The sequence below is a fragment of the Telopea speciosissima genome, chromosome 4, assembly GCF_018873765.1.
Source record: "Telopea speciosissima isolate NSW1024214 ecotype Mountain lineage chromosome 4, Tspe_v1, whole genome shotgun sequence".
NCBI classification, from domain to species: Eukaryota; Viridiplantae; Streptophyta; class Magnoliopsida; order Proteales; family Proteaceae; genus Telopea; species Telopea speciosissima.
In genome coordinates, this window is record NC_057919.1 from 15,970,456 (window position 1) to 16,108,824 (window position 138,369).

A 138,369-nucleotide genomic window follows, 5' to 3' on the forward strand; every position below is an offset into this window, starting at 1 on the left:
TGGGCCGTGTTAGGGTTGAGGGGGCATGGGGGATGTTACCTGCTCATTAACTTTTTAAAAGTATAAACAAAATTATATAAATTATGTAAGATTATATTTAAAATTTAATGAAACTTGTAAGTTGGTGTTTTTGAATTTTGTGTCTATGCATTAGCTTAAAACTTAAAGGAAAATTTTAAAGGACAGTTAATACGATTGACTATGATGTATGGTGTGGAATGTTGGACAGTTAAGAAATATCATATAAATACATTCAGGGTAGTTGAGATGAGGATGTGTGATAAACTAAGAAGGACAAAATAAGAAGGGAACGAGGACGCTACCTGGCCGTGTGCGGCACACAACACCTGTGCCTAGAGATAGATTCATGGGATAACCGTTGCATCCTCAAAGATTTTTGTCTTTCCATAGGGGCATGACGATCATTTCACGTTATATCTAGGCACAGGAGCCACGCACTACACGCGACCAGATAGTGATCTTTTCCCCAAATAAGAAATGAACAAACTAGAGCTGACTTGGGAGTAACTCCAATAGGTGATAAGTTACGACGATGGCATGGCCATGTACAACAAGGGCTTTTTAGATGATCAAGAATGGAGGAGTGATTCGATTGAAATTGAAGGAACTAAACAAACCAAAGACAAACCTAAAATGACTCTAGGACAAGTGGCGAGGAAAGACATGCATAGCTTAGGCCTTCTAACAAGTATGACTTTGAATGTAGGTGATTAGATGGTAAAGATCTATGTAGCTTACCCCATTTAGTTGGGATAAGACTGAGTTGAGTTGTATGCAGGCTTGGAACTTCAATTCACTTGTCATTTGTAATCAGATTTTGATTATAATTTACCTAAAACAAGTCATATGATATTAAAAGAAGAAGATCCAAGATATCTTACCAACCCAAACCAACATGACCTTTACATCATATGCTACTACTACTATGGGTTATCGGTCCAAAGAGATACTTAGACATGATTAAGAAATGGGTTGGGCTTGGTTTGGTTTGCATTGAGGCAATCTTGATATAACTCAAAACTGACCTGAACACAACCTGACATGACCAATTGCCACATCTAAGTTTGTAATGGATGATGCTCATTGTACATTATGTGCCATATTTACAATTGTGACACTGCTCTCAATTGAATTCTATATTTCTATGTATATTCAGTTATTAAGAAGTTCCCAACCAATTGATTGAATACTTGCTTTAGCCTTGACTGTTCAATTAAACAAAAAATCAAACACCAAATGGTGACCACCACAAGGAAGTTATCAGTTATGACAAAGAAGGGAGTAGCCAAAGGTTGAAAAGAGATGAAGCAGCTGAGAGAAACCAAGCCATGAAGGCCATTGCTGTAGATAGCTCATATCTGCAGCAGAACTTCGGAACACAGTGAAGCCCATCAATGGTGAGCAGGAAATTTATGACACCCGTTGATGCACAAGCTGCTGCGAGTGTGAGAATCGATAAGACCTGTTGTATGTAAGAGTTTGCATTTTTTTTTTTCAGAATGAATGGTGGAAAACATCAATTGGGTCATAAAATGAAAGCAAAAGAATCAAAAGAAGGATTACCCAATCTCCTATGACAACGATCAGTAGTATTCCTGAATGACGAAAAGGACACCCAGCAAAGATTGAGAACCCATCCACCATTGCTAATGTGAAACTCCATGGAATCACTAGACCCATGGTTGTCACCAAGAAGCTGCAAAGTTCACATTTGGATAAATCATAAAGAATTTATTACAAAACAGGAAAGCAAGGTATTTGCAGATACAATAAGAAAGGAGTTGGGAAATTGGGTGTTGGGGGAACAGAGACTCGGACAACTAATGAAATGTGAAATACAAATTTTCAAAAAAAATCAGGCACTTTGTTGAACTCCAGTCACAACTCTCTCTCTCTCTCTAAACCTTGAGGCCAAATCTTAAAAAGCTTGAATGATGAAGATCCTTATACAGCTATTCGCGGGGAGGGGGAGGGGGAGGGAGAGTTTTTACTGTACAAACATGACAGTAAATGTGGTTGAATAAAGAGTAGCCGAAGTGGAATCACTTAGTTTTAATCAATCCCCAAAGTAATTATCTACAAAGTTCTGCAGAACACTAGCCACTAGGCCAAAAACCATATTCAAATAGCTCAGCTACTGTTTCTTTTTATCTGTATGTGAGCCAAGGCTGAGGGCGGGCCTTGATGCAAAAGTAAGGTTGCTCCATTGTCTGAAAACAGTCTCCCTATGAAAGCAGGGGCAAGGAAGTATACATTATGACCTTTCCCAGACCCCGCAGTGGTGGGAGCCTTATGCACCGGGTATGCCCTTTTTTTTGAGTCCAGGGCCCATTGATCTATCTTATCTTCCTTATTATTAAAACATAGACACTATGACCAGAAAATAACAAAGAGGATACAATGAACGATGAGGCAACTCCACAAGTTTCTGATCAGCATTTAGAGAACTGAATTCCTCATAGGGCTGTTGTGCAAGGGGCAAGCCCTGACCATTTTGTTAATATCCAAGCTTCCATTACAGACTTTCCTGGGTTCGAAACCTATATTCTCCTTCCCCAGCTAAAACACTAATGAAGAGGACTTTCAACATGAGACAAATGGATCCCAATGAATCAACCAGATAAGCAGTTAATTGGGTTTGGATCATTGTAACTAGGATTCAATAAATTTAACGAGCAAAACAAATTCCATTGTTCTGTGCTGCATGGAAGAGATCGAGCAGATTAACAAGTTCTGTGATTTTGAAGATGCAAATAAGCACAAGCGCCTCACTTTTATGAGGGCAATCTCTAAATATCCCCAATATCCCATGGCATGAGTTAGAAAGTCAATTACACGAAAAAACAGGGGATTGAGATAACCGCTTAAGGACTCATAAAAATTTTGCATAGAAGAGGGAAAAGATCAGAAAATCAGAGAAAAGAGAAATACCAGAAAGCAGTGTAGTTGTAGAACTCAACTCCCAATGACATGAAGAGAAGAGAAGCAGAGGAAAAGATGATCTGCCCCAATCTGAGCGACAAGCTGGTGCTGGTTCCCAAGGACCCTGGAAGGACTTCAATTCCATCCATGGCGGATATGATCTGCGGCTGATATTATCTCTCCCCTTGCAAAGGCTCATCATGATCGTTCAGTCCATCAACTTCTGCCATGCTAAACTTCTCATGAAACCCAATAATTAGATAAGAAAATTTTGATATCTCGTCTTCGAAAACCTGTAAGATTTAGCTGTGAAAGAAGAAGGATCAGTTCAAAAACAGGTTCAGAATTTTTTTTTTTTTTTTGATTCACTTTTACTTTTATGCTTGTTCCCTTCCCTTTATATCTTTTTCTCCTTATTTACCATTGGAATGGAAAAGGAAAGAAATAAATGGGTACAGTGTACGTGGAACAGAGACGCGTAAACGTTATGAGATGGATACCTGAGCTGAGAGGTTCCCTATAATCTGAAGGAGATCACTGTGAACTGTGAATTTCTAATAACTCACTCAGCTTCACTCACATTCCCTGCTTTTAGGATCTCAGACTTCTTCTCTTCTTAAGGAGAAAGTTTGAACAATTGTTATTGTTTCTAGCTTTTTTTTCCTACTTTATTTGAGTTAGTTTTAGTTATTCAAACACGTGAGTTCTATTTTTGCACGTGACTGTGAGCTTGCCAAGATGGGGGCTAAGGGTTAGAAGCGCAGTGGGTCCCAGTGCATCCAGACCGTCCATCTTGGTGCTCCTCCACCACTCTAATTTGGAAAGTTACAGTCCTCAAAAAACTAATGGTCCAAATGAACACCTTAAAGACCATTAAATTTTTCTTTTTTAGACCCGTTAGAATTAATGGACGATCAAAGTTAAACGAGTTTGGCCCGCTTGACATGGCATATATTCTCTTAACAGTTTTGTATACTTACGTACTGTATTAAAGGCTTCGTACACGGTCGTGTATGGTGCACAATCGTGTCTACAACCCTTGAATGAAGATGAGGGGCTATATACTGTACATGATCATCCTCATCTAACGGTTGTGGATGCTGTCGTGCACTATGTACGGCCGTGTACGAAAACTCTCCCAAAAAATTGGAGATTTTAATTGGTAAAACTCTTATTAGAGGATGGTTCTTGGGTGCTAATAAAGGTTCAACGGATGGGCCCCTTATTCGGTCGAGTTGGGCTCACGTACAAGAACGGCTCACAGCTGTTCAGATGAAATCCACTCCATGTGGGTCCCATAGGGTGGATTCCATCTGAATGGCTATTCAGTCTTACGTTTCCGTAAGTTTGATGACGAAAAAATCGTTGGGAGGGGAGGGGAACGGGTCGGAGATGGAAAAAAATAAATATACTAGTAAAGACCAAAATAATTATCAACTTCATTTTGTGGGCATCTCCAATTCCTCCAATTCCTCTAATAGGGGGAAGTGGACCCCACCTTGGGCAGTGTTTCGGGCAGGGGGTAGGGTGGTCATTCCACCCTCATGTGAGGAATTGGAGTGGGCAGCGAATTGGAGGTGATAACGATTCGTAAAGACCATTCCATAAAAGCAAGTTTTGGTTCTAGATATAAGAGAATATATCCCTAATTGTTCGAAATATATCAAATAAGTGAGGATATAGAATTTATATCAACGGTATCACTTGAAACAAAGCAACCATGTGTTGTACCGGATCATTATCCTCTCCGGTTCCTCTCATAGGGGGTTGGAAATGATGACCTAACTCTCTGCCTAAGCACACTGCCCGAGTGAGGTTAAGTCATCATTTCCGCCACCCTGTGAGATGAACTGGACGATTGTACCGGGCAGAGAACCGGATAGAAAAAAAATTTGTGTTGTACCATAGCTTTAATAATGAACATTTGTTAGGGTTTTAAGTCCTGCGTTTGATATGCATTCTTGAGATGGATTCCAGATCAATTTTGCATTCTAGGATAATAAAATAATTGTTTTTATCATCTGAGAATGTAGAATCGACCTGAAATACATTCCAAGAATGCATACCAACCTCAGGACTAAACCCTACCAAATGTTCATTGGAAACACCTATACAAGAGGATCAAAAAGATGTGTTCCATGACGACAGAAGACACAAAAAAAACTAGATGTTGCTGACATCCATCACATTAAATCTACGTGAGCAACACATTGGACAATGCTCATCTAGCATCAGTAAGATCTCATTGCACATCAGATAGATCGAGTTTAAAATATGACAGGTCCTAACGTATAACATGCTCTGGCCGACGTTTTTCTTGAGTCTTTTCACAAAACCCTTCTCTTCTTTTTCTTTTCTTCTCAACCCTTGAAAATTGTTGTGTGAAACATGAAGAATCCTCTTGCAATACGATGATCAATGAGTGACTTCAAGGATCTATTCTAGGAATTTTCAGTTGAATACTCTCTTCCTCTCTTTCGCTTGAATACTGTTTCTTTGTTTTTTTTTCATGTACATCGACACCCTTTATATAAGGGCACAAAATGACGTGAAACAATTAGCTCAACCCAAATCCAATCCGGCCCTAGGTCAGGCTGAGATATCTCAGCTCAGCTCAGGCCTAACTCTGTTGGGCCCAGCCCAGCCCTGATTGACCCTGATCGGACTGAGTTGGTCTTGATTGACCTTAGTTTTTGTTAGGGCCTAGTTGGCTCTGACTTGCCCTGTTTTTCTTCCATATAAGTCATCATATGCATTAAAAAAGAAATTGGGTATTGGTTTGTTCCATACTTAGTTGACTATTAGACTTTTCTTTGGATTAAAAAACTTAGCCCAATCTTAAAATTATAAATATTTTCTTGTAAATCAATAGATAATTAGATACTAAATAAAAATCATAAAATGCAAACAATAAATTGTAAAGCATAACCTAACACCGGGCGGGCCGGGCTGAACTAGCTTGAGGCCTCAACCCTAGTCCATCCCAACACTGACCAGGGCCTAAAAATTTCAACCCAAATTTACCCTCAGAGTTGAAAAATCCAACCCACTCATGACAGGCCATGGCAGGCTCGGGCCGAGAGGGCCAAACTTACACCCCTACTTAGGATGGTATGCCATTAGATTGGAAGGTAAATGATTGAATTTGCAACCAAAATTCAACATGTGATCAATTTAAATCAATTCTTAGGTATTTTTTTTAATGATTTCCTAGATATCTAACAATGGGAATTAGACTCGTCACATCACTCTTTGACACGACAGAATGCATACCAACCAATTTTCTCCATGGATTGCCTTTTTTTTTTTCTTTTGTTTTGGTAATAACGGGGGGGGGGAGGGGGGGGGTGCGGGGGGGGGGGACTTCTACAAAGATCAGCATACAAAGGGAGAGAGATAAAGTCTGGAGGAACCAGATTACAAAACAGATAATCTTAAGACTGAGCACTTAGAGAAGCAAGACGGTCAATAACAGAGTTAGCTTCACGCAAGGTGAGCACTTCTTCAAATCTTGAGGATCAGTGAATGCATTCTTGAATGATTAAAACAATCCTCCAAGGAACTGTTTGAGATCGACCACTCAAGACATTAATCACCAGCAAGTTGTCACTCTCTATGATCAGATTGGGAATGTTTAAGTCTAATACTGTTTGAATGGCTTGACGAACCGCTACCACCTCGGCAATAAAAGCATAATTCCATCCAATCCAATTTTCTCCAAGGATTGCCGACTACAAAAAATTTTATCCTCCAATTGAGTTCACCTATTAGACTCTCGAAACTTTTTTTTTAAACTTCTAAACTTCTAAAATTCCACAATGGAATGTTAGACTAGGAAGTGATGATGATGTAGACAATATATCCACCAAATTTGCACTCAATTAAATTATCACGTGACAATTTAGAAGGGCGTGATAAAATGAATTCCATGTATAAATATGCTAGAATCAATTTTCATTTTTATTATCAAACAAATATATATATGATAAATACTCATATTGCAAGTAAAAAAGCACATGCCCTTCATTATCACTGTTTCACTGATTTACCTTCAATGCTCTATATAATCATCTTAGCGTCCAAACATACAAGATTCTTCTTGTACCCAGGTTTTCTTGATTATGCCTCATTGTTTAACATTCCAAATTCTCCACCTACAGCAGAAATAATGTTATTAAAAAAAAAAAACCTTTAGTCAAGCCAATGACATGCAGTGCTATCACAATAAGGGATTGTTATAGAACAAGCACTATTTAGGGTATTTGAGTAATGCATATTTATATTTTGGTTAATTTGATTACACGAAAAATTGAATGAATAATTTAGTAAATCAAAATCTATTTTTGAATAATCTGATATTTTTTGCTATCATTTTCCCTAATGAATCATAAACCTCAATGGCGAAGTGATTAGGAGCGTCAAAATTTGAATTAAACCAAATCGATCAAAATCGATATGAGGTTATTGCATCATGTTTTAGATTAGGGCTTTACGACATCGAACCAAACCAGACCATACCAAAACCGCTAAGACAGTGAACCAGTTATAGAAAATCAGACCAAAAACAAACCCAAATTGATATAAACCAATAAAAAACCGATACAAGCCTGATATTCATAAAAAATTACATTTAACCAGTCTTAGAAACTGGACCGAAACCAAACCCAGACCGGTATAACACAATAAGAAATCAACACCTACCCGAAACTCATTAAAAAAAAAGACATATTTTACCATACTTATGAATATATTTACATGGTAAATCAAACCTACATTGACTCCGAACCCGAAAAGTTAGCAAACCAAAATTACATTGAACCCAAACCAATGCATCCTTATTTGATCATGGTTTGGACTCGCTCAATCCCACATCCAAATCCAAAATCCAAACTGAAAGATGTTTTTGGGTGAGTATACAAATCCATCGAAAATTATCTCCTCCAGTTCTCTGTTTGACACAATCCCCTAGTGCCTATAATAAGAGCGTGTGGAATCCACCCGATAGAGTGTTCAGACAGAGATAGGGTGGTCCTTGCATTGCACTCCATGTTAGGGGCACTTGGAAATTGGCCCGGGCAGGAACTGGAAGGGATAAAGATCATCGATTGATACCCCTACAAGAGATGGTTGCTAATCATATTTTTATAAATTAAAAAAAAACAACAAAATCTAGTTAAAACAAACCACACAAGAGAAAATTACCTCACGAGTGCCCTTGTGCCGTGAGCGCTTGACTACAATCCGTCAGTCTCTCCGTCAAATAATGTAATTTTCTTTTGTTGATACGTCAAAGATAGAAATATATTAAATCGACGTCCACGTCTACGTCCATGGTTTTCCCAATTTCGGGCTCCCAATTTCAAAACTGCGACACCACCGCCCAGGTCGCATTTATGAGTTTTCCCCCACCGACCTGCATCGATACTTATATTCTCCCCAATCCCAACCACTGAACCAAAGAGACGACGGTGAGATATGAAGAGCGAGAGAGAGAGAGATTCCCACTACCCAGTAGTCCAATTTTCTTCTTCTCCATCGACTCTCTCGTCAATTCTCATTAAATGCTCCCCTCATTAACACAGAAGCCAGTGGCCAACAACAGAGCCGATCACCATTAATTCCTGCATGCGACCCTCATTAAATAAACGGCCCCATCCATTCAATTCAAGTCTCCCTCTCCCCCCCCCCCCTCCACTGTGTATCATTTATCAGCTCTCCTCCACCGCCCCCTACCCCAATCCATCTCTCCCCTTCCGTACCACTCTCAATCTCCCAACCGTCAATCGTATCCACGTGTCGATCTCTCTACCGTCTGTTAAATCTCTCCGGCGACAACAACGCCTCTGGATCTCCACACCTTAACCTGCTCGACGAGAACCCCACCCCATTCCCAACCGACGTCCTCATGAACATCGGACTCGGCGACGACTTACTCCGTCTCGATGACCCTCCGCCGCCGGCGAATCTTAAGCTCGATTCCGAAAACGGAAAGAATCCCGATCTCCGCCTGAAGAAGGGAGACTTCATTCCCCTGTACTGCCGGAACGAGAAAACCCTAGATTTTCCCAATGACAACGAGCTGAACGGAGATGGTCTCTTGCTCCAGAAACTCGCTCGGCGATACCTCCACGGCGAAGCCGTCGTTGGCTCTAATAACAACCGATCCGTAGCGAAGTTACGCTCGAACCCAAACGAGTACGATCGCTTTAACAAAGGATCACGACCACCGGGATAGTTATAGGTATACCTATCTTCGCTTTCGTTTCTTCTGGGTGATATTACTGATACTGATGATTCTTCAACGGAGGGGCCGATTTCGGATTCGGGTACCCGTCCGCTTACCGGTTCGAGGAATAGGTTCTCTAAGATCCGTTCATCCAGGCTTGGCCGTATTCTGCCGGCCATCATTGGAACAAATGGAGATTCTGGTCGGAATATTCCGGCACGGCAGAGAGGGCAGTTGGCATGAGACCTGAGCCACATGTCGATGCAATCAACGTGAAAAGCGTGTGCACAGACAGGGAGGGTACGGACGTAGTCGTTGTCTTCGAATTCGAGTAAACAAACGGCGCAATCACGGGCGGCGTCGTAAGACCATTTCTTGCTGCCGTTACTTCCTTTGGTGGTCGTGTAGACGGAGAGAGGGATTGTTTTGATCACCATCTCGTCGAGGCCGTAAGGAGGGGAGAGAAAGTGAAAGGCAGCGGAGGCGGTGGTGGTGGTGGTGGACTCGAACACGGCGTTCGATGTGATTGATTCGATGTCACCGGCAGATGGATCGTAGGAGTGGCGGTGGCGCCAGCGTCTCCATCTCCGGCGCCACCGCTTGATGAGGTTGAGGATAGGGCGGAGAAGGTGGCGGTAGATGAGTCGGAAGTAAGTGATCACGAGAAAGGCGGTGGCGACTACGACCACCATGGCAATTAGAGGAGGGCTGAAATCAACAGGAAGCCTCGCCGGTGTCTGATTGATTGTAGCAGCAGCAGATGGCCCCCATTCTAAGTCGTATAACGGTGGCTCCGCCGGTGTCATGCTCTCCCTCCCTGTCTCTCTCTCTCACTCTGCTTCACTGCTTTCTGCTCTGCTGGAGACTCTACTCTACTAAAGAGGCTTCCAGCAGTGTGGAATGTTGAATCTGATAAATCTTTGTCAACTATTTCGACTCTTTGGCGACGGCTATTTAGGCAGTAAAGCAAAATTAATTCCATGTAACTCGGGCCACTTAATGTTAATCTCTTCTCTTCTCTTTTCTTTTCTTTGATTAAATAAGAAGCTAGAGAGGTTCTTAGTTCTTATCCAGCTGTCGGTTAATAATTGGGTGGATGGAGTCTTAATGGGCCCCATTTGACTTATATGAAAATGACAGTATGTCGTGAACCTGTGAGTGGAGAGAACAATGACGTGTGAAAATATGTGAAAGCCACGTCTTTGGGACTTTGGTTAAAGCATAGACCACTTCCCCTTCCTGCTCCTATATTGACATGGACCCGAATGTATATATATAATTCCATCAAAATCAAAGTTTTGAGTGCTTTTCTTTTATACTGTCTGATAAGGATCAAAATCCCCTAAGGCCCTGACCAATAACTTTTGTTAATGGAGAAATATTGATGTCACAAGTCTCAAACTACAGCTTCCAATTTTCATCGAAAATAACGACAGATATTAGCCGTTACCCATATAATCTTTTTTTTTTTTGGTTTTGGGTAGAACGTACCCATATATTCAGTAAACCCTTGTTTGTTTTAGATGTAAATTTTCTGTGTAAATTATATGGGGATGTGTTTCCCTAGAGCATACGCTAGTGTCGGGGTCAATGGGAATGCGCACGTAAGCATTAATAAGGTGGAATTTTTGTTTTCATTGAGGTGGGTTGGTCATTTTTTCCCATATTGTGTCAGGACATAGGAATCACGCTCCCGGACAGTCTTTTCCCAAATTATATTTAGAGATTGAGTTTCTTGTCTGGCTGTATAGCATACGTTAACACCCTCATATGTCCTCTTCTCTTCTCCCTTTGGAAAAGACTCTCTGAACCCCCCCCCCCCCCTTTTGTCGAGCTTAAGTGTGATTGATTTATGATAATACACATGGTTAAAATAGGAGAGAGTGTATCAATATAAACCCCATTATTTATTATGTGAACAGGGTTATTGAAATCTGCACAAGAGTGTCGCATACTTACTTTTCCATATATATAAAGAATGCTACTTGGCCGTGTGCAACGCGCAACCCTTGCACCCAAAAACAGGACTGCATGAAATGATTGTCGTGCCCCCATGGACAGGCAAAAATTCCTGAGGGCACAATGGTCATTTTGCACGGTCCTATGTCTGGGCATAGGGACCACACGCTGCACTCAACCAGGTAGCATTCTCTTCCCCATATTAAAATCATTTTTTTACCTTATGAGTTAAAGAATTTTATGAGATAAGACAAGGAGCAATCAAAACAATGTTACAAGTTTTAAATACACTTACAGAGGGGATCCCTTACCTCCTAAGCATTGTTTAAGTAATAGGTGTATGACCAATCCATATCAATATTGAGAGGCCGATCCGCATTGGTATCGGCAAAGAGCTGAAGAGTGAAGACCAATATTGATAGGTGCCCAATTTCGTATCGGACTAATGGAACAGACCAGGGAGTAAAGCTGTCTAAAAATTTTCACTACAAGTGAAGGTAAAACCATCCAATTCAGGCGGTACGAACCAATTCATATCTGTAACGTATCGATACGGCCAAACCGATACCATCACCGATAATTTGTACTTAAACCATGCTCCAAAGACCTCATAATCTATCAATTGTCGCCTTTCATTGAGTTATTGACACAAGCTTACTACACATTACAAGAAAGGCACTCGATCTGGTTAGGTTTGATTTTTCTTACCGATTTATTCAAGCAGATTTTTGACATCCTTACCCCTACCCCACCCCACCCCGTTGCCCCCCACTATCAATATCATGTATTTCATATTTTCATGAAAATGGGTTTGCATTCACACTCCATATGTCATTTCCATTGACCGAGTAACCTTAGTAATGTCTTTATCTCATTCTCTATTATGAATTGGAGATTGTTATGAATCCCTACCTAAACCAACTCCATCCAGTGAAGATGACAGAAGACTTGTCTACTCCCAATAATATGATGTTCTATTGCCCCCCGCTTGGCAATGAAATTGGAATAACCTGTGTGGATTTGGAACTTGGAAGTATAAACTGGTTTAGGTAGCCAAGTCAGATCATAGACTCAGAATAAAAACCCGTCCAAGAGAGAGTACATATAGATCAATGTTCTGAATGCAACCTTGTAAATCATGATATATTGCCTAGAATTTGAAGTGTCATGATCCCGGCCTCTCCGATGGTACAATATATTGTCTGTTTTGTCGGTTGGGTCTCATGATTTTAAAACACATCATATCAAATAAGAGATATCATAATATATATACGTATTTCATGGCACATCTTCAGAATAAAAATTTTTATAGTTCTACATCATATTTTGCACCACATTCCACAAGAAGCAATAGAAGAAGCTAACAAGGCCTTCTATAGCCCTCTCACTCTACATTCAACAGTTACGTGCAAGGTAGGGGTGCAAGTTTGGCCCTGTCGGCCCAAACCCGCCCTGGCCCGCCTAAGCCCGAACAGGGTTTGGGCTGAGATATTGGAAATTTCTGGCCCTGAGTCAAGGTCGGGTCGGGCCAGGGTTGAGGCCTTGGGCTAAAACTGGCCCAGCCCGGCCCAGCCCAGCCCGACCCTATTATAAGTTATACTATAAAATATATATTGATATATATATATATATTATAAACTTTAAATGTCACACACATTTTGTTATATAATTTATTATATATGAAAATAATAAGTGATAATATATTTTAGAGTAAATTACTCCCCCTCCCCTCGATTATGCTCTAATGACAAATCCCTCCCCTGGGTTTTGAGTAATGACTCTCCCCTCCCCTGCATTTCCAAGATTCTATCAACCGTACCCATTTCGTTAAAAAGGGTTGTTAAATGATGACGTCACCTTAATTATATTCGTTTAAACCCCAAACTGCCCTTATATTTGTAATATTTCAATAATACCCCCTAATAACAAGAGAAAACGATTTAAGAAAAGAGAAAACTTCTCTCTTCTCCTCGTCGTTCGAACACCTATCCGTTACGGCGGCAACAGAGAACATCATCGTATGTTAGCGGTTATCTCCGGCCATATTCTTCTAAATGCTATCCGACTAAACTGAAGGTTTACCCAATCAATAAACCCTAATTTTTATCTCTGATCCCATTTCGAATGCTGTCCCAACTGATTTTACTAGTCAAGAGGCTAAGGTATGGGAAGCTAAATCAAAGGCTACGGAGAGGAACTAGAAGAAACGGAAGGAAGAAGAAATGATCTGCAAAATATGTGGAGAATCAGGTCACTTTACTCAGGGTTGCCCTACCACTCTTGGAGCCAATCGCAAGTCTCAAGATTTCTTTGAAAGGGTCCCTGCTACAGAAAAACCTGTAAAAGCACTTTTCACAGAGAAAGTGATCCAAAAGATTGAAAAGGATATTGGATGCAAAATTAAAATGGAGGAGAAGTTTATCATTGTAAGTGGTAAAGATAGGCTATGCTTGGCAAAAGGTGTGGATGCTCTGCACAAAGTGATTAAGGACGAGGGCAAGAAAAGGGGTTCCTTCTAGTTCTCAAACAATTAGATCCAGGTCACCTAAGGAAAGACCTGTTCCCTTGCGGACGGGTTGTTCTTCTATGTCGGCTTCGGGCTTTGGTGGTTACAACCACGTACCCCAGTTACTCTGACCATAGCCGTTCGTCAGGCAATCCTTCCTTTGCAGGGGCTAATTTACCTATGAATTCAAGGGGGCAGGCAGGTACCCATATCCAGTTGAAAATTATCCTACTTCAAGGCCTCATGATGCCTATGGTGAGTTCCAAAGGCAGAGGTGATTTTGGGAAAGCATTCAACTGATATAAATCAGAATGGGAGGGATAGAATTTGGCGAGTTATTTCAAAAAAAAAAAAAAATAGAGCATTCGCTGATTCACACCAGCTTATTTAGTCTTTAATGGAGGAAATACCAAACCCTCATCGATGCTCTCTCCCTAACCAAAAACTGTCGCCACACTAACCTCTCTGCCGATAAGCTCAGGACGCAGAGCGACATTGACGCGGTAACAGCCAAGCTCCACCATCACATCCAAGACTGTGACCTCTTAGATGGTGGAAATGGGAGAGAGATGAGTTGCAGGTCTTGAATAGAGTGATGAGGGTGTTATTTTCTTTTCATTTGCATGTTTAACACTGTCAGTCAAAATGGACACAGTGATAGAATCTTGGGAATGCAGGGGAGGGGAGAATCATTACTCAAAACCCAGGGGAGAGGTTTGTCATTAGAGCATAATCGAGGGGAGGGGAAGTAATCTACTCTACATTTTATTATAGTATTATTTTATGTAAAAATGATCATTTTCTCCCCGGCCCCTTCCAGCCCATGCATTTCCTTCCCCCTCCCCATGATCAAGGCCAATCAGGGTCAGCTCGAACCGACCCTGAGGGTGGGTCAGAGTTGGATTTTTAAGGCTCTGAGTCAGGGTCGGGTCAGGTTTGGGCCCAGCTAAGGGGACTCAGGGTTGGGCTAAGGTTCTATAAAGCCTGGCCCAACCCGACCCTGTTGCAACCCTAGTGCAAGGATAACTAAAGAGAAAATTAAAAAAGAAAATAGAGATATGGGGAGAGAAAGAGGGGGAGAGATAAAAAAAAATATATGATAAGGTTTTGGCATTACAGAAGAAGCAGTCGTTCTAGAGTAATTGAGAGATCGCCTACCTCTTCTCTAGATAATTCCAAAAGTTAATTTAGGATTCAAAAGTCTAATCCATTCGTCATATCTAGGTTATTTAAAGATTATTGTGATAACTCCTACTAATTAACAAGTTCTAAGAACTAAACCCACTTCCCCTAATAGTTCTAACTAAACTCACTACTCCTTTGCCATATCATGCATAAAAACAAATGATAACTAATTCATACGTTCAACCACATTTACAATCACCCAATGAGTATTTCACCCCAAAACTCACTACTCCCTTGCCATATCATGCATAAAAACAAATGATAACTAATTCATAAGTTCAACCACATTTACAATCACCCAATGAGTATTTCACCCCAAAAAAACAATGAGTATCCTTCAACCACGTAGATTGCCCCATTTGCAAGAGAGACTTAACATCCACATCCCCTTTAGAAACCTATCATAGAACAATACCCGTCAACAGCATCCATTGCTGTAGCATTCGGCTTCCACCAGACCATTACTGAAGGGCCTAAGAACACTTCACCAGTCGTTCAGGGGTTTATCATTTCGATTTCCGATAGAGCACTTTGCGCATTCCATGTTTAGCATCACATATCTCACCTTCAACACAGCCCAGTACAATGGTAGCCTGAGTGTCCAGGCCAAACACATATAATCACCGGAGAAGAGAACCGGCTCCTTGGCCTTTGCAGGGAGATTGCTGTCTTTGCACAGAGGAACCCACAATCATCTGATGTCGCTGCCATACAGCATGTAAAGCTGCATTTAAACTTCCACAGTCGAGTTTGAGTTTAGACGATTCAAGGATGAATTTTCCCCAATTGAAAAAAAAATTCAAGGATGAAGAATGGTTTTTGCATCGAAACCACCATTTTCTTGTGTACTTTTAAAATGCATGCATCCGCTGCTTGTTCAGATTCCAACATACCCCTCCCACATAATAGACAATGGGGTACCACTGTACCATGTAGATTCCTTGGATCGAGATCCTCTCCAGCGCACATCGTGCGGCAGGGGTGCTTCGATCCACACCATGGCACACATCCCGATGCAATGGCATGTGGATCGAGACCTCCCCAGCCGGATGATGTGCGCTGGACATTGTCCTGCACGGGAGAGAATCTCAATCCAGATTCCTTCTTACCTTGGTGTGGGGAAAGGCTCTCTGAACCTAATGCGTACATTGAGCCTCCTCACATGAAAAAGAAAAACAATAAAATAATCAATGTGAGAGGCTTTAAAGTACCCTGCTTGTTCAAAGAACCAAGACATTCAACTTTTTTGTTTTGCAACTTGAACAACTCTTAGTGCTAAAATTTAACATGTGGCCAATGAACCCTAATACCTATCCGATCACATCCAACCAGGGTTTCAGTAATCGGTTGGTATCAGTGAGGATCAATCATGTTTTCTTCCAAAAAACTTTGATTTTTTCACATTTTTACCCTTGTCCATACTGATCCACTGATACCGATATGAAATGGCCAAGACCTATCCAGATGATCTGATACCACTTCCTCAAACCATGCACCTGACAAGCCATATGGCAGAACCAAGTGCCCACCTAAAGAACTTCTCTAGACATGGCCACCTAAAAATTCCGGTCCCTTGGAGCTTACAGAGTTCCAGGTACTAAGGTAACCAGTCTCTGACAACGGCCACAGAAGGTGACATACAGGGTCACACCATAAGATATCGAATCCATGATGATGAAGACTGATCACAACCACCTTAGTCCTTAATACTTTTCCCCCTAGTGCGTGCAGAGAAAACCACATATAGGGAACCAAGAGTTGGTAACTTGAAGAAGATGGATTGGTAGCTTAACACTAGCGGAAATGGGGAGTACAAGACCACTAGCACTACATATGCATCTAATTTTCCAAATGTGTTAACCTTGATAAAAAAAAATCATTCATAAACAATTATCCCTCGACATAAGATCGAATGACAAGTTGGTCACACTGCCATAACTAAAAGAAATAATGAAATAACGAACCGCAATACTTCTCCATCGTCACAAAACCTCCATTCTGCATCTGCTGAAAATATTACCACTTTAATTAGAATTTAAAAAGGTTCATATTCAGATGAATTAAGCATCTTAACTTCCGGAAGAAAAAAAAATACAAAAATTTTCCAACACTTAACAAGAAGGGGCAAAACTTCGATCATAAAATATCTATGTCTATTGGATTGATTTGCCACAAGTAATAACAATTACTGAATTACAGAATCAAGCACTCTATAGTTCACACAAGGAATCGTTTCTATTGGATTGATTTGCCACAAGATATAACAATTACAACAATAACATTTTGACACTGGCGAATGTTCGCTCCAAAATACATCAAAGTTGACACTGCCATAACAGCCCTAAATGGAGGTTAGTTGGCACTCTTAACTGTTTTGGGTTTTGCTATATTTATCTCCAACCACAAAACCATTCACCACCAACCCCTCAAACCAAACAAACCTCCCCCCCCCCCCCCCAAAAATGGGCATTATGTCTGCTACAGCATTTGCTCATGTGACCTTCAGGATAAATGCATTTTGCTACCCCATATAGATTGGTCTAGCAGCTGAATATACGAAGGAAAAATTCATGAAATGGTGAACTTGGCCAGATCAGCCCTTAAAGTCGCCTAAAGAATTTATCAACACAAGCTTGCCTTCCCAGGCCTGTCTGAAAGACATTCTCCCCAATAACAAATAATAGGGAAAAAGAAGGCTGCGAGGCTGCGTGGCGCCTGAGCCCAGAAAAAGGAAGGGCAAAATGACTGCCCCACCCCTGTTGGATGCCCCCATGCTTCTGCAGGGGCCAGACAGCCTGACAGCCTGACAGCGTGACAGCGATCCCACTCCGTAAATAATAATAGCAAATAAATCCTCTTAACCAATATAAGTTTCATTGATCAATTTATTACAGAGATTTAGTCCTACTTATGCAAATAAACACCAGGTTGGCATGATTTTGCAGAAATACAAGTGAGAACTGGGAAATATAGATGGGACCAGTTGCTGCATCTTAAATTTTTACTTACTGAGGAAAGGAAATCATAAACACAAAAATATGAATAATTATCACCTCCAATTCCTCTAATAGGGAGGAGTGGACCCCACCTTGGGCACTGTTTTTGGGCAGGGGTAGGGTGGTCATTTCCACCCCCATGTGAGGAATTGGAGGAATTGGAGGGGATAAGGATTCCAAAAATGTACTACCATTTTACTGAGAATCTTGGAGATGAAGGCAGAGCATGGGAATGGGGTTTGGCAGAGAATCTTGCATGCAATGATTCCTAGAGCCATATTTGTTTGCTTCTCTGATCCTTTGTTGTTTATGTAATCACAGTGCTGGGAGAATGTGATTCCAACTAACTGATAACAAATTGAAGAATGGAACTCGATCCAGGAAAGGAGTAACAAGAGCCAAGACCTTAGACACTGTGGTAAACTACTCAGGGCCCAAGCAGAATGTTCGAAAAGTTGAGTTGTGAAGGTGGGCAAAAGACTACAAGTGAGTAAGCCCCTGTCACATGACTAGCTGCATCAGAAATGAAGGCAAGGGTTTTGGAAAAAAAAATTCCAATGACATCTAGAGTCAAAGAAAAGGTAGATTTAGAACAGGTCCGGTGGTTATCCATGTATAAAGACTAAGCCAAAATGTGGACCAAGAAATATTGAAAAGGACCAAGTTTCCCTTCACCCATATTGAAGGGAGAATTCCTTCATCAACGGCTTCGGATGGCATGGAAAGAGCTTTTTTTTTTTGGGGGGGGGGGGGGGAGGAGGAGGATGGAGTAATTACAACTCTTAGATTTTGGGTGTTTCCTTCACCGTGGGCGGTGGAAAACTTCCGCCTTGTTAAAATTGTTGAGAAACATGGATGGGTACTATTCTAACGTACACTACAAGTTTAGAGGTCAACTTGGTTTTAATATTTAGGTCATGGACTAGGCTGAACAGATCAATGGTTATCTGGTCGGAAAACGTGGAGACAGCGGATCATACAAGAAGAGAACAACAAAATCAAAAAATGTTTTTTTTTTCTGACTGGTACTTGTGGCTTAGAGAAGAAGAAAACTTACCTTGTAATTAGAGAAAAAGTCAGACTCCAGTATTCCCACTCTACAATTTTATGTAAAGAGACTAACACTAATGACAATCTAAGCTTTCAAATTATATAAAGCCAGTCACTCGTTGAAAATAAAATAAAAAACTTAACAACTCCCAACTAGAACCAACAGTTTAACGCTTCTGGCCTGGATCACTTCTGAGTCATTAAAAGACTTTTATGACATTAAAGTAAATACCCTTTTAACTTAACTGAATGAACTGAACACCACCAAAGACAAAGATTGAAACAAGAAATAGGTAACTATAGAAATTAAAATAATAATAATAGAAGCTAGAGAAAAATGACTAGAACTTTCCTATCATAAAGACCCTTATTTTTCTCATGCATCATCAAAATAAAATAACTAAAAACCAATCGAGATAAGGTGAACGTACACTCCTACCATACCTACCAATTCAAACTCCTACGTTTGAATAATTATAATGTATATCAACTAATTTTATGTGCAGTCCATTACATGCAAACACAAAATGGTTAAATCTTCCAATTCCTAAAGGTCAGCCTAACTGACATCTTATACCAGTATCAAACAGTAAAAAGCATGAACATGGAGCAGGTCCAATCCGAAATCCAGATAAAATACTATCCATTTTTACCAATTTCATAGTTGTCTAAGTGAATGGATAGTGGATACCTCGCTTTTCTGGCAGCACCCTTTCCAATAAGTTGAGTGTGTTCTTTTTTCTTTTTCTTCCTCTTCTTTTTTCCCCTCGTGTCTTCTACTTCTACTACTACTTCTTTTCCTCTGTTTCTTCTACTTCTTCTTCTCTCCAATTCTCAGAGTCTCACTGGTTTTATTCTCATGTCTCACCTTAACTTGCTGTTTAGTGTTAATAAAATATGTTAAGACTTAAGAGTGCAGGTCAAGATCTTGATTACCCTTTTGATTCTTGAATTCAGCCTAAGAAACTATTGGTTACCTTATATTGATTGGGTTTGCTGCTGCTGTAATATTGTTGCTTTGATGGGCTGTTAATTTATTCATGAATGTGCAGCTTTAATGTGCTGTTAAAATATGCTTCTTTATATCCTATACTTTGTTCATTATTTGTTGATTGTCTCATTTTAGATCATTACTAGCAATCTAGCATAATTATATCATATTGCATTGATATGGCTTTCATGTTGAATCTTGATGTGGCTTAAAGTGTTGATCCTTGATGCAGCACATGAGCATAATTATATCATTGCTACACTAGAGATAATAGATATAATGAAAAAATACTAAAGCGCCTAGGCAATGCCTAGGTGGGAACTTTTGCCGCCTAAGCGCTAAGGCAGCCCTTCAACACCTTGGGTCACCTAAGGCTCTGTCCAACTATGACCAACTTAATTACCAAAGTCAAATCTTTTTGTAATTGCATTACCTTGTCCTTGTGATGGGTCTGGGTCAGACTTAGGTATTGCCTTAAGGTCATGGACAAAAGATGTGTTTAAGTTTAGTACAAAATTACAGATACCCCTGATCCCTTAGGGTCAGGCACCCAATATGGATCCATGACAGATTTAGAGCTAATTTTGATTCTTGATTGACTAATGCAAAATTCAGAGGTACAAGGATTGAGTACAGATCCAACCCAATCCATGCGCAAGACACACACGTTTCATAGGACTTACATGGCTACCAAATCAGCTTGACTCATAATGTGCCGTGTGAGTGAAAAAAAAATCTCCTAAACGATACAAATCCTAAACAAAGCCAGCAATGAAAAGAATTGCTCCAAATAGTTTAACAGTCCTCGTTGGTACAACCATAGAACGGATCTTTCCAAAGCACAGAATCAATTCATCTTATACCAGTGTAACTGATAAGCAACACACTCCAAACTACCCTAGGATTTGACATTAGCCCAGAGATTTTCACATGTTCAGATGAGAACAATCACCAAAAGCCTTGATCTATAGATCATACTTTAATATAGGATCAATTTCCACTGAATCGATATTACAACTTTATTTTAAAAAGTATGAATCCTCACTAACCAGGATCCACTCTCTGCGTGACTCCTACAAGACCCTTTGCATTTGGAGGAACATCACATAAGCTTCTCCAATAAATGCCCCTATAAGTGCATGATATCAATTCTCAAGTGCTCATTATGACTTTGTGGCACCACCTAAGTTCAAGAAAATGCAAGACAAATTCAGTTGACGAATTCTAAAAATCCTACAATCATACCGATGCTACAGGTGGCTGTTCAATCTATTTCTTTAATTAGGCTCATGGAGTTGATTCTTCATATAAAGGTAAGACGTTTTCTTCGCTCCGTAGTTTACATCGTTTGCTTGAGCACCCCTGGCTTTTTGGCTGAGCTGAACAAGCAACACGGGTCTCCAAAACCAGGATTTAAAAGCACGGGATTCCCTACTCCCGGATAGAGAGGCTTTTTCAAAACCATCCCCAGCATTTCTTACTATTCCACCGACTTCACAGCTCATTTACAATTTATTTCCATTCCCGGCTTCAAGACAAAACAATGAGTCACGCACAATAGTTTGATTGCTGCTAGCAAACTACTGCTAGCGTAAAAGTTGTCGTGTCCTAGTGTGCTCCGGCTTACTTTGCAGGCTTGAACGCCTTGTGACGTATTCCTTCATTCTCTATGTGCAGGGCGTATCATTTCCCTACTCCAATGGGTATCTGGGGCTGTTTCATCTGATCCAAGAGGTCCTATTGTAGCTGATTCACATTGCACTCTTATGGGTAGAGTTCAACTTCCCAACTGGAATACCTGTTGATCTACGCCTTCCAGAATAGCGGGAACTCAGATCACTCTTTACCCAGCCACTTACCTCAACAGCAATCTTACCTTACTCACATTTCATCAGAAGTTGAAACCCTGTTGATGCAGTTTGTATACTAACATGTTGTTTCTCAAAGATTAGATGGACATGATTGTAGCATAGCCTTTGCCTTCTTCACTGGAGGCAGCTTCAATATCTTTTATTGCAATTAGTATGCGTTACTTGTACTTTTTTACATCCTAGGTATACCCTTAGTCTGAGGGTCGTGAGATACCTACTTGTCAGTTGTCATTGCGTTTGCCTTGAATGCCTTACCTGTGTCTATTGCAATGCAGCAACCATTAGAGGGAATTCCTTCAGGAACTTGGAACTGTACAGTCATAGGATCAGGACACATCAAAGGAAGGAGATCGCAGCTTGCCAGCTAGCTTAAGCAAAGCAAGAGCGCACGACTAAAGAGCGAGTAAGCGTAAGCTATTTAAGTAGGCTCGCAATTTCGCTCAGCAGAAGAGTACGCATGCTAGCTAGCTTAGTGTCAGTAGAAGGGAAGAAAACAAATATGGTCACTCCTTTTATTGGATGATTCCAATTTCAACAGTTAAAAAAGCACAACATACACAGCCAACATTAAAAAAAAATGTACCTTAAATGCCTACAAGTACAGAAAAACTTTAGATCAAAAAGAGGTACAAGTCGAAGAAAGGGAAGCAAGGAAGAACAAGACGTTACTTTATTTCTACACACTTTTAGTACTCTGAGAGTCTAATATAACTCTCCAAAAGGTTTTTTTTTTTTTTTTTTTTTTTTGGGGGGGTTGGGGAGGGGGTATAACTCTAGTAAAGGTTTTAGTTCCAAGCCAAATCAAACCTGGCTTCGACACCACCCAGAAAGATACTTTCCATGAATCAAATTATTTAAGTTTGCCTAATTAATCGACTAGCAGGATACTTTGTCATCTCAAATAACGACTTAGAATAGTTGGATACTGACCAACAAATTCATATTCGTCATCCTTGTCAGTGGCCTCACATAACACTGTTCAAACCCAAGTAGTCTATCCATCCATCAGGGAGCTTGAAGATGACAATGGAATGATTGAATCAAGTTCAATCCGATTAACATCCATAAATTAGAACAGAGTTCAAGTACATTCTTGAATTTTCCTCATTTTCATGTAACACATGCTCAGTTAATCTGCATATGTATAAAGCTGTATAAAGCTATCTCCCACTTAGAAATGAAGTAGGTAACCCTTCCAAGAGAAGGAACAATGGTCACCACATTCAGCCCAGAGCACAGAGGTTCAGCCAGTACCCCAAAGAAATCATTCTAATGTTCATTCCTATTTGTGATCCCTTTGCCACTTGAAAAGTCAGCTTTTCCAAGGACTCTAAAAATCTTCGTTTCTGTTATCAAACTTAATAATAAACCTAATTATTTACTCTCTGTACAAATAAATTAAATATCCGTACGACCAACAGAGTTATCCTTTAAGTTGGGAGTACCATGTATGGCTGTATAATGATTAACAAAGTAAACATACTTGAAACATCAAGCGATTAATGAAAATAAAGATTCTCTACATAGAACTTATTGTACAGATCAACGAAATATACCTATACCCAAAGGATCTATCCTTTCAGTTGGGACCTTTTAAGCTTTCATAGCAATTGACTAAGTAAACATATTTAAACCCAATAGAGATATCAGCAGAACCTCATGTTTCTCTAATCTAAACAGAAAATAAAGCAAATAGATAAAAATAAAACAAAGGCTTCAAGATTTTTTTTTTTCCCTCTCTTTCTCTTACCTCATATGAGAACATGGAGGTGAGAATCAGAGGTCGAGCTTGAGTTCCTCTTTTTCTTCGCAAAGGTAATGGAGAATGTAAGGAGTGACTCGAACAACGGCCACCCACACTCCAAACATCGTTACATGAGATCTCAGCTGCTTCAGCGCAGTAGCCTTGTCCGGCTTCCGAGGAAACGCACCCAAAAACATCTTTCTCTTCTCTTCACCGGCTTAAACCCTAGAGGTTTTTATCCGCCCAAACTGGTGACTACAGACAAAACTAGGGAGAGAACAAAAATCGATCGTAACAGTTGTCCTGTTATGTATTTGTAGTTGTAGACCAGTAATAAGAGCTAATTACGGGCTAAGAGATGCTCAACCTAGAGTTTGGGTGGGCCTAATTTGATTAGATCATAATCGATTAGGCTGGGCTTGGACTCAATCCTGAATTCCTGATTATGGGCTGAGCGCTTAGTTCAGATTGCGCTGCCAGCTTTAGGTCTGGGCGTAAGACGTTAGAGGTTAGGTGTTCGACTCTTCGAGTTCCCACTTTCTTGACACCAAAAGCAAACAAAAAAAAAAAAAACTGGAAAAGTTATTTTGGCATCTAAAGACTGTGCACTCTAGAGGTTATGGACGAATCAAATACCTAGATTTCACCAGTGCAGATGGCGTTGAAAGGGTATCGTGTGAAGGGTGAGGATATTATTAACTTCGTCCTATAGAAGGGGTCAGACATTAATGATCTTTCCACCCAAAAAAGGGGATAGAGATGGGAAAAGAAGGAAGGGGGATGATATGCGAAATGAAAAATGGAAAATGACATACGAAAAATGGAAAATAAAGATGAAAGTAAAAGAAAAGAGGCACAGCCCAGCAAATTAGGAGAATTTCAGTTAAATGGGGTTTAATACATGGATCCTTGCCCTCCAATACGCTCTATCCGAGATTATGCTTGGTACAGGACCTAGACTTTGCATGTCTTTCCTCAGAACTTCTTCTATGGTCATTTTAGGCTTGTCCTTAGCTCTTTTAGTTCCTTCAATCGGGATCATATCAGTCCTCCTTATTGGGGCGTCCCTAGGCCTCCGTTAAACATTACAATACTACCTTAAACGACTCTCTCGAAACTTGTCATTGATCGGGGCATCTTCCAAATCAGCTCTAATACGTTCATACCTTATTTTATCCTTTATAGGTTATAGTTTTTCCGCACTAATCATTACAAAATATTTAATCACAGATTTCACCATCCTCTAGACATGGTATCGCCCATTTTAACTCTTTGAGTCAGTTGGGACCAAAGTTCAAGAACCCAAAATTCAACATGAGAGCGATCTGTGTCAATTCTGACTATAATTTGCAGGAATCTCTGGAACTTAAATTTATAATAAGTAAATAGAAGTTCAGATTTTTCTAAGATTTGTGATTTTTTTATTTTAGGAATTTTTCATGTATCTCCCCTAAGGCATCATGTAATTACAAAAGCATCTGTCAGTTTTGGAAAATTATGCATGCCCCTTACTTTTGTAAAAAATTAATAAATGCACCCATTCCATCAAATTGGGACTAAACGTTAAAATTAAAAGGTAAATTGATCAAATTGCCCTTGCGAGTTGGGTTTGAAAAAAGAGAAATAACACAACTTGTCTTCCCCAAATCGCTTAGGATTTGGAAAAAGGGCAAAAAGAGAACACATCTCCTCTGCTATGTTAGCTTTTTCTGTCTAAATGCATCCCAAATAATTCGCTTTCTAGCTGAACCTTCTAGATTAAAAAAATCCTTCTAGTTACTTCATTTTTTATTTCTACTTCTAGTTGAGAGAATCCTGAGGAAAAATATTTTGTTTCCATCGAACTGAAACAATATGCCGATAGCTCTAGTAAATTAAAGTCACCGATCAGAATAGTTATGGGTAAGCAACCAAAATCTACTCACAGGTTTGAATTAGGAAGACGAAGAGGGAAAAGGAGGCAAGCAGAGATAACTACCTAGAATCGGGTTTGGTTAATCTGCCGGGCATTTTAACTAAATGCTTAAATGTGTGAAAAACATTTGAATATAGGTAGCTTAATCAAGACCGTCAGATCACAATCCGGGTAGCTTAATCCATGTCGCCCTCACAGAGCTCACCGGACACTCCTTGGGCAATGCCCTTGCCGGAGAGGAGCCAAATCCGGAAGGGGAGTTCCCCACTTCCCCTAGGGTGAGGGTGAGAGTGAGGGCAGAGTCCATCACATCCGTCACAAACACCTAACCAATTCTTTAATTAACTTTTGATAGGTGATGAGTTTAAAATTTGACTACGAGGTAAAAGTTGAGGAGAGAGAAAAATAAAACCTAGGATATCAAGCTATTTAAAATGGAAAGTGTTAGAATAATAGACCCAAGGTCCATCAGCCACTTAGGCCATGGATCGGAGGTACAAAAATCAGGGCAGGTAAAATAGTAAAAAAGAGTGGTATAAAAATCTTGGATATGATTCCAAACATCACAACCAACGTAGGGTTAGTTGTGTTGTTTCTTAAACGTATTGTGTTTGAATTTTTTAAAATATTGATGTGGATTTTTAGTCCCACATCGGTTATGATGGTGGTGGGTATGTAAAAGAAGATGATGATTTAGGGAAGATGAGGGCATTTTGGGGTTTTAGGAACAAATATTTTGGGGTAAAATATTCTTTTCAAATTAGGTTAGGGTACTACATAAATGAGGGCAATTAGGTCTTTTCGATTATAAAAATAAAACAAAGGGTAAAATGGTCATTTTCAATTAGTTTATGGCAACAAATAAGTGAGGGTAATTAAGTCTTTTTATATTTAAGAAAATGAAGCAAAGGGTAAAATGGTCAAAATTTTGGCATCTAACGATGGTATTTAACGGATTTGACCTATCTGGCATTTGGGGTGTAAAGCAGGGGTGATATGTGGAATATTGAAGGATTGATACGTGGAATATTGAACCGTTTAGGAAAGTACAAAGAATATTGGGTGCATTATAAGGGGATTCGTGTACTTTACCCATAAATATAAAATTATTTGTAAGAAGGCGTAGTCGCATAGACTATCCCACTTGCTCAAATAACCCTCCGCGTAGAATAAATATGGTAATACCCATAAAGATATTCTCATTCACATGGAGATAGAGATGTACAATAGATGCTATCCTATTATATACATATATATATATATATATATATATATATATATAATGCAATTCTCTAATTGTCAATCGATTATTTTTTATGTTCATACCAAATGCATCCTCCTAAGTCTAGACAAATAATTTATAATAAAAACTACGTGTCATTCCTCAAAATATTATTAGGGGAAAAGATGGGGTATGTTGCTCACAATACACGCCTTCACTCTCTCTCTCTCTAACGACACGAATCCCTTTGTATGATGAATTGACATCCATTAAAACGCGTTCTCTTCCTCTCCCTCTCTCTGTTGACTTGACATGTAAGATTTAATATACCCTGACTGTGTATCAACTATCAATATCGATCTCTCCCTAGTATTAGCAGTAAAACAAGAGGATTTTTAATTAATTGTGATTAATTTTTAGTAAGAGGTTGATAGTTGGTTTTGACTCATCCAACCAAAGTTCAAGTAGGTGGAATTGGTAACATAATTGTCTCAACAGATTTCGATTTAATTGGAATCGGCCTAAACCCTAGAATCCCGTATTGGATTGATCAATTCAGATCGACAAGAATTAGAATCATGCTCGTCGATTCTAATTCAGATAGGCCAAGTCGACTGATCTCTCCTCATCTCTTTGAATGATTCAAAGTTTCAGGTGAGCATTAAGTAATTGCAGGTAGGCGCTAGGTCAACGTTGCAACATTTGAAATTAAATAGCCCTAAACAAAACTAGATAAACTTCTATTTATGAGCATGGTTTGAGAATCAGTATCAGATCAGCCGTAATGGCTGTTGTCTCGGTATCGATCGTAATTGTTACCGAACCTAATCAATACGGATTAGCTGATAGAATATGGATATCATTTTTGTCTATTTATGAAAAGGGAAAAATATCTCTACTTGGTGATGTTTCCTACATCCTCTCACAGGGCACCGTGAAATGACACCTCTACCTCCTAGGTAGATATCCAAGAATGTTCCCAGACGCTTGTGTAAATACCATGCGATCTAGTAGAGATCTCTAGCTCGAAATTGACAATACGATCTAATTAGCCGACGACCAATGCCATCACGGATTACCACGAACTAAATCCATGTTTGTGAACCTAATTTCTTTCACTTTTCCCACTTAAAACTCTCTCTCTCTATTCTCAGCTACATCCTCAGTGATTGACCGTAGGCCCGCGTGTCAAGTTTGAGTTTACCTCATTTATTTGACTGACCATATATTGGATTCACGCTTTCTAGTCAAAATCATGTAAAAGAAGAGATTTCGAGTCAAATTAGTACTAATTTAGGAATTTACTTTAAAGAAAATTCTTTTACATGACTTTTACTTGAAAATAGATGAGACCAAGAGAAAACATAGAACCAAATACATAAGCATAAGGTTTGCAATCATCTATTATTAATGTAAAATTTCACCACACCAATGGTATGGTAGAGAACCGTATCATCCACATGGGACTCAAATAGATCAGAACAAGAGAGAGTATACCAGTGTAGGAGATGATGGGGGCCAATCCTAACCATAGAAACAGAACAATAATCTACGGACAAGGACGAAAGTCTGTTCAATTGAATGGTTATATAGTTAACCCATCACTTCCATGCCCGAAAATGGAGAACAGGTTGTTTCTCATTCTCGAATTGGCAATGGACAACAGTGATCGTGTCGTCGACACTGGAGTGGTTAAGGAGGTTTGCATTCTGACACCATTTGCAAGTTTTTCCTTGGGATCGTGTGTTGTTTCCTGGTTTCAAACCTGAGAGGTTTGCCTTTTTTATAATCATTTATTTTCATCTACAATAACCCTGAGACTCAAAGGCTTTACAGTTTACACCACTAAACTCACAAGTCAACGACCCATCCATCAAGTATCACGCAGTCCAAGATGAAGCCTCTTATTCAAAGTAACAAAGTCTCAATGGATACTGCATACTTTTGGAGTAGCAACCGAAGAGGATGGTTGTGAAAAAAAAATGATGATGAACAGTTACCTAACTTCATTTTTTTTTGTATTTTTGATCTCCCTTGTTTGTTTTATGGCTGCAATTTCGTTAGAAAAAGACAAAAAGAAAAAGAGTGCGAATCTAGTCTGAAAGTAGGCTAGGCTATCAAATATATTTGTCGTTCTATAATTTATGATATACTATTACAATCAAACAATTCCTATTTTTTTATCTTAAAATTATTATGATCAGTTATTTTCAGGAATTGCGTGAACACAGAAATAAAAATGATATCAAAGAGAGCTTTAAATTTGTTCTTCCATTTTCTCAATTTCTGTGTTCCAAAGAGAGTTTTCATCCACTCAGATAAAATAAAAAAACATGATTTTTGTCATTTGAAAAAAAGTAATTTTGTGGATCTATGGTAAATGTATACTTACCGGATAAATTCATAGAAATAGTTTCTTCCAATGTTTTAGTCTTGACATTTGACGTTTAAAGTTGTATCATTATAATAATTATCTCAAATCATGACAACATGCATCTTGCTCAAGATAGGAAAATAGAAAAACAATCTCAAATCACCTCTTTGGGACAATGAGTTCTTATAGACGAATATTATGAAACAATGTATAATAATATTGTATATATATTGGTCACATCAAATGCATGCTGATACACCATAAAACTGGCCCCAATAAGAGGTTGCCGTGTGTATCCCTTCAAGGGCAGGGACGAAGAGAACAAGGAACGAACGGCCAACTAGGTCACCCCCCATGAAGGACAAGGTCGGTCCTTGACCGACCTAGCATAAATAGCGACCTAACGCAGCCACAGTGACTAATCCGGATAAGGCGGCGAAGTCATCTCCCGAAAATGAGGCGAATGGCCCTAACGGCCCTGAAATAACGCGTCAATCCAGGCTGACAAGGCGTAATGGGTTGGGAAACTTATCCCTCACGCCGAGAGAACCTCCTTTCCCAATGAATCACACGATGACCTGCAGGACTCTCCTAAACGCCTATAAAAAGCTGGGTAACCCCTTCTATGATCATCTGAATTCAATTACTAATTTTTGTTGCTAGGGAGTTTTGACTTGGGCGTCGGAGTGACTACGCCGACTTGGCTCAGTCCTCTGTTACTGTTTGCTTCTTTGTAGGAATGGCACGCTCCACCACCAGTTCTTGACGCGACACATGCATTTCACTGACCATTTGATGTCATGCATGTTATAAATGTAATGAAATTTTTATATTTTCTGTTATCTATCATGCAAAAATGATAGTAAAGCTTTATTGGCTACTTGGTCAGAGGTCTATCCATTGGGAGGATGGACATTGTGTCTAACGAAGAGGGTCCGCACCAAAGAATAGACCCAACTTGAAAAGGATTGGTTTTAATGTTCAAAAGTGGAAGTGATCCAAATAATGGTTTAATGGATGAATAAAAGTTGGGGTTTGGCTAGGCCCATCGGCCTATTGTCGTGGGCCCATTTTCTACCCATTTTTTATATTTTATGTCCAAATAAAGGGATTCCAAGTTTGGATTTCAAGGAAACCCTATAATGGGGTTATTAGCCTGCAATTTTTTCATTAATAAATGCGTTTGGAATCTTTTAATATAACGATGCATCACTACACTTATATGTCAATAGGGGAAAGTAAAAAATAAGGGAAAAAGATCTCAACTTGATGGTGTTTCCTACGTCCTCTCACAGGGTATCTTGAGATGATGCCTTTGGCCTTGGGTAGATACCCAGACATGCTCACCCATTGGCCCAGACACTTGTGTAGAGACCATGCAACCAAGTAGACATCTCTTGCCCTTATTTAAAATAAATGACTCCCCCCAACAAAACCATAATAGAGCCAAGAGTATATTATGGATTTTGGCCAAAAACATTTTTTTTTCTAATTTTTGTGCTCAACTTTAATATATCTCTCTCTTCTATTTCTTTCTCTTTGTTTCCTCCCACTACTACCTTCCTTCTCATATTCTTTATTTTTTTTCTTTGCCTTACTACTATTTTTCCATGTTCCCAACAATATCAGTTTGGTAAGAACTTGTTAGAACTCTTTGAATATCAGTTCAATCGATCTGAGATTCTGAGAGGCAAACCAATCCCTTAAGGCAACCCAAATTCATAGAGCTTCAACCCTATTCAACCCTCTTGTCGAGAAACTTCACACTGGAACCAAGACTGAACCTGCAACTACCGTTAATTCATATTCATAGGTCTCATATTCTTCTTCTTTTTTGGGGGGGGGGGGAAATTGGAGAGCTTTAATAGGGAGGGGGAGGGGGAGGGGGAGAGGGAGGGGGGGGGGGGAGATAGGGGATGGGGATAGGCCCCAAGGTGGTTTGAACTCATGACCTCTTATTTGAGGAGTTGGTCTTTTGCCAACTTAGCTGACCCCTTGGGGTGTTGAAGGTTTGAAATGAATTTAGCTCGTCTCTAGGGAGCCTAGCACGCCCAGATGCTGCTAGCCGTTGGGTTGTGCCGCACACATCCCTAGGTGTGCGCCAAGATGTGTGCAGCACAACTCAATCGTTGGATGCCTTCTGGTAACACCCTAGGCGCTGGGCTCCCTGGAGACGATCCCAATCCGTTTGAAATACCTATTCAATCCAATCAAGGTCAGATCCTGTGAAACAAATAAATTCTCTATTCACAAACGTGCATTAAGAGCAACTAGGTCCTAGTTTAGAATGGACATCATATTGAAATAACCCAACTTCCACAGCCCACGATTCCTGGTTCATATTTTTTTTGATGAGAACAAAAAGAGAAACAAACTAACAAAAAGAAAATACAATAGAGTTAGAGTTTAGGGCTTTTATGGCCAGATTATAAGCAATTGCATAACAGAAAGAGTTCCCTAACTTTTTAAACTTTAAGTCCAAGTCCTGGCCAATAGAGCTGATATACAGAAGGTCCTGAAGAAGATGCCACGGCCAAGGATTAGTAATTGGTGATGGAAGAAGATCAGGGATCTGTTGATTCGCACACCACACTTCTTTCATCTGCAGTCCTAAACTGGAAGCATGATCGAGCCCTGTGCGAATACAAAAAAGCTCGGGTTCCAGTTGGTGAGTAGATTTGATCGAACCTGCAGCAAGTAGCTTAACCTTGCCATTTATCAAAAAAAGGTATGCCCATCCTGCTGTATTTAGACCTGGGGTTTGAAATCCTGCACAAATTAGGACAGGAAAATTGAAATTAGGTAAGTTAGAAAATTTAGAAGGATGAGGCACCTCCTCAAGCTGGGGAACAATATCATGGGAGTGAACAATGGGGGGGGGGATAATTCCAAATCAGCTATCCAATGTTCAATGTTTCTCATAACCCAAACTGGATCCGGTTTCTCATGACCAAAGACCGCCTTGTTTCGAACAAACCAAATAAAGTAACAAGAAATAATAAAAACCCCAAAGAACCAAGATAAAGCTCATTTGCCCATCTTAAACTTAACCATCATAGAGAGACAAAACTTTTCCAGAGAGGGGTGAGACAAGAACTCGGTTCTCAGCCCCAACAGACCAATGGCCCAAATACGTTTAACCCAGTCACATGAAAGGAATATGTGCCAATATGACTCAACGCAATTTCCACAAAGAGCACAATAAGGGTCAATCGGAAGCCATTTGTGTAAAGTTGCCTTGATTGGGAGACCTGCATGTACCACACGTCAGAAAAATGATTTAAATTTGGGATATAATTTAAGTCTCCAAAAAAACTTCCACCAATTGGAAAGAAGAAAATTAAATGATGCATTTGGAGCCGACAAAGATCTAGCAACAAGTTTAGTGGTGAATTTACTAGATTTAGTCAGAGTGCACCACCAAGTATCATCAGAGTCAGACAAATCAATTCTATGAATTTGTAAAGAAACATCCACAAGGATAATAGAGTTAAGCAAATTAGAGTTCCATTGAGCATTAGTAATGAATTTATCAACTTTATCTGGCAAACCAGCAATAATTGGGGATGGGATAGAACACCCAGGTATAGATGGAATTCATGGATCAGTCCAAAAAAAAGTCGATTTCCCATTATCTATTTTCTTGACCACAAATTTTTTCAAAGAAGGAATAATATGGCTAATACTATTCCAGGTCCATGAACCATTTTTAGAGACTGTTTTGGGGTCAAAAAAAGAAACCTTTGGGAAGTACCGGGCTTTTAGGACCTGGGCCCACAAGGAGGATTGATTAGTAATTAATCTCCATCCCAACTTCATCAACAAAGCCTTATTATGATGCTCAGCTTTACGAAATCCTAGCCCTCCCCGAGATTTAAAAATACACATTTTATCCCAAGCAATAAGGGTAGATTTCTTCTGAGAGCCATAATTACCAATCCAGAAGTTAAGACAAATAGAATCAATGGATCTGCAAACCTTAAGGGGAAACTCGAAACAGTGCATAAGATAAGCAGGGGTAGCGGCTAGAACCGATTTCATTAAAACAGAGCGCCCTGCATATAAAAGGAATTTAGATTTCCAAGTTGATAACTTGTTCTGAATCCTTTGTACCACACTTGCAAGCTCCTTCACTTTGGATCTGCCATGGAAAAGATTAGTACCCAAGTAGATGGTATTCTTAGACATTTCTTTAATGCCTAAAATCGAACACAGGTTAGCCCTATCTAAAGAAGAAATATTTTTGCTAAAATGAACATCACTCTTAGAAAAATTGATTTCTTGACCCGATAAGTTAGAAAAAAGGTCCAAAATTGCCTTGACGGTTAAAAAGTCCTTAGAGTTGGCTCTACAAAAAATAAAAATATTATCGGCAAAAAGTAGACGAGAAATTTTCGGAGCAATTCTAGCCACCTTTACCCCTTTGAACAAGTTAAGATCGCGATAAGCAGGAAAAAGTCTGGAGAGGACCTCTAACCACAATAACCAAGTAAAGACTCAAAGAACAGCCCTGACGAATGCTCCTAAAAGCATGAAAAAAATTGAAAGGGCATATTGACATGAATCACTTCATGTTATCAATCCAACGGTTGATTTTGGCATATCCTGTGCTTGCGGGGTACCCTCGTCTGATATTTGTTCCACCCGTACGGTGGCCAGCCGGGTCCTTGCTTTCGCAGTTCATTTCATGTCGGCAGTCGGGTGCCTGACTGAAGCCTTTTTCCTCCAACACCCGCAGACCACTGTTATCTGATTCTCTCCACCTGTCTTTCCTAGGCTCGAAGTGCAGAGTAACGATGGCGAAATCGAGTGCAGACGACGAGGAGCTCAGGCGAGCTTGTGAAACCGCTATAAACGACGGCGGTGGTTCCAAACAGAATGTCGTCTTGTCGATCCGCGTTGCGAAGAGCCATGGAATATGGGGTAAATCGGGAAAATTAGCTCGTCATCACATGGCCAAACCTAGAGTTCTCGCCATCTCCGGTACGCACTTTCTCTTTGTTTTCTTCTAGATGCCTTTTAATTGATCGGCAAACTGATCTGCCTTGTAATTTCCTGCTCTTTTTTTTCCCTCTATATAGCGAGATTTTGGTTAATCGGTACTGGTTTGATCTCATGGTGTCCTGCTATCAGGCATGATTGACTGTAAATTGAATGTATCGCAAATTTAGGCAGTTTTGTATTCATTTTTTTCGTTTTCTTGGAGGTTTGTTTTAATCCACCTGCGTGAAGTAACTTGATTAAAGCTGCATTTAATACTGCCGTACGAATTCCAGTTCACAATGTTAGCTGACATTGCCAACACATTCCTTCGCTCATATGCAGAGAATTTCGTTTCCTGAGGCAGCAATAATGTTAAGTAGCCACTTAAAGTTGGTTTTAGTTAATTCATAAATTGACAGCAATGAACACGTAGAGAATTTCAGTTCGTGAAGCAGTAATAATGTCAAGGAGCCACTTAAAGTTGGTTTTAGTTAATCCATACATTGACGGCAATGTTTTTGAACCTTTTGTTTGCATCGGAGTAAGAATAATGAATAATCTTCATTGAATATAGGAAAAGCCAAATTTCAGTTTCAATTGCATTCAGTTAATTTCCATGGAAATGATAAATCCTCAGTCCTCACTTATCAATTGAACTAAATTTCCATATTTCAAAATTGAAGGGGATGAAAAGAATTCTTGGTGAGAAGTGAAGACTGCAGTGATGGTCTTGTTTGAACTTTGACCCTTTCATGCTGTAACAAACGAAAAATTGTGGTCTTACAGTTGGAAGTTTTATAAAAGGAAAGGCAAAATTGGAAGTTTTCCATAGGAATGTTATAGTGCTTCAGATCCTAAAATCTAGATGGTAAAATCCTAGTTGTGCTATTGCAGGCTGTGCAATTGTTAGGTTGAATTGTTTTGGATATTGCAGAAGAGGAAGCATACCTAGAAGCTGTTTTCCAGATTGTGCAGGAAAAACTGTGCATGGTAGTTTTTTTAACTTGTTAGAACAGTAGTTTAGGTCCTTTAGGATGAAATTGATGTGCACGAACATAACTACTTATAAAACTAATGTCTAATGATCGAAAAAAGAAATTTTGCTGAGGAATCAATGTTGAAGGTATCAAACTATGACAACTCAGTGCCACTTAAAGATTAAGGGAGAGTAACAAGGGTCTTGTGTCAAGTCTAATTTCTTTTAGAATCTTTTCGGAAATTCGTGAGATCTAAGTAAGCCATAGTTGTCAAGGCGTCGCCTAGGTGTCCAAGCGCCTTTGTCATGCCTTGATTTCTGGTGTCTCCTTGGTTTTTGACCCCTGATCGCCTTGGTTCGCCTAGGCGCCTTGACAACTATGGATCTAACCTCTCTAACACTAGCTTTTTGTATAATCCTTGAGTTTCTGGTTGCTACTACTATCCTGTATCTTCTAAGTGCTAGGCTGCTAGCTCTTTATATCAGACAAAAAGGAAGGTCTCATGTAGGTCCTGAATTGTAGTTCTGTTCTTTCTTTTGTCAAAGAACATGCGTTGATGAGTTTGAACAATTTGTATTAGTTTGAATTTATTGCCAAATATTGTTTATGTTGTATGGGCCATAACAGCTAGTTATTTATGCAGCCAAATCTAAGGGCCAGAGAACTAAAGCTTTTCTTCGTGTCTTGAAATATTCTTCTGGCGGAGTCCTTGAGGTAATTCATTAATCTTTTTAATAAGTGTTTTTGAGGCATTCGTTGTTGTATGTTTGTATTTAAAAAAAAAAAAAAAACTGTTCGGGAATCTTTTGTACTGCCAAAAGTTTGATGCAAACTTGTTGTAATGATCTACTGGCTACTAATAATTGTATTATTTTAGAGAAAGTTGTGCCAGTGGTATGTTGAATCAGTTGCATGTCAGTATGGCTTATCCATTATATTATTGGTGATACCATGATCTAAATTACAAACATCAATGTCATTAATCAAAATCGTTAACCTAAAAGATTTATACATTTACAAAAGTTCTCAATAATTAAAAGATGAAATAAGTCCATAAACATGTTCTTTTTTTTTTGTTGGGGAGGGGGGAGATAAGTCGGTTCTATCAGAGATTTATAGAGGAAGAAAGAAGGTCCTCTATACTATACATCTCCCTGCACAAAAGCTGGCAAAACTTACTGATTACATGAAAAAAAATCCAATATCTGCAAATAGATGAGGCGGAATGGTCCTTGAAGTCCTTGTATGTCAGTGGCGAAAGCTGGATATTATCTACTGCCTTCATAGCCACTTTTTATGATGTTTTAGAACATCCCTCGGAAGCCTTGACTTTCCTCTTTTTCCGAAATACTTATAGTGATGGCTCCCAAAGCCAATTCCATATCTTTTTCCCTTTTGGGTTAAAGCTTTGTCCCTTTAAATTTTCTAATAAAGATCATGAGGGCAAGTTCATAAATGTTTGAATATGCTGAAAAAGGAAAGAAAAAACCACCTAAGCACTCCCTGAACCTGATAAATGGACATATGCCCTGGTGGAATCTCCTGCTTTAATGACCATAATAAATCAAGAATTACCAATGGAAGACAGTCTTGCCGTCCTTCTTAGGGTATTACCTGAATCAACTCCCCTCCCTGCACAAAAAAATAAAAAAATAAGAAAGAGAAAAAGGAAAAAAAGGTAGTGCCTATAACAGTACTGCTAGTTAAGTTACAGTGGTATTCTTTAAGGCTAGTGCCTGATAAACTTGCCTTGACTGATTCCTTCTGAAAATCCTTTGTTGCATTTGTAGCCTGCAAAATTGTACAAGGTAAAGCATCTTTCCAAAGTGGAGGTTATTGCAAATGATCCCAGTGGCTGTACATTTATGCTGGTAATGTCTTTCTCTTCCTCGTGGGATTATTCTTTTACCTTCTGATTCTTGATTATGGTGACATATGCAGTGAGTTTGCCTAAAGCCACATTAAAGAAAACTTTGCTTACACTCATGATGAGAAGTTCAGTTATAATGTTTTGATTGTATTGGGATTGGCTTATGATTTGACTTATGTCAGGGATTTGATAACCTTAGGAGCCAGAGTGTTGCCCCCCCTCAGTGGACCATGCGGAACATTGATGATAGGTGCACATTATCTTCTTTACTGTGCTTACAGAATTCTTCTGAATCCATATTTTAATTTTTTTGTATCCATGATTCTTTTTTGGTTGGTACCATAGTTGGTGACGCCTAGGCATCCAGGTGCCTTGGCCACCTTGGGCGCATAGACGCCTTGTTGGTGTCGCCTTGCATCCAGGGCCCTTCCAACGCCTTGAGTCACCTAGACGCCGTGAGAACTATGGTTGGTAGTTGGTACTATACTGAACTGTATGCAATGTTATGGTTCTATTGTTTTTTCCGAATGGTGAACATTAGTCTCGATGTATAGATTAAGTTGTTTCATTTTCACCTTCTTATCTTTTCTTGTAGGAATCGTCTACTACTTTGCATCTTAAACATGTGTAAAGAGATTCTGGGTCGTCTTCCGAAGGTTGTTGGCATAGATGTCGTCGAGATGGCACTTTGGGCTAAGGTGAATATAATATTGCATTTGTTTTTGTTTTCTTGATGTGCTTATTGTCTTTCTAGTCTTCCATTTTATGGAATCTCTATTGATATATGGTGTTTATTCTTTTTTCTTTCTTTCGTATGTTTATTGTCCTTCTACTTATATATTTATTGGGGGATGAGGATAACTTACAGCTTTACTGATAGCAAATCGGAATACATAGTGGTACGTAGAGGTACATAAGAGTAAGACACTCATCAAATAGACACCATACTAAAGCCCCAAACTGTACAACTATTACAAACTCGCTAATCACCCCCTGCTTAGCCAATTCATCTGCGATCTCAGTTGCTCTTCTTCGTTCTGTATGTTTGCTTGAGCTTCAAGTTGAATCCCCTTCCACTATAGCTTGAAACCACCCCTTGGTTTACAAGAGTTCAATCTTTCTATTCTTACATTTCATGGAATGTCATTTGAAGTATGTGCTGCAAGATATTTTTTTCGTTGATAAACTGTAAGATCAGATTTTTTGATGATTTAAAATCTTGTCCGATCCTAATTTATTAGTTTTATTAGCATAAAAGAATGACATGATTTAAAATTCTTATGGGATCATCGTCATATTTAGGTTTTGGTATTGCAATGTTTGATCTGAGACTTCTCAGGGAAATATGGTCCCTCTGGTAGTACTTCTGATAGGATGGACCTCAGCGGCTTCGAGTACGGAAACAGCCTCTCTGCGAAGTGGGTAAGGCTGCGTACATTAGGACCCTCCCTAGACCCCGCAGTGGCAGGAGTCTCGTGCACTGCATACGCCCTATGTAGTACTTCTGATGTTCATCTCGTAATAGCATTTATACCACAGATGCTAGCTTGTGTTGGAACCATCAATTTGTGATTGTCTACAGACCCACTACTGCTTTTGACGCCTATTTTTATCAATGAAATTTAGTTTGGTCCATTGGATGGTTTTTGTTCTGCTTTTAGGTTGCCTGCTCTGTGAAGCAGATGTGGAATCTGTAAATTACTTGTTCATTCATTGTGATTTTATAAAGGAGATATGGTATCATGTCCTACGTCTATTTGGAGTGTGCTGGACACCTTCTCTTGATATTCTGTACTTACTCTTTTTTGGAGGGCAAGGATCCATGTTGCAGACCCCATTTAGCTGAGATTCTCCTGTCGTGCTGGCCCTGCTGGGTTGGGCTTCTCCCCTCTCTTACTATCTTTCATTTGGCATTCCCCATTTTACATTTCTCTCTCTCGCTTCTTTTGTGTGTGTGTGTGTGTGTGTGCAAGAACTCAGTTTTCCTTCTTGTGTTTGGATCCATGTAGCCGACCCCATTAAGTTGGGATAAGGCTGAGTTTATTGTTGTAATCCCTTTTGGATTCAGGGGAAGATTCTGTGGAGATACACCTTCATGGAGGTAAAATGGAGTTTTTGGCAAGAAAGGAACAATCATATTTTCAGGGAGGAAAGCAGGTCTTCAAAACAAATTCGTGAGACAATTATGGCAAGGGCTGCTCATTGGGCCATCAGTCAAGAAAGTTTCTGGAACATACCATTTGATTACATCATAAGTGAGGAAATGTAATAAGATCATGGTCTGCTAAAGAGGGTGGTACTTGGGTGGATAGCACCCTCTACATCTTTGGTGAGAATTTGATGGCAGTAGCTTGGGACATCCAGGGCCGGCACGAATAGGGTGTGTGTTTAGTGATCATATGGACAACGTTCTCATGAGTTTTTCAGGGCCCATTGGAAGAGCACTCAAATACAGTAGAAATTCAAGCATTTATCCAGTTTCAAAATTTTGCTCAACATCCTCGGACCCATCTTGTGATGGAGGGGGACTTGGCACTAGTTATCAAATGCATTTCCCAAGAGTGCCAAATTCCTTGGAGATTGGTTCTTTTGGTAAGGTGGAGCAGGCATCTTTGCAACCAAAGGAATATCTCATTCTTATGGAATCCAAGGTCCACTAACTCCTTAGCAGATTCATTAGCCAAGAGTGGGGTGAATAGACAATAATGTAGTTCTAGATAGGTAGGAGACCTACTAGGAGCGAGACATCCAGGACCTGTTGAGCTGCTGGTTCGATGGGGAAAAATTGGAGTTGTAGGTCAAGTTTAGGGTTAGAGTTAGGGTAATGGATAGGTATCTTATATGGTAAAGTTGGGCAGGTGTAGGGGAGTCTAATGAACTAGGTTTTATTCGTTTTGGATGAGTAGAAGTAGTTTAGATGTAATTGGGCAGCAACTAGGGTTAGGGTTTTGGGAAATAGGGAAGTGATGGAATCTAGGGTTTAATGGATCGATGGGTTTTAATGGTGGATAACAAGGGGAATCGATGGGGATAGATAGGGTTTAGGTTGGAGGATGAGAAGGAGGAGGTTGAATGCTGTAACAGTAAACTACTTACTTGAAAACTGATAATCAATGGCAGCAGCAGCTTTGAAGATGGATAAGAGAGCCTCCCGATCTTAATAGATGCAAGGAGTCGATTGGAGATCCACCAATCCCTTATAACAGTTCCTCCCGGTCTACAAGACGCAAGGAGTCAACAGGAGATCCACCAGTCCCTTCACCTTGATATGACTCACAAGGCAACACTCAACAGAGCAGAGCAGCAGCTATGGCAGCAAACAAAAGCTTTTTCATTAATCAAATTCGTGTTCAATGTTTGCTCACCTTACAACCTTATATAAAAGACTCAAAAATAGATTCCTACACTAAAAAGGAAAGGCCTAACACATTCCTTATTGATGCAGGTTCATCATAGAAATTGGCTTAGATTTGGACTCTATAAGTTCAGCCATGTTTTGAGTCTATTTCTTTTAGTATTTTAGTTTCCTAGTTAGTTTAAGTTACCTAATAGGTTAGGGATAGGGTTAGGCCATTCCTTTTTAGTGTCTAAGTCTATTTTTGAGTCTTCTATATAAGTTTATAAGGGAGGCCAGCATTACATACGAATTTTGATTAATAAAAACTCAGCTTTATGCTTGCTACCTTTGCTCCATCGTGAGTGTGCCTTGTGAGTAATATCAAGGTGAAGGGATTGGTGGATCTCCAATCGACTCCTTGCATCTTGTAGATCAGGAGGTCCTCTCTTATCTTTTCTTCAATCTGCTACTATTGGAGATCAGTGTTAATTCAAGTAGTTTTATAATTCTGCAATTTAATTCCTCTTCTTAATCCTCTACTTAACCCTAATCAATTTCCATAACCCTAGCCTCACTCCAAAATCTGTCCAGCCTTATCCCTCCACTCGATCTCAGTTGCAGCCCAATCTGTCCATCAAAACCCTAAATCCAATTCTACCCTAAATTGCAGAATTTTGTAACTCATCCAAACCCTAACTTCTTCATACCAAAATAACCCCCTAGACCTGCCCATTAATACCCTATAAACCCTTTTCCCAAAATCCACTCCTAAACCCTAGATCCTGAAAACACTCCATTTTTACAAGGCCTCTAACCCGAAACCCTAGATTTCCAACTTCATCTAAATCGATCCAAACCTACACCAATAGACTCCTAAAAACCTGCACATCATTACCCAATAAAACCCTAGCTCGAAACCCTAAACCTAACCCTAATTCTGCCCTAATTAGCCTAAGCTGTCCCAATCGGCCAGCCTTGTTAGGTGAACCCACTACCCTGGCTCCTAGTGGGATTACTCCTACCTAGGACTACATTACTTATCCTACTAGGTAACTTAAATTGACTAGGAAACTGAAATACTAAAGGAAATAGACTCAAAACATGGCTGGACTTATAGAGTCCTAATCCAGCCCAACTTAAATAACAATTAAATAGTCACATGACCACTTAATCAACTCACATGATCACTAACCAAGGAAATCTACTAACTAATCCCGTATGTAACCTTACTACCCGTAGTTTAGGCTCATTAAAGTGGCCTATTACATAGAAAACCCTTGGGATCAAAGGCCCAACATATATATATATATCCCAATCTTAGGCTTATTGCTAAAGAAATAAGCCCATTTCGATGATGAATCTGCATCAGAGAGTCTTTGTCCATAGGGCAGGTTATGAAGTTAGCACAGTTTTTGCTGCTTCTTTTGATTTGAATATTTCTTGCCCCCTTTTTTGTTTGGGGATATACTTGGCCCCTCCTTATGGGGAGGGTCGTAAGAGTTTCATCTATGCATTTCTAGCTGTACGTCTTTGCTCTTTGGCATTGGTCCAACAAATCTGTTATTCTATTGAAAAAGAAGGATGCCTGCTTATCTGATTTTGAACATTGTTTGCATTATTGTTTCTGTTGTGGTGTTTTCAAAGCTTAATGTAACTTTATGCAGTAGTAGCATGGGCATTTTATCATCTGATTGTGTACTTCTGCAGAAACACTCTATTGATTATTATTCACAATTTGTATAGGAAAATACACCCACAGTCACCAACCAAGCAAAACCTGAAGATGGGGGTCCAGTTGCAGCTGTTGTTACAGAGAATGACTTGACAGTAACTGTCGAAAAAGATCTAGTTTCACAAGCTGAAGAAGAGGATATGGAGGCTCTTCTTGGCACGTATGTATCATTTCATTCTCTCCCCAGTTCCCTTGTGAGACTATTTGCTTTTTTGTATGCACTTACACCATACATAATTCACATTGTTTTCTTGAACGCATCATTCTGAAGACAAGTTGATGATGATCACAAATAGTGATGGCATGTGGTTGTTTCAGGCTTTCAGCAAAAGTATGGATTGATTCTGAAAATGGACTGTTGCCTTTTTGAAAAATCCCACTTGTAGAATGATTCTTAAAAAACTGCAGCAAAACAGATCTGATGATCCTGAATTTAAGGTCAATTGACCACTCTTTTGATAGTAGAACAAGTCTAGAAGATATTGGTTGAATCCAACAATTGGAAGATGCCCTTTTGAAAAATCCTGCTACCACAGATTTTTCATAAATTGATTCAGACAGACAGAACTGTTCAAATGAATAAATCATTTCGCAGGGAGTAGAATACTTAGATTGCTTGAAGAATGATAACCAACAACAAATCAGATCCCATGAGTTATCGGACCATGCCCGCACCATGATCAGTCCACATACCAGATCAGTTACACTGACACATCAATTCCTTGTTTCCTTATTTCAACTAACAAGGGAACACATCATGAACACAAGAAACAGTAGTTGGTGCAAAAACCACAAGTCCCACCTGAAGTCTCTCTAACCCGAATCGATATACTAATTAAACTTGCTCTGATACTATGCAATGGAATCGGATTAAGAATAACTAATATCTAGCCTTTTGCAAGAGGAGAAGAAAGGATAGAAAAAGAGGAAAAGAAGAAGAAAAAGGGCAGACCGATTTGAGAAGAAGTTTCCCAAATCGGCTGAAAAGTATCATATTTATAATGCAATCAATTCTGGTAATTGCAATAAGTAACCCAACTTATGTGTATTTATACATAAGCCCCTAAATAAAAATAGATTTACTGAAAACTCCATGCGACTTCTTACATTACAGTGGTTCTCATGTGAAAAAATGACATCCTATCCTTACTAACAGAATGATGTACTTTCCTTCGGTAATTGTACATCCAGATGTAGTGTTCCCCTTCCTGTTCCACTTAATTGCTAGTTGTGCTAGTTGTTGAATCAATCCTAATCTTGTTGCTATGATTATAGTTATGTCATGGGTATTGGTGAAGCGGAGGCATTTTCTGAAAGATTGAAGAGAGAACTTCTTGCTTTGGAAGCAGCAAATGTGCATGCCATTTTGGAAAGTGAACCTTTGATAGAGGAGGTAACCTTATATTTTGTGGGAGGATGGATTTTTAATATTAACTTAATTTCTTGTGAAATTGAGCCTTTTCTTAATCTATTCTCTTTTTAGTGCCTGGTCTTCATAATCCTATAGTAACTGGCATTTGATGGAAGAAACAAAAAAAATTCAGATTTTAAGTCCATCTTTGGTGTTATTCTTGTTTCAAATGCTTGGGCTGCTTACTTGAATCTTTGGTGGCCATTCTATTTAATCCTGGGCCATGCCTCGCATTAACTTACATGCTTTCCTTTTTCAAAGCATTTGACCTGAATACTCTGCGCCCTGTGCCTTTTAGTGGATTGCAAATGGCTGGACCTCACAATAAATTTGCGCTTCTCTTTTTTATGGAGCGACTCCTATAAACTGATGAAAAAGCTTGTGCGCTGACCCTTGTAACCACATGTCATTCTCTTTCTATTTTTATTTGATGATTGTGTTACATGTCCCTATATCTTCTTAAAGTGGGAGGTAGTCATTTTTCTTGTTTTTGGGTCTTCATTGCTATTGTCAAGCATTTCAGCAGTGACAAAATATTGACCTTTTCTTTCCCTCCCTTTCTGATTGGTAACAAAAAATAGTTATAAATAGAAAAGTAATTGTATGTAGGTCACCGGCTCATTGTGGTGGGCTATTTAATTATTTTGGGTTTGTGAATCATACAGGTATTACAGGGGCTAGAATCAGCATCAATATGTGTGGATGATATGGATGAGTGGCTGGGCATTTTTAATGTAAAACTCAGGCACATGAGAGAGGATATTGAATCGGTATGGCCATGTTCATGCGTGAAGAATGAATGTTGTTTTGTCCTTGAGGATATCCTCGTTGAACACATTTTCCTTTGTCTAGCATGTCACTTTGGCAGCTCATAAAGAGTTACTTCTTATTTATGCTGTTCTATTAACAAATGCTTTTCAAGATGTTTCCATATGTTCGAATTCATATGTAGCTTTGTTCATGTATTCCAGTTTTCAATACAGTATTTTGCTTTATCTGTATGGATATGGAAATTTCTTCGTTCCTTGGTGGAGAATTTTCTGTTCCATTCCTTGGTGGAAAATCTTGTGTTCATTATATCTTTGTTTGATGGTTGGTCCTTTACATTCATTTTGATGAACAAGTCAATCAGTATGGTGGGTGTATCCATTCACTCTTTTACTTTACCAGGCATGTACTTCCGTTGGCTTTCTAAGTGGGGTTAGTGATGTAAATAGGCTTCCCCTTCCGTTTCCGGATCCCCCTGGGCCACTCGATTTTTTTATTCTTTCCTTCCTCTTTTTTCATATCTTTAGTCTTTACTCTCTATTTGACTGCTTCCCACTAATGGATCTCATATGGATTATCAATCCATACTGTCAAAGCTTTCCCTTGGAATTGTTCTGTTTGGTCAAGCAGTTGGACTTCCATATTTTACGTGGGGTTTTGTGCTAGCATTGTGCTTCTTAAAAAAAGGCTGTACCCAGTGCACAAGGCTCCCGCGTTTAGCAGGGTCTTGGGAGGGTCAAATGTACGCAGCCTTACCCCTGTTTCCAGAGAGGCTGTTCCAGGATTGTGCTTCTTAATTATGGATAATCATGGAAGCTGGATATATTTTACTTTGTAGGCAATCTATGCTCTGTAATCTCTATTTTGGTTCTCTTATATATATATACTCTTCCACTGGGGCTGTAACAGTATTCTACTAGTATCTCTATACTTTATAGCTTCCAAGAAAATTGTTATTTATAAAAAAAAACATGGTCTTTTATTGCTGTCAATTACCTGTCTAATTCCCCATCTTCTGTTGCCATACCCAGATAGAAACTCGGAATAATAAGTTGGAGATGCAGTCTGTAAATAATAAAGCACTTATTGCGGAGCTTGATATACTTCTTGAACGGTTGCGTGTTCCTTCTGCGGTATGATGGTGTATCACTTGCATTTGTATGGGTTCATCAAGTGTTTATTGGTTCTACTTCACTCACATTTTAACTTTTCTCTTACGGGTAAAAATCCTTCTAATTCCATCTCTTGGTTTCAGTATGCAGCATGTCTAACAGGCGGCTCTTTTGATGACACACACATGCTTCAAAATATTGAAGCATGTGAATGGCTAACGGGTGCTTTACGTGGACTAGAAGTACCTAATTTGGATGCTGCTTGTGCAAACATGCGAGCTGTATGTTCTCTTTCCTGCCTTCTTTTTTAAGTTATTGACTGGAGAAAATGTGAAATCTCACATGGATAGAGATTTCTACCTTGTAACGTAGGGCTTGAGCCATGATGCTTAATTTGAAAACTTAAGTACAATTACCCATGTCCATGATAGATCTGCGGTCATTGATGAAGTAATTTAGGATTTATGAGTCCTAATACTTATTTTGAAAACTCAGATCCAACTAACCATGCCTGCTATATGTAAGATTGATGCAGCACAGTCTAGGGTTATGGATTTTCTTAGGCTGAACTACAAGGAATGGTGGTGGGAAATAGGTTAAATATAGGTTAAAATTTATTAGGGCTCAAGAAATAGAAGACATTAGAGGGGAGAACAAGAATTAAGCACTGTTATAGTGTTATGAGATTATGAACAGTACCTATGAACAGTAACTTTTGTAGAAATAAGAAGATCAGAGAAGATACCTTAATTCATAAGCAGTCAGACCATTTAAGAAAACTAAACTTTGTCCATTGTCTCAACCGTGTTAAACAGAGGCAGAAAAAGGCAGGCGGACCTGAACATTTGTGCACATTATTGGGGCCCTTAACAAATAAAAAGGGTGTACCCAGTGCAAGAGGCTCTCCCGCTGCGGGGTCTGGGAAGGGTCATAATATATGCAACCTTATCCCCGCTCGCTTCGCAGAGAGACTGTTAACAAATACAAGGACATAATATAGAAGAAGAAATCTGATACTTAATAGGGTTGGGAACAGTGACTGGAGAGGAAGAAGAGTAGATATGAAAGAACAAGAAGATAGAAGAGGAGGGCAAAAAGGGCATGTCTAAGGCTTTGCCATAAAATTGCTGAAAATGTGTAAGAAATGCCCCTTTTTTTTGGTAAATAAATATATTACCGAACCCCAGGGGGGGGCAGGGAGAAAAAGAGGGGGGAATATACAAGAAAAACAAGAGAAAAGGGGAAAGGAGGGGGGGGGGACGGAGAACAATCAACCTGAACTACGCAGAGGTGGGAGACTGGAAAAGATACAGATCAAGACCCCAGGATACAACAATATGCCTATTCCTTGGGATATCAAAAAAATGCCTATGACGAATGCAATTGAGCTTAGAGGACACGTCAAAGGAGATGGCTTTCTAAATCAAATCAAAAGATGGAGAGTTGGAAGTCCATCTCTTGAGGTTCCTTTCCATCCAGATATGGTAAATAGCGGCGCCAAAAACAAGCTTCCCAATAGTGTCACAGATAGAGGTCCCAGAGAAAGTCATGTCCAGCCAGAGCCATTCTCGCTCGAAGGAAAGGATTCTCCTGCTATGAGGCCAGATCGAGGAAAGGGCTTTTCCAGATGGGGGAGGTAAATGGGCAAGCAAAGAAGAGGTGGGGGAGGTCTTTATGACCATTCCAACAAAGGGTACAAGAAGGGGAGACATGGATATTGCGGTGAATGAGGAAAGCTTGGGTGGGCAGGCATAGTCTAAGGGTTCTCCAGACTGTAAAGTTGTGGCGAGGGATATGGCCTTTGAACCAAATTAAATTGTGGCAAAGGACATTGGGGCTAGGGTCTCGAGTAAAATTTCAGGCTGAGCTGGGGTGAAGAGGCCATTGGGGGGAAGGGAGCCAAATAACCTTATCCGCATGAGGGGGTGAAGGGGAAGGATGAAGGGGTGGGAGGGATGACCAGATTTGGGAGAGGATAGTGGGATAGAGAGAAGGGGGGGGGTCTAAGAGCCTAGAGAAATAAGGGAGGAGAGAGGGGTGGCTTTTGGGAGACCAGAAGAGTAAATCAATTTGGGACCAAAGATATTGTGGAGGACCCCTAAAGGGTGCCAAGGGTCAAGCCAAAGAGAGGTGGCGGAACCATCAACAATAGAGATTGAGATACTGCGGAGGGCGAGGGGACAGAGTAAGAGAATCTTACGCCATATCCAAGAGGAGTCAGATGGGATAGAGACTGTCTAGATGGAGTCCGTCTTGAGGAGGTGGGAGTAAACCCAATTGACCCAGATGGAATCCTAACGGGAGAAGATTTTCCAAATAAGCTTGAGAATGCCCGCAGTATTGGAGTCATGAATGCGACAAATGCCGAGACCTCCCTCAGATTTGAGGAGACAGATGGACTTCCAGCTGGTAGGGTGGAGGAATTTAGAGGTGTCAGTCCCTTTCCAGAGGAAAGCGCAGAAGATGCGCTCCATAGCCTTGATGGTGGCTTTAGGGATACTGAAGATACCACTCCAATAGGTATCGGAAGCTTGAAGGACCGAACGAATGCACTCAAGTCTACCAACATAGGATAGGATTTTGCCTTTCCAAAGCTGAAGACGCTTACGGATGTTATCTAGCTTGGGAGTGCAGTGATGGCTAGACAGCCTGACAGGAATTATGAGGAGGCCTAGATATTTAACTGGAAGAGATCCGATAAAGAAGCTAGTCAGACGCAGGAGAGTCTCTTTGTCTGAGCCTGGGATGTCAGAGAGAGATTTTGGATTTGAGGAGATTGATGTGGAGACCCGAGAGAGATTCAAAGAGACAGAGGGAATCCATGATGGCAGAGATAGAGGATGGGGAGACCTTTGAGAAAATCATTAGGTCATCTGCAAAGGCCAGATGGGTGAGGTTGATAGGCTTGCATTTGGGGATACGGGAGATGATATGGAGGTCAGTTTTGAATTGGAGGCTCCTAGAGAGGACCTCCAAAGCTAGGGAGAAAAGAAAGGGGGAGAGAGGGCAGCCTTGGCGGATGCTGACTTTAGAGTGAAAAAACCTGGCAGGGGAGCCATTGACAAGAATAGAGGAGGAGGGGGAAGAGATACATGCATAAATCCAACGAACAAAAGCCTTGGGGGGGGGGGGGGGGGAGCCCATTTGGGAGAGCACATCACAAATGAAGTCCCAGTGGAGAGAGTCAAAAGCTTTGTGAAGATCAATTTTCATAAGAAACCATGGAACGAGGTCTCGCCAAGATCTCCGAGATATCTCAGTTTTTTGAAGGTCTGAGACGAGATAGAGGACGAGTTAAGGAAACAACATCGATTCGAGATCTCGGTATTAACCCGGTATTTTACATTAATTGTATGCTTTCTAATACTAAATTATGTGTAGAATAGGGCCTATTAGTACGTCGTAGCCTACCAACCTAGGGTCCAAAGTCAAACTCCTATTTGGACTTTGATATTTCAAATCTGATAGTGCCATTGTGCTTAAATGGCCCAAATAGGCTGTTGACCAAGTTTCATGATCTAACTAGGTCAAAAACCCACCGAAACCTGGCTTCGAGTTTAAAACAAAAAAAAAAAGCACCAACTCAATGAGATCTCGGCCCAACTCGGTTTTCTGCCGAAACCAGGTCCGAAACCGAGACCTTGAACCATGCTTGAAACTTGACTAAATTCGGTACTAAAAGCCAAATAGGAATTCCATAAATGCAATGGGCCCAATCAAACCTAAATGTAACACCAAATAGCTCTAATGGTGATTTTCTCAGAATTACTAAATTTTTACTAAGGGAAATTGAAATAAATCTAGGGAAAAAATTCTTTGAGCTGACTGCGGAGGCTACACTAGCACCCTCTCTCTCTCTCTTTTCACATGAAATGACCTCTCTGCCTTTCATGTACGGAAGTGTTCCGTCACTCCTCATTGTTGCACTCACTATGCCGCTTGATAAGAGAGCCCTCTCCCATAAATTTAATATTGACAACTAAATAAAGATGAACATGCCTTCAATAGCAGCTCCCAGGGCCAGGTTCAATGGTAACCCTAAAGTGACTTGCTTGTTGGTGGGACTGATTAGGGCCTAGAAAAGAAATCCTGTTTCTCTTGTTTAATTTGGGTTTCATTAGGTCCATTTTTGCAGATTAGAAACTCATGCAGGACGCCCAAATAATTAATTTCGTAAACAATTGTTTAGCACTTCTTTCTTATTTTGCTAATTGATAAAGTACTGCCTATTTTCTGCAGTGGCTTGGCTGCTGTGTAGTTTTGATTCACGTGCGTATGAATGTGCAAACATTGTGGTTTACTTCTTGTGCCACTTAAAAAATTATTCCTTTATGGTCTGTTGCTCACTGATGAATTGGTGGTAATCTGTTGAGCCAAAAAATCTTGGGTTATTTGTGGATCTTGTCATGAATGTTCTAGAATTTCTTGATTAATCATCAGAAGTTGCTCTGGCATTTGATTGCCTCCTTGTTGCATTTTGTTTTTTGAATGATTCTTGTGAGGTATGGTCTTGTTAAATATGGGAGTGCATTCATTCAGGTTAGAGAGAAGCGTGCGGAGCTTGAAAAATTAAAAACAACATTTGTACGTAGAGCTTCTGAATTCTTGAGAAGCTACTTTGCTAGTTTGGTGGATTTTATGATAGGCGATAAGAGTTACTTCTCGCAGGTATATCATCCATTAAATGCTAAATAATTCCTAATAAATTATCAAAGTTTTTTCTGTTCTTTTTTTTTTAAAAAAAGTGGTGAAGTTTTGACTTCTGCTGATCTGCTTCGATGTGCGCAGCGTGGACAGTTAAAGAGGCCTGATCATGCTGACCTGCGGTACAAATGCAGGACATATGCACGCCTTCTGCAACATTTAAAGGTTTCACCTTATGACAGAGACTGTGATCTCATATAGAGTTCTGATATCCTTGGTTCATTCTCTTTCTGATTCTGTTTTTTTGGGTGGTTCTTTGAACTAATGCCAGAGCCTCGATAAAAATTGCTTGGGCCCATTGCGGAAAGCTTATTGTGGCTCCCTTAATTTGCTTCTTCGCCGGGAGGTTAGGGGACAATTTTCTGCCTTTTCAATGATCTTGAAGCCACTTCCTTATAAATAAATAAATAAATATATATATTTTAATTCTAACAAGCTATCGTCAGTTGAATTTTATAGTTTCGTTTAATGCAATTTGTCTGGATGGGGTCTTGTGATTTGTTTTATGCTGTGATATTAAAATTTATCAACATAATTTAATTGCCACTTTTGGAAAGTTCCTTCTCGTCTTACCATCATCTGGAGTGTATCAACCTTGAAAGTATATTCAGCCTACATTTGATAGTGCTTTCTCTTGACTCTGGTTCTCATTGATTCATGCCTTTCCAATTGCCCTTTATGGTTTGTCCTGTTGCTAAATTGCGAAATAAATGTCATGAACTACTTTCATTGTTATCTTGTACTTGAGATATCTGGTATTGATTTTAAGAATATTTGTTGTCTTGGAAAAATGCAGTTACATCAAATACCTTCTTGTTGACAGTCTTTGCTCATTTACAGGCCCGAGACTTTGCCAATGAGCTTCGTGCTAGCACAAAGGCATCAAGAAATCCAACAGTCTGGCTTGAAGCATCTGCAGGTTCCAATCAGACTGTGAACAATGCAGACACTTCCAATGTTTCTGATGCATATGCCAAGATGCTTACAATTTTTATACCCCTTCTTGTAGATGAGGTTATATTCCAGATTCTCTGCTTGTATTTTGAAAAATTCTCTCATATAGTGTGATGCTTGAGACATTGATCTGATACCTTTGCTCAAATGTCAGAGTTCATTCTTTGCACATTTCATGTGCTTTGAAGTTCCTGCACTTGTTCCACCTGGAGGTCCTGCCAATGGGAACAAAAATGGATCTAATGATGATGTAAATGTTGACGATTTGGGCATCATGGACATTGATGACAACGACAGCAAAGCTGGTAATTTTTCTCATGTGTTCTTCAGTAGGAACTCAGCAAAGTTAAAACTTTGCCATAGTGTTTGTATTTTAGTTTTAGTGAGTGAAACTACTTGATAAAGCTCTAACATGATTCACTTTGCAGGTAAAACTTCGGGGGAGCTGGGCACATTAAATGAATGTCTTCAGGACTTGCTTGATGGGATCCAAGTAATGTTTGCCTCATGGGCATGGAATCATATTTGCTGGAGAATTTATCCTCATTTAAAATTTTTTGTTTCTTGATTATGATTATCTATTGGTGATGGTGTAAATATATTTGTATTTTAAATAAAAAATGCTTTACTATTGGGTTGGTTTCCATTCATTGAGATGTGGGTATGTTACACATATGGATGAGGGCATACCCAGTGCACGAGGCTCCCACCACTGCAGGGCCTGGGGAGGGTCATAATGTACGCAGCCTTACCCTTGCTTGCGCAAAGAGGCTGTTTCCAGACTCAAACCTGTGACCACTTGGTCACAATGGAGCAACCTTGTGACTTTAAACCTCATCTACAATGGTGTAGACTCAAACCTCTTCTACACCATCCAAGAAAAAGTTGCCAAACCCCAAAAAGCCCCTTCCCACAGTGAAACAGTGAAGGATAACACCCCCCCCCCCCCCAAAAAAAAAAAAAAAAATGAAGAAAAGAAAAAGGAAAGCTGGTTTTGGGAAGCAAACAATGTTAAGATAGATATGGCATCTGATCTAGCTATGGCACAACCATCATTTACTTGTGATTCTGGTGGCCTGATGCTGCTACTTGGCTCTAAACTTCTTGTTGAACTTTTGTCTTGAAATTCAAACAAAAAGACCCCTTGTAAATGATTTGAACTTCTTATTGTTGTATAGTGGTCTGCAATATTAGGTGTCTCTAATGTTCTTTCAGGAGAGTTTTAGAAGTTTTAACTAGTGAAACATTTTCTGTTTCTATGCATTTTTAGGAAGATTTTTATGCTGTGGTGGACTGGGCATACAAGATTGATCCTCTACGCTGCATATCAATGCATGGAATTACAGAGCGTTATCTTTCTGGTCAGAAAGCTGATGCAGCAGGATTTGTACGCCTTTTGCTTGATGACCTAGAGTCAAGAATTTCAATGCAGTTCAGCCGGGTAAGCTTTGGCCTTTATGATAAATTATTACTTGGTTCTCTTCTAGACTTTCTTGATATAATGATTTCCACTATTGTATATAACAATTCTGTGTTTGCAGTTTGTTGATGAAGCTTGCCACCAGATTGAGAGGAATGAGCGTAATGTTAGGCAGATGGGTGTCTTATCTTACATTCCAAGGTAAATTGGATGTTCTGACTATGAGATGCATTTTGCACTAGATAGGAGTAGTAACTTTCATGATTTGTTTATTTTTTGGGTGTGTTTTGAGTCTTTTGACATGATTCTTTTATTATACATCTATGAAGTAGTGATGTAATCTGGTACGATACATGTTCTCTTAAACAAAATAGACCTGCTTTCCTTGTTCCTGACGTGCGTCATTAAGTAGCATATTGTTGAGGAAGTCTTGGATTCATATGGGTGCAACTTGGGCTACTCAACAGGAACTCTGCTGACAACTGCATCTTAAGATGTAGTTATTTTGTTGTTTCCTGACCTCAGGTTGGGTTTGGACTGAGATGTTGTGCAACTGCATCCAACTCAGGCTTGACTTGTTCTCTGTGACTCTGTCTGCTATGAAACATACATGCATGAAGTTAGATTCATTATTTCATGTGTGAGAGGATGTCTATTTGAGTCTTACAGTGTCACCCTGCATAAACTGAGTTTACCAAACTGACTTAGGTTTGGTCTATGAGTTTACGCTCACTCAGCCTTAGTTTTGAGTGCCTTGACTAATGTTTGGTTTGGGTCAAGTTATGGAACAACCATTCTATTCTTTGTGACTTTGTGTTGTGCTTGGGACATTCCTTAGTACAACTTTGCAGTGGATTGTGTCCCTACTTTCAGATTGGCAGATATGCAAATTATTTTGGACATTTTAATTGGTTCTCAGTTTCTATGAGAATCTTAAAAGGCCAAAATATTATGTGTGTAGGGCAATGACATGTGTCTTTGTGAATCCTAAATGTTCTGGGTTCAGAGATGCTACCCAATGAAAATTGGTCAGATGGTTGTTACTATCAAAAAGTAAGGATGATAATATTGTAGACAGAATGAGAGGTGAACTCTAAAACTTGAAAGGTAATTTGCTTAAAAGAGATTCTAGAAGTAGAGAAACAGTTCTGCCTATGGGTTCACTGGGAAAATTTAGACGTCCAAGAGTCCAAGAAGATCTTGGCTCTTAGGTTGGTAGGTAGGTTAACATTCTAGTTCGTTATGTATTCGATATATTAGATGTTATGATAAAATTTCCCCCTACACAGAAGGTCGGGACATGGTCATAGAGAGTCAAATGTAATTTTTTTTAACATCAAACTTTAGATTTTAGATAAAGTTCAGTTTTAGTGTATGATCTTTTGATATACAGTGTAAGAGCTTATCTGTAGATCTTTTGCAGTGTATTTCTATAGAAAAATGAAAGTTCTATGTATTTACTTGATGAGCTTAACCTTAGTTAGATGTTTGGGAATTTAAATTCAAGAATTTAGATGAACCCTCATCGGGCTTCATCAAAAGAACTTCAGTTACCCAGTGTAGGAGATGATTTGAGTGATGAAGCTTCTGTTGTCAGGTTTTCTTTTCCTCATTGGGCATCAAAGATCATATTGAAGTTAGAATTGCCGTCATTAGAAAATCCTATGTGTCCAAAATTGGAGGAAATTTCTTTTGAGTCTTGTCCGGGCAAATGGCATGCCTCTTGATCTTTTCAGACTGTAAAACTTGAATCTCTTATAATAAAAAAACAAAAATGAGCAAACCTATCATGGTTCCGGAGTTCAAAGTACTAAAAGAGAATAAGATGAAGAAGAATGCTTGGGAAGAGAATCACTTTTTTGTCAATGTTTTGTAGAATTACTTCAATACCCCCTATACTAACTTTAGAGCACCTAGGGAGGTAGAAGAGGAAAAATACAAGCTTATAACAAAGTATAGCCAAGTACCCATAATACCCTTGTTAAGGTGTGTCCTATAGGAGTCATGGACCCCTATTGGACCCGCTAATATGGTTCAAGGTATATGTGATAGGGAATTCTCACGATGGGAGGTCTGTTCCTATCTGAGTGAGGTTTAGTTGATTTTGGTTTGTGTATTGCTGCTTTAGGTAGTTTCCTTCTAGTAGTATGTTTCCTATTCTGTTTGTAACACTTTTAGTTTATTATAAATATAAATAAAGCTCATAGTCCAGTGATAGAACATACTCTCTAGTTCTATCGCTGAACTAATTCTCTCACCCTTCTTCTCTTTTCATTGTCTCTCTCTCATTATCTCTTCTCTATCTGCATCTGGTTTGCTGGTTACTGGGTTCTTTCACTTGTTACATGGTATCAGAGCTCTAGTAACCAGTCTCTATTGATTCTGGTTTTGAGAGAGTATTTTTTTCCCTGTTCATGGGTTGCAGTAACCGTAAGCTGTCTTATCTGTATTTCAGGTCCCAGATTTTGATAGAATGATAATAAACTGGGGGCCGTATTATCACTCATTGACTTTTCATGGAGTATGGGGATTATTGAAGCCAAGTTTACAACCTAGCGGCAGAATCTGCAGTTTTTTTTTTCAATCGCCTGTATTTATTCACTTCTGGCCAGTATCTTCATCTCATATTTGGCAGAGTTCTTCATTCTTCCAAGCAGCAAACTCGATCTCAGGTTACAGTTAACTCCTCCAAGTTATTTTTCCAGAATTGAAAGATGGCCATGCCATCTCAAACATCTTTCTCATAGCTTATCATATATTGGTGCTACTCCCAAATCAGCTCTAATATGATCATTCCTTACTTTTTCCTTTCTAGTTTTGGCGCACATCCATCTCAACATACTCATCTCAGCTACACTGAGTTTATCTATAAGATGTTCTAACTGTCCAACATTTCACACCATGCATCATAGCTGATCGTATGATTTCCTATAATAATTTCCTTTAATACGTCGATCATACAACATTCCAGATGCACCTCTCCACTTCATCCATCCTATTTTAATTCTCTGTGAATCATCATCCTCTATATCACCTTTTTTTTATTATTTAGGATTGATCCTAAATACCTAAAACAATCACTTTGTGAAATCTTCCTCTCATCAATTTTCATCACCTCATTATCCATCCTAATGTAACTAATGTTACACTCCATGTCTCCATATACTCCGTCTTTATTCTACTTATCTTAAAATCTTGTGATTCCAAGGTCAATCTCCATAGCTCCAACTTCGTTAATCCCTGCTTTTATCTCATCCACCAAAACAATAGCATCAGCAAAAAGCATACACTAAGGAACCTCATCTTGAATGTCTCTAGTTAAATCATCTATGATAAGCACAAAGAAATAAGGGGTTAAGCTGATACTTGATATAACCCAATTGAAATTGGGAATTCACTACCTTGATACCCCATAGTTTTTACCATGGTTTAAAGTATCGGTATCAGATATCGTATCGGTTGGGCGATTTTAAGAGACGTATCGTATCATATTGGAGATACGTATCGATCGGTGCGGAAACACATGAAAATGATCAAAATACACATGGAAATACACTTTTGGATACAAAAAACAATATCAACAAGCAATATATGTCACATATCATGCATATACACTAAGAATTGTGAATAATGTATAACCAGACAAGTGCAACACTTTGAAATTGTTATAGAAGATGAGATTTCTCACATGCAGAGTCACTCTATTGCCATGAAGAATGTCGGGGTGGATCAAACTCATGTTTGTAAGGGTCTTCAAGAATAAGAGCAACTAGGATGATGTTGTGTACTGATCAAACATAAGTACAATACTGACCCTTAAGGAAGCCATTTTCAGTTTTGGGTGAAAAATGGTGGATTTGAGTTCAAATCTTTGCAAATGTATACAAAGCATGCATCTAATAGTTAGTTGAACCTATTCTCCTTGAATCAAAGCAAAAAAAAAAAAAAAAAAAACCTAAAATGCAAGATTTGAAGCAAAAGATCAAATTTTTTTTTTTTTTTTTTGTTTGAAAAAAACCTACCTTTCTGTTAAAGTATTGAGTATGTCTTGTATTCCAAGGATTCGAGTGCGATGTGGATCCGACCCAACATATTTTCTGGCACCACCCGAAGGGAGAAAAACTATCGGCCCAACCCTTCGCGTCACGAACAAATCGCTTTTGGGGGGGGGTTCGGGGGTATAAAAATTTGGGGGTTTTGGTTAGTGGTTGGTGTAAAATGTGAAAAAAGGCATGTGTATCGATACTTATCGATACATTTAAAAATCCAAACAGATGATAATATTAGTACGTATCGAGTGTACCGATACGTATCGTATTGTATCGTATCGTATCGACACGTATCGATCGATATATATCGATACACTCGATACAATACATTTAAAAAAAAAAGAGATGTATCGGTCAGTGTCGTATCGATACCGACTGATAGTGATACATATCGGCCAATACGATACGACACGGACCGATACTATAATCCATGGTTCTTACACTAGTCACCACACCATTATACATATCTTTAATTATGTCCACATATTTACTTGAAACACAACTTCTAAAAAAAAAATCTTAATTTTTCCTAATTAAAATTATTTTTATTAAAAAATAATTAGTTAATTTAAAAAAAATAATTAAGGAATAACACAATAATAATCACTATCAGTTGAAAATATACCAACAATATTTCACCAATTTTTTTTTTATGATTTTTAAAACCAAATCAGCCTATTTTTTCTTAATTTTTTTGGATTTTTTATTTTGACTCCATGAAGTCATAGATAGGCCAACGGTGTCTAAAAATTGAAAGCCAACCAACGCATCTTTACCATATTTTTTGTAAAAATTAATTTTGGGAAAAAAATGGCTACCTTCAAATACAAATCTTGCACAAAATCTTCACCCAAATCCAACAAATGATCGATGTAGATGCATTGTACTACTCCAGAATGCTTTGATACGGGCAATTATTGAAGCAATTTGGCCAAAAATTCCAATTTTTTGGACTTCCCAATAGCTTTTGGTCGAAACCCCCCCTTCTTTCGACCATTTCAATTGAATTTGTGGATTATATATATGTAGGATTGCAATGTTTTGCCGAAATTTCGGTCAAAACGTGATAATCTTTCTGAGTCACATATAGTTTCATTTGGAGCCAGACCGAAACATTTCGTTGAAATTTCCGTTTTTCAACCAAAATTTTGAACCTTGGTTTGGTCTATGTATTGATCCTCCTTGAAACCTCTCTCTCTCTCTGCACCTCCTTTCTTTAGCAATGTATCCTGGTGTCTATGATTCTTTGCCAGTCCTTTGTAGTACCAGCAATCTCTCATTCCCCCTTTCCCCTTCCCTCTCTCCTCTGCAACTCCAGCAACAGTTATTTTTTCTCTGCTACTCCAGCCATTCTCTTCTCTGAAACTCTATCCTGCCACAACTCACAATTTCTCTCTTTATCTGCAATTCTCTGTGACTATTCATAGGGGTTCATAGTATTTCATGGGTTTAAGTTTTAACTGTTAAAGGATTCAAGTTTCAGTTTGATTTTTATGGTGTAGAGAAACCTTGACCTAATTACTGATAATTGTTTTAGTTTAGACTTGGTCATGTTGCCAGGTTAGGTTCTCTCTCATCATATGGTTGCAATCTCAAATGATTTGGGTTTTTCATATAGTTAGTTAAATATTTCAATATCTAGTTTCTTGAAGTGGTTGAAGTTATCTTCATATGTTTGTGTCTCAGACTCTCAGCTGTGCTAGTTTGTTTCAAAATTTCGCTGTTTCTGTGTAGATTTGCGACCCTTGCAACGCGTATGGAGCAGTATATCCAAGGGCAATCCAGGGATTTAGTTGATCAGGCTTACACAAAACTTGTAAGTAAGCCCATCATGTTCTTTGATATGTAGTTTGTTTCTTACTCTTCATGTCTTGTTCCCTCAGTTGAACTCAAAATGAGAATTGGGTCAGGATTAATGATGGATTGAATGTACAGTTTTAATTGGGTAATGTTGACAATTTTTGTGAGAGAAGTAGGAGTTACATCCCAAGTGAGTTGGCGGTGATACTATGTCAAGAGACTTTGGATGAGGGATCTGTAAAGTGTCTTGAGCTTTTGGAGTTCGGCTTTCTTGGGTCTCACCTAGAGATATGAGGTTTGTTTTCTCATCTTGGTCTGCAATCATCTGCACCCAGGGGGCATTCATATTGGAAGACTTCCTTTGCGATTGTGTGGGGAATTTGAAAGGGAAGGAGGACAATATTGGAAGATGAAGTCTGATCTTTTGCTGATATGTGGGGTAGTACAGAGGCTCTTCTTCTGGTTGGGCTTGTTTACCTTTGATAGCTTTTTTTTCATAGTGGAACACTTCCTTTGCGATTGTGTGGGGAATTTGAATGGGAAGGAGGACAATATTGGAAGATGAAGTCTGATCTTTTGCTGATATGTGGGGTAGTACAGAGGCTCTTCTTCTGGTTGGGCTTGTATACCTTTGATAGCTTTTTAGAGTGTTGATTGACATGTTCAGAGAATTGCTGGTCTGTCCTGATAGACAAGTATTTGTGTATAGTGGACTTCTCTCTCTCTCTAAACATCTTTGTAATGGCGATCGATCAATGTGTTTATTAATTTCATCAAATTCTCTTCTTCCAAATCACAAACTTTTAGAATGGGGGTTTACATGGTGAATCACAGCACAACCTATCTCAAGCTAGGTTTCAGGTTGGGTGCAGTCTGTGTTACATGGCCAATTATTGGTTTGTGTCAAACAAAGAGTGAATTTATCTAAGGATTTCCATCCCTTTTCTTGAATTTGTATGTCTTTTACCAATTCTCTGATGGATTGATGGACCTCCAAGTGATGGCTATAGGTTAGAGAAAGAGAGACTGCAGGGATGGAGAGAAGGGAGAAAACCCAATTTGTTGGGGGGGGGTGTGTGAAGAGAGGAGAGAGGAGTGAGAATAATCTCAACTCAATAACTACACTAATTCTATTCCATTCAATCAGTCCACATTGCCTCTGTCTATTCAGCTATCATCCTTTCTTTCACTGGCAGAGATCTGATCGCATTACCTCAGTCCCTAATGATGTGGTCAAAAGGATTGTTTCGCAAACTCTCTTGGCTGATGGCTCAGTGGCATGCCCTAATCATGATGATCTCATATATATATGTTTAGGCAACTTGTTTCCTCTCAAAATTCCTGATTGTTCTTCTAATGCAGGCCTGGTCCAAAAATTGGACTTCTTTTAGTACTTTTTTTTTTTTTGGATAGTTAGGCCCAAGGAGAGTTGAACTCATGACCTCTTATTTGTGAGGTGTTGGCCCTTGCCAACTGAGCAACCCCCTTGGGATTCTTTTAGTAGTACTTGGTTCTGGGCTTTTATTTTTAGTGTTTTTACTTGTAGTGGACCCAAGGTTTAAAGTATCGGTATCACGTATCGTATCGGTCGGGTGATTTTAAGAGACGTATCGTATTGTATTGTATTGTATTGTATCAGAGGTACATATTGATCGGTACAAATATGCATCAAAATGGTCAAGATACACATGGAAATACACTTTTGGAACAAAAAGCAATATAAATAAGCAATATATAACAATTATCATGTATAAATACTAAAATGGAGAATAATGTATAACCAAACAAGTGTATTAAATTGAAATTGTTATAAAAGATGAGATTCTTACATGTTGTAATAGTCTATAGTCATGAAGAGTGTTGGATGATGCAAATGATAATATTTTAGCACTCCTTGATTCGTTTTTGAGTGTTGATTGGAAGCTCCAAAAGTGTGAAAAACCAAGATTAAATGCAAGATTTCAGACTCTTGGTTGAGAGTTTTCCTTCATTTTCCCTCCAGAACAGCAGCTGTATCGAGTCTGTGAGTGAAAAAGGCTTTTCTTATGGAATGTATCGACCGTATTGATGGTATTGGTATGTATCGGCCGATACAGATCAATCGATACGATACGTATCAATGCACCCATGAACCCATTTATCGATCATATCGTATCAGCCCATATCGGCCAATACAATTCGATACAATATATTAAAAAAAAGAGACGTATCGGTCTGTATCATATTGATACCGACCGATACCGCTACGTATTGGTCTGTATCATATTGATACCGACCGATACTGCTACGGATCAGCCGATACGATACAGTATGGACCGATACACAGCGGCCGACACGATATGGTACGGACCAATACTTTAAACCTTGGATAAGACCCAAAATAAATCCCATGATTAGATTGATCTCCATTTTCCTGAAATCCAGAAAATTTTGGAAACCGTATGCCATTTAATGTCTTCAAACTGGGTCCCACAACTTGGATAAACCTTATCTAAGTAAACTACTAACAAAATAAAAATAATACCTCCCCTATACGTCTAACCATTGGGCCCACAAACAAATTCAAAACTAATCTACTTCTAAATAAAAATTGTAGCAATATCAAAACTAATAAACCAACAGTAATATAAAGAAGAAGAGAAAGAGAGGAGGAAGACGATGGAATAGAAAGAAAAGACTGCTATTAGAAAACAGAATCGGTGAGTCTTAGCTCACCTCTTAACCACAAATATATAAGTTGTTTACAACCATAAATCAGACTAGGAATAGGAAACTAAAATAGAAACAAATAAGGAAACCTAGGAACCTAATCCTAGCTAGAACAACCTCTAGACACTCATGATGTGTACATTACACATATGTACCCCCCACGGTACACATGTGTCATGTACCCCTTACATAATAAACCGATAACTTTAACACTCCCCCTCAAGTTGAAGCATACAAATCTCCATGTTCAACTTGACACAATTCTTCTGAAAAGTAGGCCCAAACAAAGGTTTAGTAAACATATCACCAAGCTGATTAATAGAGGAGTAACAATCAGCTTCTTCATGACTGCATCCTGCATGAAATAACAGTCAACTTCAATGCGCTTGGTCCTCTCATGGAACACGGGATTGCTAGCAATATAGATGGCAGTTTGGTTATAACAGTACATCTTCATAGGGTGAGGAACAAGAAATCCCATTTCTTGAAGAAGAGAAAGCAACCACATCAATTCAGTAGCAGTGTGAGCCATGGCCCGATACTTTGCTTCTTACTATGCCATGTAACTAGATTACCATTGACAAAGTGCGAAAACCTGTAGTAGATTTCCTGTCACCATCTGCACCAGCCCAGTCTGCATCAGAATACCCTACCAGATCAACATTCTGATGAGGGCGATAAACAAGTCCCTTGCCTGGAGGTCCCTTTAGATACCTCAGAATCCTACAAGCTTCCTCCCAGTGGACCTTTTTCGGCGCCTGCATAAACTTGCAAATAACTCCAATGACAAAGGAAATATCAGGTTTGGTAACAGTTGGATAAATCAACTTCCACACCAGTCTTCTATATCGGTGCACATCATCAAAGTCTGGATCAGGGACTATATTTTTTGTACCTGCTCCCAATCTGGATCGGAATCAGATTGTCCAATCCACCATACATAAATCATATCATGATGGATTGGATGGTCCATTGTATATAGATCTTGGATTGGTCCCCGCTGACCCCAATTTGAATCAATGTTTTGGATTGAAAGTTGGCCGATCCTGGAAATGGTCAATTTTGGCATTGGTATTGATTTATTTATTTGGATATCCAAGCTCACATGATGTGGTACTGTTTGTACAGGTTAGCATAATGTTTGTGACTTTGGAGAAAATTGCACAAACTGATCCAAAATATGCTGACATTGTGCTTTTAGAGAACTATGCAGCATTCCAGAACAGGTATTCAAAAAAATTTTGCTTCTATTTTTAATTGAATGGGTTATTGAGGTTATCTTTAGATTCATTTGGAGAGTTTTTGGTTCTGTTCCAAAACTAATATAATTTTGTGGATGCTGATTAGAAGTTGTTGTTTGCAGCCTTTACGACCTAGCCAATATTGTGCCCACACTTGCAAAGTTCTATCACCAGGCAAGTGAATCTTACGAACAGGCTTGTACACGTCACATCAATATGATCATATATTACGTAAGTATTCTGTTACTGTTATTTCTCTTTCTTGTCTATTTGGAATTGTGATTTCTATTCATAGTTGTCAAGGCATCGCCTAGGCATCCAGGTGCCTTGGTCGCCTTGTTGGTATGCATCCAGGCCCCCTCCAATGCAGCTAGACGCCGTGACGACTATGCTCCTATTTTTAGATGCTTTCTTCCAAGGAATATGTTGAAACACCATTAACTATGTTTTTATGTTGCAAACTTGGTTGTGGTGTTATAAAGATGGATTTTCACATTGTTTTATATGCAGCAATTTGAAAGACTATTCCAGTTTGCTCGAAAAATTGAAGAATTGATGTACACGATCACACCAGAGGAGGTTAGTAAATCATAAGACTTTCTTTTTAATTAATATATTATTATTTTTTGGCTAAGAAACTGTATATAAATACCCTAGCTGCTTCTGTATTCTCAACTACTATTTGTATGTTTCCATAATGTAGCTCCTCAAGATGGTGCTACTACTACTATTATTAAATATGCATTTGTGTGGGTTCTTGTGATAGCAATGAAATTTTGCATTCTCATCATGTAAACTCAACTCAGTAAGACATATCCCAGCCACATGCAGTTGTCTACCTGTTCCATCACTCCAGTCTGTTTAAGGCTATGTATCTTCTATTTGCTTATAAGAGCTCACAACCCTACTCCTTACTTCGAGTTAAGTCATTTCTCTCATTTTCTCAACATCTCCAATTTGTACAATATATATATATATATATATATATATATATATATATATATATATATCACTCTCACTGGTGCATCAATTGGTCTTTGTTGCTCATGGCTAAACCATCTCAATTGACTTACCCCATTGATGCAGATAAGTCACCTAAAGGGCTTATTTTATTGGAAATAAGCCTTGGGTTGGGTTATGCAGGTTTTTTTTCCTTTGATCCCAGGAGTTTTCTTTGTACTAAGTTACTTTAATAGGCCTCAAATATGGGTAGAAAGTAGGAAAACGGGGTTTACTTCATTAGTTTAGTTAGAGTCCTGTTTTGAGTCAGTTTCTTTCATTATTTTAGTTTCCTAGTCAGTTTATGTTACCTTATTAGTTAAGCATTGGGTTAGGCCTTTCATTTTTAGTGTTTAAGTCTGTTTTTTAGTCTTCTACATAAGTTTGTAAGGGGCTACAGCCTTGTACACGAATTTGATTAATGGGATTTTGACTTGAGCATTTTCTTTTATCCTGTGAGATTCAGATGGCTGTGAGATGTGGTGCTATGTGGTGGGATACCAATAATGGCTGGTGGGATTCCAGTCAAGGCTAGGTGGGATGCTTAGTTATATCTTCTTCTTCGTTATTCTTCTTAAGTAAGTAATCTTTTGTTTACTGCAAAATTTGCCATTGTTGCTGCTTGTGATTTGTCAGTCCTCTATCACTACTAGGATTGCTGAGTTTGAAGGTGAATCTCTACTCTGATTCATGTTCTGATTTCAATTTCATCTTCTCCATACTTTTGACTATCAAAACCTGTTTTTGATTTCTTATTCTGTTGGCAAATTAGAACAGTCCTATCATACTAGGAATGCTTGATTGTGGGAGTTTTATGATTCTGATTTCGAATCTGTTCACAGAATTCTGCAATTGAAAATTTTCTCTATCATCTCCTGTTTTTGTTTTCAGATTTTGTAGTTATTCCAAGTAGGATTGTTTCTAGGCTGTCAATTTGCTGAAATCAACACCTGTTATTGTTGATCTGATTCTGCAGAATTTAATAACATAACTTTAATTTAGTATTGTGATTAAAATTCTGCAATCTGACTGTTTTGCCCCTTTCCTAGTTACAATAAGAATCCTCCATTTGACCAGGTCTACCCATTGGGTTACCCTGGGGTTTTCAGGTCCATTTGATTGTTGGATTTTGTTCTATGATATTTTGTTAAAAAACTACTTGTGTATCTCTCTGTTTTCGATCCCGTTTTGGTACTGTTTTAGTCCTTTAAATCAGTACTACAATATCCATTCTTGACACTTATTTCTGCTACACTTGAGTTCCCTCAAATGCATTTGCTTGGGATTCTATCCTTCCTAGTGATGTAGATTGAAATATGAAGAAAAAAGACCAAAATACTGTTCATGGTACTGTTCACATGAACAGTGTCACAACCCATATTTTGCCTTGTGTGGGATTTGCTTTTTAGAAGATCTTGTGGGCCCATTGGAGATATCAAGTGGAGAAAGATTCTATCCTAATGCTGCCATAGTTTAGTTTCTATTTCAGTTTTAGAAAGTATGTTTTATTTCCTTGCAATAGAATCTTAGGTAGTTTCTAATTTCAGTTTGTTACTATTTTTGTTTTGTTCTCTATAATAGGAGTTTCTATTTTGATGTATGACAACTAGATTTTGTAGGAAGTTTCTATTTTGGTTGTAAGCTACTTGGTAGCAAACACTTTGTACCATGTAACCCATACTTCTATTATAAGTAAAGGGAAGAGGCCAGCCTAGCCGACGATTTTGAGTTTAAAAAAAAAGGGTAAATTACACTTCACCCCCTGATTTTCAAATGAAACTCAAATCACCCCCTGTATTAGACCCCAATATGACAAATTAGTCCCTACCGTTAGTTTTATGCTGTTAAGTGATGATGCCAGCCAGTTAAATAAATTTAAATCCCTAAACTACCCTTGACTAGTGTAGAGTTACTTTTTTACCCTTGGATGTAAAACCCCAAAATCGATCAAGATTCCCTCTCCTTCTTCCCCAAATCGCTAAACCGAGAATGGAGAAAACCCATTTAGGGTTTTAACAACCACCACCGCGGTCTCTTGTGGTGACCGAACCAGAGGCCGATGCCCAAGCTCAGACACGGCGAACGATTGTCAGGGTCCGGGCTCTCTCTCACTTTCTCTGTTGGCTTATGATTATGGGGGAGAAGAGCAGCCATGAAAACCTGCTGGAAACGGCCAAGGCAGACCGAGCGGTTTGGCTGATGAAGTTTCCATCGGTGGTCTCTCGGTCTTGGCAATCTCTCACTGACTCAACTCGTCCCCTCGCTAAGGTCGTACTCTCCGTCGATCCTCTCCTTTCTAGCGACGACGACAACTCTTCTCCACAGCTCACAATGGAATTGAACGGCAATGAATCTGGGAATGTACCTGAGCGTTACTCTTTGGATATGTCTACAGACTTTATTAAATGTGTGTTTTTTTCCCAGACAAGTCAAGGAAAGGTTTCAGTGGAGGGGAAAGTGCTACATAAATTTGACATGAAGCCCCATAACAAAGATATTGGGTACTATGGCAAACTTTGCCGTGAAGGGACAAACAAATATATGACCAAAGCCAGACAAGTGCAGGTGATTGATGACAATCGAGGAGTGCACATGAGACCAATGCCTCTTGGTTTACTACCCTCTGGAGCCAAGGATAAGCAGAAAACAGTGTCAGTGAAAGGATCAGAGATGAAAAGAACAAGGAGAGACCGTGGAGAAATGGAAGATATTATGTTCAAGCTCTTTGATAGGCAACCAAATTGGACTTTGAGGCAATTGATCGAGGAGACAGACCAGCCTGAACAATTTGTGAAAGATCTTCTAAAAGACCTTTGTTTCTACAACAAGAAGGGAACAAATCAAGGATCCTAGGAGTTAAAGCCTGAATATAAGAGATCAGGTGAGGAAGCAGGTCCTGGGTGAATTGGGTAGAGTAAATGTTGCTGACTCAGAAAAACACCATGAGAATATGACCACTCTGTTTTGTTTCCTCAAAAGATTCAATCTCTGCTGATTTTTATTTACTGGCAAATGGGAGTTCAATTGACACAACAGCGAAATACAATGAGTAGAAAAGATAGGTTTCTTTTCTTAAAAAATAAAAAAATAAAAACAGATACAGAGCTCTGGTGAAGCTCCATCTGCAGTCCAACCTCCGTGCGGTGACTGATTTGCCTCGGATGGGGGTTGCAGCCATGGTTTCGATCATGGCTATGGCAGTGGCAACAGGAAGAAGGAGAAGAAGAGCAGTAGTAGCAGAGAGGGTATCTAAAGTGCATTTTCTACAAACGTTGGGTACCTCAATTCACATTGTTTACCTTTCTATGGTTGAGCTTAAAGTTGTCATTTCACTTTTTGGTTTGATTTAAGTTAACACCGTTGCTTTAGAGGGGGACGGTTGAGTATTTTCAAAAACCAGGGGGTGAGTTGAGTTTCGTTTGAAAACTAGGGGGTGCCGTGTAATTTACCCAAAAAAAATAAAAAATAGAAAGCTTTGGCTTGGAAGCTGTGAGATGCAGTTACGGTGAGAGACCCTAGACTGAGATAGTCTTTATCCCTTCCTCTTCTTCTCTATTTTCTCCTTCTATGTCATACATACCTGTCCTGTGACATTCCAGCATATCTTCTTCATTATCGTGGCTTATATCCAGATAATATCAGTATTTCTTTGTTGATTAAATATCTCATTAATTCTGTTTTCTTAGTGCTGGTGTTTCCCAACTCTGTTTAGTGCATGCAATAGGATTTCTGGCAGCAACATGTTATGATCTTCAGTCTTTGATTTCAGACTATCTAACCATGGGTTTGCTCTGAATTTTTTATGTGTTATTCCACCCCTTGTCAGCCCCCTTTGATCCAAGTTTGAGCCTCATCAGACCGCTGGATCATGAGTTATAAATAATTCTCTTACTTTCTATTTTCTGTGATTCCTAACCTTCTAATTTCTGTGACTGTTTATTTCTCCTCAACCCTCCGTTGGATGAACCTGGAATTTTCAGCACTGAATCAACACATCAGGACAGGACTCTCATTTGGTTATAATATCTGCCCTATCCATTGGTTTGATCTTGAGTTAGTCAACCTCCTATATTCTGTCCATAGACTTGTGTATATTGATCACTACGATTCTGGTATACTGTAGGTGTGTTAGTGTTGATCTTTTTCTGCCTCGCACTTCTTGCATTTTGTATCGGCACTCATTTACTCTTCATTCTCGTCTCAGCGACACTTGCTCATGTCTACGCTGTTTCTTTATTTCCTCACATTAAGCTCTATAAAGCATTGTTGGACTTCAGCTGTCTTTAAATTTAACCATAAGTTATAATAGTGTAATGATCACACAATTGTCCAGAAGCTCCTTGAGCTACTTCATCCACCCAGCTCTAATTTCACGGTCAACGTTCCCTTCAATCATTCCCTCCATTTATAATTCAACTTAAATAGTCAAATCAGTGCTTGCGGGTATCTATTGGTCTTCAATCTTCTTGTCTTCATTTCTACTTGTATTCTTGCATAAATTGCCCTCCACCTATTTGTTTTAGATTGGCTTATATTAAAACCTTTTGATTCTAACTCATTGACATAAACTTCATATTTATGCCCCCTCCCACCCTTCCGGCCCCCAAAAAAGTATTTACCACACAGGCAGTTGGTTCTCTGTTGAATCTGATAGGAAACCTGGTGCAATACCAGAGGTTGGAAGCCCTATATGGGTTTGCTACAGGCCCACTCAAGTGTTAAATAACCCAAATCAAAATCACTAGTGGCCAAATAGTAAATAGTTTGAAGATTTATAAGATCAGTGGCGGAATTGTAAATTGACAGAAGTTTATAATATGGTGGCAGTATTGTAGTTAATCTGAATTCTGAAGTTGTAATAAAGGAGTGGCAGAACCATAATTTAATGGAATCAAATGTATAAAGAAAGAAACAAGTGAATAGGGGTATACTTGGAATGGGACACAAAATTTGTAGTGAAACAAAGGAAGGGTATTAATGGAAAAACCGGATTAAGGGTTTTAATAACAAAAGCAATCGATCATCTCAAGCAGCCAGTGGAAGGGGAGAGATTTGCAATGAGAAGAACTCACACACACCAAGCCCAAACAAGCCAATATTCTGGAAACTGAGTTGCAATGCACAAACTCTATAAGATCCAAGTGTTAAACCAGCAACACAGCCTTCGGTTCATCAAACAAAGATCCCTGAAATTATTTCTGGCGGTGGAACAGAACCAGGTCTGAACCAGACTTCGAAGCTTCCCAAGGGAGAAGTATCTGGGGCCACAATTCAGGAACTACAGTCGCCAGTAGATAGGCTTCCTTCGAGCCAGACTTCAGAGCCAATCGATCAGGATTAATAAATCAGCAAGGCTCCCTCTTGATGCTGATCTGTTAAAGGTTTTAGTGCCAGAACAGAAGAAGTCTTAGAAATATGCGAAAAAAAGGAAAGAAGAAGAAGAACAAATCAGAAGAGGGAAGAGATGCACGCAAGGTTCATGGCATCCATCGGTTAACCTAAACAAAATTAATTCAACTTTCCAATCTGCCTCCTACGATGGTTACAAAAAGAGTATTTAAAGATTCAAAATAGTCTTATTCCTATCTTGAAACTAAACCAAAGACAGTCAAACTAACCCCTAAATCATACGTAAACTCAAATAGACTTTGAGTCTACTTTGGACTCGTACTCTGTGTTTAACAACTTTATTAACAAGAATAAAATAAAGAAAAAAAATTACAACCCCTAATTAATCCAAAGTCTAGCTGCATCAAAACCCCTTGAGATGTGCCTTCAGTGTTAACGTAAATTTAGCACATCACAGAGCTTGACGACACACATCCAGATGGCCAAGCAGTTGATGGCATCATTTGAATTATTTTAGCTGGGGCAACAAGCTGGTATTATGCAACCATTAGAATTTACAGTATCTCGCAAATAATAATTAATCATAATCTATGGATAAGTGAACAATTGACTCCTAGGAATGTGTGAAAACTCTTACTACTGAACACATTGCCAAGTTTTGTAGCCAGTAATAAACTTTTTTTTTCAAGATCTTGTCGTTTGATTTATTATCTACTATTATATCATAGAAACATTGTACATGTATGCACAGTTTTAGGTTCTGTTAGAGGATTTGTGGATGCAAATGTGGCAAAAGGTGGTACCTACTTTCCTGTGAGAATCAATGGTTGCATATAGACTCCTAGGGTGTACTTACTCTTTGATAAAAAATCAAATTGTGTCGCTGATGTGGCTGTTTTACCAAGTGCATCACTTTTGAACATGCCTATCAAATTACTGCTTTTACTGGTGATAAGCATTTTCAATCCTTATGTATAATGTTTCTACGGTTTGTTTATTAGTTTCTATAGATAATATGTTTTGGGTGCTGGATCTTGTGGCTGACTGCATACTCTCTAATAAATTTCAGATTCCTTTCCAACTTGGCCTATCAAAAATGGATCTCCGAAAGATGTCGAAATCTAGTTTATCTGGGGTAAGTCGGAGTATTTTAAAATCTCCAGTCCCTTGTTGGTAGCATGCGTTGATCTATTTTGGGTTCTGCTGGTATAGGTTGACAAGTCCATCAGTGCAATGTATAGAAAACTACAAAAGAATTTGACTTCTGAAGAATTGCTGCCATCTTTATGGGATAAATGCAAGGTAAGCTAATTATTTCTTGTTGAACTGCTTTGCTACTGAGAGGCGGGGGGGGGGGTGAATCAGTAGGCTTAAAACTTTTCCCCTTTTGCAGACCCTGAATTCACTGAACTATACTACCAACTCCAAAACTGTAGGAGACTTTGCAATACACCACTGGCTGGGGCAATCTCAATTTTACTAGTTACAGTTTGTATTTACTCCTACCTTCAATCAAGATTGGTCAGGTCTACCAGGAGATGCATACCCACTCTGCAAAAAGCACACACACTTCTGATGTCCACAATTATACACCCACAATACAAGGTATACGTGCTTCGGCAATTTGCCTATATCCACAGAGCAATACCTGTTGGGGTATCGTACTTGCTCAATACTCTCCTCAGTTTCAACTGCAACTAAAACTAGGACTAATCCCTCTTCTATCCTTGATCATACAAAGACAAGGGGTAACAACCCCCAACACCCACAGCCACAGCTGTGGTCAAGCTCTCTACTTGACAATATATGAAACACCTTGTGAGTCCCAACTCAAAGGTCCCTTACAATGATAAAAAGAATTCAAAATCAAATTCCCCAACCCATACAGTGGTCAACTAAATACAATTATCAATAATCAACATAGTGTAGGATCTACAAGAGGAATTTGACAAGAAATCACCAAAGTGGATTAACCACTTGAAGAACTCCACACTCCATCTTCATCATCACCTTCCCCATGCTCTTGGAGGTCCAATAGATGAGAGATTCAATCAAGAAGTAGGTCCCAATCTTCCCAATGTGTGGAACACTGCAAAATTTAATTTTTGGGTATTTAGGGCTCGCTCCAGATCTCCAAAGCTCTTGCAATGTATCCTCGTTCTTGTGAGCACACAACAAAAAACCACTTTCAATTGGACTCAAAATAAGCAAGTTATGCTCATTTGAATTTCCAGGGGCAAATCTGTCAAATCCAGGGTTTTTCGTGACATGGGAACTGTCACTACATAGTTGTCGTGACAGATGGCGGGTAACGACCTATCGGCTGCTCTGATGGCCGTAAGATTTCAGTTCAAATGATGGGTGGATTCCCTGCCGTTGGATCTGGCATGCATGATGGCGGAAACTACGAATATTGGAGCCAATGAATAATCAACTTTTGGAATCTCATATGCGCATGTGTTACACGGGTGTCGCACCAGAGCAGAACAGCTATCATGTGTAGCACCGTGCACCAGAGCTGCGTACACAGACCAACCTAGACACTCGCTGGAATCTTTACCGTCAGGTTTTGCACCTCAGTCTCAGTTGTACATATGGAATCTCAGCTCCCAAATCCTGATCAAATGGTCTCAATGTCACTCTATCTTCAGTGAGGCGCTGGTCTATGGGAATTCATACATCTGTTCAACCGTAGTCCTCGCCAGCATCTACTCTGTATGACCACCTCTGCGCCTACAGATCTGTATCTGGGCCTCTTGATACCCATCATACGGCTATAAAGTCTCTGGAACTATACATATTAGGTGAGTTCACATTCTCAGGATTTTAAAACCCGAGAGCAACCCACAATCAACCTTATTGAAGCCATAAATTGAACACTTGGGGCACAACTCAGGGGTCAGGGCCTTTGCCAATTTTAACATCACATGACCCTTGTGCTGAGCTGCTGGCCCATGCAAGGCACCTGGGTGCTGGGGGCCTCCCATGGTGCTGCATGGCTGTAGTGCCTTGTGCGGCTGTGGGCTGCGTGGCCCTAGCCTGCTGTGCCATGTGTCCCATTGTGCCCGCATGGTGGCCACTTCATACTAACATCCCTACTCATCAATTGCCATGTGGCATCTTCATGCCACCTCATGCCCCACATGAACACATCCATCCATCCATACATCATAACATCTCACACACAAGCTTATGCCATCTCATGGACCCGTATCTGTCCATCATGCAATGCATCATAACACCACATCATCATCATCAATCATGTATCCACATGCCACACCCATGCAAAACCATTCCAAACACATACCAGACATGTCTGCCACATCACTGGAGTCTGTACACCTGCCTCACACACTACTGCCATACCAGAACCCTGTCACTGACCACTGCCACTACCACATCATCATATACAGTGCTTACTGGCCACATTAGCTCTGCCATCACTGCACTGTCATCAGAACCTTTGCACTCTCCAATTCATCATTGTCCACATCACCACTGCACTGTCCACATCATCAGTACTGTTGTCAACGATGACAACACCTCCACACTGTACAAATCACAGAGACACTGCCAGTACTGCCACTGCCAAAATGCCAATAAGTCTAACATTTCTCTTCTGCATGATGTAGGACATCCTAGGGTTTCAAGATCTATAGCTGAACTACAATAGAAAGGCAGTGGGAGAAGGGTAGGATGGATTAGGGTTTGAAAGAATAGACAAGAAATAGGGGAAGTGTTACGGGAAAGCTTGGGATTATGAACAATACTTTGAGGTATAACTGAATATTGGACAAAATATGATAACATAATATCAGAACTCAAAGAAGAAAGAGATCTGGCCTGAGGTTTAACAGATATGAATGTAGTCAGATCCGAATAAGTGAAGAAGAAGAGTACCCCACAATAAACTAAATTAAAAGATTACATTCGTGTATTCCTATAGTCCCAAAATTTGGGCCTTATAATTGGGCCAATGATAATAAAAATACTTAAAACAGAAGCTCATAACATAAGACATCAAATCAGGCCTTAATGCTGCACTGTGACTGCATTACTGCATCATGCTTAGGATTAGGGAGTTCAAGAATTGAGGGATCTGGTAATGTTCTGGCAGCTTCATCAGTAGAAGCAAAAGCGGGACAAAATCTCAAATTTTAAATCACCGTAAAAAATTCTAAGCAAAATATCCCTGAAACTCTCCTCAATATTCTAACTTTTAAGATTTTTCACTAGTAAATGGCACTTCTAGAGAAGATCTACTTGAACAGGATTTGTCAGTAGGCTCGTACCTCTGTATATCCTTGAATTCTGAATGCAACTCCTAGAGTTTTTTATATTGCGAATCTTGTAGAAGATAATAATGCATGGAGAAACTACCTATTAGTGTGGTTATGCTGGTGTGTATGTCAACCTTATTTCTTATACTTGATTTTGTGACACATTTCCCCTCGAGATTGGAGTTCTGTGTTCAAAATATGAATGAACCACAGTTGAGAAGGTATGGCGTTCAAGACAGAATGGAAAGATCATTGCAGAAACAAAATCACAACCTGACACTCATCTAAACAATGACAGTAGATGCTTAAATCCATGAAATCATCCTGTTTCTTATTTGTAATTTCTGAAGGATCCAGCCCCCCTCCCCTCCCAAAAATAAAAATAAAAATAAACAAAATACAATAAATATTGTTATCGTTTTGTTATTTAATTATTTATTTCTTGGGATATTGGTTGGTGGGTTACAGTATCAATTCTCAGTGTCCTGTTCATGATATTTATATCCATCAATCTGAGAATTCCGCATGAGATTGACTGGTGTGCTATCTACCCAAAACGAGAAGGGAAATTAATCACATGGCTATATCTAAGTCTGGGCGGGGGGGGGGGGGGGGAAAGAAGAAGAGGGAACGTATGTTTTTCATGATCAATGTCTAAAGATTATTTTATTATCTTTGGCAGAAGGAATTTCTGGACAAGTATGATAGCTTTGCACAACTGGTTGCTAAGATTTACCCCAATGAGACAATTCAATCTGTAGCAGAGATGAAAGAGCTTCTTGCTTCTATGTAGAGGGATAAGGTTGGTCTCTTCGAGATGTGTACAGTTTTACAAGATCCTGTCCGAGGGGAAGGGTATGTAGTCTATGTGCTTGCCTTTTTTTTTTTTTTTTTTTTTTTGTAATTCAATTTATTCTTATAGTGAATAGAGTTGTATCAGATGCTCCATAAAAAAAAAAGAGTTGTATCAGATGTCTCTCTTAGCCCCGCCGATAGGAAGAATAAGTACTGTTGTTTATATCATCTTTGGTTTGGGAAATAATTTTCTGTTGTTTCTAAAAGTTGATTTATTGATTCTCTTTTTGTTTTACATTCCATTTGTATTTTGGAGAAGGGTTGAATTATCAACAAGTCTTTCGGTATCAACTTCAAATTTCGTTGCTTTGGGTGCCTGTATAAAGAGTCAGAGCAATCCTTGCGTGCTTTCAGGATTGCCATGATTCTGAAAGCAGCCACGGTCAATAGGGCCATCAAATGGTCCCGTCTGCATGTCAGAAGTTGTAGAATTATGCTATGATCAGCCTAGGATACCAAAATGTGTATAAACTGATAAAGTGAGCACCTACACAGTATTAGTTCAGTTTCTTCAAAGCTTGATGTTAATTTATGAGTTGCATGTGGTAGGCGATGGTAGACATGGTTGATCTTGTTATAAAGAATAGTGGACCCATCTCACAGGTCAAGTTTCAGCCAAATGGGGACAGAAGAATGGTTCAAAGTACTGAAATTTATCCAATATGTAATACTGGAGATTTAGAGGCTTTTTGTGGTAAATTTTCACCACCTTTCGTTTTTGTTGAAATCCAAGTACCATCTTCATTTTTGGCCTTTACACGATCAAGTTTACAAAGGGCTTCCTAAATGGTCTACCATTTTGAGCCACATGGGAAAACGATGTGGCTACTCTGCAAGTTGGATAGAAAGAAAGGAAATGATTTAGATTAGACACATAAAAATATTCTTCCCTGTATTGGTACACATCCCCTTGTCATAATAAGCCCAATTCAGGTCCGATGATGTTTAAAATACCCAAACCTTGTCAACTAGTGTTTGTTTCTTTCGAGGAAAACAATCAAGTGCATGCTCAAACGGAAATGAATCACGTCTCTCTCCCCTCCCTCCCTCCCCTGGTATTCTTTCGGTACTTCAAATGGCTTACAATTACAAGGAACCTATCACAGGATTAGGTCCAGGATGGGCTTATCTGTTTTTGATAGAAGACAAGTTTAAGTTATTTGCTACAGGCTCGATCAAATCTTTTTACAAGTTGGAACCAGAACTATTTTGCATTCGTACAGGGCTAGATCATGCCTTCGGTTTAGAGTTGAAGAAAAAAGAAGTGTGGTGTTCGAATCAGTAGATCTCCAATCTTCTTCCATCTCCATCCACTAATCCTTGGCCGTGGCATCTCTTTCGGTACCTTTTGAATATCAGCCTGTAGTCCAAGACTTGGACTCAAAGTTTAGCATGATAAGGAATCCTTTGTGTTCTGCAATAGTTTCTAATGTGACCATAAAGGCACTAGACTCTAACTCTCTTGTTTATTTCTCCATTTAGTTTATCAATTTTTTTTCTCATCAAAAAAAAAAGAAAAAAGGAACCTCTCAATCTTACGTAACCCTCTTCATACCCCATTCCAACCCCGCCCCATGTGAAGATGGGGATCCTGTGTCTTGGTACACCTAATAAGTGACCTTATTAACCGAGTTAGTTGCACTTTGCCCCGCTGGGACATTTGGATAATTTTTGCATAATTCCTACTTGAAGCCCAACCCAACGTAATTCATATTAAGTTATTAACGCAAAGCTCTTTCTATAAACGATTTAATATTATTTTAAATAGTATCATATAATGGTTCTATATGGGCAGGCAGCACAAGCAGTTGTAATTAGCCACATGGAAGGGTCGTACGGGTGCAATTGGGCCGAGTTGGGCTGGATTTTTCAAACCCCAGTCCAACTCTAGGTCCCCTTAGCTCAACCCAGGTTCTGTCCTACCGGGTTCAACCCAAGACACTGTCAGCCCCTATTTTTGTCATAGGGCTATGCTAGGTCGAATGTATATGATATTATTATTTATAATTGGTGTCAGCCCCTATTTTTGTCATAGGGCTATGCTAGGTCGGGCTAACCCTGTTTATTTTAACCGAATGTATATGATATTATTATTTATAATTATATGCATCCCTTGTTGATAGAGATGTCAATGGATATTCGAAAATCCGTATTCGATTTGCGTTCGTATCCGTTTAGAAGAATCTGAATCCGTCTAAAACTAATCGGATACGAATATGATAATCCCCCTATCCGATCGATTATTATCTGATTCGTTTAGCAATCCAATGGTAATAAAATATCTGAAATATATCTCTGTGTCCATCTATTCTTTTAAGTTATCTTATTTGATTTTGTTATATTCTTTTTATAATTTTATAAATTAAGATAATGTGATTCTTTTTCTATATTTTCTATTGGTTTATATATATTGTTTTATGCAATGTGATACATGGAATCACATATCTATGTGAGAAAATCAAAGACTAAGAAGAGTAGAAGAACGGGCAGTTGTTGAACTCTCAAGTCTCAACCCTAACCCTCATCATGAAAACGGTAATGATGTCTACGGATAGTCGAAAATTCGTATTCAATCCGCATTCATATCCATTTGGGAGAATCCGTATAAAAAAAATCACTATCTAGAAACTATCCGAATCTGTCTGAAAACCGATAGGATACTATCTGAATCTATTTGAATATAAACGGATATGAATATGATAATGCCACTATCCGACCGAATTCGATCCGTTTACATCTCTACCTGTTGATGACACTATTTCTCACATTGTGATCACTGTGGCGTAAGAAATTTACTATGCCACACCAATCACGATTGAAAATGTTGATGTCAAGAATGAAGAAAAGAGAGAGGCTCTACACAAAGAATGGTGTAGAGTTTCCCATTTATGAAGAATATGAGGACGATGAAACAACAAAGAAGTCAAGAGATGAGTTAGACGAATCGATGAGAGATTCTGAGATGCAGGTAACTCTAGGTGATTTATTGGAGATCCAAATGCTGAGGTTCAAACAAGGAGAATGACGATAAATACTTACTCTCTTGTCTTGTTTTGAACCGAAGAGTTGTAGAAGCAAAGTCAAGATGAAAATTTGGTGACGACAATGGAAAAAGAACTAGATAAAAAAATTCAGAAGAAAAGGACTTGGGAACTAATGCCAATACCCACCAACATAAATGTGATTGGAACTAAATTGGGGGGTGGGGGGTATTCGGATCAAGTTAATTGAAGATGAACAGATCGTTAGGAATAAAGCTAGACTCATATGCAAAAGATATGGTCAAGTTGAAGGTATTGACTTTGAGGAAGCTTATGTACCAATGGTCAGATTGGAAGCTATCAAGATTTAAAGTTTAGCATATGAATGTAAAGTCAGCATTCTTGAATGAAACACTTGAGGAAGATGTGTACATTGAACAACCAGATGGATTCCAATTAGGCGATATTCTCAACGAAGTGTGCAAATTGAAGAAAGCTTTGTATGTGCTGAAGCATGTATCAAGGGAATGGTATGCAAGACCTGATAACTATCTTTGTGAGTTGGGATTCAAGAAGGGGATGGTGGATCTGAATATTGCAATCAAATCATTATGGTGGTGTATTTTGATGATATCATATTTGGATCCATAAAGATGAGTTAGGTAGAGATTTTGCTGATAAGATGTAAAAAGTTTTTGAAATGTCTATGATAGGTGAGCTTTCTTATTTTCTTGGTTTGCAAATAAATCAGTTAAAAGGGGGTAGTTTCATCTCGCAAATCAATTATGTAAAAGAAATATTGAAGAGATTCACAATGGGGATTGCAAGTCAGTTAGCACTCCCATGATGATGGTCTGCAAGTTAAGCAAGGGTGATGAATCCCCATAAATTGACCAGTTCATCTCCAAAAGGAAGAAATTTTTGTGAGTTAACTGGTTCACCCCTCTCATTGACGCGATGAGTTCAACCAGCTTGCGATGGATGAGTGGTAAAACTAGAAACGACGGAATTAAAAAAAAAAAGAACAAATTAGAGCTAATTTAAGAGTATTTCCAATACATGGTAAATTGTGATAAAATTGTTTGAGGTGGCATAGGCATGTGCAATGGAGACATTTGATAGTCCAGTATGGAGGTTTACTTTGATTCAAATTGAAGGAGCTACAAAGAGCTAGGGATATGCCCAATATGATGCGATGAGTTCAATAAGATTGAGATGGATAAGTGGTAAAACTAGAAAAGATTAAATAAGGAATGAACAAATTAGATTTACTTTAAGAGTAGTTCTAATGTCAAGACTACTCTTAAAACTATAAGTGTAGCACCCAGAAGGTCTTTGAGTCAAATCATCCCTCCATACTGGTGTGTAGCACCCAAAATGTCTTTGAATCAAATAATCCCTCCATACTGGAATGTAGTGCCCACACTAGACATAGCGGGTGGGGGTTGAATTGACTGCTCCGCCCCCATGAAAGGCGAAAATGACCGCCCACTGATGCTTCTGTTCGAACTCCCATTGGCCTTCATGCACACTGGGCCACACTCCCCATAGGAAACACTTCCCCCAAATCATCCCTCCATACTGGTGTGTAGCACCCAAAATGTCTTTGAATCAAATAATCTCTCCATACTGGAATGTAGCGCCCACACTAGACATAGGGGGTGGGGGTTGAAATGACTGCTCCGCCTACATGAAAGGCGGAAATGACTGCTCCGCCCCCATGAAAGGCGGAAATGACCGCCCACTGATGCTTTTGTTCAAACTCCCATTGGCCTTCATGCACACTGGGCCACACTCCCCATAGGAAACACTTCCCCATAAGAAAATGTCAAACGTAAAAGTGAGAAAAAAGAAAAATATTTTGTTCCATATTGGAGTGTAGCACCCAGAAGGTCTCTGAATCAAATCATCCCTCCATACTGGAGTGTAGCATCCAAACTAGACACAAGGGGGGTGGAAATGACTACCCACCCCCATGAAAGGCGGAAATGATCGCCCACTTGATGCTTCCATTTGTGCTCCCATTACTCCCCATGCACATAGGGGCTACACTAACGTAAAAGTGAGAAAAAACAAATTTTTTTTTTTTTTGGGCTCAAGTAGGTTCGAGACCTTCAACCTTCACGTTATTAGCATATCGCTCTAACCAACTGAGTTAATAGGCCATCAACATGAAAGTTAAAATAAATTTTTTTTGCCCATGTAGATTCGAGACTTTCAAGCTTCGCATTATTAGCATGTCGCTTTAACCAACTGAGTTAATAAGCATCAACAAGAAAGTTAAAATTTGAAAATAATAAAATGTGAAACATAAAAATAAGAAAATGAAAATTTTAAAAATAATAAAATGTGAAACATAAAAGTAAGAAAATGAAGATTTGGAAAATAATAAATCAAATATTATGGCCAATGCAAGTCTCAAACCTGCAACCTTCCCGTTATTAGCACAATGCTCAAACCAACTAAGCTAATAGGCCATCAACATACAATTTAAATTTTGAAAATAATTATCCAACATAAAAATAAGAAAATGATCACCCACCTGATGCTTCCATTCGTGCTCTCATTACTCCCCGTGCACATAGGGGCTGCACTAATGTAAAAGTGAGAAAAAACAATTTTTTTTTGGCCCAAGAAGGTTTGAGACTTGCAACCTTTGCGTTATTAGCATGTCACTCTAACAAACTGAGTTAATAGGCCATCAACATGACAATTAAAACAAATTTTTTTGGCCCATGTAGGCTCGAGACTTTCAACCTTCGAATTATTAGCATGTTGCTCTAACCAACTGGGTTAATAGGCCATCAACATGAAAATTAAAATTTGAAAATAATAAAATGTGAAACATAAAAGTAAGAAAATGAAAATTTTGAAAATAATAAAATGTGAAACATAAAAGTATGAAAATGAAGCTTTGGAAAATAAAATATCAAATATTATTATGGCCCATGCAGGTCTTGAACCTGCGACCTTCGCGTTATTAGCACGACGCTCTAACCAACTGAGCTAATAGGCCATCAACATAAAAATTAAATTTTGAAAATAATTGTGAAACATAAAAGTAAGAAAAGGAAGATTTTGAAAATAATAAAAGGTGAAACATAAAATAAATATTTTGGCGACACTGTAACCAACTAAGCTAATAGGCCATCAACGTGTAAGAAAATGAAGATTTTGAAAATAATAAAAACGAGTATTTTGGTCTATACAGTCTCGAACCTGTGACCTTCGCGTTTTTTTTTTGCCCATGTGGGCTCGAGACTTTCAACCGTCGCATTATTAGCATATTGCTCTAACCAACTGAGTTAATAGGCCATCAACATGAAAATTAAAATTTGAAACTAATAAAACGCGAAACATAAAAGTAAGAAACTGAAAATTTTGAAAATAATAAAATGTGAAACATAAAAGTAAGAAAATGAAGATTTGGAAAATAATAAACTTCACTTTTTTTTGGGCCCATGTAGGCTTGAGACTTTCAACCTTCGCATTATTAGCATGTTGCTCTAACCAATTGAGTTAATCGACCATCAACATGAAAATTAAAATTTGAAAATAATAAAACGTGAAACATGAAAGTAAGAAAATGAAAATTTTGAAAATAATAAAATGTGAAACATAAAAATAAGAAAATGAAGATTTGGAAAATAATAAATTTCGCGTTTTTTTTTGGCCCATGTAGGCTCGAGACTTTCAACCTTCGCATTATTAGCATGTTGTTCTAACCAACTGAGCTAATAGGCCATCAACATGAAATTAAAATTTGAAAATAATAAAGTAAGAAAATGAAGATTTGGAAAATAATAAATCAAATATTATGGCCCACGCAGGTCTCGACCTTTGCGTTGTTAGCACGACGCTCTAACCAACTGAGCTAATAGGTCATCAACATAAAAATTAAAGTTTGAAAATAATTATGAAACATAAAAGTAAGAAAATGAAGATTTTCAAAATAATAAGGGGTGAAACATAAAAAAAATAAATAAATATTTTGGCACGACTTCTCGCACTATTAATATAATAAACCAAATATTATGGCCCATGCAAATCTCGAACTTGCGATTTTCTCGTTATTAGCACGACGCTCTAACCAACTGAGCTAATAGGCCATCAACAAAACAATTAATTTTGAAAATAATTTTGAAGCACAAAAATAAGAAAATGAAGATTTTGAAAATAATAAGTGGTGAAACATAATAAAAAATAAGTAAACATTTTTGCACGACCTTCGCATTATTAGCACGGCTCTCTAACCAACAAGGCTAATAGGCCATCAACATGAAAATTAAAATTTGAAAATAATAAATTATGAAACATAAAAGTGAAAATGAAGATTTTGAAAATATAATAAACCAAATATTATGGCCCATGCAAATCACGCTCTAACCAACTGAGCTAATAGGCCATCAACAAAAAAATTAATTTTGAAAATAATTTTGAAGCATAAAAATAAGAAAATGAAGATTTTGAAAATAATAAGAGGTGAAACATAATAAAAAATAAGTAAACATTTTGGCACGACCTTCGCATTATTAGCACGACGCTCTAACCAACAAGGCTAATAGGCCATCAACATGAAAATTAAAATTTGAAAATAATAAATTATGAAACATAAAAGTGAAAATGAAGATTTTGAAAATAATAAAAATAAAGATTTTGGCCTATGCAGGTCTCGAACCTGCGACCTTCGCGTTATTAGCACGACGCTCTAACCAACTGAGCTAATAGGCCATCTATGAAATATTATCATAAAACATAAAAATCATTTTATGTTTGTTTTTTTCCTAGCCTTATGGTTGAAAAATTATCACCTCAATTTATCTGTCCATCAATTTCTTCAATTCCTCGAATAGAAGGGAGGTGGACCCCACTTGGATAGTGTGTTTGGGCAGGGTGTAGGGTGATCATTTCCACCCCTATTAGATGGAATTGAAGAAATTGAAGGGATAAAGATCCCCTTACGGTCACAGTCCCAAGTCGGAATGAAAGAAACCCGGAAAAACAAATGCTGGGTCACTGGGAGGTCGATGTTGATAATGAATAATTTGGTTCTTCTCTCTGCCTGCTTTATACGATCAAAATAAATGCAGTCAAATACAAATTCCATAACTACTAGCTCTATCTCCTCCAGAGAAGGGCAATGGAGGTTAGATCTCAATTTGTTAAAGGAGAAGAAAAGAATACCACATGACGAAACGCAGAAGTTGAATTGAAACTGACAGGCGGGTCCATATGTATGATACACGTACCAGCAGGATTATGACCAAGAAGCCGCGATATTTATTCCCGTAAGCCAAATTGCTAGTTGCTACTGTCCTCTGGTTTCTTGGGTTTTGTATTTTTTGTAAGGGTTAATTCCAAATGTCCTCTTGAAAATGACCAAACGTATGGTTGTCCTCTTGAATTTTCATTAATTTTACATGCACCTTTGCTTTTCAAATTAAGTATCATTGTAGTCCCTTCCGTTAGACAGAAACGTTATGTTTTAACGTCTGACATTTTTTATATTTGATTAAACCATTCTGCCCTTGATAGAATGGAATAACAAAAATATCCCTACTTCGGAAAAAAAAAAAACACCTGCAACCCATTGAAGGGCGTAAAGGCAGCCTTGGGGAAGATTCTCAGTTTTTCTTGTTTTACAACTGTATCCCCCCGACCCCTTCTTTTTCTCCTTCTCCGCCTGACCATCCCGATCGAGTGCAGCGGCGGCCGGCGAGTTGTCAATCGAGTGTCGTCTCCGTTCTCAAAAATGTATCGACTACTCACCGGCGACTGAAGGGCGTAAATGCAGCCTTGGAGTTTCAGTCTTTTCAGGTACGATTACCTTTTCTGCTTTTCTTCCTTCCATTATTCTCTTTCCCTCTCTGGTAATTTTTTGGAGTCTGGATCTCCAAACAGTTGCCGAATGACCGTGAAATCCGGCCAATTTTGGCCAATGTTTGTTTGTTTGTTACTTGGGGTTTAGGAATCCTTTCTTTGTATGATGGGCCAATGGGAAGAATTGAAGACCACCCATCAGAGTTTCGCTTGTCTGAGCATAACAAGTTCTCCTCTGCTCTAATTGAACGGTTTTTTATGGGGTTTTTTTGTTTCCATTCTCTCATGATTCTTCTTCTTCGACCCATCAGAGTTTTGCTTCTTGTTTGTACTACCCGTTTACAATATACCCTTTTAAAGTTTCAAACCCTAAGAATCCAGAGTACCCAGAATCCCAGATTTTATTTTGGCCTGAAAATCGACCTTTTTTGAGTCTAGTTTTGTGTTTATTTTTTATTTTTCCTTTGGGAAGCATAAGAGAAAAGGATGTTATCTAGATCGTGTGCGAATTTGTTGAATTTGGTCTCTTCAGGGAAGGATTTACCCCATATTGGTCGAACGATGAGTCGACTTCCAAGGGTCATGACTGTTCCTGGGATAATCTCTGATTTTGATGACGATTATGACGACGAGAGTCGGAGTGATTCCGGGGGTTCTGATGTTGTATCCTCTGTTTTTTCAAGAGAGGAGGATTATCGTTGCAAATCAGGTGGTCTTTTGAATGGGACAAAGACGCGCTTGTGTTGCAGCTCAAAGATGTGTTATCCCTGCTGATGTCGAAGTTGTTTATGTTGGTTGTTTGAAGACTCAGATTATGTTGGGCTCCAGCATTGAATCTCCATTTCTAATTTTTTTCTCTTTTTTGTCTGTGTTTGCCAAGAGATTTCAAGAACTCATCTTCCCCAAACCCTAAACGATTTGGGGAAGATGAGTTGCAGGGTTTTTTTTTCCAGGTAAGGTTAATTTGGTCATTTTACCCTATCAAGGGGCAGAATGGTCCATAAGTTTTCAAAAACTAGGATCCATTATGACAACGGTTCTGACTAACGGGAAGGATTATATTAGTACTTAGTTTGAAAAGTAGGGGGCACGTTGCATTAGTGAAAGTTCAAGGGGGCAACCGTACGTTTGGCCATTTTCAGGGGGGCATTTGGAATTAACCCTTTTTGTAAATAGCATGTCTTTGCTTACCCAGAGTGGTTTATAACTTTATGTGTTGGTAGGGAGGTCGTTGTGGCTTATATGGATCCAACTGCCCCGAGTGAATAATAGCAATGGAGGTATACTTTCCTTGTTGATTACAAATAGACGCGAAAACAAATTTTTTTTTAAACCTCAATTGCTGTAAGTGTAAATTGTTGAAAATTTCCGTTCTTAGTCTTCTTGATATTGGGCTAACTATTTACATTTAACTCTGAGGTTTTTTTTGGTTAAATTGGCCTTTAAAGGATGAGGAAGCAGAGGAAAGTTGAATGCATTGCCAAATTTTACTGAACTGTCTCAAACACCTCATGATCTTGATGGTAGTGTCTAGTTCCCATGTAGTTAGTGACAATAGTCTTTCATTCGACCATTAATATAAAATGTGGTTCTTCCACAGGCTTGTAACAGCCACGGCATATACTATGTACCTCTGTATGACACCTTTGGTAGGCCATTTTCCTTCTTTTTCTTTGGGGACAGCCGTTCAGAGATTGGATTTAATCATTTCTATGAAAAAGTCTCAATTGCATTTTTTTTGGCGTCTATCCTAATCTAAGCTACTGAGGGAAGGCTAAGACAAGCCAACAAAATCCTACAATTACCAAGGAGGAAAGGGGTTGGGGGTGCTTTTTTTGGCATAATATGCAAACCAGGAGAGTCGATCCCTTGACCTCTTTGGGGTATGCACTCCAACCGGCATGCCACCAACCAACGGACCAAGCGGTTGTTTGCAATTGTATTTGTTCATGAGAACAAGATTCAAGCTCTATGTTCATCCTTATCATCTATTCCTAACTACTTTAGTTTGATTGCCGCAAGGTTTCAGTTTCTTGATCTCCCAAATGGAAGATATTATGAAAATTCTTTATTCCTGAGAGAGAACCTAAACCAAGCTACTTATGTCTTAACTCCTTGTTCACATGAAACAATTTGAAATTTGTGCAGTTCTCCATGTGATTAACAATATTTCAGTCAGCTTTAATTCAACCCTCAACCCTTTTTTTGTTAGTGAATTTGGTTTTGAAAATAATCTTGGTGACAGTGAATAGGTTACATATACTTTGCTCTTGTCAACTCCAACATTGACACAGAAGGGACATAAAGACCTTCGAAGTGCCTGGGCAAGTAACAAGGGATCTTCCTCTAGTTTACGAGGAAAGATTTCATTTGGAAAGATGTGGCATATTTTGAAGTATTGTCACACTTTAGACTCTGCACTGCTGAGGCTTCATGGCCATAAGGTTCCACATTTTCTTTGAGGCTCTGTACTGGTTGCAAGAAAAAGGGAAGTGAAATTTCTTACTCTATTTAGGAATGACACCTTTTGGATGCAATTTTTATTTTACTGTTCAAATCCAAGGGATTTGGATGCAAAGTAATGTAGACTTTAATAACCAAATTTGGAATGATTTGTAGTGACACAATCATGTTAGGTAATGATAACAAAATTTCCATTTTAGGTTTGAAAAAATTCACTTCCCTTCCCTTTATTTCCCTTGCAATCAGACGGAAAGGTGGGGGTTATCAGCTGCCATTGCACCAAGAATGATACAGTATTTAAAGTTGAGCTTCTCTTGTTAGAAGAGTTAGCGTCTGTTTGTTGTGTTGCTTGCTACGAAAGAGAGCAGCACAGTGTAGACTATGTATTCATTTGATGTTTATCCAGTCTGGTTACAAGGCCCCCCCTACCCCCCTCTTCCTTCTCTCTCTCTCTCTCTCTCTCTCTCACACACACACACACACACACACATGCAGAGTTGCAACCACACAGACGAGCATGTACAAGTATGTGTTTCCTGGTTACAGTTTAGCTTCTAAGATCCAATGTGTTATACATTTGAAGAGAGTCAATTATAAATTATGATCAAATAAAGTTTTTTAATTAATCTGTGTAATCATTTATTTTACTAAAGAAATCAGGGGCAGATTGGTGAACAGAATACGGTCCATCCCTAATAAAGTAGAGCAAGTTCTCCCTTCTTTTGCTTGAAGGTAGTGTCATTGAATTCCTTTCAAAGCCCCATAGGTTATAAAAAATGATCTATCACTGCTTTAGGTGATTGTTCTCTTCAATACTCTTTCAGTACTAGAAAACTGCATGATCTCAAATGGAATGAATGTGTATAATATTCGCTAGGTGATGGATAGTAACTGTTTGTGCAGATGCTAAGGTGCCTCTCAAAATGCAGTTCGCATCTAAAAAGTATGTCAACTTGCAACTTTCTTTTCGAAATCCAAATGATTTAGAATTTGAAGTAGTTTTCAATGTCCTTCATTCAGCCCTTGTCAGTTTTGGGAAGATTACAGATGGACAAAGAAGGAAGCTGAACAAGTCGGGGTGTCCTTCTTATCTTGGGAAGAATTTGCCATACTTGTTAATTGCTTGATATATCATATTTATATTTCAAACTTTTGTGTTTATTGTCTTTGTACTTTCAGTATTGATTCTGTCGGTTTACCAGATATTTTGGAGCTCAAATTCTATATCTTGTTACAATGTCTGCATCAACCCTAGTTTACATTATTTTTTCTCCCTTTTTTTGCAGGGAAGTATGGACTGTAAACTTCCTCCAACAAAAAAGGGTGATATATTGACAATAGTGTAGTGGAACAACCGGAAACCCTAAAGGTGTTCTTTTGACTAATGAAGCTATCATGGTACAAGTGTTGTCTATTGATCCAGCTGCTTTTGTAGAGACAGATGAAGAGGTAAATTAACTAACTCTGGATTTTTCAAATTACAGTGTTTTATCTCTTAGTGTCCTTAGAACTGATAACGATTCTCAGATCCCAAAATCAAAAAGGTTCCGTGTTTCTTCTGACGTTTCCCTGTTTAATTAAAATAGCTTTTTACTAACCACTAAAGATTTTGCTCTGTTCCCAATATTCTTAACTGAATTTGTCATTTATGTAAAATAAGAATATGCACCTGTTTAGAAATGGAGAGATCATTATTATTATTATCTTTTACATGTACACATCAGCATGTATATCCAATGTGCTCATCTCATGCAAGTCAAGTCAACTTTTCGAAAATAATATCTATGAGATGAGATTCATACCATGCTTGTTGAACTGGATATCCTATATAACATAGTTGTCAAGGCTTCACCTAGATGATGCCTTAGTGGTCCAAGCGCCGTGACAACTATGGTTGCCTTGCGTACAGGCCCCCTCCAACGCCTTGGGTCGCGTAGACACCAGGACAGCTATCGTATATGGTCATTGGGGCTACATTGTCTATGGATAGCAGCATATAATTCCAAGTTATTTAACAAGGACATGGACAAAGGTGACCCATGTCCACCACAGTATGTGCTGCATAAATTGTGTAGACTTTATTCATAAATCATTTCAGTCTCGGATGCTGTAGAAATTTAGGTGTTAAGTGTTATGGTTACAAAGATTCCAGTATAATGTATATCCACGCATACCCTAGGAACAATCATGTACTTCATTTATTGAGAGCTGAACAATCCTACATTCAACAATCATGCTGAACCTGCTTATGGCTAGCTTTGGGGCTCAAAAGCTTTCCTTTCAGCAACAAATTATTTAAGGGGTGGGAATTGGATTGATATGTAATAATGTAAGAGTGGCGAAGATATTTTATGGCTTTATAAAAGTTATAGATAGACGGTTAAAGTTGGACGGATGAAGTGGAGAGGTGCGTCCGGAGTGCTGTGTGACCGTCGTATTCCTTTAAAGCTTGAAGGAAAGTTCTATAGGACTGTTGTACGACTGCCTATGATGTATGGGGCAGAATGCTGGGTAGTTAAGAAGTGTCATATTGTATGGGTTTTGGTTCCTATATGATCTATCACAAGGAACCCATCATATTTTCCAGTGGCACGGAAGCGCGACCTTGGGACAAGGATAATTTCTACACTTGACGTTTAGCATGTAATCCTCTAGTATATGGTAAATTTTTCCAGTTGGACACTACTCTAGTGGAAAATGTATCTATAGTTTAGCCCTAGGAAGTGAAATTTCATGAGCCGAGTGTACAGTGGTGGGACATTATTGCTGTTACTTCCTCTGTTTTATGCTTCTAATGATGTTTATACTGACATTGTTTGCAGGACTGTATTGATCAACACTATTATGAAACCAAGGGAACACAAAATGACTTCTGTCTTTGTCTACTACACAGATCTGTATACACACTACTGGCATGCTTTTGGAGTATCCATCAAGAAATTCTTTTTTAAGGTCCAGTTTATACTTGTTTGGCGAACATTATAGATGTGAAAGCAAAGATGTATTATGGTACTACCTAGTGCTGCTTCGGATGGTCATCTATTTTTATCGTCATGGAAAAGTTAATTCTTTCCATTTTTGTTTTTTTGTTACTTCAAATTTCTTATGAAGCTATGATAAATTAATATGTTGTTTTCCAACACATGAAAAGGATGGGTCGTCACATAAAGAAGAAAAACCAGTCTTTAGTCTCACAAAGCTAACTGATATTCTTTACCATGGATTTATCGTGGGAAAGTCTTGATTATGGAAAATGACAGTGTGAAAGAGGGAACAACATAATACTTCCTTTTTATTCATTTTTCTTCTTTTCTAAAAACTCTTTGGATTACATCATAGGACTCGTTTGCTTTCTTAATGGTATTTAGACATATTCAGTTTTACTACAAAAAATATCCTTTTATTTATTTTTCTTATTTTTTCTCCCTTCCCACTAACTCTTTGGATTACATAGAGGACTCTTTTGCTTTCTGAAAGGTATTTGGACATATACTTTATACAACAAAAAGAATCTGTATGATTGAAAGAGAACTGTTAGTTTTTGGCCCCGTAAGCCATGCAAGCCATTTTGGTCTTCTACCTTCCATCTTTTGTTCCATCCATGGAGAGTCTTGAGAGAAGAAAAATGCAAGCTGAAGAAACTATTATGGCCCCTGCAAAACAGGCAAGATCCAGCCCAGTAACCAATGGTATGTTCTTGAACTTCTCCAACACACCCACCTGGAGTATCATCAGCACAGCATGCCCTATTTTTGATTTTGCCTGAGATATTGACTGCATCTCCACCCAAGCTGGGAGCATCTGAGAATGTACAGACTTGATCAAGCTCAATAATATATGCATATGCAGATCTACAAACATGCATGCATGGAAGAGATGCATATCTCCATAAGTTGCAAAAAAAGGAAAAATCAAAGTCAGTCGCACATATAATTGTCAAATACTAAATCTAGTGAACTTTTGTGTCTTTTATTCTTGGTCATCTGAGTTGAGCCTGTCTACGCATATAATTGTCAAATACTAAGTCTAGTAAACTTTTGTGTCTTTTATTTTGTTCATCTGAGGTGAAACTACCTCTTCTCTGTAATGCTAATGTTTAGAGATTTATTGGTGTGCCCAGCAGAACCTATTGGCTATTACTACTTTGCACTATTTCTCTATTTTATTTTTCTTTTTCTTTGCTGCATTTCTCCTATAGATTCTTATACTCTTATGACTAATCATATTTCACCATATTCTATTCTAGAACTCTCTAAATCTCCATTATTAACTGTAACCAATGGCAAATCTGTATATCCGGTTTCGTTCCCAATTCTTTGTAAGCACTTTAGCTTATTTTATGTTTATATACTGGAATAGTGTCCTACATCACATATAAATATGACAAAATGTCTTGCAATAAATTTTTGAAAATGGATAAAAACATGAATGAAATTTAATAGTAATGACTAAGGCAATATACTGACCTTAAGCTGAAAGAGCCCAAAAAAGTTGGATCGAGGAATCAGCCCTGTACCCTTCATCTTTGTATAATTGGAACCGACAAACAAAACATATAATCCCATCCCAAAAATAAGCATGGCGGTTCCAACAAGAAACATATCTGTCAAAAAAAAATAAAAAATCATGTGTTAATTCTTAGCAGCCAAAAATCCCAACTATTTTAATGTCCTCTACTTCTATGGGGGGTGGGGGGGGGGGGGGTAGGGAAGGGAAAGACACAAACACTGTGTGAGAGAAAAGCAAACCTATAGCCTCCATAAGTAGGTCGATAACATGTCCATGATCTGAGTGTTTCATCATCATATGAAAATAATTGAAATATGATTCAAGAATAAGGAAGCAACCCTGCAATTTCAGTAGCAAATAAAGAAAGAGAAAAGTTAATTTGAGAATGGCCAATTTTCTTGAGAATTAAATCTGGTTTAAGAAAAATAACTCAATTCTTCAGTGTTTAGATGCAGTACCTCGACAAAACACAAGATTGAGCCCATCAAGGATCCGGCAACAGCAAACAATGTGAAAAACCTGCAGTCAATGATTGTCTGCATGGGAGATAAAGCCACAAAATTAAGATCTTACCCTTGTGTCTTTTCTTTGGTAGAAAGCTAAGATCTTAGTTAAGTAAGTCTTAACGAAGGTGTGAATGATTACACTTCTAGTACCATTAATGTGTAACTAGGAATGGGAGTTAAATACCAAAACTAGTGGGGGGGGGGGGGGGTGAAGGAAAAAAGAATAAAGGCACCTACTTTCTCCATGAGCATCTCAGCCTGGAGCTTCCATGATCTTCTCCTGTTCATAGAGTGCCTCAAGATCCTGAGAGCTGTTTCTGTGGCATTTGCCAGCAGGGAAAGCAGACTGATTCCATTTTTCGTTTGTGGCTCCAAGGAAATCATACTCTTTGAAGCCGTCGATGCTTTGACTGCAACTGACAACTTCTTCTCTCTATTTGCATAAATTTCCTTCTCTCCGGTCACCCCTGCTTTGCCTAATAAGCATTTCATCGATGTTGATGATGAGGAACTACCGGAGTTGAGGTAAGAAGAAGAGGACATACAATTGAACTGGTGTGGATGCCTAGAGGACAGGTGAAGCATTCTACTAACCCCTGCCATTGTTGAGCTTTGGTGTTGTGGTAAAGAGTTATATGACAAATGAGGTTGAGTTAACACTTGGTAGTACTCTGGGTTTTTGAAAAACTGAAATTGAAGAATGTCTTCTGGGGTTGAGTCCTATTATAGTGTGTCTGCAGGGAGAGGTTGGGGAAGAAAAAAGATAGAAAGATTCGTAGTAAGTGGGAAGAGGGATGTGTACAACAGAACATTCGCAGCATATTTAGCTGAGATTGTCGGGATGTGAGAGGCATTTTACTTGGAGAGGTTGGTTTTGAAGTCTCTGAGGTTTGAACAATGCAAACAAACAAAACAGACTAAATTAACGGAGGGAAATGGAGGACGACTGACAAGGCCAGCCAGCCTGCAAGGTTAAGAAATAACGTAGAAAATGATATCCACGTGGCTCTTATGTCGTCATCAACGTGTCGAATTGAATTGTATCTGTTTTTTGTTGGGTTGTTGGACTGTGCAGCCCATCGTTGAAGTTGCAGAAAACCGAGGAGAGAGAGAGAGATTCATTCCTGGGTTTGAACTTTTATCAGTGACGTGATGGGCAGTCTATCTCCGAACATCAAGGAAGCAGGCGTGGTCGTCGGTGAACATGTAGCCGTGAAGTGGACACTGGAAGAGAACGTGAGCTTTCCTTTCCTTTCCTTTACTTTCCTTCTTTCTTTCTCTACGTTCGTTCGTTTGTTGGTTTGTAAGTGGACACTAACAAAAAAACAAACAAACTTCACTCCACTGGGCCCTGATGACTAGTGAGATTTTTCAGGGCAACAGCGTCAGCTTCCCCCCCAAGCAATGAACAGCTAAGCTAAACCCAGACGTGAAAGCAGTACACACCACAGAAAATAACAAAGCTATATGATTTCCCAAAAATTTAAGGGAAAAAGATGAGGTTTTTGACGGCTCGTTGGACGGCCCAGGCCTTCTTTCCCATTTGAGTCCTATTCTCCTCTTTCTTCGTATTTGACCACGTGTTCAATTACCAGCCGAATTTGATTGAATTAACAAGTGGGTACGATTAATTTCCTCCTCCAATTATCAAATTTTTGTTTCTTCTTTTATTTTTAAGTGTCAGACAAGGATCTGGAATGGCCACATTAGCAGGGTCAATGTGGGAGGATTGGGCTCCTCTGCAGTGCGGCACAGTGTGTAGTGCACATCCAACGGTTGGGCACTCATGATGCACATGCCAGCATACATTCTGATGTACATCGTGGCAGCTCAGCTGTTGGATGTGCACTACACACTGTGCCGCACTGCATAGGAGCTGAATCCCAATGTGGGATAGCTGTAATTTTGTCGAGCATGTCTGGGTCAAATGGTCAATGTATCAGATTTGGATCCTCTGTAGCAGGGCTTGTAACGCACATTCGACGGTCCACAATGCTCGGGCCCCATCCCAATGTATCCTTGCCTCGCCACCTCAGTTGACTGGGGATTGGCAGCTGTTGGTCCCGATTACAGATACTAATAAATCCTTTAACATCAAAGCAAATACTTCTCATAAAAGAAAAAGACAATTACATCTAGTTTCACCACATGGAAGGGTTAGAAGTTGGATATATAAGCAAAGAGAAACTTTTTCTTCACCCACGGTAAAGGAACAACTCTGAATCTAAAATCTAGGGTCATTATTATTATCTTTCCTCCAATTTGGAGGTTCAAAATACTCTCTACTGTTCCCGGCACTCCCTAAGCCCAATGATAGCCATTGATGAAGAAATTCTTTCACCGTGGCTTGAGGAAAAGTGGAAAACCATCTCTTATAAGTAATAGTTTGGGTTAACCCTTTTTTTTTTTTTTTTTTTTTATGAAAAAAGAAAATAAACATTAATTAAGATAAGGAAGAATATCGTTTAGAGTACTAGAAAAAGAAATCCTAGCTGGAGCCCACAAGCCCTTTGGGCTAGCAAATTAAACAAATTGCAAACTCGAGAATCCCCATCACTCCAAACAAAAAGAAAGTAAAATGCAAATGATTAATTAGCGGCATTCAATTGTTTTCATGGGATCATTTGTGACATTCAATTGTTGCTAATTATATATCTTGGGTAAAGCTGTTTGTAACCGAGGTGGTTACAATTGATTGTTGTAACCCATTTTATTTTTCCTTTTTTATCTTTTGTTATGTTTTTTTATTCTCTTTTTTAGTGAAAATATTTCTGTAATTTCACTTTACCTCTTCCTCTCCTCTTGCAACACCCATCCCTTTCTGCAAGCATCCCTCCGAGCAACTTTGTCCTTCCCAATCCTTCGTGGTAATTGAGGCTTATAATAGGGAGATCGAAAATAAGAAGATGGATCTGCAAGCCATTGCAACTATCTCTGTTTTGGCACTATTTCTAGTCCTATCAAGTCCGAGTGATTTTGTTAAAAGAGAAAGTTTTGCAACTCAAATGGGTTCTGTCTGTATGCAAAAGAGTCGTTTTTCTTTGTTCCACCCACATGAGTGTGGTTTTGTGGCGTAGAAAAAAGAAAACGAAACCTATCTTCATATTGAATGGTGACTCTGCGAGCTAAGTTGCCAAAAGAGGGAGACCTAGACTGATTGGATTTCCTGAAACATTATATTACAGAGTTTTTGTTGGTTGGAAAGAAGAAAAGCGAGCTTCCACAGGCGCCGAGGCCAGTTGAGAAAGATAGCAACAACAAAGGTGCTGGTGGAAGCGGCGACGATGCTGCCGGTAGTGGTGTTATTTTTGCTGTAGGTATGTATGTAGGTGCGGATGTATTAGCGGTGGAGATCGAGATATTGCTGCCACGTCCTCCAAGCAGTTTCCTTCTCCATCTCTTATATTGTTTTGTATTAGTTCTATTAGGATTCTCTTCTTACTCCATGCGATATAGGTTTCCTATTCCAACAGGTTTCCTATTATTGCATGGAGTCTTCTTCTATATATTCTCTTTGTATTTCTTCATATCGTAATACGATTTATAATCGATCAATTACTTATTTCACATGGTATCAGTTTAGCAGGTTCACGGCTTCTTCTCCCTCACGTTCAGATCTTCATCTGCGCCTTTCTTTTTTTGTTTGCCCAGTACGTTGCTTCTGCTGCCCGCACCATGGAGCCATCCTCTTCTCCTCCCCCTGGTTCTTCTCCCCTTCCACTGCTCTTTCTGGCAGTGTCGATCCCTCTTCACCGTTTCACCTCGACCATTCCGATAACCCTGGTGCAGTCCTCGTTACCGTTCCTTTAAACGGCGATAACTATCCAACATGGCGCCGCTCCATGCTCATGGCGCTGTTTGCCAAGAATAAAATGATGTTCGTCGATGGTTCGTTGTCATGACCCGTCTCCCCGCTCTCGGAATCTCAACTGTGGGATCGCTGCAACTTTATGGTCTTGTCTTGGATCTTGAATGTCCCCACCCAAATGATTTTTGACAGTGTTATTTACGCTGAGACTACCTCCTCTGTTTGGAAGGATCTTAAAGAACGATTCTCTCGCATCAACGCTTCTCGCATATTTCAATTGAAACGGTCCATTGCAACCATTCAACAGGGAACCGACCTTCTTGCTGCATATTTTACTCGCCTCAAGATCTTATGGGATGAGCTTGCTGCCTGTACTTCCACGCCTTCATGCGTCTGTGGAACTCTAGGCTCTCTTCACTCCATGATCCAACAGGAGCGTGTCTATCAGTTCCTCATGGGTCTCTCTGACTCTTATGCCGCTCTTCGCTCGCAGATCCTCTCCACGGATCCCTTGCCCCTTGCCCGATGTCAATCGTACCTATCATCTCATATTACAAGAAGAGCAACAACGGTCTCTCTCTCTAACGACTGTTCTCCCTGACTCCACTGCCATGGCTGCCGATAGATCCACTCAGTCTTCCTCGGATCCACGCAACCTCAAATTAGGTTCCTCCCAAGGGAATAGTGACCCTAATCGCAATCGCCCCTTTTGCGATCATTGCAAGGTTTATGGGCACAAACGCGAGACATGCTGGCCTCTTCACGGTTACCCCCCTGGCCACTCACGCCATCGACGATCCACGCCTGGCACTTCTTCCAATCGCGGGTTCAAATCGGCTCATCAGGTTTCAGCCACTTCCACTGCGCCATTGTCCTCTTCTGGGTCTTCATCGACTACTGCACCCATTCCGGGTTTGACCTCCGAGCAGCTCCAGCAGTTACTCTCTCTTCTCGGCACTGACACCACTCCCACGAGTGCCCATCTTGCAGGTACGGGATCATGTTTCTCTATTACAGGTACGGGTTTCTCTTCATGGCTGCTAGACAGTGGGGCCTCTGATCACATGGTCTGTGATCTTTCATCCCTCATTAACCCTACCGCTGTCCCCTGTCCTATCCCCGTTCGTCTTCCCAACGGCACCACCTTCCCCGTTACCCATCGTAGCAGCCATCGCCTCACCCCTTCCCTTACCCTCCATGATGTTTTATATGTTCCTGCATTTACTTTCAATCTCCTCTCTGTTAGCAAGCTTACTAACACCTTCAATTGTGCTGTCATTTTTTTCTCCAATTTTTGTGTTTTGCAGGACCTATCAACGAGGAACGTGATTGGGGTGGGGACCCTGCGTAATGGGCTCTACCTTTTTACTCCATCGCCTCCAGCTTCGTCTCCACCGGCGCTACCTTCTTCTCATGCTTTAACCACCACCTTATGGCATGCTTGCATGGGTCACCCATCTCATGATAGACTCTCTCTTTTATCTCCCCTTATTTCTAATAAGAGTGGTGCGCCTCTTGTTATGCACACTCCCAAATGCGCCACAAATTCGAAACTTACGTTCATCTTAAATTTTTTTTTTTCCATGGTGCATACCCAATTTGGTGTTCAAATCAAACAAATACACACTGACAATGGTAAGGAATTTTTATCCTACCCCATGACCTCATTTTTTCTCACCCATGGTGTCCATCATTAACATGCTTGCGTTGGCACACTACAGAAAAATGGTGTTGTTGAACGCAAACATCATCACCTCCTTGACGTTGCCCGTGCTTTACGTTTTCAAGCACATTTACCACTCCATTTCTGGGGGGATTGTATTCTGACCGCCGCCTACCTTATCAACCGCACCCCACACCCAATCTCCGTGGCAAGTTGCCCCATGAGCTCCTTTTTGGCTCACCCCCCTCCTATGACCACCTACGCGTCTTCGGTTATCTATGCTATGCGCACAACCACGCCCCTGGTTGTACCAAGTTCGATCCCCGTGCGACTCGTTGCATTTTTATTGGTTACCCATACGGCCAGAAAGGGTATCGCGTGTTCGACCCTCTCACCCAAAAGCACTTTGTTTCCCGTGACGTGATTTTTCATGAAACCACCTTCCCCTTTCGCCCCTCCCCCTTACCACCTTCTACTTCTGTCCTCCCCCTCCCCGCACCCGACTTCTCCCCACCACCACCTCCACCACCCGAAACCTCCTCTCCACCACCCCCACCTCCTCTCCCCCACCTCCTCCCTCTTCGCCTACCCCCCCTCGTCTCCAACCTCCCCCCTCTCCCCAGACCTGCCCGCTTTACCACTTCCCCGTCACTCTGACCGTGTTACTTCACGCCCAGCCCGCTTGTAGGACTTTGTTTGTTCGGCTACACTCCCTATGCTCAGCTCCCCCCCGTCACACCCTCTTCGACTGGTAATGTTCTCTATCCCTTGTATGATACATTAGATTATTCAATTTTTTCTTCTCATCATTTTGCTTTCCTCACTGCTATTTCATCTGACATTGAACCCACATCCTTTTGTGATGCCGTCAAACACCCCCACTGGCAACGCGCCATGGAGGCTAAAATTTTGGCCCTTGAGCAGAATAACACTTGGTCTTTGCAGCCTCTTCCTGCAGGTAAGAAACCCATTGGATGCAAGTGGGTGTACAAATCAAACACAAGGCTGATGGCTCCGTTGAACGCTACAAGGCTCGTCTCGTTGCAAAGGGGTATACCCAACAAGAGGGGTTGGATTACACTGACACTTTTGCTCCTGTCGCCAAGCTTGTCACTATTCACTGCCTCCTTGCCGTCGCTGCCATCCGTGGGTGGCATTTGCATCAGTTGGATGTCAATAATGCCTTCCTTCATAGCGACCTCCATGAAGATGTTTACATGCGCCTCCCCCCGGGTTATGGCAAACAGGGGGAGTCCCATTATTGCAAGCTTCACAACTCTCTTTACGGCCTCAAACAGGTGTCCCGTAATTGGTTTGCAACTCTCACTCGGTCTCTCGTCGCAGCTAGTTACCGGCAGTCCCTGGCCGATTATTCACTCTTTGTCAAAGCCACTAAGAGCAGTTACACAACAGTTCTTATTTATGTCAATGACATCATCATCGCTGGTGATGACTCTCTTGCCATACAGGCTTTACTATCCTTTCTCCAAGTTCGTTTCAAATTAATGGACTTGGGTGCCTTGAAGTACTTCCTTGGTTTAGAGGTCGCTCGCCATCCCACCGGCATATTCGTGAATCAACGCAAGTACACCCTCAACATCCTCACCGAGATTGGTTTACTTGGCAGCCGCCTAGTTTCTTTTCCCATGGAACAGCATCACCACTTGGCCGTGGATCATGGCCCTATCCTTTCTGATCCCTCTCCATACCGTCGGCTCATCGAGCGTCTATTTATCTGACCATCAAGCATCCAGACATCACTTATGCAGTTAATACCTTAAGCCAATTCATGCATCAGCCTAGGCGACCTCACTGGGATGCGGCTATTCGCTTATTGAGGTATTTAAAATTGGCTCCGGGTACTGGGCTATTCTTCTCGGCTTCAAGTTCCCTTCAACTAACTGCATTTTCAGATTTTGATTGGGCCTCCTGCCCGACAACTCGCCGCTCTGTAACCGATTACATTACGTTTCTTGGCTCCAGCCCCATCTCATAGAAATCCAAGAAACAACACACGGTCTCAAGGTCCTCCACCGAGGCTGAGTACAGGTCGATGGCCGCCGCCACTTGTGAGTTAGTTTGGTTACGTACACTCTTACATGATTTGGGTATTTCGTTGCCTACTCCTATGCGCCTATTCTGTGATAGTCAGGCTGCCCTTCATATTGCCGCCAACCCCGTCTTTCATGAGAGCACCAAGCACATGGAGATCGACTGTCACGTCGTTCGGGAATGTATCCAGTCAAGCTGTCTCACCACTTCTCATGTTTCTTCTGGTTTACAACTAGCGGATATCCTTACCAAGGCTCTCGGTCGAGATCAATTTCTTTTCCTTCTTTCCAAGTTGGGTGTTCGCAATCTTCACGCTCCAACTTGAGGGAGAGTATTAGCGGTGGAGATCGAGATATTACTGCCACGTCCTCCAAGCAGTTTCCTTCTCCATCTCTTATATTGTTTTGTATTAGTTGTATTAGGATTCTCTTCTTACTCCATGCGATATAGGTTTCCTATTATTGCATGGAGTCTTCTTCTATATATTCTCTTTGTATTTCTTCATATCATAATACGATTTATAATCAATCAATTACTTATTTCATAGGATGCGAGGGTGTAGTTAGGAGTGAGGAGGAAGCGATGACGCCCGTAGCAGAGGAGGTGAAGGAGGGACAAGATGAGGGAGTCGGCAAAGAAGACGTTAGGAAGGGAGAAAAGGGTTCGAAAGGTACCCTTGCTCAGGTCTCTCTTGCGAAATCACATCATTCGGTCTTTTATTATGATGCCATGTCATTAGATGGAGGGTAGAATGGTCTGGCTACAAACAGACTCACCCTTATATATTTATTTATTTTTTATAGTTAGGGCCCGGGGAGAGTTGAGCTCATTACCTCTTATTTGTGAGATGTTGATCTTTGTCAACTAAGCAACAATTATTGTTATAGGCTAGAAAATCGTTTGAACACATGATCTATGCTAGGGGTGTCAAATGGTTGGTTCAGTCCTGTTTCAGTTAAGTTTAATCAGTTTCAATTTGGGAATGGGTGAGACTAAAACTTATGGAACTTTGGTTTTCGATCATTTCGATTTTGGTCCGGTACGATTTTGGTTTATTTCAGCTTTTTCGTTATCAGGTTAATGCTAATTTAGATCGATTAATTTGTTTTCAGACTTGAACCACAATGCAATCTGACATTCATAACTTGTAGTGAGAAAAGATTCCGTAAAAATTATTTAAATCATCTTCCCCAAGCTAATAACTATACAACCAATAATAGGAAATTGATTTGATGTGTTCATGTTGTAATCAGAACAAAGATGAATAAATTGTAAGGGGAAGATAACCAATATTGAAATCAATAAATAAATAGAGTTTGTAGATAAATCATTGTTTATCATTGTACAACAACAACAATAACAACAAACTCACCCTTATCCCAACTTAATGGGGTCGGCTACATGGATCCAAATAAACCAAATTAGTAAAAAGCTTGAAGTCTAAACATCGAGAAAGGGGAATGAAGAGATGGGGAAAAGAGATGAGAAGTGAAAAACTGAAAAATGACAAATGAAAGTTGGAAAATAATAAGATAAAAGAAGAAAATAAGAGGAAAGAGGCTCAACCCAGTAGGTCAGGAGAATCTCGGCTTAATGGGGTCTTCTACATGGATCCTTGCCCTCCAATAGGCTCTATCCGAGGTCATACTTGGTACAAAACCTAGATTATGCATGTCCTTCCACACAACTTCTCCTATGGTCATTTTAGGCCTGCCCCTCACTCTTTTAGCATCTTTAGTCGGGATCATCTCACTCCTCTTTACTGAGGCGTCCCTAGACCTCTATTGGACATGACTATCTCGGAGCTTATCATTGATCGGGGTAATTCCCAAGTTAGCTCTAATACGCTCATTCCTTATTTTATCTTTCCTAATTTTTCTGCACATCCATCTTAACATCCTCATCTATGCTACACAAGCTTCTCAATATGACACTTCTTAAGTGTGTAACATTCTGCCTTATACATCATAGTCGGTCGTACAATAGTCCTATAAAACTTTCCTTTAAGTTTTAAAGGAATACGTCAATCACATAATACTCCGGACGCACCTCTCCACTTCATCCATCAACTTTTATTCTCTGTGAAACATCGTCCTCTATGTCACCTTCTTTATTTATGATTGACTCCATAAATCTAAAATAGTCACTTTGCGATATCGCTCTTTCCACAATTCGTATCATGTCAATATTCATCATAGTATAACTAAAATTGCACATCATATACTCCGCCTTCGATCTACTAATCTAAAAGCCTTTTATTTCCAAGGTTGTTCATCATTATAATGGAAAGATAACTAATATTGAAATCAATGGATAGTTATCAATAAGAAAGATAACTAACATTGAAATCACAAAATGAATCCTACTATCAAATCATTCATTTAAGTGTCCAACTTATTTTATATAGCGAACAAGGAGATCAATGGAAGCATTGTTAGTCCCCACAAGGTATCTGGGTGTCAAGTTGGTGAAAGGCAGAGTTAAGAACGACATAAGTCAGCCACTCATTGACAAGTTCAAGCAAAAACTGAATTCTTGGAAGGGGCATATGCTTTCTTTGGCTGGTCGCATTGAATTGGTTCTGTCCGTGTTGAGCAGCATTCCTGTTCACAACTTTTCAATCTATCTTTGGCCGGTTCGTGCTATTGGAATCATGGAAAGGTGGACCCACAATTTTATTTGGACTGGGGAGGCGGAAACATAGAAAGCTATCATTGTTAAATGGGATCGCATGTGCAAGCCCAAAGCTGAGGGAGGTATAGGCATTCGACGCCTTCGCGACCTAAATTTAGCTTTAATTTCAAAGCTAGCTTGGACAATCAAGGTGGATAACACCCCCTTCACTGATTTCTTAAGATGCAGATTTATGAGAAAAGATGGAGGGTTGAAAAAATTTGTTGGATCCTCCTCTATTCTCCCTGGACTTAGAAAAGTGTGGCATTTTGTGCAAAATGCAGAGAGATGGGTGATTGGGAATGGCAATACTGCCAAATTCTGGTATGATAAATGGATTGGAAGTGATAGTGTTGAAAATCTCCTACTTCCTTATCGCATTCCAAACAATCTATTGGCAGATGGAGACTTCGAGAGAAGATGGAGATTGGTCACTTCCAACGGTCCAAAACCCCAACTACAGTAGATTTTTGATAAAATTGTGGAGAGTGTAATCTCTTGTACCAACAAAGATGATAAGCGGTTCTGGGCTCACACAAGTACTGGGTTTTTTTCGGTAAAATCTGCCTGGGAAGCCACTAGAGTAAAGGCAGCAAAATCGAGCTGGGTTTTGGAGGTTTGGGATCGAGATCTCCTCCCTAGAACATCCATTTTTGGCTGGCGATTAGTGCATGATGCTCTCCCAACTGATCACAATGTGAGGCGTAAAACTGTTCCTATAGTTTCTCGATGTGACCTTGGTTTTGCAGCTTGTGATTCCAGCCAGCATCTCTTCTTGGAGTGCTCTTTTTCTATCCATGTTTGGAGGGAGATTATGTATGGTTTCAACCAAGCATGGAGAGGATTCCCTACAATTGAAAGACTTTTCTCATGGTGGGCGCAGGAAGATCAAGGTGGTTCCTCTACCTCGAGCATGGAAAGTTCTTCTTGTTGTTGGTTGCAAGTATTTATGGTAGGAAGCGAAGCAGGAAGACGATATGAAAACCAACAGAGAACACCATCTCAAGTGGTCAAATTATGTCGATTGAAATGGTGGAATGCACAAGGGCCAAAGGAGCGGTAATTCACTCAGTCCAAGAGCTCATATTGGCACGAGCTCTCAAGGTTGCGCAGACAACAACCCCTCCCAAGATCATTAGGGAAGTAAAATGGAAACACCCCTCTTAAACTCGGTGGAAACGAATATTGATGGGTCCTCTTTAGGTAACCCGGGATCAATTGGGGCAGGAGGCATTTTTAGAAACCACCTTGGAATAGTCAAGAAATGCTTTGCGGTTTACCTCGAGACAGGCACAAATTTAGAGTGAGATGGGCGCTTTCTCTCACGGCATCAAGATAGCTAGCACTTTGAAACCGGAAAAGCTGTGGATTGAAAGCGACTCTCAAGCTGCAGTGGCGGCAATACTTTCGAGAGAATTTACCATGGAATCTTTTGCAAGAATGGTGGACAGCAAAGTCTTTCCTAGACTCTATTCAATGGCGGGTCACACACTGCTACAGGGAGGCAAACTCAACAGCGGACGCCCTCGCCAACTTGGCAGCCAAGAGGAAAACAACATGTTATTGGAACTCTACTCCAAGCTTCATTGCTAACAACATTGGGGGGATGCTCTTGGGCAACCTAACTATAGATTTCAGTAATGTGTTGAGTCATTAGTATGCCAGGATCTTTTGAATCGCTGGTTTTTTCCCCTTTGGCTGGTTAAAGGCTATTAGCTGTACTATTTATGTTTCATATTAATACAAATTGCTGACCATTAGCAAAAAAAAAAAAGCATTGTTAGAAATCATTTTCTTTATTCATAACCTCATACTCATTGATAACAATTCCCATTACAACCATAAATCTTCTCATTAATATTTAAATCAATTTACCTATTCATAACGTCATGCTCATTATTTTTTTATCGATTTGATTTTTGGTCTAGTTATCGGTTTGTTCAGTGCGATCCGATTTTCAACCGGTCCCGTCATACCTCAAGCTAAAACCAATCTGATAAGGATTGGTTCGGTTCGGTCCAAATTATGTCGGTCGATTTTAGCAATTCGAGTTATGTTTTGACACCCCTAATCTATGCAATAAAGGAACCAATATTTGTTTAGCTTATAAATAAAAAAATCAATATTTTTTTGGAGGGTAAGAAGCCAGTCTATTCGAAAAGGTGAGATACACTCATGCCCTCAGAAAGGTAGAGATCGGAAGAAAAAAAAAATCAATATTTTTCTCGAGGCCAAAATAAGTACTAAAATAATTAAAAATTGAGCTCAAAATTTTAGAGGGTTATAGGAATAGCAGTTCAATATAATTAATTTTATAAGAGACCTGCTCCAACTAGGTGGACTTGAGCTTTGGATCGGAAGAAAAAAAAATCAATATTTTTCTTAAGGCCAAAATAAGTACTAAAATAATTAAAAATTGAGCTCAAGATTTTAGAGGGTTATAGGAATAGCATTTCAATATAATTAAATTTATAAGAGATCTGCTTCAGCTAGGTGGACTTGAGCTTCTAGTTGACGTTTAGAACATTCGTAAACCCGATGCCCTTGGTTTCTACAACTAAAACTTTTTAGCATGGTTCGTAATCAAGACCTAATCCTTGAAATTTGTTTTTGAAGACGTTCAAATACCTCGTTCCTTGTCCTTGCCGAGTCCAACGGGACATCAAGGGGAGAGAGAGAGAGAGAGAGAGCATTTTAAACCAAGGGAATCACTAAACATCACTAATTCAATAATGACTATGATCATTTACAATTTGGAATCATTCATTTGATGAAGGTTCAAACTTCAAATGAATGATTTCAATCTGATTGGAAAAATTAATATTACGTCCTCCATCTGATGGATTGGATCCTCTATCAATTGGGGAGTGGGAATACCGGTGTCACACCAGTGTTTCCACCATGGTTTGAGGTATCGGTATCAGACACGGTTTTGAAAGTGAAACAGTAAAAAAATAAAAAACATATTTTAAAGAAAATTAGAGGTAAATTCACCCGATACAGCTGATCCATGTCGTATTGGTTTGGGATCCCTATTGGTTTTGAAGGTGATCGTTACCCGATCCGATATGTACTCTAAAACCATGTATGACCCAGTCTTTTTTTCTCGAACTCGACAACATGGGATTTAACACATTTCATGTGTCGAGCTTTCAGTCTTGAACTGCATCGCACCACATATTTAGGGAATCAGAGAGGATTTTTTGAAATTTTTTTTGGACAAAATTAATTATTGAGGTTGATTAATTGGTGGGAATCAAGTTACACAGATCGATTCGGTTCACTCTCCAGTTTAAGGATATGTTAGCTTAACCCGTTGTGGTTCTAAGTTTTAAGGTCAGGATAGTATTATATATACTTTATTCTGGGTTCTCACAACATGCATTCTATTCTTTTCAACTTCACCACAAAACTAAAAGAGCTAACAAGGAGGTTTGAGGTGATGTGGAAGATCCACAACCAAGAAGGAGAAATTCATTGGAAACTGCATCAAATCTTCTCCAACGTACTGCGGTGCAAGGTATGTCTCCATTCACCGATATTTATTTGATTCGTATTCTAGTTCTTGTATGTGAAAAACCCCAATTTAGATTTTACATTGAGGGATCACCTCTGATAAAAATCTTCTTCAATTCCTTAAAAGCGCAATGTGATGCAGTTTGGAGTGAAGATGTCGACACATGGCAACTCAGACATCCAATGATGCCAAGCTTGAGAAGAAGACAAAAAACAAAGAAGTCAATGAATTCGATCCGTTAGATGTCTTAATATTTCTATTTTTTTTTAAAGTAATAACATAATCACCTATGATCGGCTTCCCTTCCGAACTATTGATTCTGTTATGATTATGTATTTCCAGTCATTTACAACTTACTCATTTCCATTTATCTAACTGATACCGACTGGGACTAGATACATTTCATCTGTTTGATTGGTTTTTATTTTTTTATTAAATGTTATGAACTATATGCAAGTTGGGCTAGGTACTCAACTACAGATCATGGTGGTTTGAGGAATTTGTATCGGATCGGTGGATCGGTATGGACAGGGGTAAAGTTATAAAATAAATTCAGTTTTTTCAAAGGAAACATTGGTATATCTGTTTGATCCGGACCGTTATGGGTCGATCCAAATCGATATTGATCAATACCGATACCAATTATTAAAACCTTGCTACATAAATGATTCCATAATTTTCAACCCCAATATGCACAAAGGAGAATTTAGACATGATACTTAATAAATAATTTGAAGGCCAAATGATCCGGTGCCTAACACCTCCCCGCGTCCGCAACCTAACACTTAACGTAAATTCTTGTTTTGACCATTTCATTGAGAGTTAATCTATTTTTAAAAAGAAAAAAGAAATTTGTGGATCCTAAACCCAGATCTAGATGGTGACTCTTTTATCACTTCTCTCCCAAGAAATTGACCTAATAGTACCTCTCTCTCCATTGCAAGAGAGGATCGGGTAGACAAACATCTGTTGTATTCACACATACTACCTTGGAAGTAATTTTTCCAAACAAAAATTTGAGCTTTATTTTTTTTATAATGAAAATATAAACATCTCATTAATTATGGCCAAAAAAGAAGATGCCCAAAATTTTTTATGGGAATGAAAAGCTGGGAAGGAAAAAGATCAATCCATAGAGCATACAAAGTGTTTGCACCTCAAATCTCAAGAGAGTACGCACAGATAAAGAGGTTTAAGAAAGAATGCAAGAAGAGTCTTTCGACCATCTTATCCATTTTCTATGTGCGGATTTTTTTTTCTTCTTGATTATATCTAGCTCATTGAAACTTTCAAAGATCATGGATTCAAATATTTATAAACCAACCTAAAGGAATATTAATTTCAAATAATTTATGTACATGACAAGTATATTTGAATAATTTTTTTTGGCATGTTGATCCATTAAATGTAAAAGAAAAGGGGGTGGGGGAAATGTCAAAAAAAATTACAATAACAAATAAACAAATAAAAATAAATGCTCGCACCAGATTAAAATTACATCAATAAAGCAATAAGTTCTAATGTAAATGTGTTGAGTTTCCCCAATATAATTACAAGATCAATATATGTATGTATATATATATATATGCATAAAAATAGTCAATAAAGCAATAAGTACGTTCTAATGTGAATGTATTGGGTTTTCCCCATATAATTACAAGACCAATATATAAATGCATAAAAATAAGCAAACCCTCCACCTTTCTCTGCAACAATATATAGTAAGATGGCACTTTGTCTTTGGGACCCTGAATAAGCCTACCAAACATGTAAAATGGATAAAAATCAGACAAAATTAGTTGAACAACTAAAGTAAACTCAGTTATACATAAAAGAGAATATGCTGACAAAATTATGTCATAAGTAAAAAAATAAAGTAAAAAAAAAATGCTTCCTTCAGATAAAAAAAAAGAATAGTAATTTGGGGGAAATTATGTATCTACATATGAAGAATCAATACAACTCAATGTTCATTGGGTTCCCATAAAAAAAAAAACACTCAATGTTCATTGGGGAAATCATCATAAGCTTTGTTATAATATTATATATATATATATATATTAAATAGGTAGAACCCAAGAAAAGTTGTACTTGTGACCTCTTAATTGTAAGGTGTTGGTATGTCTTTACCAAGTGAGATACTCCTTCGGCGAAAAAGTTATTGTAAATATCAAATGTTCACAATTTTAATATGCACCTATTTTGTTGGCTATAGTATAAAACTCAATGTATTGTAGTAAAAACCAAGGTTATAGGTATTGAAATTGGTGGTCGTATCACACACCACCGATATCGATACGATATGATTCGATACTGATCAGGCCATATCAGTCCATATTTGATGTAAATTAAAAAATGAACCACTTTTTTACTGATTTCCTAATCTATATGGGCATCTGGTAACAGTCATAACGATACATATCGATTGATACATTGATACGATACCAATACTTAGAACCATGGTAACAACATAAATGTTTTTTCGTTAGTTTTAACTTATTTTAGAAAAATTAGATATTTGAAATCTACCCTTCAGGTTATATTATTTCTTTTTCTGCAGTTATTTTTAGATGAAAATATTATTCATGTAAAATGATTTTCTTTTATTTTTCAATGTCATATTTTTGTATTGTACAACGAAAAAATGCTATTTTACACAAAAAAGAAAAAAAAAAAAATTCTCCTACTTTATCACCTAGAAAGAGATGGGGAGTCTCAAGAGGGAAAACAAAAACGACCCAAGAAGGATAATAGAAAATATACCAATGGACTAATTTAGAAAAATTTCGGAATGGACATGGGTGTCAACAAGGATGGATGATCAGGTTGGGTAAGCACATTAACCTTGAGATTCCACCCTAAGTTTTGGGCAAAAGATGAGGCTTTATTAACTACCTGTATCCCATGGCAAAATTTTCTTTTACCCAGCGGATATATATAAGGGTAAGGAGGGTAAAAGCCTATAAAACATGTAATATCTCATAAATATTTAAAATTTTCAACTCTAAAATCTAGTAAACAGTAAATATATTACATAAAATTTTAACAAACAGACACAAATTGATAAATGAGTGAACAACAACCTTATCAGTTTCACACACACTTATAGCTAAGCCAATAAGAATTTCCCACCCCCATTTTCTTATTGGGGAATATAAAACATTAGCTTCACCGTACAAAGAAGTGACCAGTCTTAGATACAAATTGAACTAGCTTAGGATTTTGAGAGAGAGAGAGAGAGTTTTGAGAGGTATATATGACTATTGTGTTCAATTACATCCTTATGGATGTTTTTATTTTTTCTTTTCCATAAAAGGCTCTGTTTGTTTTGGCGTAAAATTGTACATGGAAAATTTTCAACGGTAAATTTTACTTCGTAAATGTAAAATTTTACATGTTGAAAGTTTTATAATGTATGTTTCCATAAAAAAACAAACGTTGCAACATTTTCCAACATTTAAAAGTTTACATCTAATTTTTTTTTGAAGTGAAAATTTTCATGTAAGGTAAAATTTTACACTGAAACAAACGGAGGAAAAAAACAAACGAGACTATTGCAATATATAAAAGATTACCTCAACGACAAACCATGCATGAAGCAGGCAACTTTAGACATTATTATTGTCATCAACATGTAACAAATTGCATCATTTGCATTTTCACTAGAGTGATGTGTTCGGCAATTTAAAGAGAATTGACATAAATATACCAAAAGGCCAAAACAAAAAAAACAAAAAAAAACATCTTCAAAAGGTAGAGAGAAGTGAAAGCTTACATGGCTTAACAACCTCTCTGTTGCAACTCCCGAATCTACAGCTTTCCTAGCTAAGAGAACCATGCCGGGCGTCTGCTTAAAAATTCAACCTGTTGGATGGTACTAAATTAAACAAATGGACTTTTTGTTGTGCTACACACTGAGTGCAAAACTGGAAATATTTATTTTCACTATATATTGTTTTTGAGAGAGGGAGAGGGACAGAGAGTATTGTTGATGCAAATAAATTAGAACCATCATGTTCTTCTAGAATTAATGAAGGAGACAAGAAATTATTAATGAATGAAGGATAGAATAAAACTACATACATACATACATAAACATACCTTCACCCTTTCTTGAAGGTGCAGCTCGTCACTAATTGGTTCATTCCACTCCAAATCATTGAACCATGTTTCTTCTGTTTCGATCCCCCTTAGTCTTGGTGTGCTGCTCCTTGCTGGACTTACGACGACAGGGAGCCTTTTCAAATTGGGGCACCCGTAAATGGACAATCTTTCACAGGCAGGGAAATAATTATGGAGTACTGATCCCACCCCTCGGCATACCCCCGAGAAGTTTGGCAACTCGATCAATTGTAGAACCCTTAATCGAGGAAGCACCACCTTGCTGCTCTTGTTTTCTCCATCATCATCAGTAGTAGTAGTAGTAGTAGTACCACTACTACTACTACTACTACTACTACTACTCTTCATAAATATTTCCTCTAAAGCAGGGCAGTCATAAATTTTAATTTCTTCTAGTTGTGAGAGACCTTGATCAGCCACCATAATCATTTGAAAGATATGCTTCAAACGGGAACAATCTCCAATACGTAGTCTCCTTAGATTGGGAAGCAGGACCGAAGTCTTCTTCTCCGCCTTGTTTTCCTTTGTCATCATCATCATCATCCTGCCCTATTATTTCCTCTGCACCGGAGTTGTACCAAATTCTTAGCTCTTCTAGCTGTACGAGACCTTGTGCGATATTCACTGGAAGGATTGGAATCAACATATTACAATTGTAAATATCCAGGACCCTCAGGTTCTCCAAGCTGATCTCCTTCAGAGAAGGCGGCCCATGGCAGATTTTCTTCAAGTTCTCTAGTGAGCCTAATATTAATTCTTCCAACCTGTTGAATGGGACTGTTTCTTCTACCTGATGATGATGATCAGCAGTGCTCAAAATATGCTCCAGATCTTCGCATCTTTCAATGGTGAGAGACCGCAAGTTGTTTAGATGAGTACCCTCTCCAATAACTCCTCCTGGATAAATGTTCTTCGGACCATTGCAATCTAAGATAAATAGCTCCTCTGTTCGTCCCAACAACTTCTCAACCCATTTGGAAAGTATGGGGGTTGTTATACCGTTTAAAGACATTCTTGTGTCATATTTAGTTTGATCTGGAACTGCCACCATTGCATCTCCCAAGGATATGAAAAATCGTGTTAGGTTTTTCCAAGGCAACGGAATGACTGAATTGATGAGACGTTCCATGTTTGATACCCCAAGTTCAAGGGTTGTCAAACTAGCTAAGGATGCCACCTCACACAAACAAGCAACCGCAGTTCTATCTGACGATCCTTCTTCACCCTCCCACTTATCAAAGCTATACTTCAGGTTGAGTTCTTCTAAGCGAGATAACCTTGACAGAACTGTTGGGGGAATAATCAAGTCGAGGTTTTCTGACAAATCCAAGGACTTGAGATTTGTCAATTCCCCCATTTCTTGTGGCAAAGTCCTTACGTGTAAACTACAAACATTAAGTATTTCAAGATTCTTCATGTTCCCAAGCAACGACACATCTAAATAATAACCTGGACTTTCTGACCAGTAACATGGGGAATTTAGAATTAACACTCGAAGCTCCCTTAACCATGAGAATGACAATGATGGTGCACGAATGCGTATCCCTCCAAGATCTAGAACTTTGAGCGACATCATACCCTCAAAACATCTAGCCGGGATTTCCATCAAACCTGCATTATCTCGTAATGATAAGGTCATGAGTTGGGCGCAACCCATTTGTTCAGGGAGTTTACCGATTCCATTTCCCATCAGTGAGAGTCGCTTGCATTTTCTCAGGTTTTTCATATCTGGCCACTGCTCCAGCCCTCTTCTAGCTTTTACAACAAAGCCATGTTCTTCCTGTGATGCAATCCATATGGCCACATCTCGTACAATATCGTGCATCTTAACACCTTTCAACCGAAAATAATCTCCCCTTTTTTCATCAACATTTAACAACAAGCATGACCTTTTAAGCATGTCAAGCACTGTATGCAACCTAAACCTTGCTTCTTTAAGGGTTTCAATATCTTTAAATACCTCCTCACCCCACACATAAGGAAACAATGCATCTTCAGAAATAACAGAATCTTCCGGAAATAAACAACACAACAAGAAGCAATATTGTATTTCCTCATTTTCAAGATAATCATAACTCAATTTTATGGAAGAGAATACTCTTTCTTCCATACCTGGAATTGTCGATGAGGAGATGGTCGACTTCTTCAGTTGGGTAACTGCATTTTTCCATATCATCAGGTCCTTATCTCGCAAGGCCCTTCCAACTGTAACAAGTGCCACTGGCAAACCCCCACATCCTCTAACAACTTCACGAGCCACCTCATGCAGCTCTGGAGAGTCCACACGATCACTTCCTGCACTCCCCCTAAATAGCTGCCATGCATCTGCTTCTGGTAACACCTTCAATTCAACATTGTATTGGGTCCGCATTTGATTACACACTTCTTGGCTTCTTGTTGTGATAATAATGCTGCAACTGCATCCCTTTCCATCATTAATGCCTTTGCCGAATCTGTCTACATAATAGGGAATTCCAGCCTCGGTTAATGACAGTGGTTTCCATAGATCATCCAAGATTATGAGGATTCGCTTTTCTTGTTCCAGTCTATTCAACAAACGGCTTGCTCTTACAGATTCGCTCGCCTCCTCGAATTTGAAACCCAAGTTCTCCGCAATTTCGCGTTGAATCTCCGTCAAAATGCAGTTTTGAGACACGGTGACCATCACAACCCGATCAAAGAGCCTCTTGTCTTTCAGGAATTCCTTGGCCATTTCTTTCATCAAGGTCGTCTTTCCGACGCCGCCCATTCCATAAACTCCGACCAAGTTGAACTTCTTGTCCTCCATTAGTGCCTCCATAATTTGCTTCTTGGCTGATTTGGTTGGCTCATAAAACTGGAAATCAAGCGTTGATGATGACATGGATTCAATAACACAAGGAGGTGGAGGAGGAGTTGAAACGGCGCCATTAAATAATTGACCTTCGATTCGGAGATTGTTGATGTCATCGGTCTTGCTTTTTGCTTCTTTACCCACACGATAATGAGCACGGCAGCCACGGCCGTCACCGCCTAGGCATCCCTTATTCTCTTCAAATGCGTCATACAACACCGACACCTCACCCTGTGTGGCATCAACTCTAGCTAACCAATCTTTCACCACTTCTTTGATCACTTGCCCTCTGCTTTGATCGACATCAACGGACCGCTGAACATCGATTCTCAATATTTCAAGACTCTTCATTTGGTTTCTCAGTTCACTGATGTTGTTCTTGTAGAAAACAAGATAACCAAGATGACGTAGAAACGGAGGAATCAAAATCTTGCCCACTTCAGATATAGGTCCGGTGAGATCCATTGTAGTGATTCAGATAAAACAGAGGTTATGATTCCTGAAATCTGAATCAAGCTCTTGAAACTCACAGCAACCACCTGCTTGGACGACGTAATTAGTGAGAAAGCTTACCAAATGCTTAAAATTGCAAATAGGGGGGGAAAACAGAGCAATGGACTTCTTCTGTATGGAGGAACCAAGCAGGAAATGACACAACCTAAGGGTATCATGATTTCTCATCACCGACAAATAATCTACGTCCCCACAAATTTGATCATGCTTTGCTTGGATTCACATTGATGGCTTTCAATTGTGTCAAGTAATGCCTCCCTAACTCATTTGGTTTGAAACGGATAAAGGGGTAAAGTGTTTGTTCCCTCAAACTTGAACATGGTTTGCCTTGGATTCTCATGGATGGCTTTCAACTGTGTCAAGTAATGCTTTACTCATTTGGTTTGAAAGGGATAAAGGGGAAAGTGTTTGTTTTGCGCTCCAGCACTAAAGTTGGAGAAAGAAGAAACCCCGCCTCTTTCTCATGAGAACAAATATTGTTTATTATGTACAGTACATCCACTATGGAATCTATAAGGCACTCCTCCTAGTAGTGGCACAAGAATGGCAATTTTGACCATTAAGATATCTAGCATATGATCTGGATTCACTAGTGTTAAAATTCAGATTCAAATTCGTTTCAAGGGAAAAGAATATGGCCTGTGTGGCTTCTATGCATAGACACAGAGGCACACAAAGTTGCCCCCCCATGAAAAGACGGAAATTCTGCCCAAGGTAATGTTTGGCCGCACTAACCGCACTCCAGACAGTGATCTCTTTCGTTTTTAATTATATACCTTCTTAATGTATTGGCATGCTGAATCTCAATGGTCCATTTTTACCCCAGAAAAAAGAAAAGGTCCATGTATCTCTTGCTTGTCTTGAATTTCTCCATGCTTTCTCTCACCACTTGACCAAATCCGTCTTCCTTTCCACACAATTTCAACCCCCATCGGATCTGTCACCAAGCACAGGCACAATTATGTGTATTATCCATGAATTCCATGGTAGATGAGCCCCGTCCAATAAAACTGGTCCCTGGTTTTTTAAAACAGTGGTAAACAATTAAAAACAGTTTTTTTTTTTTTTTTAAAATCCTTGCACGCCCTTGCATGAAACAAATAATCTATAATGTTTTATGATTATTTTCTTTTTCTAAGAATAAGCTTTGCTTGGATTTTCATGGACTGCTTGTGGCTTTGTGTCAAAAGTAATGCCTTGTTCGTTTGGCTTGAAGGAGAGATGAGTGGGCCAGGGTGCGGAAGGGATTAATTTCGGCTCCACTCAATTTGATATGCATTCTTGTCGATTTTGCATTCTCAGATGATAAAAGCATTTCTACACTTGAGAGGAAGTCATCTTCTCTCTACCCTGTCTTGACTCTTGAGAAAGTCTCCAAATAATAGAGATTACTGAGATCAGCATAGACGAAGGTTTTCTGTTAACCCGTTTCACTTGCTTCACATTTGAAGGGGGAAAAAAGGTTACTACAGATTCAACAAATGATGGGAATGAAATGTTTAGTTCAAATTGCAATCTAGAAACTAATGACATTTGTAGGTCTAACAAATGACACACATGATATGTTTGCTCATGCTGCAAAGGATAGTCCACAACTGCATGTCCGATGGCCTACAGGATGAGGAGTACCAAGGCCCAGATAGGATACACCAGCAAAATGATAATCCCCAGTGTGTTCGAGATACCATGGCTCCGTGTGAAGGAATTCCTGAACCCACCAGATGCACGGATGTGCTCTTGTAATAGATAACACCCAATGACAAGACATATCATGAGGCCGACCCAACTGCTCCTCAGGGTGTGCGCAAAGAAGTTTGGAGCCACAACCAGAAGAAGAATCAAAGATCCAGGCATCTCCAGCCAGTCTGCACCAACCCACATTCATCACCAATAAACAGGATGAACATCAACTATAGAGCCTTTTGTTCTATGCAATATTTATATAAGAAAACAGTGCGCAATTGTACCTTATGTGCCTGAACTATAGAGCCTTTTGTTCTTGCAATATTTATATAAGAACGCAAGTTAGATGTTCAACCAACCAAGAGAATTGCATTTAGAGAATTTGATTAGGTCATAATATACGTATTAAGATACCAGGAAGAAAACTTTATATACACAACAACCAAGGAAATATGGTTCAAAGCTAAGTGACTATCCAAGGCTCCAAGCATAGTCAAATACAGCCTAAAGGTTTTTTGAGTCCCAATCCCAGATAGTTGCCCTGCGCAGTAATGGATTTCAGTATTAAAAATGAAAGGGAAGGACAAAGGATGGTATAGAAACTGTGTAATAACAAAGCAGTAAACATATCTACTAATAGACTGAAACCCAACAAGTTCCATGTAGAAGATAATTCGTGCAGTCGTGGCAAAGTTACAGACCACACTAGCTTCTGCAAAATGTATAGACAAAGGAACAACAAAGAAGGTAAAGGTTAAATGCAAAAGGAATGAGGTGGATGTCCCATCGACAAGCCCCTGAGTGAGAGAGATCAACCACTGTGAGTGAACCATATGCTTGCTTCATGTATTCACAGAACAAGGGCAAATCATGATACAACTAATAGATGGAGACCTAAGATATATGCTTCTGGAATTTTCGAACTAAAATCACCGATACAACCAGAAAATTTTAAAATAACAAAAAAAAATATCAAGTTTTGATGATTTTAAATACCAAATATGGTTTTCTATTGGCAAAGATGGATTTAAACAATGCAAAGAGTCAATAAAGAAAAAGACCCAGAAATCAAATCCTGACAAAAAAGAGTTATCTTATTATACCTGTTCTAAGGAAGGATGACAGACCATAAAAGATATAAAGGACATAAATGACATTGATCAAATGAGAATAAGACACTATTAGAACTGTATATCAGGAAATACTACCCATGAATTTGAACAATGATAAAAGGATTGGGCTGCCAGGGCAAATGGCTGGGATCGAGTCTTGAGGGCAACCTCTTTAGGCAAAAAATACCAAAGGTTAGGACCGACTCCAAACTCACCCCTCAAGACCTCACATAGGTGGGTGGCCAGCACTGGCTAATGGCCCTTTTTAATTTGAATGAGATTAATACAAGGGCATCTAAGCCTATTGCAATAGTTCTTGTTAATTCGTAGTATTTTGCTCAGTTTAAAAGAGTTGAAAAAGAAACTAAAGGTGCTCATTGTTGTATCAGTCCAGCAGACATCCATACTTGTATTTTAGAAAGGTTGCAAGGAAAATAAAAAATTTCCAGCAGTATCTGTAGCTCAGTACAATAAAAGTTTTCAATTAATAGGGTATTTTGGTAAGTTCTGTTATTTGAAGGTATTTCTGTAATTAAACCCTCCTTTAATAGATGCGATGACACACATGCAAGGGTTTACTATCTATTCATCTGAATTTATGAAGGACTTAGATTGGAGTTTTCGGTTCAAAGTTCAAACTTAGAAAGTTAGTCTTAGTAGGACTTCAGTCACAGTCCTGATACAAATCATGGTTGTTAGTGAATTTCCACCATTGTCACTAGACACATCAGAAAACATTAGTGGTTCCAGTTGATAGAGGACCCTACATTCCTGGTGAATTGATGGGATTCACTAACCTCCCACATTTTTTTATTTTTTTTTTGTTCTCAGTCATTAGACAGTCTTCATTACTAATATTTCAAAGCATTGTGAGCCCTATAAAAAGGCAGGGGGTACTCCCATGCAGTTACATTGTAGGTTGTTTATTCATGAAATTAAAGTTTCTTCTTTTAATAAATAGGGAGAAAGAACGCTACCTGGTCACGTGCGGCGCATGGCCCCTAAGCTCAGACACAGGGCCGTGCAAAATGACTGCCGTGCCCCCATGAAAATGCGGAAATCCTTGAGGACAAGGCGGTCATTTCATGTCGGCTAGCCTCACTACATACCCCTAAAGAAAGCAGAGCACTCACTACAGACTGCTCTGGCATACCTTGCCAACCCTGCTGGCTTAGAAGACCTGAAAGAACCCGTAGGAAGACTTTCAGACCAATAAGCACGCCACACATGACCAGGTACCGTTCTCTTTCCCAATTTATTCATGAAATTAAAGTTTAGATAGCCCACTGTCGTACTCCTGTGTTGCTGCCCTAGGGTTATTCAATTATATAGCATTAGTGGTTTCAGCATTAAACCCTATTTGAGCTGTTCATAACCCAGCAATCACTTTCTCTATATTTTATCCATGGTTTCTCCTGTCCTAAAAGGATCCAGCAAGAAGTTGATGTTCTCAAGGCAGATAATTTCAAGAGTTATTGTTGTTGTTAAGAGGTAGCCTATTCTTCCTTTTTTTTACATCTCTCTTTTTGAAACCTATAACTGAATTCCCTTACCCTCAATGGTTCACTGATTCTCCACGACGAAAATCCATTACTGCAAACTTGACCTCGAACCAGGGAAACCAGCTGGAGATCGATTGCAGCAGGATCAATACAATGAAAGAACAAAATTAAATAACTAAAACTCTTTTATTGCAACTTCCTGTTTACATATGAAGGAGAACATAAAGGATAAGAAAAAAGAAGAAGAAAGGGACATAGAAGGGGGGGATAGAGTCAGCTATCTCAGCCCATCATCCTCTCACCCAGGGCTTCTCACCCACGGTATCTCACTGTTGCCGCATCTCACAGCTTCATCAATAGCACTTTTCTCAATCTCTGTGTCCTTCCTGTTCAGCCGCCACATACATGTATTTATAATAAAACAACCCAATCCTAATCTGAGTAAGAAACTAATTAATAAAACCTATAAAATAGAAACTAGACTCTAACTAGGATTCCCAATTAGGATTACAACTCAAATAGGAAACTAAATAAGTATCTAATAATAAAAATAACACCAAAAATCAACTCCTTCTAGCCAGCTGTCCATATCAGCCCAAATCATCATTCACGTGAACAGTGTCACGGTGTACTGTTCACGTGTACAGTAACTCCCCCCCCCCCCCCCTCCCCCTTTTTTTTCTTTGGTCTTTTTCATGCTTAGATATACATCATCCATTCATCTTCACTTCCCTCCATCCTCACCGATGCTAAGTTAACCCATCACATTCACTTAATTTTGTACCTGATACCTAATCCAGGTGTGCTCCTGCACCTATTGTTTCCAATTTACTCTCAATCCAAACCCCAAATTCCCAGTCTAGAAATCTTAGTACCAGTCAGACTCTTGCAATCTTGATCACTATAAGAGTTTTTTTTTTTTAGACAGGAAACCTTGGCCATTTGGATTAGCAGGGTGCTTTCACTCCTTGTTCAATTGATTTGAATGATGGCTAACATTTACTACACACAAATGACGGTAATCAACAAATCAATTAATGATAGGGCTAAAAAATTAAGAAGAGAAGTTGATCACCTAAGAAATGAGTGACATTTTGGCTTCAGTTTGTAAGGAATATAAGGGGTCTACTATGGAATATTTTCTAAAATGGCAGAGCTTTGAAGTTAATATTTTGCAAATTCTAGGATGTTTTGTACACAGTCTCCACAGTCCATACAGGTCTTAGATAGCATTTTTATATGGAACCATTTTGTTACAAGTAACCTTACCATCACGACGAAGGTTAGATTATATATATAGGTCATGCTAAGCTATAAGGTACCGTATCATGGTGCAAATTCCTCTTTCACAGGGTCCTAAGAGGGATAGGTTGAGGTGGTTCCTACACTTGTGGCAAATTTATTTTTTATTTTTGGCTGCTTGGCCCTCAGCCTCCAATCTGCATCTTCACTAGCAGCCTGAGATTTTACCATGCACTAAGCAATAGTTTGTCATATACACGGTTACATGTACATAAACATAAATATATCTGTCCATATGACTCAATCATTGGAAACTTTTCCAGACAATGGGATCAAATAAATTGATTAAGTAATAAAAAATGAAATTAATGTCACGGTGAGGAGGTTGAGTTTTATTATAAAAGATGATAGTGGAAATCTTAAAGATGCAGAAGTGCACCTCAATGAGAAGCTCAAAGGCTCTAGAGAAAACACTATCCATTTACAGAACATTCCATATTAAAAAAAGAGCATCGCAGTGCACAAGGCTCCCACTACTGCAGGGTCTGGGAGGGGCAAATTAGAAGCCTTACCCTTTGCTTCGCAGGAGAGGCTGTTTGCAAGTTTTGAACCCGCAACCAACATGTTGCAATAGCACTACTTTAACTGTTGCACCAAGGCTAGCCCACTATGCAGAACATTTCATATTGGTATTCAAAATATTAATTTTTAACCCCAAGGGGATAGCTCAGTTGACAAGGACCAACACCTCATAATTAAGAGGTCGTGAGTTCAACTCTCCTTGGGGCCTAACTATCAAAACCCAAAAAACTCTCATTGGAAGATCGAGGATGATAAGGCACATTTTATTTGTAGACACATCCATCCAATGAACTAAGTACATGATGCAGTAGCACTTGACTGGTTGGACCAGCATGACCGGCTTTGGATACCCAAACCCAGAAAGAACCAGTCCAACCTGAGTTTTTTATCCAACAAGTGCTGGAAGTAGTTAGTTAACTTTTTTGACTTTTATTTGCTTGGATAGAATACAACGTAGGAATAGAGTAGTTACTTAATTTTAACTCTATTTACATTTTGTTATGTGTATCTTGAATGTGAGTACCCGTTTTGAAGATTGACCCGCTCCGACATATTTTGGTGGTAACCTGATAAAGAATTCTTTTCTGAGATTTGTGATGGTAGCAGAGAGCCGGAACCCATCACTGATGTTGTTGGGGGTGTGGGGGCGAAGCCCCCGAGATACGGTTCGACCAGACCCGATGGAGGAGTATTAACATTCTTTACCCGTCTTGTAGTAAAGAAGTCGATTTTTGAGGTTTTCTATGTTAGGTTTTTGAGAAGAGAGAGAACTGCAGCGCCGTTTTGGGTGTTCTTGAGAGATCTCCACATTGTAACTTTCTTCCATTACATAGTGAAACATCTTCAGCTTCGCTTGCGGATATAGCACATCATATTGGTGTGCGAACCACGTTAAATCTCTGTGTCAGCTTGCTCTGTTTTCATTTAAGTTTGTGCTTCTTTGGTGTTTGTTTTAACACAATTTAGAGTTGGATTAATGATGCAGATTCATCACCGCAATAGGCTTGTTTTATTAGGAATAAGTCTAGGGTTGGGTAATATACATTTTGGGCATTTGATCCCATGGGTTTTCAATGTAATAGGTCACTTTGATAGACCTAAAGTATGGTTAATAGGGTTGCATATGGAATTAGCTATTTTAGTTCCACACTTAGTTTTACTTTGATGTAATAGTCATGTTTAAGTAGTCACATGACACTTTCTTAATTTGAAATTAGTTTAATTGTTTTTAGTAGGTCATGTGACTTTTTAAGTTGTCATGTGACAACTTAATTGTCACCCCTCCTCTCCATGGTTTTGAGAGAGGAGGTGTTGATGTAATTCAAATCGGCTAGGGGTCTTCAACTCCTAAGCTGAATAGGACATAGGCCCTTTGGCCCATATAAATAAAGTAAATCATGGGGCTCTTCTATACCTCACAATTTGAAAATTTCTCTTCAAGGCTGCTGCTGCAACTTGTCTTCTTCAAGAAGAATTGTCTTGTGTTTGATCAAGGCTGACGGAATCGGTGTTTGACCTGATTAACACCTTGTGGTGGGAAGCCCGGGTGGTTTGAATTGGTTAATTGTCTTCTCCATTGCTGTTTACTTTCAAGTTCTGATTTCAAGCATAATTCTACTTCATCAAAATTCTGTTCAAGACTGTTCTTCATCAACAAGTAAGTGTTAACCTTCCCAAACCACAGATTCTCTTTTTCTCCCTTTTCTCCCTTTTCTCAAAGTTCTAAATTCACCACAGACCTAACCTACCATGGGAATCTGTCCATATTGTAATCGAGTGCTCCCCAGCCTCTTTGGGAAGCTCGATCCAAATTGGAAGCAGTTTTGTCCACTCTAACCCTAGGATCTCCTCTCATATCTCTTCTCTAACCCTAACCCTAGACTCCATAACTTGCTGCCAGTTCTGTCCAGCAGTCTTAGACTTGTTATTTGTTAATGTAACCTTCACCGGAAGACTCCCCTATATCATATAACCTTAACTATACCTTCAAACCCTAATCCCCACTAAACCCTGACCCTATATTTAGCTTTTCCATTAGTTTACCCTAACCAAGTTACCCTTAGAAACCTATCAAAAAAAAAAAAAAAGTTACCCTTAGAAGAACAGATTCTGGTTTTGGCTTCTAGTTGAATTACATTCAATCTAGAACTGCATTAATTAGGAGATAGTTTTACATTCCCAGAAGGACTCTTTTGATTTTTGCTTATTTATACATTGTAACCCAACGTTGGACAGAGTGAATTGAATAGAAAAGTTGAATTGGGTTTGCTCAAAGTAGTGTGTTTTGACATGTTTATCCCCTTCCCCTCCAACTCTGAGAACCCTCTCAGATTTTCCCTTCTTCCCTAACCGACTCTCTACCAGTAAAATTCATGATCCAAAACTTATTATGGAATGTTCTGTAACCTAAATGTCAAAGGAATAACCCATATCTTGGCCCAGTGAAAGCCAAACAAATTCCCAGGTGCAAAAAATTGACACTCGCCCACCTGAATTGCAGTTTAAAGATAACAGCAGAGCCCAAATCTGACGGCAACCAGGCTTGGAATTTACTTGTTACCTAGTGGGCTGGATAGCAAACTAAATGTGCCAGTACTGGATTGAGGGCAAAGGCCTTCTGCATCCTATAAATCTTTGTCAACAGAAAGAATATAACTAGGAAGTTTGAATGCATACTTTCATCCATGTTATTAGAAACATGATCAATCAAGATTGTTAGAAAGACTAGACACAGATACCTGGAAAGTGCCGTGGGAAGAAAAGCCGTAACACAACTGCAATAAAGGCAATCCATTTTCCAACCTCCCCCCTGCCCCATAATCAAATTGAATTAGTTTATATGGAAAAGATAAAAGAAGAAAAAATGATGGAAAGAACAAAAGTGAACTAACTTTAAGGATGATCACCTGAAGAAGTTGAACAATACTGAAGGAAGACTGAAGAAAATATAAGGAACTAAAAGTGAAGTCAGCATGTTCGTCCTCCAGTTTGTTCGATCCAATACCAATAGGTAACTGCATTAAGAATATGAAAGAATGCTGTGAACAACCAAAGATTGCTAGCTCTTTACAAGGAACTAAATATGCTCTACAGCATATGGACCCACAAAAGAGTTAAAATTCGGAGTAGTATTACACCGAAGTTCTCAAATGACGCTTTTCAGTGACTAATTAAGTAGTTGTCATTCAATAGACAGAGATAGCTTATAAGTAAAATCCTTCTGCATGTAATACATAAAAAAACTAAAGCTGTAAGACCCTTTCTTCTCCCTTTAAAAGGCTCTTCCAGAACAGACAAGCAGGAAAATATTTAGCATCCCAAATCAATTACTTCTTTTTATGACACTTTCATTTCTTAGCAATAATAAAAATTTCTCCATCTTTAAATCTAGAAACAGAACTAAGCATTTTTCCCGTAGTGCAAGTGCAATACTCTGACAGAAACAGCAAATGGAATACAGCTTCCACTCGAAGTCCATGGCAAATCAATTGATCTCATTGGAAAGAGCTTGATAATTAGAAGAATCCATGCATCCATAAAAAATAATAGCAAGATATAGGAAATCCACCCAGAAAATGGAACAGAACTTCATGATATACATAATGAAATGTAGCATTTGCTTGAGCATGCTGCTGTGAATGGCGATCGTGACCCTTTGTCTAACAGGAGAGAATAACTTATTAAAGTTACTAGGGATCATAATTTAAAATGCAAAATTTTAATTCCACACTTCATTGAGTTGATATAAGAATTCTAGCAATATTAGGTGATATTCTGGTACATCTAATCACACAAAATCCAACAGAATGCTGCAAAGTTCTTGCATTTTCCGGGCCAACGAAATTACTAGCTAAAATAGTTCTTGCCAAAAGGACAGCTCTCCAAAGCAACATTCCTTTTACGGCCCCTTTGAAGGGTATTCACAACTAAGGAACATAAATATTTCCCATTCATTAAATTATCTCAAAGACCAGAAAACCAGATTAACTTTTATCTTCCCATGAACAGGTATCACAAACGCAGAAACACCTAGAAAGGCGAGAACACTTAAAATTAAGTAATTCAACTTATCAAGAAGAAGGCATTCGAGAGAGAGAGAGAGAGAGAGAGAGAGAGAGGACCTACATCGCAGCAAAGGAAGCCAACCATTCAAGAAAGGAAGTCCCAAAACCTAGACCTCCCAACTTCACGGCATGATTGGCGAGCTTCTTCACGGCATTGCCCACCTCCTTCAGATCGGAATGGATCAACTCACTCGTCGCCGGATCAGTTCTCATTAACAGATATCCCATCCTCCCCATTGGTCAGATACAAAGGGAAAAACTAAACAAAGTAGCAAAAAAATAGAACCAGAATTTATAGTTGCAGAGTAGAATTTGACAGAGAAAGGAGACAAAGAAACGGAGGAAACAGAGTCTGATCCTCGACAGCTCGACCTATTCGCTTTCCTTCTAGAAATGATTTGTGCCCTACGCTCGCCAAGACTGCTGCTTTTGATGATTACAGATACAGTAGAGAGAGAGACCAAAAAACAAAGAGGAAACTCAGTCAGACACTGTACCGAGTGTAACGGGCAACCAGAGCAGTTTCAATGGCACACATTTTAAATAAGCGCGACACGTGGATGCTACGTGGAGGAAAATCACGCACTGTACGTCACCGGAGTTTATCCTGATTCGCGTGGATTATGCAAAACCATTGGTTTCCTCATCTAGGGATTCCATCAGATCCGCTCAGGGGTGTCCAAGTCCAAGATGGTTACGTAAACCTGTGCTGCAAGAACCATTGTCTTTACAGCTGACCCATAAATGTGTGAGCCTCAAGTTGTACGTACTCTTTCCTATTCTAGGGGGAAGGGAAAATATGAACCACGAGATTTGAACTACAGATTACTCAGACCTCCTCTTAACAATGGGCTTCCACATGTCATATGCTACCAAGTGTACCAGACAGTTGAAGGTATTTTTTTTCTTTTATTTTCTCTTCTCAAGATCTCCTGGTAAGGGTGTCAGTTTAGAATACAAATCGAAACCAACCGTTTAAAATCAAAATCGATTGAATCGAACCAAAATAAATCGGTTCAGTTTTGATTTAAAAAACTATTTTAGTTTCATGCCTAAAACTGTTAAACTGAAACACGATTTACCTATTTTCAAATTGAATAACGAATCAAATAAAATTATATATATATATATCTTTTAAATCAAAGGTGGATGATAAATTCTATTTTTTTTAAGTGTTTGAAAAAAGTTTGGAGGACTATGATCCTAATAAGTAAGGGTTTTTAACTTTTTATTGGTGAAGATGTAAAAAATAGTCCCAAACACTTAAAATAGGATCTAAATCGAATATGAAATCAAATTAAAATCGACTAACAAACCGAACCTAACAGAGTAGAATTGGTTTTGGTTTTGAAAATTTTTCTATTCTCAGTTCAATTTTGGTTTCTATATTTATATCTTGAACCAAACCGAATAACCGAAATCGACACCATTGACACCTCTCCCTCCCGGTAGCAATAGGCTTCCACACACCACATGCTAGGGGTGCAAGTTTGGCCGTGTCAGCCCGAACCCACCCTAGCCCGCCCTGAACCCGAATAGGGCTTGGGTTGAGATATTTGGCTCTGAAGGTGGGTCAGGGCTGAAAATTCCTAGCCCTGAGTCAGGGTCAGGTCTGGTCAGGTCAGGGTTGAGGCCTCAGGCTAAGCTCGGCCCGGGCCAGCCCAACCTTGTTTTAAGTCATACTATAAAATATATATATATATTATAAATTTTAAACGTCACTCACATTTTGTTATATAATATATTATATATGAAGACAATAAGGGATATAATACATTTTATTACAGTGTTATTTTACGAAATTGATAATTTCTCCTTGGTAAATTCTAGCCCATGCATTTCCTTCCCCCTCCCCATGATCAGGGCCAATTAGGGTCAGCCGGGCCCGACCTTGAGGGGGTTCAGGGTTGGATTTTTTTGGCCCTAAGTCAAGGACGAGTCAGGCCTGGGCTCAACTAAGGGGACTTAGGGTTGGATTAGGGTTCTATAAAGTCCGGTTCAACCCGACCTTATTGCAGCCCTACCTCATCCTACCAAGTACACTAGAAAATTGGAGCCATTTAAAAAAAATATATATCTCTTCTCCCTCCGCAGATCCAGCATCCTTTCAGTAAATCGTCTTGCTGTAACCTATAAGGCTACAAGCCTTTATGCAGAAAACAGCCATTGCGTGGTCACTAAGGCCTTACAAATTTATGATGGTGTAAAAGATAACTCCAAGTATTTGATTTTTTAATTGTTCATCGTAGCCATAGATAGTTCCTCTCTGTGACCACTGCAAAGTGCAAACCCCTCTGTCATCCCCCACCTAGTGTTAAAAACTGTAAAAAAGTAAGATTACAATTTCGGAATTCATCGCTATTTCACATTTTTCCAAATCATACACTAAGTATAAAACCATAAACAAAGACTCAATACATCAAAAATAAACAAAGAATCAAGAGTTCAAGACACAACTTTACCCTTTTTTTAATTCCTACACCCACCCAAAAAAAAACACGACTCTTACGAATGGGGTCCACAGAAGGAAGTATTCCTAGGATAGTCGATGACCCCTATTACGGGGTCAGTAGTAATGCTGACGAATGAGAAGACGAGAATTACAGGATTATAACCACCGGTGACAACCTCAACTGCTTCTCTTCGCCGACGTCAACGACTTCACCGTCACCGGCGACCCCAGCATCAGCTTCCCGACATCAACCGTAAACGTATCATAACGTAGGAAGAACTCTATAAGCATGAGTCTCGACACCAGAACCACCAAATCCTTCCCTGGACACTGCTTGTTCTCTTCCGTCGGACTTTCCGTCTCACGACCGTTAGACCAGTAAACATACTTCAACACCTTCTCTCCTTCTCCAACAAACCTACTTCCCACAAACTCCTCTGGATCCTCAAACACCTTCCGATCCTTAGTCGAAAACGGCTGATACCCAAATAGCATCTCTCCTTTCTTGACCTTAAACGCCCCGTCATGGCTCTCTATCACCAGATCTTGCTTCGCCTTCCCGTACTGAAACGGCACTGGTGGTTCGATCCTTAATGCTTCGTATACCACCGATTTGGTCAACGGCATCTTCTCTATCGCCGAAAAAGTCACTCCTCCTTCCGACCTAACAACGGTTCTGATCTCATCTGCGAGCTGCTGGTGTAGCTTTTCTCCAGCTAAGCCGACCCACTTCATCAGAGCTGGAAATAAAGCCTTCATTCCTCCAAACGCATTAAACCCAGCAAGAAAAACGAGATTATGACATGCTTCGTCTCTTTTCAGTCCCATCGCTTCCGCTTCGTCGAGTAACTGAGTCGCCGATTCGTAGAAGGAATTGTAGAGCTTCTTGTAATCAGATTTCACGAGGAAGGAAGGGAGAGAGAATGTGTGTAACAGCAAATCTTCTATGAAATTTGGGAATTTTTTGGTCAAGCCAAATGTAATTAAAGGAGCAAGCTGGAAGAACAGCCATTTTCCGAAAAGTATCGGTCCATCTGATCCGATCTTCGTAACGGATGGATTCTTATCGCAAAACAAACGAAATACGAAATTGAAAGACATGGAATCACTGAGAGTGTTGAAGTTAGCTTTTCCGTTTCTGGAAATCTGATCTTCGAGAAGTGGGAAGAGTTCATCAGACAGTGTGGATCGAAACTCAGGAATGAATCTTTTATGACGAGACGCGAGGAAATAGAAGAAGAGACGTTTGAGAAGGGCGTGTTTGGGTTCCGAGGGATCGAGGAAAGCGCAAACACGATAACCGCCGGTGTAGGAAGTGGAGGGCATGAAAGTGCCGTCTAAGACATTTTTCTTCTCTACCTTGGAGATGTCGAAGAGTACAGGGAAGCTTTTGTTGTCAAGGAGAACGATTACGTTAGGGTTGGAGGCCAAGAAGGGACCAGGTGGCATGTTGGCTCTGAAAACTGTGGAGTGGTACTTTTGCATTCGAGACCTGAAGAATTCGTCTTGGCCTTGAGTGTAAAAATAGGCGATTCGATCTCTTAAAGCTCCGACGAACGGGAGACCATAACTACCGGGGATTTCTCGAATCTGGAGGAGTTCTTTGGCTGTGGTAGACATTTTCTTTGCTTCAGTGTAGAGATTATTGGTGAAATGGGAGTTTGAGGAGACGAGAGAATGGGTTTCAGTTTTGAGGGTAACAGATTTATAGTCTGAAGGAAGGATTCATGGTGGATTGGATCTATCTCAACTGTTCGGAGACTTAAATAATTGTAAGATCAGATGGCCGGCAAGGCAAAATGGGTAGACTAATAACCATGCCAATGGAAATAAATAAGAAAGTAGTAGAGAAGTCTCTTCCAGTAGTAGAGTCACGTGTTCTAAATAGCTTAAAGAAATGTTCCAAACTTCCACGGCTTTTCAAAAACAAACATCACACTTTCAAGTTTCAACGACACTGATCTTACATAGGATAATGAGAAATTATTTACCAAAATATAATAAGGCAAAATTTATTGATATTTTATTGACCGTTGGCCGATCACCAGACACGACCTTTGTTTTTGCGGAATTAAGATAATAAAAATTTTATTATTACTATTATTATTATCATTATTTTTCACGTCAATTGTAATGTATTTGTGGAATTTAAGGTAACACGGTAGTTGCGTGTCCTCACGCATGGCCCATACCGGCCAATATTTATCATGTGTTCGATAGATTGGTCAGTTTTCAATTTTTGGTTTCTTCGTCTTCACACATGATCACTAAAGCTCTCTCTATTCAACCACCAAAAAAAAAAAAAAAAACACTCGCGAACTCATACCATCGACCACTATGAGAGTTTGTCTACGGCATAATATGCCATAATCTGTTGAAAGTTGAAACCATGCAAAAATCCTTCTCGTGTCAAAACGTTTAGGTTGTGTTTGGATGCCATGAAAAGGACAAAAAAGGAACGAACGCTTTTCTTGCTTGTCCAAAATTTCATGGCATTTGGATTACTTGGGAGATATTTTTTAATTTAACTTTGAAATTGCTTTGGAGATCACACTTTTTTTCCTGCCACAAAAGAAAAACTCCTGTTGAGAGGATGAGAAAAACCCAGTTTTCACACGAAAACTTCGGGGGGCTGCAGGTGAGCTCCGTGCAGGAGCTGCAAAGATCAAGAAGGGGGGTTGTGGGCTATAGAATTGCGGGAGCTCTGTATGAGAGTGAAGCAGATGGGGGAGAGCGAGTGGGGGGGGGGGGGGAGGGGGAGCGTCTATACCCTATTGTCAGTAGTTGGGATCAAGGTTTAAAGTATTGGTATCACTAATAGTATCAGTGGGGTGATTTTAAGAGGCATATCATGTCGTATTATATAAGAGATACATATCACACCTTACATATACGTATGGAAATAGTCAAGATACACATAGAAATACATTTTTGAAGCAAAAAACAATATAAATAAGTAATATTGCAATTTGTTTCTTTGATTTGATTCGTTTTTCAGCAAAGAATCATAGTCCCAATCATGACATTTGAAAGAAGATGTCACAAAATTGAAGTTTTGGGTGAAAACTTGTCCGTATAAGGTGTTGTTAGTGTTTTCTGATTTCTGGAATCACGATTCTAAATTCACATGTGCCTTTTAATGTGTGTATCACATTGTATCACGTCATATCGGCTGATACGATGCTATATGTACTGATACTCCAAATTTGTTTCAACTTTTAACCCCTAAATCAATCGTATCGAGAGTATCGTATAGCATCGTTTCAGCCGATACAATGCAGTACTGATTGATACCTTTTTTTCTTCGAAAGAAAAAAGAAATCGATATATCTCATTGTATCGTATCAATACTCTGCATTACCAATATGTATCGACCAAGACGAAACGATACAATGCAACCCTTTAAACCATGGCTGGGAACACCATTGCCCTTCTGGTGTTCGTTTGGAAGAGCGAAAAATGATTTCTGATGCAGCATCGTCGTCACCGTGTTAGCAACATCAACATGTTTGCACTGGATCCACATTGTTTTCCTTTTTGTTTTTTTCCAGAGGACCCATGAAACCCACTTACGAGGTCCTCTCGGTTGTTGTGCTCCCTGGGACAAAAAAGCTCTTCGCCAAAGCCGTCAATTGAAACTTCTGAATCCTGTCTGTGGCAATCTTTGGGAGCTCATCATGATGACAACCTTCTTAGTTTAGAACCAAACACGACGCAGTGAAGAATGAAAACACAAACAACTAACACACAATACACATAAGGATTTACGTGGTTAGATAAGATTGCCTACGTCTACGGTGAGATGAGATCTGTTTCACAATCAGTGGAGAATAGGGTTATAGTCGTTCGTTCCTTACACTTCTTTCAGATTTTTCATTACAGAGAAAGAACTCTCGTTACATAGTTATAGCGAAACCCTATGTAGGAAATTTGCTGAAACACTTAGGAGTCGTGAAACTAGGCAGATTCTTTCTACAATATGAGATAAGGGCAAGAGATCGTTGTTTGGTCGTGTAGTGTCTGCACTAGTGTGGAGGTCAATGAGAGCATACACAAGGACATCAACATAGATGCAGTTTTTTATTTTATGGAGGGGGAGAGTGGTACTTTTGTGCACTCCTGTGTCCGCGCACAAAAGCCACGTGACCACGTTGCGTTCTTTTTCCCATGAAATAATTTCTCCTTATTTCGTATTATGTGCTAATATGAGCATGTGTAGTTGTAAGTAGTTAAGCCCATGTAACTATGCAAGTGGTTAAGCAGACGTGGAATTGTGGTATTTGCTATAATTAATTGGGGATGTAATTGAAGTTTTAGGAGTAGTAACTATTTGTTCGGCGTTGGCTATTTAATAGACTAATTTGAAATGGAAGATAAGACTATTGAATTCCTAAAATATATCTCAAAAGATGAGGTAGGCTTCCTCACCCAAGCCAAGACGTGCGGTTTCGTCCGTAAAGCCAAACTCCTATCTTATTTTTTCTCTCTCCTCTTTCTTTCTTTTTCTTATTTTATTTTTCAAATTATCTTTACACGTAATGTGTTCGTACAGGATTTTCATCAGGTTTTTCATTTGTCTGTGGCACATTGCATCTCAACCCTCAAATTTCAAACAAGATATGGGATCGGGGGTGGAATTATTTTAATTTTTATTTGTAACTTAAATTTTATGAAAATTCAGTTTTTAGAAAGTGGTCTTGAGGCCAAGACCGATTTTAAGGAGGGTGGAATTTGTTACATGCATGACGTGGCTGATGAGTACGTTTACATGGTTGTAGGGGTTATTATAGGAAGAGACCTAACGAAATACAAAAAGAGACTATTGAATTTCTAAAATATCTCTCAAGAGATGAGGTAGACTTCCTCACCCAAACCAAGACGGCTTTGTCCATAAAGCCAAATCCCTATTCTATTTGGAAAAAATTCCTCTCCAAGCCCCTAAAGATGCAGTCCGGTGCAGTTCGGAGTTGAGAGCTCGACACCTGATAAGCACGACATCCAACGGTCCGAACTCAATTGAACCAGTTTTTTTTTCTTCTCAAGCTTGATGCCATTGGATGTCGCGCTTGCCAGGTGTTGAGCTTTCAGACCCAAACCACACCGCATTGCACCTTTAGGGAATTAGAGAGGATTTAATTCCATTCTCTCTCTCTCTCTCTCTTTGTTATTTTAATTTCAGATTAATTTTGCACATATTGCTGCACCTCTTCATCGGGCAAATGCGGTATGCTGCCCCTACCCCCAAACACAGGGGCGAGCAAAATGACCATTGTACCCTTGGGAAATTCCATCTTTCCATCGGGCATTGTGGTCATTTCGTCTGCCCGTATGTCTAGACACACTGGTAGTGCACCACATGCACCCAATAAGAAACGTTTTTTCTCCCAATAAAAAATTTTATAATCATTACTTAACATTATTTTATGACTAACTCAAAATATTCCAAATCTATAATAAAATTTACTTTATTTTGACCAAATCCCTTTAATTTGAAAACATAGTTGTTTTATTAATTCCAAAATACTCCAAATTTATAATTAAAATTTACATTATTTTGCAACTAAATCTCTTTAATTTGAAAATATATATATAACCCTGTAAAATATAACATTAAATGACATAATCATGGTTAGAAAAAAAAATCCATTATTGACTAATTGGGCAATGATTTTTATTTTGGTAGGGAGTGGAGTTGTGGGGTCTTGGGAATCACTTTTGGGCCTTTGACAAACGAGTGAAATCTATAAAACATAACAACCAAATATAATAAGAATTTTTATTAAATGACATAATCATGGTTAGAAAAAAAAATCCACTATTGGCCAATTGGGCAATTATTTTTATTTTGGTAGGGAGTGGAGTTGTGGGGTCTTGGGAATCACTTTTGGGCATTTGACAAACGAGTGCCCTACCACGTTTTCACTTTTGTCTCCTATGTACACGCTAGAAAGAGAGGGGAAAGCAAAGGTATATGAGCATTAAATTCGGTTCGGTTTGGGTCAGGTATATGGGCATTTAATTCGATATCAGTTTTAATTTATAAATCACCTATTTCAATCGAAATCAAACCGAATACCACACTTAATCTAAAATCTTAGATCTTTTTATTTTTTATGGTGTTACCTTTCCATTTGAAACTAAAATTTTGATGTGTTTCTCAGATTTTATTGATGGATAAATTAAAAGATAAGATCTGAAAGTGGTGAATTTACTTGGGATTCTTATTTATTTATTAATTATTAATATGTTTTGTACCTTTCAGGTTTTGTGAGTATTTTTTTATACAAATGAAGTTTCTTGAGAACTTAATTGGTTCGGTTTCGTATTGATTCGTTCCATGCCTTGAGGGTGTGACAAAATCGAACCGAAACCCAAGTCGGGTCTAGGACTCACAATCGACCAAATACCCTCGTTCGGTTTGGTCTCGGTTTTAATTCAGTTTCAAAAATGGTTCTAATTGGGTCTAATTTGGATTTTAATACATTATAATACGGTTCCATTTTTTATAAGCTATCATCCATTGTTGTTGTTTTGTTGTGTTTTCAAGGAACTCCATTTATATAAATAAATGCTCATAAAATCTTAAAGAAACATATCAAAATTATAATTCCAAAAGAAAACACATCAATAAAATCATAGAGAAAACACATCAAAATTAGCTCAAAATTAGCCAAAAAGATATTATCATTTTGATTTTGGTACATACCGTTTACTAGTCCAATGATGCATGCATATGTTAAGTAAATTTTCCACCTAACATCACAACTAAGTCGAGGTATATGCTTTCGTGACAACTCGGAGACACTGTGGGTCACTTAACTTATCGCCACAATGAAACCTCAATTGTCACCCGGGACCTACGCCGATCGAAGCCTCCAAGACCACTCAAGTGGCGCACTCGATAACCAATACTACCATGATCGGCCTCTCCCACCTCCACGTAATCCTGTACCGATTACCCAACACCTAAACCCCTGTTGGTAAGGGTCGTAGTATAAGGGTGTAAAATCCTAGCCACGCCTACATGCAAGTCCTATCGTCGTCGAGAGGTAATCCGGCGCATCAACTTTTCATCTGGTTTAGTGCCGGTTACCAAGACGGCACGGCGCATACAAATTCAACATGACATTCAAAGATAATTTCTTCATAATTATATATATTATCCGGGGTTCCAAAGACCAGCACCCACCGCACCGAGACCCATCAAAGTAAAGCATCTCCAATTTACATCATAACATTCATATATAAAATATGTAATATGCACAAGCATGCTTAATAATTTATAATGATGACAGCGGTCCAAAATCCGAAGGATTCCTCCAAGGACCCCATTTTCAAGTGGTTTTAAAGCACAAGAACTTCTAGGAAACTCCATCCTAAGCTCATTAGGTCCAACCTTAAATCTCTCAAATGGCAATGAGAACTCTTACATTAGAGCTCATAATGGAGTGAAATAACTCCACCATAGCTGGGCTTTAATGCTCCATCGACTTCCTGGTTCCAAGAGAGATCTAGGTCAATCTCTCATTACCCAACCCCTTTTAAAATCCAAAATAGAAGAAGAGATGTGGGTTTCAATGGCTTACCTTCCCCAATGTAGAAAAGCTCCATGTAGAGGCTCCACAAGGTGAGGTCTCCAAGCCTTCAACCAAACTTTTTTTTCATTCCTCCTTCTCCTTTCCTCCTTCCTTCTTTCTTCTTTCCTTGTTTCTTGTTTCTTCTTTCTCCTTTCTCTCCTCTTTCTCTCCTCCACGATTTAGGTTAGATGGGAGAAGAAATGAAAATGAATACTTCTCCCCCCCCCCTTTGTCTTATTTATAGAAAATGGGTCTTGGGTCCTCTAAGTTAAATGGGTCAAATAGCTAAATAGGTACTTTTAAGTTAAATGGGTCAAATAGCTAAATGGGTAGATCCAAGATAAATGGGTCATTAGGCCAAATTGATAGTTTAAGTTAAATGGGTCAAGAGGGCTTAATGGGTTGACCCATGGTCTTATTTAGGGTAAAGGAATGGGTTAACCCATCTTTGGGTCAAATAGAGTCAAATGGGCCCTCAAGTTGAATGGGCCTCTTAACTAAATGGGTTTGCCCACAGGTTTCAAATAGAAAAGAACCCACTTGGGGATGGGTCCATCCACCATGGGATTATAAGCCCATCACACGCTCCCTTAAATAAGTGGGACCCACAAATAGAATATTCCCAACTCAACTAAAATAGCCCGGCGGTCCAAATCTTGACCCGCCTCGTGGTCAATAATTTTGTAGCTGGGTTTGACCACTAGTGAGAAACTCACCAAGATACGCGTGATGATGATAACTACACGTCACGGAAAAATAAAAATTAATTATGATCCGGGGTGCGGGTATAACAGTTACTTTACTTACTTTATTAATTATCAATTACCCAAAAGATATTAAAAGATATAGGGTTTGAGAATAAATGGGTATTCAGTTCGGTTTTGGTTCAAATCGACGAGTCTGGACATGAAACCGAAACCAAACCGAATCTAATTAAATTATCATACATCTGAACCGAATTAATTCGATTCGGCTCGATTTCGGGTTTGATTTTCGGTTTCGATTTGGTTTTGACACCCTTATTGAGAACACCAGCAAGACAACAACAATTGACAGCCTAGCAGAATAGAACTGTAACCGAACCAAACCAAGCAGATTTGGATTCGGTTTCCACTTCCAGAACTGACTCGATTCGATTTCGGATCACACCATCAAGACATGTAACCGAATTGATTGACACCCTTAGACAGGTGTGATGAGCTAGATTAGCTCGGGTCGACCTCATCCATATGTTTTCATATATCATCATCTCACTAGTTGAAGGTAATTTGGTACATCACTCCCAAAAAATAATCACAAAAAATCTTTCACATCAATGGTAATTGTAATTTCACCGTGGAAGAAATTTGCAAACCCTAGACAATAATAATTTTCGTTAAGAATCATATTTCGTCCCATATTTTTAATTTCCTCTCTCTTTCTTAAGATTGGAAATCACCATCCTCATCATTTATGAGTATCCCTTGAAATCCCCGGAAATCACAAAATAATCGACTAGGATCTTCAACCTTAATTGGAAATAATCCTCGGAAATCCTGGAAAATCAAAAAATAATCTACAAGGATCATCAAGGTTGTTTCAATAGAATTACATATATAAGAGGGTAAGGCACCCAAGTTTATGAATATCAAATACTGAAAAACAAGTATCCATGGCAAAGCTCAACACAAAGCTCCTGATTTTCATCTTTATCGTCCTCACCTCCATCTTTGCTCTTCACGACTGTAAGTAAAATTTCTGTTGGTTTAATGTTTTCTCTCTCTTTTCATCTCTTTTTCTTTTCTTCAATACTTAGTATTTTTTTTATGCACATTTGATAAGTAAGAGATATTGAAATTAATCTATCTTCTCAAAGTATTTAGAATCCCTCATTTTCTCGGGGTGGAAAAATATTTTAGGACCATCTTTTTTGTTTTTTGGATAGATATTTTAGGAGCAACTAGATGCTCTTATAGTGGGCAAAAGGATTCAATCCAAACTGAGTTATGACATCACCTCATTCGAATAATTTGAGAAGTGGGCTAATAAAATTAAGGGCAAGGGTTCTCAAAGCTTTCAGGTATCCTATGGAAATTTATCCTCTCAAGTGTGGCCCAACGCATCATACTTAAGAATTCAACTGTCCACCCAACACTTGAAAGGATAAAAAGACGTCACTATCCATGATTTTACGGTTGGATTCTTAAGTGTGGTGCATTGAGCAATGTATCGCACTTGAGATGATGAAAATCTGTACCCTATGCAGATATATTTTTTATGCATTTTTAGAAGAGAGACAAAAAAATAACATAGGATATTATGTGAGTAGGGATAGGTTACGTTACACTACACTACGTTGGTGGCTTAGATACATTTTTCCCTAAAATTTAAATGGGAAAATCTTAGAGTCGGGCTATTGGACATGCACACACAACCTAATTAAGGGTGTCAAATTGGATCAGGAATATTAAAAATAAAAAAACGTAATTGAAACCTGGCGGAATAAGGCGCATCGAATAAATTCGGTCCAAATTCTGTTATAGAATGTAAGAACCAAATAAATTCGGTTCAAATTCAGTTCCAGTTTTGGAATCGTTGTTACGAACCGAATAGGACTGAATACATAGAAGAACAAATAGGTTCAGTTTGAATATCAAAATTCTGAACGGAAACTATATCCGATTTGGTTTTGGTTCACATTAGCACTCCTTTGGACCGAACTAAATACCCAGAACCGAACTGATTGATAAGCTTAGTCCTGGCCACCTATAGCATGCCATGTTTCACATAGTTACAACTTACAAGAAATAGGAAATTTTTGTCAGTAGTCAGTACCCTAAATATCTCTTTTCCGATTATCCCAACAGAGCAAACTTCTACATGGGCACGTACAGCCCTGCGCCTAGACACAGGAGCGAGTGAAATGACCGCTGTATTCCAAGAATTCTTCATCTTTCCCTGGGACACAATGGTTATTTCGCCCACCCCTGTGTCTGGGCACATGGGCAGTGAACCACACGCACCCAGGTAGTGGTCTTTCTCACTAAAATTTTATGTGACATGAGAAGATGAACATGGATCAGTCTATCTTATGTTTGAAAATTTGATAATTTTGGAGACACTTTTAATCCATGTACTTAACATGCTCATTTTCATTTGAAATTTGACGAATTAGATGAGTGAAACGTCCTTTAAAACATGGATCCATCGAAATGCCAATCAAATGCTTATCAAGAGGGAAGTGGTGAACTTGTAAGGTTCACCAACCCCTGTGAACGTTATCAATCTCCAATTAATTATATCAAAATATTAGTAGGGCACTAAATTATTGAGATAATGGCATTAATTAGTTTTAACAACTTGAACTAACTTTGCCACTGATAACTAATTTTTATTTATTTTTCACTAGAGTCGTGTTCAATTATAATATAAAGAAAATGACAGGGCTTCTATCCAAAAAAGAAAAAAGAAAATGACAGGGCAGGAGTAATGGGGCATGACACTTAAGACACTCCATGAACTTATGTTGATAATAGAACATCGTAATAATGGCCCTAAAATAATCCTTTCAAGTTATTGTGAAGAAGGCGTGTATGATAAAAAAATTAAGGGAAAAAAGTTTTGTAAAACGTCAGCTCAAAAATGAAATTACACACTTGATGTGAGGAGGCGATATATCATAAATGTCCCTCCCCTTTTGTCAGATTCCAAAAGAGGTGTTCTTATTAACCTGGGCAGTGTAGGGAACCCTCTCCCATACATTAACAATAGATTTTAGGGGGAGGCCGGGTTTCCTATAAGGGCAGTGCAAAAAGAAATATGCACACTACATCAATGAGAGATTGGAAAATGGTATCATCCATATGGGGTCTACATGGTGAGAATAACAAAAAGAGAGAGATAGAGTATGTGTGTGTGTGTGAGCCCCATTGTTTATTATGTGAGAAGGATATATAAAAGAATCTATGCAAGGATGGCGCATGCTTCCTTTATATTGAAGCATGAATCAGAGATCCATAGGGAAGGTATTTTGGGAAACATACTAAAACCCTACACGGGTTTGTGAAACTTAGGATGATGTGGTGAACCTTCACCGCATGGTGAAACAAAACTTTCTCCTAGTTTTATAATAAAAACCTCTCTCACATTTTGCACATCACATACTGGATTGAAGATCATCAAGAGTTATACAGAATATCTATGAAAAGTACTACTTCGAATTATCTATCTCTTACTTTCTGTTCCATTCCTTTATTAATATTGGCAGGCGGAGAGAATCCAAACAGAGATGAGGTTTCAAGCTTGAAGGAGGCTGAAGTGAAGACACAATGCCCCAAATCATTCTGTCTCATAGAGTATACTGATTGTTGGTGTTGTAATAGCTCTGGCATCTGTTATGGCACTCAGTCTGATTGCCTCAAGGTCTGCCCTCCTTCCAACTCCTCAACAACAACTACTCCATGACCTAAAGAAAAAACTGTTTTCTTTTCTGCCTTCTTCAGCCTTGTGCTTGTGATACCATCAGATGTATTTGTTTTTCTTTTTAAATAAAGAAGGTTTATCCATTAAATATTTGACGATGGAATAGGTCCAAGCCCATAATATGAATGGACTTCCACCAGGCTGGCCTGTATGAGCCAGCTAAAATTGGTCCAACCCACATTGGCCCATGGTAATATATAAGCATTTCAGCCCTAATAGCCGGGTCGAGGTAAGTCCAAGCCCAGCCTAAACTGGAGGTTGTTGTCTACCAAAGAAAATTATACTCAACCTCCAAAGGAAAGCCTGTTTATGAAGACAACATCAGAAGGAACTGTGATCTTATTTGATCATTTGCCAATCTCACATGATCAAGGTAGAACCCCAAAATTTGGTTTGTGAATAGTATAGGGTCCAGACCTGCACAATGTACCACTATGATCAAACAGTCAAGAGACAGACAGAAACTCTTGTAAGTTTGGAGCACAATGAGTTTATGCAGGAAATGTAAGACAGAGACATCTCGAGAGAACTGTGGGTCTCTCCGGTGAAGGATTAAAACCAGCAAAAGAGATCAGTTAATAATATTGTCTATGAAGAACAATTCAGTTTTTTGCTCAACATTCGATTGAGAGAGTGCAACAATCGCTGTAAAAGAGGATATGAGCCATGATGGCTTGGGAGCTTTTGCAACTTTTTTGAGGTTCTGTTCTGCAGGAACTCAGGATGCAATTGGGGGGAAACATTCTATCGTTAATGAAATCCACTGGTTTCAGGGGAGAGAGAGAGAGAGCTTTCAGCAATTCTACTATATATTCTTTGTTTTTTTTTATACTTTCAGTTCTTTGATAATGGCTTCTACATTGTTTCACTCTTTAGGCTACAAACCTTACATTTTTTCACACAAAAAATAAAGAGGGAGGTAAGCACATAAAAGGGAGGTTTAGCTTATTGACATACATGACCCAACAAGCTGTTTGTTGAAGGGGAGCTCTGTTCACTGACCCATGGATCCTGCACAGAAACGGGGGAGCTATCCTTCACTTCCATCTGTAATACATGTTCATCCCTCTGTGGCACTAGCAATCTCCTACCCCCTGAACAGACTTTTTTAAAATCTACTCCTAGAGATTTTTCACTTTCATTACAAGGCGATGAGCAGGTGGATTCAGATGATGAATCAAAGGAGATACCCTCCTCGAGAGGAGCACAGCCACAGAGCCTGATGCTCTCTAGCTCAGCTGCAACTTCCATCATAGAAGGCCTCATATCCCTATGAAATGCTAGACATCTGAATGCCAACTCTGCCACTTTGTGCACAGAAGAAAGAGTCCAAGCATCCCTATGTGGCTCAAGGAATGGGTCTATTATCTCATCTACACAACCCTTTCCAATCTTGTCAATGGCAAGTGCAGCCAAATTCACTTCGCTGTGATGCCGGGAGAAGTCCACTACTTTTAATGCAGTTATAATCTCCACAAGAACAACCCCAAAGCTGTAAACATCACTTTTATCAGAAAGGTGGAAGTTCTGATGGTATTGAGGATCAAGATACCCTGGTGTCCCTTGAGGAGCCGTAGAGATGTGGGATATTTCTGTCATACCAAGTCTGGAAAGACCAAAGTCAGCTACTTTTGAGTTGAAATTATAGTCTAATAGGATGTTGCTGGATTTGATGTCCCTGTGGTATATTGGTGGATTAATTGCAGAGTGGAGATGGGCAATGGCTTGAGCAGTTTCAGTGGCAATGGTGAGGCGAATTTTCCAAGGAAGACCCTTTCCTCTCTCCCTCTGTAGATGCTGAGATAGAGTACCATTTGGCATGTATTCATACACAAGAATCTGTTCACCTCTCTCTATGCAGAAACCTAAGAGGCGGACGAGATTTGAGTGGCTAACGGATGAAAGAAGCTTGATCTCGTTCATGACCTGGTCAATGCTGTCAGTATCCCGGTGTCTGATCTTTTTTATGGCAACAGACTCTTCATTGTGGAGTTTTCCTGCATAAACTGTTCCATAGGCACCAGTTCCCAGCCTTTTCTCCTCCGAGAAACAATTTGTGGCTTTCTCAATATCTTTGTATGGATAGAAAGGAATGCTACAGTTGCCCGCAGTTTCAGAAAGTAAGCGTTTGGTGCTCTTTTGGGTTCTCAAGAGAGTGGACCGCTGTCGGATGAAGTAGCAGATAAAAGCTAGACCAGCCATTAGAATAGCTCCAGCAACAATGCCTGAGAAAAGAGATCCTTCTTACTTTGGAATGCAAGTCATATTGGAAAATTTTTAAGAATATATTTGAAAAAAAAATGAAATGAATCAATACTAATTTTTTATTATACTTGGTAGTTAGGACCAAGTGGGTCAAAAGACTCAAAACAGAGGGCACCATACTTGGGAATCTTGAGATACCAAACACCATCCTAGTATATAGCAGTTTGGCCCCATTATTGCTGAAAAGTTTTAAACATTTTCCCTTTCCCGTAAATAGTTATAGATATTTGAGGGAACAAACTCTTGCATATATCTGCATGAGTATATAAGTTTTCACTAGACATCGATGCCATGCTAAATGCTTCTCCTCTGTGAACCCTGATGACCAAACAGAATATTTGATAATTCAAAACAACAGTACAGAAATGGCCCTCAGAACAGATCTCCAATATGGTAAGTAAAACAGTAAAAAAGGGCCATTAGCCCATTACCCAATC

General features: G+C 39.1%; 10 protein-coding genes and 2 non-coding genes across 14 annotated transcripts in view; 2 read left to right on the forward strand and 10 right to left on the reverse strand.

The window, feature by feature from the left end:
- Nucleotides 1-1,249: 1,249 nt before the first annotated feature.
- On the reverse strand, nucleotides 1,250-3,214 carry LOC122658435 (CASP-like protein 5C1). The gene is made up of 3 exons (XM_043853398.1): nucleotides 2,953-3,214; nucleotides 1,585-1,717; nucleotides 1,250-1,483 (listed from the first exon to the last, which is right to left on the reverse strand). Exons 1-3 carry the CDS (start codon nucleotides 3,090-3,092, stop codon nucleotides 1,286-1,288), a joined length of 471 nt encoding a protein of 156 aa, XP_043709333.1. The 5' UTR covers nucleotides 3,093-3,214; the 3' UTR covers nucleotides 1,250-1,285.
- A 5,438-nt stretch (nucleotides 3,215-8,652) lies between these two features.
- On the reverse strand, nucleotides 8,653-10,034 carry LOC122658432 (RING-H2 finger protein ATL65). 2 transcript variants are annotated; one of them, XM_043853395.1, is made up of 2 exons: nucleotides 9,045-10,034; nucleotides 8,653-9,008 (listed from the first exon to the last, which is right to left on the reverse strand). In XM_043853395.1, the coding sequence occupies exons 1-2, from the start codon at nucleotides 9,973-9,975 to the stop codon at nucleotides 8,749-8,751; spliced, it is 1,191 nt and encodes a 396-aa protein (XP_043709330.1). In that variant the 5' UTR covers nucleotides 9,976-10,034; the 3' UTR covers nucleotides 8,653-8,748. The 2 variants fall into 2 exon arrangements, with proteins under 2 accessions (XP_043709330.1, XP_043709329.1); XM_043853394.1 differs by having other exon boundaries at nucleotides 8,653-10,034.
- Nucleotides 10,035-16,641: 6,607 nt separating this feature from the next.
- Nucleotides 16,642-23,772, reverse strand: LOC122658436 (mitochondrial import receptor subunit TOM6 homolog). 2 transcript variants are annotated; one of them, XM_043853399.1, is made up of 2 exons: nucleotides 23,478-23,770; nucleotides 16,642-16,826 (listed from the first exon to the last, which is right to left on the reverse strand). In XM_043853399.1, exon 1 carries the CDS (start codon nucleotides 23,666-23,668, stop codon nucleotides 23,504-23,506), a length of 165 nt encoding a protein of 54 aa, XP_043709334.1. In that variant the 5' UTR covers nucleotides 23,669-23,770; the 3' UTR covers nucleotides 16,642-16,826; nucleotides 23,478-23,503. The 2 variants fall into 2 exon arrangements, with proteins under 2 accessions (XP_043709334.1, XP_043709336.1); XM_043853401.1 differs by having other exon boundaries at nucleotides 16,669-16,823; nucleotides 23,478-23,772.
- A 9,945-nt stretch (nucleotides 23,773-33,717) lies between these two features.
- LOC122658644 (exocyst complex component SEC3A-like) lies at nucleotides 33,718-73,573 on the forward strand. The gene is made up of 25 exons (XM_043853687.1): nucleotides 33,718-33,965; nucleotides 35,586-35,656; nucleotides 36,733-36,813; nucleotides 36,995-37,062; nucleotides 37,408-37,510; nucleotides 41,893-42,041; nucleotides 43,157-43,274; nucleotides 43,958-44,062; nucleotides 45,092-45,193; nucleotides 45,316-45,453; nucleotides 49,712-49,840; nucleotides 49,961-50,041; nucleotides 50,148-50,222; nucleotides 50,717-50,890; nucleotides 50,985-51,135; nucleotides 51,259-51,323; nucleotides 52,101-52,271; nucleotides 52,372-52,451; nucleotides 58,034-58,115; nucleotides 61,937-62,034; nucleotides 62,172-62,280; nucleotides 62,560-62,628; nucleotides 69,467-69,532; nucleotides 69,610-69,699; nucleotides 73,360-73,573. The coding sequence occupies exons 1-25, from the start codon at nucleotides 33,779-33,781 to the stop codon at nucleotides 73,468-73,470; spliced, it is 2,673 nt and encodes an 890-aa protein (XP_043709622.1). The 5' UTR covers nucleotides 33,718-33,778; the 3' UTR covers nucleotides 73,471-73,573.
- Nucleotides 65,156-66,108, forward strand: LOC122658645 (transcription initiation factor IIF subunit beta-like). Its single transcript, XM_043853688.1, has one exon. The coding sequence runs from the start codon at nucleotides 65,176-65,178 to the stop codon at nucleotides 65,899-65,901; it is 726 nt and encodes a 241-aa protein (XP_043709623.1). The 5' UTR covers nucleotides 65,156-65,175; the 3' UTR covers nucleotides 65,902-66,108.
- Nucleotides 73,574-79,455: 5,882 nt separating the features above from the next.
- Nucleotides 79,456-79,529, reverse strand: TRNAI-AAU. The gene has a single exon. It is a non-coding gene; the product is annotated as a tRNA-Ile (tRNA).
- Nucleotides 79,530-81,170: 1,641 nt separating this feature from the next.
- TRNAI-AAU lies at nucleotides 81,171-81,244 on the reverse strand. The gene has a single exon. It is a non-coding gene; the product is annotated as a tRNA-Ile (tRNA).
- Nucleotides 81,245-88,081: 6,837 nt separating this feature from the next.
- Nucleotides 88,082-103,569, reverse strand: LOC122658186. The gene is made up of 7 exons (XM_043853097.1): nucleotides 103,561-103,569; nucleotides 100,757-100,762; nucleotides 90,049-90,477; nucleotides 89,764-89,841; nucleotides 89,545-89,644; nucleotides 89,263-89,399; nucleotides 88,082-88,597 (listed from the first exon to the last, which is right to left on the reverse strand). The coding sequence occupies exons 3-7, from the start codon at nucleotides 90,412-90,414 to the stop codon at nucleotides 88,373-88,375; spliced, it is 906 nt and encodes a 301-aa protein (XP_043709032.1). The 5' UTR covers nucleotides 90,415-90,477; nucleotides 100,757-100,762; nucleotides 103,561-103,569; the 3' UTR covers nucleotides 88,082-88,372.
- Nucleotides 93,837-121,603, reverse strand: LOC122658187 (cold-regulated 413 plasma membrane protein 2-like). Its single transcript, XM_043853098.1, has 6 exons — nucleotides 121,239-121,603; nucleotides 120,020-120,127; nucleotides 119,852-119,922; nucleotides 112,608-112,857; nucleotides 108,808-108,810; nucleotides 93,837-93,851 (listed from the first exon to the last, which is right to left on the reverse strand). Coding segments are annotated over exons 1-6 (609 nt in total). The 5' UTR covers nucleotides 121,415-121,603; the 3' UTR covers nucleotides 93,837-93,850.
- On the reverse strand, nucleotides 107,297-108,380 carry LOC122658188 (putative disease resistance protein At1g63350). Its single transcript, XM_043853099.1, has 3 exons — nucleotides 107,985-108,380; nucleotides 107,626-107,933; nucleotides 107,297-107,388 (listed from the first exon to the last, which is right to left on the reverse strand). Exons 1-3 carry the CDS (start codon nucleotides 108,187-108,189, stop codon nucleotides 107,350-107,352), a joined length of 552 nt encoding a protein of 183 aa, XP_043709034.1. The 5' UTR covers nucleotides 108,190-108,380; the 3' UTR covers nucleotides 107,297-107,349.
- A 2,199-nt stretch (nucleotides 121,604-123,802) lies between the features above and the next one.
- On the reverse strand, nucleotides 123,803-125,328 carry LOC122658185 (allene oxide synthase 1, chloroplastic-like). Its single transcript, XM_043853096.1, has one exon. The coding sequence runs from the start codon at nucleotides 125,247-125,249 to the stop codon at nucleotides 123,807-123,809; it is 1,443 nt and encodes a 480-aa protein (XP_043709031.1). The 5' UTR covers nucleotides 125,250-125,328; the 3' UTR covers nucleotides 123,803-123,806.
- An 11,261-nt stretch (nucleotides 125,329-136,589) lies between these two features.
- The window catches only part of LOC122658184 (wall-associated receptor kinase-like 14), a 3,334-nt gene continuing 1,554 nt past the window's right edge, over nucleotides 136,590-138,369 (reverse strand). The window contains exon 3 of the mRNA XM_043853095.1: nucleotides 136,590-137,892. Coding sequence (XP_043709030.1) covers nucleotides 136,613-137,892 — 1,280 coding nt within the window. The 3' untranslated portion in view covers nucleotides 136,590-136,612. The remainder of the gene's footprint in view (nucleotides 137,893-138,369) is intronic.

Bases quoted from the DNA above. Each gene is read 5' to 3' on its own strand.
- LOC122658435 (XM_043853398.1), bottom strand. From the start codon at position 3,092: ATGGATGGAATTGAAGTCCTTCCAGGGTCCTTGGGAACCAGCACCAGC. The intron at 1,718-2,952 runs GTATTTCTCTTT...TGAACTTTGCAG, and splicing joins TACAACTACACTGCTTTCTG to CTTCTTGGTGACAACCATGG. The intron at 1,484-1,584 runs GTAATCCTTCTT...TACATACAACAG, and splicing joins TCGTTGTCATAGGAGATTGG to GTCTTATCGATTCTCACACT.
- LOC122658432 (XM_043853394.1), bottom strand. From the start codon at position 9,975: ATGACACCGGCGGAGCCACCGTTATACGACTTAGAATGGGGGCCATCT.
- LOC122658436 (XM_043853399.1), bottom strand. From the start codon at position 23,668: ATGTTTTTGGGTGCGTTTCCTCGGAAGCCGGACAAGGCTACTGCGCTG.
- LOC122658644 (XM_043853687.1), top strand. From the start codon at position 33,779: ATGGCGAAATCGAGTGCAGACGACGAGGAGCTCAGGCGAGCTTGTGAA. The intron at 33,966-35,585 runs GTACGCACTTTC...TTATTTATGCAG, and splicing joins TAGAGTTCTCGCCATCTCCG to CCAAATCTAAGGGCCAGAGA. The intron at 69,533-69,609 runs GTAAGTCGGAGT...CTGCTGGTATAG, and splicing joins CGAAATCTAGTTTATCTGGG to GTTGACAAGTCCATCAGTGC.
- LOC122658645 (XM_043853688.1), top strand. From the start codon at position 65,176: ATGATTATGGGGGAGAAGAGCAGCCATGAAAACCTGCTGGAAACGGCC.
- LOC122658186 (XM_043853097.1), bottom strand. From the start codon at position 90,414: ATGGCAGGGGTTAGTAGAATGCTTCACCTGTCCTCTAGGCATCCACAC. The intron at 89,400-89,544 runs GTTTGCTTTTCT...TTTTTTTGACAG, and splicing joins CCTACTTATGGAGGCTATAG to ATATGTTTCTTGTTGGAACC. The intron at 88,598-89,262 runs GTCAGTATATTG...GTACATTCTCAG, and splicing joins TTGGGCTCTTTCAGCTTAAG to ATGCTCCCAGCTTGGGTGGA.
- LOC122658188 (XM_043853099.1), bottom strand. From the start codon at position 108,189: ATGATGATGATGATGACAAAGGAAAACAAGGCGGAGAAGAAGACTTCG. The intron at 107,934-107,984 runs GTAGTAGTAGTA...CTACTACTACTG, and splicing joins GGAAATATTTATGAAGAGTA to ATGATGATGGAGAAAACAAG. The intron at 107,389-107,625 runs GTATGTTTATGT...ACCATCCAACAG, and splicing joins ACCTTCAAGAAAGGGTGAAG to GTTGAATTTTTAAGCAGACG.
- LOC122658187 (XM_043853098.1), bottom strand. From the start codon at position 121,414: ATGGGGAGGATGGGATATCTGTTAATGAGAACTGATCCGGCGACGAGT. The intron at 120,128-121,238 runs GTAGGTCCTCTC...TTCTTAATGCAG, and splicing joins TTGGCTTCCTTTGCTGCGAT to TTACCTATTGGTATTGGATC. The intron at 112,858-119,851 runs GTATCTGTGTCT...GGGTTGGTGCAG, and splicing joins CTTCCCACGGCACTTTCCAG to ACTGGCTGGAGATGCCTGGA.
- LOC122658185 (XM_043853096.1), bottom strand. From the start codon at position 125,249: ATGTCTACCACAGCCAAAGAACTCCTCCAGATTCGAGAAATCCCCGGT.